General features: G+C 44.6%; 3 protein-coding genes across 3 annotated transcripts; all 3 read right to left on the reverse strand.

The window, feature by feature from the left end:
- Positions 1-18,775: 18,775 nt before the first annotated feature.
- On the reverse strand, positions 18,776-22,539 carry kcnk17 (potassium channel, subfamily K, member 17). Its single transcript, XM_036542257.1, has 5 exons — positions 22,306-22,539; positions 20,954-21,068; positions 20,375-20,541; positions 19,548-19,716; positions 18,776-19,032 (listed from the first exon to the last, which is right to left on the reverse strand). Exons 1-5 carry the CDS (start codon positions 22,537-22,539, stop codon positions 18,776-18,778), a joined length of 942 nt encoding a protein of 313 aa, XP_036398150.1.
- A 2,058-nt stretch (positions 22,540-24,597) lies between these two features.
- LOC118786906 (potassium channel subfamily K member 16-like) lies at positions 24,598-27,672 on the reverse strand. The gene is made up of 5 exons (XM_036542258.1): positions 27,460-27,672; positions 26,451-26,565; positions 25,673-25,839; positions 25,092-25,260; positions 24,598-24,821 (listed from the first exon to the last, which is right to left on the reverse strand). Exons 1-5 carry the CDS (start codon positions 27,670-27,672, stop codon positions 24,598-24,600), a joined length of 888 nt encoding a protein of 295 aa, XP_036398151.1.
- Positions 27,673-34,081: 6,409 nt separating this feature from the next.
- Positions 34,082-114,973, reverse strand: kif6 (kinesin family member 6). Its single transcript, XM_036542260.1, has 21 exons — positions 114,914-114,973; positions 111,218-111,330; positions 108,604-108,678; positions 102,149-102,296; positions 101,685-101,794; positions 97,100-97,229; positions 93,973-94,179; positions 93,711-93,854; positions 93,050-93,136; positions 86,270-86,373; positions 82,899-83,004; positions 79,643-79,787; positions 72,526-72,729; positions 57,072-57,174; positions 55,951-56,006; positions 44,289-44,339; positions 41,602-41,686; positions 41,011-41,146; positions 36,527-36,540; positions 34,762-34,888; positions 34,082-34,180 (listed from the first exon to the last, which is right to left on the reverse strand). Exons 1-21 carry the CDS (start codon positions 114,971-114,973, stop codon positions 34,082-34,084), a joined length of 2,304 nt encoding a protein of 767 aa, XP_036398153.1.
- Positions 114,974-115,257: the final 284 nt, after the last annotated feature.

Consider the following 115,257-nt stretch of genomic DNA (forward strand, 5'->3'; position numbering starts at 1 on the left):
CATTTTTGGCCACATTTGCTTATTTATTTGTTTATCTGTTGTGGTAGATATATTTGATGATGACTGTACAACCCGAAAGACCTGGTGGTCAAAATGTTTCAGTAATAAAATAATGCCTTTAGTCTAAAGGCTAATGGACGAGTATGTGTTCATATTGTATTCGCCCTCAAGGAAATCTCATGTCATCGGTGTTGTGTACCTGGGTAGTACCACAAGCCCTGGCATGTTGTGCAAGTGCCTAGAATTCTGGGGTGTGTCATGCTCATCTGATGCCATTTTATGTTTTGCAGAGCTGGGGTTCGATTATGCTTGCTTACTGTAGATTTCATACTTATTGTATACTTTGTGGGTTTAAATTTATATTTTCATGCTTCTCTATAGCTGAAAGACTTTCTTGAGGTAGTGCATCAAATAAAATGCATTCAAATGAAAATTTTTAAAATTTGTAGTGTCCTATTTGTCCTACAATTTTTTCATGTTGTCCAGTGTGCCCCCCCCCAACCAACAGCCTTATCAGGATCTGACAGCACTCTGGGGCACAAGTCCCTTGGGAAATGCCTATCATGAAGGTAATTATTGCGGGCCACCAGGGAGGTCCTTTGAAGACCGGAAGATCGAGCTTTCCTCAGTGCAGTGGACGGTCCGCTGACCTGGGGGGGTCACAAATGACTTCCGAAGGATAAGAGGAGGAGCCAGATAAGAGGAGCGGAAAAGTCCTATTAGATTTCACCCCAGTGATATGGGGCTTCATGTGTCACTGGTTATTAGCTGCATCTGCAGAGGAGCATAGGGCGTTGTGTAGGAAAGAAATCCTCGAAATCCCACCCAGGGGTGTACTATGTTCATTCAGTATTCTGTGAAGAGTTTTATATAGATGTGACAAATTCCTTTTAAGTATGAGCTGTGATCATCCCACTGCAGTAACTTCACCCCTCTGACTAATTTAATTAGAGCTTCTTTTCTTCTGTGCAGACTATCTTAAGAAATTCTGTAATAAATGTCAACTACTAAACATGTCATTGAATTATTAACTGGATCACTGAAGTGTAAATGGTATGTTTTTTTTTTCTTCAGTTACATTATAAAAGGGTATATTTTTGAGACTCAAGAATCTTGAACTTCTGAATTCAGAAAAACCTAATTTTGAAAACTTATGAACTGCAGACTGTTTTTACCCCATACAGCCTGTGTGTTCCCCCTCCCCCCACCCAACAACCACACATACACAACACTGCTCACTCTGCTCACTTCCTGCAACCTGTGACCTGCTTTCTCCAACCATATGCTATTTTTACACCTTATAAACATATTGTTGTAACACATTGCACAACACCATGAGATCAAAGTGCCAAGACCACTGAACTGATATAAGCCAGTCAGAGACATTGTACCTATGCATCACCCAAACTAGGTAACACGTTCTTCCTGTCTCTTGTCACATACTGTACAGCAACATTCCTAACATGGGACAAACATGCTTTCTTGCCACTATGTAATTTGGTACCAACAAATCTCTTTCATTTTACTATCCTAGTTTTACTTTATTAGATATCTGATGGCCAAATATCATTTTTTCTGAATGAAGTCAGAAACAACAACGAAAAATTTTAGAGATGAAAAAAATGACTCAATGCTGTACTTACAATATTAAGGACTTCCATACTGTCATATGGGGGTAAGGAGGCAGGAGAAAGGGCAGCAGTGGGTTTTATGCAAATATAAATTTACAAAACAGGTACATAACATCCCAACAAAAATCCACAGGGTACCCTATTTCACTCTCCCATACACTCATTCCTCCTCATTTGCATGAATGAATGTCCCAAATTGGCTGACCATGCATCTGCATGTGAGACTGCAGGAAGTGATCCTCATTGTGGCCAATCAAATCAACCCTCTAACGTCCATGTCAGGTCAAGCAGACCAAATTAATCAGTTAGGAATCCAAGGCATGCCTGGAAACCATTCATGTTGAGAACGTGTCAGAGGTCAGTTGGTTATTCCACTAGAGGGATGGATCAAGTCATGGCTGCTGACTGCCTTCTCTCTGCATTTATGGAATAGATGCAATACTAAGCAGAAATGGATAGAATATTAAGGTGTTAAGTATGCCTATGCTGTTTATGTAACAGAATTATATCAGCCTGGCAGTGGATTTATTTTGTATACCTTTCCATCTTTTTTTCACAAGGAGCAACCACTTCTGTTTGTTTTGATGGGATGGCATGTGGTTGCCTGACTTGTTGTACTGGGCATGTCTCTACATCCCTGAGGAATTTTTAAATCATAATGAGAGGTCTGTCTTTCTAAGAATTCTTTTTTTTTCAGTCATTTCATGTCTTTGTTATTTCTCTATCTGGCTACCTGTGCATATCTGTGCATAACTTCATTTTAATTTAAACTTGCCCTGAAGACAGGAGCATTTTTCTGCCTTAATGCTGTAGAGCATTTTTTTTTTTTGGTTTTCAGGTCAAGAAAAACGGGTTGAAAATTACAAGGGTACACTGCAGCCATCACACCTTCAGGATTTTGCAAAGCAATTAAATAAGCCATTAATTTGCAGGAATACTAAGAAGGGTGTTAACAGAACCACTATAGATATGGTGTTGCAAATAAATGTGAAAATGATCCGGTCTTCCCTTGAACTTGTCAGCAAACAGGGAGAGTGACATGCCTCATTCAGCCATGACTACAGGGGCCAGGGTTAGATTCAGGTCAAGTTACCTATTACTAACTGAGTGTACTGACCCCAATGCTTTTTTTAAAAAAAAACTGGATTAACAGACCATCAAGATGTATTGAAAACATAAAAATGTGGAAAATGTGACAGTGGTCATTTTCTATGTCTGCCTTCAACCTGCAAAGGCAATGTGTGTGTGGGTTTGTGTGTGTGTGTGTGTTGGAAGGGGGGTTTGGGGGTGGAGGAGGTATGGTTTGGGTGGTGGATTTTCTTGTGTTTGTGCTGGTGGTTCATTGTGTTGTAATTGTGGGGTGTTAAAGTGTATAGCAAGCAGGAATGAGAGTCAGTAGGAGTAGGACTGTCTCCCGTCTCAGTGTGTCAACAGCTATTCAACAGCCATTTCTAGTATCTCTTCCCGCCTGCCGAGCTAAGATCATTTCAGAACTGCCTCAGTGATATTTAGGAGACCTGCTGATCAAATGCATACAGTTTTTTGTCACCTTCTTTTCAAGGGACACATTTCAAACAACAGCATTGAAAACATGAGGCAGAGCTCCTGTGCTGTACCTGCCTTTGCACTCAGGGGTATAACAGTCTGTGGGTGGTAACTGACAGCAGCCGTGACTTTGATTGGGTTAAATTAGATCCCTGCTTTTGTGTTTCCATTACATGCCCTTGAGGTTCCTCTCCGCATTGTCAAATCACAACAATGGGTGTGACAGTGGCTGATGCACCGCCCACAAATACAGCAAATGTAGTAGAGGGAAATTTGCAAAACAATGATTTAGTTTTTAAAATTCATTAACACATTTGGGAACTGTCTGCACCTGACAGACCCACTTACCCACCTCATTCAAGTTAATGTACAATAGTGTACTAAACATGTTAGGACAGCAGTTAAAGTGCTTAATGTTATTAAGGACAGCAGTTACAGTGCAATTTCCAACAGAGGTGAAGGCTCCTCTATTATGGTGAACTTGTGCCTCATGAGGGGAAGTACCATCATCCAGTTTAGCTGGAAGGCATTGTCATTCCACTGTCACCCACTCACATCAAGCAGGTTCAGCCAGTCGTATTTCTAAGCCCACAGTATTATTCTGTAGTGATATCCCAGAAGCCAATCAGCTGACTGGGGGTTGCCAGGTCAAGCCTGCTGTGACGTGACGAGTTGGCAACGATGACGATTTCATGCAGCTGTGAAAGGAAAGGCTCTGAGCAATGTCAAAACAAAGTACACACCCTGCCAACACATCCAAGCATCATCCGTTCTGTTTTCCCGGGTGGATGATGGCTATTCCCATTTCCCAATCATGGTGCCAGTTCAGACTGGCTGAGTCTGAGTTCATTTGGGCCTGACGGTGGAACAGATATACTGCTGTTAAGCCCACTGGTCTACACAAGTGCAACATTTCATGAGTTGAAATAGACAGGAAAAGAGGTAGCATATATCCACATGTGCTGCTGAATGAGTAGGCCATTGTAGCCCTGCTTCCTTAGTGATGAGCTTCCTGCCATTGTCTGCTGTGTCACAGACTCTCTCAAACTTCTCTGACCCTGGATGACCCTGGTTCAAGATAAACCTGATTTCTCATTACATCTGAGCCATTGGGATCTTACTGTAAGAACTCTCTAACTTTGAATGGACTTACAGTAATGCCACTTACATTACGGTGTCATTAGCTGCATTGTTTTAGTAGTTATGACATTTGTTTTCCTTTCATAGTATGTATGTTTGTACTGAACTCTGCTTATATTTACCCTCTGTGAGCTGTCCTGAAAATAACATCAAACAATTAAAAATAATGATGAAGAACTAGGTGTGGCAAAAGACTTGACCTCTTGGGAAAAAAGGAGTCAGTGTTTTGCAGTCCATTGTTTTGTTGTTGATGTGTTTTGTGGGACTCAAGGTGCAGCCATTGGCAAACCGGGGAAGGAAGCTGGTTGTAATCAGAGCTCGCTCCGTTTCCCTTTGTTTTCTCTGCGTCGCTCTCCACGCAGTGGGAAAATAAAACCAGAAGCGCCAGCGTGCCGCTCAGTCCGCTGCACGTGTGTGCACTTCATGACCACGGCCACAGAAAGCCGAGGAGGGCACGCTCACAACGCACAGTCCTGTCCCTCTCCAGAGTCACCTGCACGGGCCACTGGTAGAAACTGGTGGAAACTTACAAGATAGAAGTGTGTGGGCGTTGATTTTTTTCGCTTCTGTCACCCTTAAGGTACATTTGTGATGCAAACTACAGAAGGAGGTGAAAAGGTATGTCAGTCGAAATGGTGACTACTAGCAGCAGTTGCAAAAGGTGGGCATGCAGCCACAGTTCCCATCAGCTATAGAAAATTCTCATCACTTGGAGTTTGGCATCAGATCCCCCATTGGCCACCTTGAGCATTTTTTTTGTTTGACATGGATCTTTTCTTTTATTAATCAAGCAGTCAGAGCACACCTTTTGGCTTGGTCTCTTTGTGTCCAAGTTGGCTCTTGCATGAATCCCAGTGCTGCTCTGGGGTCTCAGTGTCTCTGACACACTTTGGTGGAATTTCTCCACGCTGGATGGATAGGTGCAAAGGGTCCAGTTTTGTAGGTCAGGCAGGAGGCCACTACAGACTTCAGTATTCACACACACAGACTGTCCTTGTGTCCTCTGAAAGTTTTATGTCAAAGAGATCTGTGGTATTTACAGTTCCTTCTAAATGTTTTATGTCTGTTGCATTGGCCTTTCTTTCCTAAGTGAAGTCGCAGCTTTATAATAATATATAATATATAATATTATAATAATGTAATGGACGGGACATAGTACAATTCACCAACTTCAACTGGTTTTCTCTGGATCAAATCACACCTGTTTAATAATTGTATTCTCTACAATGGGACTCACAAATTTTTGAAGCAAATAAATAGATTAAAAAATGAATATGCAAATAACGGGGAAGGCGCACAGAGATTTTAAACTATTCCATTGAACCACAGTGTGCAGGTGGGTGTTTGTGTAATAACAGATCCACTTCCTTTAAATCAAATAAGATGTTGCAATTTGTCCAGTATTACCAGTTTCATCACACATTGCTGCTTTAGAATGATTATGCAAATCTGCATGACTCAGCTCAATCAAAAGCACAGCCACTTGCCTGGGGACACTCATTACGTTGAATATGTATACATATATATGTATATTATGATGCATGGACTCCAACCAGCTCAACTGAGCACCATTGAAAGCAATGGATTAAGAGTTTGGGTTCTGAGTGTAATTATTACCAATCGACTTGAGTCAACAATTCAAATTTTATTTGTTTTGTGGTGTGCATGTTAGAAACACTTACAAGCCCAAACAAGCATTTGAAACCACATCCTTTAGGCCTAGAAGCCACCCTCCTCTTTCAGTGACGCAAACCGGCATCATTACAAAGTCCTAAACAATGAAGTCATCACTATGCAAAAACTGCCCATTGATATGATCATACATAATTACTCGCTTCTCTAAGTTATTGCGGGACTATTTGTACATCTTTATGACAAGAGCTTTGCATTTTAATAAGGACAGCTTGTGCCGTGGACTGGGAGAAGTGGGGTGGGTTCCAGGCTTACAGGACACAGTGCTTAATACTCAGTCTTACATGCATGTAGTTCACATGACATATGTCTTAAAGCATATCAAATTTATTATTTGGTGACAGTTCTCCTGTAAGTGTGGCTAAGAATATAGAGGATATAGTTTTTTTTTTTTTTGTCAAGAAAAGATTAACAGTAAAATTCCTGTATTTCAACAACACAGTCCTCATGAATATAATAAACAAAAAAAAAAAAATCAAAGCATAAGTGAACATCAGTAATAATTACTCATTAGTGGGTATTTTTTTCCGCTTTCAATCACAGGTCACATTTGTGAGAGCCAATTTTGTGAGACAAGTGCTGTCCTTCTTTTATCCAGGTGGTCAGTAAACTGCTTTAACCCCGAGTCTGTCAGGGTACAGTATACCTGCTGTTCTGGATCAGCTTTGCTCCTGACTGCTGAATGGAGCAGCACAATGCTTTGCGTGAAACAGAGTGGTTCATGCGTAAACTGATCCTGGGGGACTTTCACACCAGAAGGAAGTTCTCAATTCCTTTGTGTTTCACCCATTCAGAGACGCAACAGAGGAAACCTCACACCTACAAGCAGTGAGCAGCGAGGCCTTGGGCAGAAAGTGAGGAGGCAGGCAGAGGGGAGAAAACGCCCCCCCACCCCAACCCCACCCCACCCCTTCTCTGGCAGTGTGAAGCAACAGCTGTCCTCCCTGAAGACCCCCGTCTAGTCAAAACCTCTCGTGTTCCATTTTTCTCAATCTATATTTCATTGGTACACATATAACGACCACAGTCTGGCTCCTTTGGGGGGCAATTACCACTCTGTGTTTCAGTGGGAGATGAAGAAGCAGACATGATGTCATAAATGTATTCCAGAGCCAAATCCACTTCGCCTGGGATACATTTTCATCTCTAAACCAGTTCATGTGCTCAACAAACCTCTCTCTAATCTTCTGAAAAAAATGGAGGCTTTATTTACACTTTGATTTTCTGGGGAGCATTTTGGAAAGAGCATACAGGGCAATACAATACAATCCACATGACATGTAAGAACTTTGTGAGTGAGGTAGAAAATTACACAGTACAGTAGACAGACAAGTTGACAGGTTTTAATCTGCATGTGAAGAATAGGCTCATTTGATATAACTATAATGTCATGGGTCCTCATACAATGGCCCATTGTGGTCACCTCCTAGTCAGCTTCCAGACTTCTCCCATCCCTTCTCTCTCTTCATTCTCATAGATATCATATGGACATTAAATGACCACCTGTCATAATCAGTGTTGTGGGAGGCAGAAATTGATGTTAGCTAAAGTAGTTAACATTAGTAACTGAACCATTTCTATGTAAACTGTAGCACAGTTGCACAGAGTCTGGTAAAATCTTTGAGTCTGTTTGAGTATATTTAGTCTTTCTGGCAGTTTCCTTTATTGTTGACGTACCAAAAGGCAATAAAAATCATCCAGTTCATCCATTGATCTGGCCAACACTACTGTGTGTAAATTACAGTCATAAGGAACATAACAACCATTATGTAAAACTGCATGGAAGTAACTTTCTGGTGCCTGTGAGGTCAAGCAGTCATTAAGATTCCACAGATCATTACTCAGATAAAAAAGCAGTTTGGCTTTATTATTAACTTAACGATAACCACCACACGAGGAATGAAAGACGGATAAAAGCTACAGACATCTTATGAGCGGATGGAGGGATTCAGTGGATGCAGATGGAGGAGCGGGGAGCAAAGGAGGCAGCTGCAGCCCCTGGTGGGGTTCTCAGCATTGCAAAGTCTGATGACTAATCTTGCCACAGCGTGAGGCTCAAGTTAGCACATGCAGACATCAAAATACTTCAACAGGGCATGAAGTGTTTCACTGGTATCGGGGCCACTTATGGAAACTGAGGTTCACAGATAGAAGTTGTGGAGTTCCTAATTATCATTACTCAGAAGAAAAGTCATTTCATTAATTTAGCCATGTTTAAGCTAATTAAGGTTGAAAATCCCAGGAGCTAGCTAGGCAGTTAACCACAAAGTAGGGAGTATCTGTTTGGTGCACGTTTTTTGTGTGCTGAAAGCCTTATATTTGAGGGGATTTAAATAAATATACAGTTTAGCTGCACAGCCACATGCACAGTTTCCACCATGGAATTACACCAGCACATGCAGTGCGCCTCAGAGTGCTGTAGCAAAACAGGTTCTGTTGAATACCACTTGCACAGCACTTTAAAATTGAACACTTTAAAATATCAAAGAGCAACTTATGAAGTGCATCTAATAAAGCTGAATGAAAGATGATAACATTTAGGTCACAACTAACTACATCAGAACATGTGTCAATCCCTTAAACATGCCACAATAAGTACACAAATGCCATTTTTAAGTGCAATACAACATTCCCCTACAACAAGACTGCATAAGGGGAAAATTAGATATACTTGGGTAAGGGAGACAAGATGCAAGTGCAATGGTATGGATAGCTCTGCTCTCACCTGACAGGAATGAAAGAGCAGAGTCAAATGACTCCACGAACCTGTTTTTCCTTGCTGAGGCAACTCCAGATACACGTGTGTCTGGTTGATTTCAAAGATAACCTGCTGCCATTTGTCGCAAAAGACACTGGTGCTGCATGTCACAGTTTGAGCCCAGTCAGCTACAGAAACATATAACAGTTTGATATATACAGTAAAATAAGAAGAGCTCTGTTTGTGAGATCCACACGAACAACTGGTTTTAAGGCACCTCAAGTCTCCTCCATAAACAAGCTGTAAAGGTTTATAGGGGAGTTCCTACAGAGCATTTAAGCACCATTCACACATGACTAGCTTTCCTGGGGTTTCAGGGTGAGTGCTGACTTTTAAATCTTTTAACCCATGGAGGTTTGGTGCATTTTCCCATGGTTCGTAAAGCTTCTCTGTACAGCATCCCTTTTCAACCATTCTTGTGGATGCAGAATTGTACAGAGAAACTGTTCCAAGAATGTAAACAAATTTGCAAAAATCAAAATGGACCTTTTTGTGGAGTGCTCAACAGTCAAATTACATTAAAATGTAAATTTAGTCATTTAGTCATTTTATTTTCTGTATTTATATTGGTTGAATTATGTTTATTAATGTTTACTTGCATGACCGAACATTAACTTGACACTTAAAACTCCTGATGTAACATATACAGTATGCATACATACACCCATACCTCTGCTATGGGAATTCTCATTTGGATACAATGTTAATCCAGGGGCAGGAGGTTACCTCATTTTGGATATGAGAATACATCCCCTTGGGACTTTGAAATACTCTTGTGTGAATTGTATTTTAGGGTGATTCTCTGCAACAATAAAAAGCCAGCCAACACCAGAAAGTGTTTGTTTGCATGTGTAGTACAAAGTATATGTCTGCAAATTCTTGAGAGAGAATACACTTGGTGTATAGTTGATATGTCTGAGCACTTTCCCTGTTTTTCATTTATATTGTCTTTTTATAAACAGAACATTGTATAAAGATATACATTGTAACAATAATGTCAAGTATTGATAGTTTTGTTTAATGCAGAATCTCACCTTACATGCCTTTTAACCCTGCTAAAATACTGCATAAGCCTCTGTTATTGTATACTCTCCAATGCCAGTGAGGTTCTGTTTGAAAAGAGGTTTTCATAAACTGATATTTGCCCTCAGGTGTGCACACTGACTGAGTCTGTTATTGTTTGAAAAGAGGTGCCTAGTCATTCTGTGAAGGATTGTTTTCTGCCGTGTTTTGACTCAAGCGTGTTTTTACATGAAAAAAAAAAATACTACAACACAGGAATGCGCCACTGCAAATAATTTCATCAAACCAAACCGCTATTGTTGCTGTTTTGGGAATCATAATAATTGTCATGTTCAGGAGGGGACATTTAACCAAAATGCATTTTCTTTCATCTTCTGATCTGTGTAACGGGAAACCAGAGGATTACGTGTCAGTTCCAAAGGAGGAAATCAGAGCTTTGAGGAGACGAGGAGGAGCCAGCTGTGTTTTGTGACTGCATTCAAAGAGGGTTTGCTCTCTCACAGTGTTCTAGTAATACACCGCATTGTGAGTTTTAATTCATTAATTTAATTCAATAAAAACACTTTTGCATAACCAGGGGAAGGATGTCACTCTGACAGGAAACAAGGGGCCAACTTCTACCACGCTCGCTGTCACCATCTCAGGTTGCTTCTTTTTCAGGCTCAGAGGACAGGTCTAAATGGGAGAGGCAAAGCAAACAGCCTTTGTTTTGCAGTCCGTGTGTCCCCTCTAAATGCTGGTTTCCTTGACTCTCTTTAGGCCTTGTTGTACTGTATGCAGTCAAGGTTGTACCTGCCATTAATGCTGTGTTCCCGGGAGGGGGCGAACATTCACAACAAGGAGAATAGTCACAGAAGATAGTCTACTGTCATGGGCTGATTGAACTACTCAACTCATGGACAGCAGAATAAAAATAAGGACTTTCTATATGGTCTATAACTAAACACTGGAACCATAGTTCAGATGCTAGCAGTTCATGGACTGCACGAAATTCACAGTTATCAGTTAATCTTCACATTCATATACAGGTAAATGAACAACTCCTAAATGGCAGTGTTGTGTTAATCACCTCAGTTACATGAACATACATTGTTTTACACATCCCTCCATTCCTTCTTCAGTTATCCAGTCGACAGATAAAAAAGAGAAAGAGAAAAAACAGATAAAAATAGAGAAGCACACGGGTACGACTACACAAAGTCACTCCAATTACCGGTAATATGAGACTTAAAGAACTAAAACATACCACATGCCATTTTTTGATTGTTGAGCTTAATGGAATCAAAATGCAATGGTACATCTACTTAAGTTACAGGAATGACCAGGTTATTTAAGCATGAGATCAGTTACATTAACCAATCAATGCAGATTGAGTGTTCTTTGTAAAATGACAGACCACTCACTTGGAAAATGACAGAGAGTGGAGAATGGATGTTTTGACTGTGGTCTTCACGAGCCTCTGCAGGTCATTTACCTTGCTGTGCATTTTTTATCAGTTGACAAGAAGTAGAGTGACAACAGACATTGGGCGGGACAGGCAGAAACGTAAAGAGATACACATGTTTGTTTTACAGAGGACATGCTGGTTCATATCAGTCATGTATCAGAGAACTCTGCCTGTGTATTGATCTGCAAAAAGATCAGTACCTTTATCTGTGTGATCATGTTTGCTTACTTTGTTAGTCGACGCAATGGAGTTTGAAGTAGTGACTTCAAAGTCGCTGTTTGTACAAATTTTTCTTGTTCAGCCTTGTTCGCTGTGAAAAGCTAGAGAGAGAGAGGGGGAGAGAGAGAGAAAGAATATGTTAGGACCTCCATAAAGAAGAATGCCTTAGAAAACAGTCAGGGGACAGGGCTGGAATTTGCCTGGAGAGGCTGTTATGACAGAATAATCTGAGCACTTTTACACCTACTGTAAGTCTAAAGCTCTTTCACCAACAGTGTCACAAACATAACAAACTAGAAAGCATTGATCTCCAGTGCAATACAAACCAAAGTTCCTCAGTCTAGTCTAAATCCTACCTTCCATAGTCTATCTCCTCAACACATATACCCACCTGAATGAGCTTATTATTTTGTCATTTTCAGTTATCTGATGAGTGTTTCTGATGTTAGTTTTGATGTGGTGAGCCTTCACTTTCAGCACAATGATCCTGAAAGTAAAACTGTCATTGCTGCTGCTCAGAGCCTCAAAGTATTATCAGAAATACAGCAAATATTTTATATCCTGAATATGTATAACTTAATTATGAATGTAAGTTAAACGATTCATTTTTTCAGCAAATCACATTTTAAAACAAGTCACCACAAATCTGGCTTTGTGTTTGTCAGGACACATAGTTTAAAGTAGGGTGCTTTGTATAACTCCAAAGAGCTAAATTCAGTATAGTCTGTGCACACATCACAATTTTATGCTTTATGTTTCATCTAATACTAGTCTAAATTGCTCAACCTTTTACTGGCTGGGAAGTACACTTACAGAAAGTGCCATTCGTCATTACTTCCTTGAGCAGGATTGGCAAAGTAATGTATTTCTTACCTTAACAGTTTGTGGTGAGTCAGGGGAAAGATAATAATGGCACTCATGATAAAGACATTAAATTCTCCCCAGGAGTGTCTTTTCTCCCCCACACACCTGCTTACACAGTTTAATCTGAACAGAGTTTGGTTTTGTTTTCAAATCACCACAGTTAACATCCTGCATTCTTTATCAGAGTCCCCTGCTTTTGCAAGGGGTAACTCTTACAGTGATCCCAGTGATGTTACAGAGAGTCCTTGAGTTGTTGAGATGATAGCTGATAACGTAACAAACAGGTTGAGCTTACATACTGGATTTTAACATACTGCTGAAATTTCTAGATAAACTCTTGGTAAACTGAAAGCTCCTACCAACAACATGTGAGTTTTACAGAATAAACCACCTGGGGGTGCATAACATTCTTGTTTTTAATATGCATGTACGCTCATGCTTCGAGGAGAGTTAAAGAGTGGGATGAGGTGATGAACTTCCAGAGAATGGGAGGGAGGGAGAGACAGAATTAAAGCGAGAGAGAGATTGAAAGAGTGCACAACTGCTACACTAGTGGAAGGGCTGTTTGCCGGAAATGCCAGACAAGTGCTCACTAAAGCCAACCTTCTCCCTCCCTCTTTGTCCTGCTCTGTTGACGGGGGGGGGGGGGTAAATGTCACTGCATGGCTGTGCAGGTGAAAAGGCAGAAGTCAAAGCACCAAAACAAAAAAAGGCAGAACATTCCTGCAGACTAGCCATCCGTAAAATCCCCCACTTCATTTCCACCAATAAGTTAAATGGCACCCGGTCGCTGGGTTTAAGCTAGAATGACACACCTTTCCCAGCTTACTGTTCCAATGCTCATTGGACTGCATCCACCCCACCCTGTACTGCCCTGGGCCCCTTTTTACCATAACCTAACGTGAGGGTAAATTTCTGACCTGTTCTTATCTTGTCATAAATTGTCCCTCCCAGTCTGAGTCAGGCTGAATAATGTTCTACTCAGGTATTCTTGTTCAGAGCTGGTATTCCCAGGAATAGAAAGTGAAATCAAGAAGCAGGTGGAATTACCCTCAATGATATGAAACCAATATACAATGGAGTGGTGTGGAACAGTAGTGCAGGAACATGTAACCAGAAAACTGTAGGTTTAAGTCCCAGGTCAGGCATTACTATTGGATCCTTGAGCAAGGAGCATTAATTGCCTCTATAATTATACAGGCGTGCAGTATAAATACATGATACGTACAAGTGTACTCTGTGCAAGCTGATGTGGATATTTGGCATGTGCCAAATAAATGCGTAAAAGTATTTATGGGTGTGCTACTGAAAATGCACACCCCAAAGTAGTCTTAATGAGGTATTATCTACTGTTGTTGAGATTTTAACGCATGTGAAGAGGTGGGTCCAGGACAGTCAGCAAATCAGAGCATCTGTATTATCAGCCGAACATGCTTTCTTCGCACACATAGACACGCAGACACAGACAGACACAGACAGTGGCCTTCTGAAAATTTTGCACTTGCTTTTGATAATAAGTAACCAAAAATGCAATCCAATGTACATACTTTGTTTTCTTTTTAAAATGATCACAGGCCGCTGGTTGAGAAATGTTTAACTCTGGGATATAACACCGCCACGTATTTCATAATACCAACTGAACTGCTTCCTTAACTCTGTATAACTGCTACACTGATTCTCCGGGACGGATGGCTTAAATGCACATTTTAATCTTCTCTGTATATTCCGGTATATACATTATTATTATTATTATAATCGAGGCAGAAGCAGAAGCAGATTTGCTGGTTCACTGGCTCTGGGCTGCTGTGGAGAGCCTTCAATCAGAGGGAAGGAGAGAACACAAGCTTGTCCCCTTTCATTTGATTAGGAGATACACAGCTGCATTGAGTGCTGAAACACTGTCTTGTGACACGAATCCCACATGCTCATTATTCAATTACTTGTCCCTCCTCTCATTGGAAACCACTGTGCTTTTACTGCACTCTCCAGGGCTCACTCATGTACGTAGTAGTGGCCCTGTCGAGTGCTAAACTCTTGCTTGGTCTTTAAAGGGGGTCACTGTAGGTTACTGTCAGACAGCGTGACACAGTGTCATTGCACATTACTCGGCAGGGAGGGACAGTAGCACTCTGACAAATCTGTGACCTGTTCCCTGCACCTCCTCCTCTCACAGGGGCTCTCCTGTTTACCAGAGGGGTGGAAATGGGTTCAGAATGTGCAAACCCCCGTCCCCAAACTCACGTGCCTCTGTGAGTCTTCTGTTGTGAAGAATTCCTTACTTTTTGGGCCAAACAGAGGCACATGGCTGTGATCTGACTGTGTGGCACCATGCAAGCTTCGCATGGAGCTTCCCAGAGGGTTCAAGGCCAGGGGTGGAGGGGAATGACCCACTCGACAAGTATGATGCAAACAGAAAGAGACAACACATTAGCTTTGTTTACACACGTACACCCCTGTTTGTTTTGCTTTCCTTTTCCCCATTGCCTGCCAGTAAAGCACCCTGGGAAGGTCAGCTGCTGTCTGTAGTGGTGGTGGTGGGGGGGGGTTGGTTTGTGAGGTGTATGTCCACATGCATGTGTGTTTGTGTGTGTGTGTGTGTGTGTACGTGCACACGTGTCTGTCGGCCTTGAAGTGAAGTGAGTCTCAGCTGAAGACCACTATCTCCCCAAAAGTGTTTGCACACAGGAAACACATAAAACAGTCCCGTGCTGTCAGGTCCTGCAGGTTGACTGCGGTTGTATGTGCGCGTGTGCTTGTGTGTGTGTGTGTGTGTGTGTGTGTGTGTGTGTGTATGTGTGTGTGCACGCGCTTGCACATATGCGGTTGCTTGTCACAAAGCCCTGTAAATACAGCACAGGTATAGACGCACTCCTACCCCACCTCATTGGTGCAGAATTCTGTGGCTTGCGGATGGAGCCCTCTCATTTTGAAGGGCATCTCTCTGTGGATGGCTTACACAGCACTGTCAACCCATGCATGCAGGGAGAAATGGCTTAGTCTGAGTCTGACCCCGTTTGCTGTATGTCTCAGGCCGGTGCTCTGCGGGTTATGCAATGCCATCAGCTTTCATCTTCTCGCTCGGAGCCGATTCACACTACACCTACCGTGAAATCTATCCACTCAGCAAGCAGGGGCATTGTTAATGCTGAGTCCATTATCTCTATGCAAAAAGCCATGCTGGAAGCCCGCTGACCCGTGCATGTGTGAGTATGAGGGAGTTGTTTCAGGTGCTGAAGATTACAGGAATCAGCAGCGGGATTCTCTTCTGAGGGGGTGAATGACCCCACCTGCCTCTGGACTTATGTAACAACCAGCTCATTGCAGTGCAATCCCACAGAGAGGGGGATGGCTGGAGAATCCGCCTTCCCATTGGTTGGGACCCAAGAAATCGAGCCAATGAGAGAAGAGAGAAGACATCTAAAAGACAAACAAATGGGACTGGACTGGGTTCATACGAAAGCCCTGAGTCCTTGCCAGCCCTACTATGAGTAGGGTAGAAAGGAGGACAGTATAGCAAAGGCCTACATTCGGGGCCCAGAAAGTAGGACAGACATACGCGAGACCAAACGTTAAGTCATAGCCACTCTGTTTCAGTAAGTATAGGGAGTGGTTATTTAAACACAATTACCTGCACACACTGCAGCCTTTTATCTCATCCATGGCCATAATATTAATCTTGTAAATGTCATTAAATATCCAAAATAGAAATATTACGACCCAATCAAAATTTTTAGTCTTAAGATATCCCAATACTTATATGATCGCATTGCCAGCACTGTTAGAACACAGTTTAATGATTGATAGCTTTGCCCCTTTTCTGAAAGTCATCTGTGTTTTTCATGACAGTCGAAAAGGTCACAGACCAACAATTATTTAGGGCAGATGGAGGTACACACAGTGCTCTGGGTGGGATGTCCATGAAGGGTAATACAAATTTCAACCAGAGGAATTGTGGGTGAATGGGTATACACAGTACCTTTCTTTCTGATCCCAGGTCAGTGACAGATATATGAGATGGAGCGAGTGCTGGTGGAGAGACCATGTGTTGGCAGTACAGGGGTCTGCCTGTGTTTTCCACCATGGAGCAGTATGACTCCACAGCTGGAGTTGGAGTTATGCGGGTGTGCCATTTGTGTGTGTGTGTTTGTGTGTGCTTGTACTGTATGTGTGTGTATGGGTGTGTGTATGTGTGTGGACGTGGGTGCATGTATTTGAGTGTGTGTGTGTGTGTGTGTGTGTGTGTGTGTGTGTGTGTGTGTGTGTGTGTGTGTGTGTGTGTGTGTGTGTGTGTCTGTCTGTCTGTGTCTGTGTCTGTGTCTGTGCCTGTGTATGTGTATGCGTGTCTTTGCATGTGTGTGTATGAGCATGAGCATGTGGAAACATGTGTGTGTATCTTGGTGGGAACTCGGGGAACAGGAAGGCACTTATTTACCCAAGAAATCAGCACTCCATCTTCAGATGGAAAGTTCCACTCCTCACCTCCGCTGCCTGTGTAGATGTAAATCCAATCTGGATGGTTTGCATTGGCTGAGTGTACACAGCTGGGGCGAGATGTCACTGCACTGCACTGCAGTACTGCAGAGTAATGGCAATACACACACACACACACACACACACACACACACACATACACACACAAACACAAGGAAGCAGATATACAGATGAACAAGCATGCTCACACACAAAGCTTGTCCAGGATGTCTACGTGCAAACTGAAAGCACGCAGAAGGAAACTCAAAGCTCAGCACAATCTTCAGAGAACATGTTCCTCTCAGAGTGACATCACTCACATTTACTCTCAGCTTCTTACCCAAACACTGGGACAACACTTCAGACGTATGGAGCTGATGGTTGTACATTTTCATTTATGGTTTGTCTTTTAACTTATGCATGCATAAATCTTTTTCATTGTGAATGTGAATGCATGTGGAAAGTGGGTAAAAGCCATGGCCCCAGGGATTCTTTTTTGGCCAAAATATTTCTGATAATACACTTGCATCATTTCTTAATCAATCATGAGTGAAAACGGCAAAGAAAACGGAGACAGATCAGACCTGAGTGAATTCCGTGCAGTGACATTTTCCCAGTGGAGCCAATCAGCTTTAGACAGGTGATATTTTATCAGTTATGTAAGCCACATTTGAATGGCCAATGCGTTTCACATTTTTCTCTTAAGCTTGTCTCTCACATTCACTTATAAATCTTCATTTTTTACATTTGCATTTTACATAAAATGCCAGATCAAAATGACCACAAGGTACAGCAAGGGATTGAAAGAACTAATCTGTAAAACTATGCAAAAGAATTTGTGTAATATATAACAGAATTTATAAATACTTGTTCTGTTGCCAAAACTCAAAAGTAACAAGTGGAAAATATATTATTTCAACTTACACAAGATGTTCCATCATACAGTTTTTTGTTCTCAAAAAAAAAAAAGAATTTATATTTTATTCTTTATTCATACAAATATTAAGGTCACATTTTATGGACACATATGAAATGGACTGCATTTCTAGATTTCATTTGTCTTGCCTTACCGGTACCAATCGATTTCAACCGATCATTATGTATTGTCTCCCCCTAGTGGCTATACTAAATAACATTTTCTATTCCAATAAAATTTACAAGGCATGGACATTTGATCTACGGCAAATAAGTGTCACATATGTTGCTAAAGAAAATAATTATGAGTATAAATAAATATAAATACATCAAATACAACAATATTACATGAAAAGATAGTTGTGTTTGATCCGGTACACTATTGCATTCTACACAATTGAGGATGTTTCAAATATATTTACTTGCTGTGACTGCGACTATTCTCATTCATATGGACTGACTGAGGTTAAAAAAGAAAAAGAGAAACATGTTTAGGGCTGAAATAAGACTGCAAAAATGAAATAGAATGATTACAAAAAAAACTGAACTGGGGAAAATCGCAGTGTACAGACATAAATGACAACATACAGGAAAAAGCATGAGTGTATCTGCTGAAGTAGAAAGAGAGCATGTCCTCCTGCTTTTCTACAGTGTGGAGTCTTATGATGATGGGACTGGGAGATTATTCACCAGGATTCTCTTCCTGAGTGGCCCTGTGTGTTTCTCCGGCAACCCTTTGACAAAAGTGAAATTAGAGCTGTGCGTGAAAAGTTTCTAGTGTGACCGGCTATACTGAACATTCATGTCCAAGGCAGCATCTGTTACATGTTTACAAAACCTTATTTACAAAGTAGTTGTAAAAACTTAATATTAAGTATCAACACTGAATTTCAGGTGAATGCAACAAGCATCTCACATAAGTGACTTCATAAGTGGATATAGAGGTGGATAAGTGATCGTATAGGCAGGTATAATGCACTGACATGTGTTGGATCTGAAAGTGCACTTCCGGTGTGGTACAGTATGTAATGGTGCTTAACCCTCATGTGACCCCATCAGGGAGAGGTATACTCACTTCTCCGGAGCTTGTATGTCCATCAGCTCTGTATTTCCACCTGACTGCTCCGCGGGTTTGTCCATACTCTGGACACTGGTGTCATTGCTACTGTCCAGCTGTTCTTTCCGCTTCTGCTTGCGCCGATTGTTGAGTTTCTCCAGGATCTCGATGCCATGGTTGATGAGGAGTGCCAGCCAGGCCAATCCAAAGAAGATCCAGGCACCCAGCATGCCCCCGTACCACTCTGGGTAGCTGTGGTCAGGGTTGCTGTCTGGAACGGGGGGCAGACACATATTAATTGAAGGGAGAACATTGCCGCTGTGAGGAGTAAAAGTAAAGAGAAAGGAATGTGGCATAAAAGGAAATGTATAAAAAGCGTCTTGAGGCTAAGATTCCAGCAGTGCATTTCCCTAATGAAGGTACATTTATGTCACTGAAACCGGTTGCAATTAAGAACGTGCAGCTATCGTTTGCCTCACATTTGACTGACCCTTGTTGATTTGGGTGTTCTCTGCTCCTTTCCTTTGCACCATGAATTAGGACAGAGTTTAGGTTCACGATATTTGAAGTCATTATTTTGGGTGATATAACTGGTTCAAGGCCAGACCTGCCCTATTTCTGAATCCTCGACCCTCTGGTTGAACGTCCAGTGTCATAACCTCTACAACCTACAGCACATGTACTGTACACATCTGTTTGACTGGTGGCCTGTGTGGAAAAGAGCTGTGCAGCCCGAGCTTCACACCGAGAGGCAAGGTGACCATGCACACAGGGGAGAGGTCCTACCTGCTACATAATCTCCAAAACCAATGGTGCTGAGGGTGATGAAGCAGTAGTAGATGGACTGGGCGTAGCTCCACCCTTCTTGCATAGTAAAAACATGCATTGGCAACACAAAGAACACCAGGACCCCCGTCACAAAGGACAGTGTGTGGACCAATACCCTGGTGCAGCTCTGTATAGACAGAGAAAAAACAGGATGCAGTAGCAGCCAACATAAGTAAGAGATCTTTCAACACTGTCCCCAGAATTTATTCTCAATTCACACCCATTCCTTCTATCCAGAACTATTTCCTGTTTTATACTTAACATGTGTTTTCTGCTTTATTGCCATTGCTGAGCATCAGTTCAGGAGCTCACCCTTGGGTTTAAGGCTGTTGGCCTAATTTATTATTGAGTGAAAAAAGTGAGGTCAGAATTAAACTGGCACTGGATTTCAACACTGAATTAAGGACTGGTCATATGCAAAGGTACTTGCCCTGAACTCAGTCAAACCTGAACCTGAAATGAAAGTAACATTTCATAGTTCTATACATACTCAGAAAAAAAATCAGGCTGTATTAACAGAAAGGTTTGTGAAAAAATTTTGAGCACTAAACATTTGTCCTATGGCAGGCTTTGACTGCATAGCTCAAGTAGTTGTTTTTTCCAAAATATATTATTTAATATATTTAGATATATTGTCCGCTGTTTTATTCATATTTTTGTACAGCATGCTTATGAGACATGAGAGGTTAGCAGACTATTCTGATTGCTCTGTTCTTATTTGTCTGTCTATGTGTTAAACAGAGAACAAAGATTGGACTCAAAAGATTACATTCCCATCAGCTCACCCTGTGATTGGTCTTCCTCTCAATGAAGTCACAAATCGCTCTCTCTGTGGCAAGCATGTACTTGCCAATCCTGTTGAGCACCACCACGTTGAGGGGGATCCCGAACAGAGCAAAGAAAACACAGAAGATCTGACCAGCCATTGTACTGGGACTCATGTTCCCATAGCCTGAGACAGAGAAAACACGCAGGCTTAAGTCCACGTTTCAAATGAAAGCAATATACTGCAGTGAAAAAAAAATGTATACAAAGAAACCAACACAGTACGTATCAGTGAACCTGATTATTCATTCACCACGGAGATTGCTTGATATCACTGAAATTCTGACAATAATTTTTCTCAAAGTATAAAATACCCCTAGCCCAAACAGTAATACAAGTAAAGCCCAGACAGCTATACAAGCCTTACAACTTTTAACTACAATTTATTCGAGGGTTGTAGGGTAAATATACCATGGAATACAGCTTGGAATTCGTACATTTGGTAAGGGTCACTCAGCCACTGATGCCAAGATAAAACTGTGATGGGCATGGAGGCGGATGTCTCTCAGTCTGCCTCACACTGTGCCCCGCTGCCTCACCTATAGTGGTGACAACAGTGGCAGCAAACACAGCCGAGCTGGTGAACTTCCAGAACCCATCCATGGTGCGGTTTCCTCGCACACTCAAACCGCTCTTAGAGACTTTCTGGATAACCTGGAGAAAGGTGGAGACATGGCACATATGTGTTATGTGTGCCTTGTCAATAAAACAGACTGCAATAAGCCATCGTCATGTTCCAGTACAGGGGTGGCAGGCATGCCATCTGCCAAGTTCCAGGTTGGTGGGGTATGCCCCATACCAATATAGAACTGAAAATGAGGCCTTTTTTGGGGGTATTCTACAGAAATTACCACAATGGCCCTAGTATCAATGGCCCCTAAAAGACTTACTCATGGTCAATCTAATTTAACTTAAATGCCAAGAATTTAGATACAGCTTCATGTAGCTACATTGGCCAAGCTTGGACTGTTTTGCATTTTATACCACTATTTTCCATTTTTTCTTTCACCTGCTTTTCATGCATGCAGCCTCAATTTGGAATCACCAAATGCACACACCAGGCTCGCCTTCATCACAGCAACCACTGCGCTCGCAGTAGATCAGTAGATCATACTCAGTCACACATAACCTATTTTACTGTCAGTCAAGCCACCTCAGGGAACAAATGTCCCAGATTGAAAGATATGTGGCATATATGTGTCAAAATGCCAGTGTTTGCATATTTCATTGCATAATCGTCTTTACTGGGCCTTCACAAATCTGACAGCCACACTTCATATACAAGCAAACACACAAACTTGGCTCATGGCATCCTTTGAGTTACACAAGCTATATCTCAGTTATGCAAGTCAGCCTGCTTGTCCTACTAAATCTTTCATTTCTTTGCAGATTTTTAGATGTAAGGAAAAAATGAAGCTGTGAATAAACCTTTGTTCTGGTTTCCTATCAGTCAATAGTTGTTTTTCATTCGAGCATACAAAGCGAAGTGAAGGGCAGTGGGATGACTATTGTGGCCAGAGATGGTTTTAGGTTCTGATAACTGGGACATCAAGGCATCACAGTAAAATATGCAATACTTGGACTGCAAAAATGGCAGTACTAGAAGCATCTATGAGTACAAATGTCAGCTCAGCAAGTAGGTAATGTGATGTACAAGGGGCTTGATTCTTTAGCAATCACTTTTATTCAAGGGTATTCCAAGAATTCTAAATTCAGTTATTCTTAAAAATAAACACATTATTTTGTCTTTAAGCTTAAAAAAGTCACATTTGTGTCACTGCATGCTAATAAGCAAAGTCTGAAATGCACGTTCCACCAGATCGTTGCCCTCCATACTGCAGCAAATCCTCTCTTTAGCCAAAGTGAGGAGTGCTCGTGCCCCGGCTCTCACCTCTGCCAGTGAGTCTAAGGACTCCTTATCCAGACACGGAAGTTTCTCCAGGAGCCTGTTTTTCTCCTCCTGAAGAATGATGATGTTCTCCTGAACCAGGTTTCCTTCCAGCTTCCAAAAAATCACTCCTCCGGTCAGCACGTACACAACATATACTGCCCCCAGGAGCAGGACAGAGGGCAGTCTCGCCGGGAGGCATCCCCGAAATAGCCTTCCATGGAGGAAGGAGAACATGTCTACGACAGTCTAGGGATTGGGGGCATCTGCTGTAGGAAAGGGCCTTGGGGGGGTGCTGGGAGTCGATTTAACTGGGCCAGGCCCAGCAGGCAAATCACCTCCACCATATACAACTCTGCCCTTTTCACCTGATAGACACCATGCAAATCCAGGCTAGAGCAGGGAGAGCGCTAGAGCCCACATGTGAGACCATGCCTTTCCAGTCAATGAGCACTGAGCTGCAGCCAGGTAAAGGACACTGAGACACACAGAGTATACGTTTTTGTACATACTGTTCAAACAGTCATGTGGTGTAGTGATGAGGAGCAGGGCTTGTAATCGAAAGCTTGCTGGTTCACTTCCCTACTGGGGTACTGCTGTTGTACCCTTGGGCAAGGTACTTTACCTACAATTACCTCACTAAATATCCAGCTGTAAAAATGGACAACATGTCATAATTGTAACCAATGTAAGTTGCTCTGGATAAAAGCATCGCTAAATGACAGTGATGTAATGTAATATAACATGAACCAGACAGACTGGTCACAATGTATCTTATCTAGAGTCTTTTCTAGTGGGGTTCCTTGATGTTGATATGGCTGTTTAGCTTCTCTGTATGAATAATGCACTAATATATTGTATGGTTTGTTCAACAGTACTGACCTGACAACATAATGAAGCATCCTCTGCAGAGCTGGTGTAAATTTCCAGAAAAGTATCTATCATCAGTGTGTTCTGATGTGTTCAGCCACAAGATGTATTAAATGCAACAAGTCTACAGACTGTCACTCAAAACACCAGCCCCATCCATTATTTGTGGACATTATTTTTGCCAAGACCTCCCAGTACTTTCGCACTGGTAGCAGCGGAACCCACTGTGCGCGACTGCACAAGGCAGAGGTGATGAATCACCAATGTGTTTGCTCAAGATAGTGCTCCTGTCCCACCATGCGGATGTCATTATCGATCCACAGAAACCAGCTCCCGAGTGACGGGCAGGACCGGGAGTGCGGTCTCTTTGTTTTTCCACTGGCAGCTTACAGTTTTGATCCAGAAGGTGTGTTTCCACCACAGATCTCAGAGTTGTTTCCTGGTATTAATACCCAGTGAGTTGAGAGATACCCAGAACACTATCATTTATGGCAGTGGCATCCAACAGTTTAATAACGGAGCTGCATTAATGAGAGGGTTCTCTGGACAGTATGTTGATGATAATGACAGCTTTGGTTAGGTGTGCAAGACTATGCTCTCAGTTTGTTTCTGTCATTGGAGGTGTGTGATCAGACATAAAGCCATGTTTTCACTCATTTTCTTCCATTTCAAGTGTGTGGCAACATTTTTCAGACATCATAAGTCATCAAAAAATCACCCAGGTCTCTAAAGGAAAACACAGTCCTGCAAGCGGTTGCCATGTGTGCGGTGTGGTGGCCGTTTGCATCTCAGTCAAATGCAGTACAAAACCGGAAACAAAAATATTTTAATCATTTACATCAACATATAAATCACATTCTGATTTGTATATACTGCAAACCATGGGGACAAAAGACAGGCCAACTACACTAATCATCACACCACAGACAATTCATGCAAAATGAGACACTGTTAAGTTCTGTTATGTTACATTTACAAGATTATGTGTACAGTAAACACAAACATCCCCTGCCTTTCTCGCACACGCACACGCACATAATCACACGCACATACGTATGTACACAAAAAACAGTTTTCACAACCAGACCTGTTAACCATAAAACCATGGTCTTTGTAGTAGGTTTTTTTGGGTCTATAAAGAGCTTTTCTACAGTGCATTTGGTCATAGTGCTGTTGCATGTTGCTTTACTGTACAGGTTATCTACAGGGTTCCCTGGGATCCTATTAGGGGTGATAGTGACACCTCTCCCATGAGCTTATTGGTGAGCATGTGTTGGGCAGGGCTGAACGTCTGAAGGAGGGAGAGGCAGATAAACAGTGGTGACCTCACCCCACTGCATTAATTAATCAAATTGAATCTTGCGAAGCTTGCCAATCTTGTCAGCAAGCACTGTGTCCGTGCACTCTTCCCACGCTGCCCTGCCCTCAGACCACCTGCTGGATTGCTCTCTGCCCAGCGCCCTCCTCCTGCTTTTCAGGCTGTTCCTCCTGTTCCCGGATCTCATGAGCATGGTGCCTGAGCTGGGAGACCTGCTCCATCACCCTGGCTCCAATGTTACAGAGCAGGGCCAGCCAGGCCAGCCCAAAGATGATCCACGCACCGGCCAGACTGCGGTAAACAGAGATATAGTGCTTATCTGGGTCAGTTCCTGTGAGGATAAGAACAGGCAGACTGTTAGCTTCATTGTGGATTGCTGCCTTCACACAGGGAAACCTTTTAAAATTTACTCATTACTCCTAGGTATGATTATTAAACATGTAATTTACCCGTTTTCATGTCAACTTAATGCTATTTCCTGATATAACACATACAAATCTCATACGTCTAATAAACTAATCTGTATTTGGTAATTGTAGGCTTTTGATGAAAAAGGGTCCAAGAATGGCATGGCATGCTGATTCAAATGTTAAGCTCTCACCCACGACGTAGTCTCCAAAACCAATGGTGCTGAGGGTGATGAAGGCATAGTAGAAGCCCTCGCCATATGACCAGCCTTCCACGTAGCTGAAGATCAGTGGGGGTATTACCAAGAAGAGCAGACTTCCCATCACTAGGAAGCAGGCCACCGCCAGGACTCCCACTGATTGCTAGGGGATTATGGGAAATCACACAAGGAAATTTACATTTATTTATTAAGAAATGTTCAAAGATGGACAATGTGCTGTTGTGATATCTGATTCAACATGCTTCAAAGTAAAGCTCTAGGCCTGTCCACAAATATATATTCATTGCTACAGAGACAGAGAGCAGTTTTCACTAGAGGGAACAGCAAACAGCATGTCTTTTTAGTACATAAACTATCTTTGACCACACAGTACAAATGGTTTTGTGACACAATGGACACGGACTTTGGAAAAAGTTCAGATAAGGACTCTGTGTTGGTAGCCACTATATCTGCTTGAGACTAAATGGAAGAACTGCAGGGTGAAAAAAGCAGACGAACAGACGCTGTGGAGTCACAGACACAGTTGAGCCCATTCCAAGCACAGGCAGAGCTACCTTGTGCTGCCCCATGTGGATCACGCCCCGCTCCATCCTCCCCAGGTGAAGAGTGAGGCATTTTCCCAGCTGGTTTAGGAAGGCCAGGTTGAGTGGAATTCCACACAGGGCGTAGAACACACAGAACACCTGGCCAGATACCGTGCTGGGGGATAGGTTTCCATAGCCTGCAGAGATACACACTGGGATCAGACCACAGGACAGACCAGTAATGAACTTTGCCACACTCGTACACACATATGTTCACACGTACAACCACGTGCGCGCACAGACAGACAGACACACACACACACACACACACACACACACATATGCACACTCGTACAGACACATACAGACACTAGTTCTCTAAAAAGTTGATGCCCCTATGAGTGAATGTTTCAAATATTTAAACTCCATTTTAGGGTTGCCATTACTGTACAGCAATATTAGACATAAACAATGAAAAGAAATAAATAAAACTCGTCAGCTACTGTAGGTCCAAGCTAGTCAATAAAGATGACCGCTGGCTTGTCAAATCATCCTATCTGTTATTAAACAAATGCAGGTAATATGGAGAGGTGAGACTTTCAATCATTCAAAGTCATCAAAGAGATCAATACTCTGTGAAATGCACACTTCTAAAGCAGTACATGGACAGGTCTAAGGCAGAGTTGCCCTGGTTGGTTCTTGGGGGGAGGTGTAAGTAGGAAGAGGGTGGAGCTTTAGGTGTAGTTTAGTTTAGGTGTTTAGTTGTAGCTGCGGTGTTGACAGAGTTGGGGGTGGGAAGGGGACTTGCCTATGGTGGTAACCACAGTACCAGCAAAGAAGAAGGAGCTGCTGAAGTCCCAGTTGCTGGGGTTGGTAGAGTTTCCAGAGGGGTTCACCCCTTTCTCCCAGGCACCTAGGATCACCTGACAGGATAGATGCCACTTAATCCATCGATCCAAGCATTAATCAATTGGCCTGGGATAACATTCTTTATGTATTTCAAATAGTGTTTCAAACAATTCAATCTGTCTATTTAAGCAATGTACTATTCCGTATTTCATGATTTATAGACAGAAAATCAGCTGAAGAATTGCAAGTATATTATAAAAAGGAGACTATCGCAAGACAGTGAAAATCAATGGTCATTCAAAAACCTGTGGGTTTTAAGGAGCACTGTATCACTACAGCAAACAGTCAATACTTGCTGTGGAACATTATTGATTTCATTTATCTAATTAAACCCCATCTAGTTCCTTGTGATGACTCCGTAACATGGCAACAGTTTATTGTCATCTCTCAAATGAAGCATGTTTATGGCTGTATCTATCTATTGCTATATCAAAGGACTAGTGGCTATGCCTTTTCTCATTTACTGTGTGCCATATATGCAGCAAAGATCAATTCTGTCAGAAGAAAAGTTTGATTCTGGAAATTTAATAGAGCCCACCTGAGAGAATATCATTTAATATAGACCTAGAAGAAGTCCATATGACAATGCCACAACATTACTTAATAACTAGGATTCCTCTGTAAAAACATAACACCACTTTTTCAAAATGTAATCATACAATACAATAAAATATAACAGCAGAGTTGGAAAATCTATTGTAATCTTTACTTAAAAAGTTAATATATATTTTGGACATTTGTTTGGACGCCCCACAAACAAGTACTCATCAGTAAATATTTTCTACATCCCTTCACTTGGTTTATCTCAAATTATTCGAGATCATGCCTATGTCCCTTTCAACAAGCACAAGAGGGAATATGAAAGCAAAAATGCAGAGAGATGATCTATCATTTTGACTCTAATGTACCTGCACAAACTTCTCCAGAGCTGGCACATCCAGACAGCTGTAGTTCATGAGGAAGTGGAGCTTCTCCAGCTGGAAGTGGTTGCGGTTGTTGCTCTCTGCCTCCCGCTCCAGCATCTGGAAGATGGTGGCGCCCAGCAGCAGGTACAGGAAGTGACCCAGCACAAGCAGTCCAGTCCAGCTGACCTTAACACCGGTCACCTGGAGCTGAGCCATGGGTGCCAGCATTAAGGGAGCAGGGGTCACCTGTCGGTCTCCTTGTATAGTTCTTACTTTGGTCTTAGGGCCTCACAGAGGAGAAAGAGTAAAGAGGTAGGAGTCCTCTGCCAGCCTAGGGAGACATCTTCGACTCAGAACACAGTCACAGGAAAGTCTTACTGCACCAGGACCAATGGAGCAATAACCCAAAGTGCTCTCCCATCTTCTGAGTCAGCTTTACCGAAGTCAGGCAGCAAAGACACACTTCAAAACACTTCAGTGAAGGCCTTCCTTCAGGAGCTTGGATAATTTCCTCTGTTTGAAGGAGAGACTGATATTTGATGGTCGGTTGTGGTGGTGGAAGAGCTCAGAGAGGAGGAGCACAGAACACCCTGCTGTCTCCTCTTGAGCAACGTCGTCGGCAGGGTCTCCAGACTGCAGCGCGAGAAGCAGCCCAAGGCAACGCGGAATCTCCATCTGATTGGCTCAGGAGTGTCACACAGGTGCTTGACGTTTGAGCAGCTCCACGGTTCCTCTGACAACAACCAAACACCCCCCAATATAATCTTGACACCCCCCCCATCCTCTCCCTTGCTTTCCTAAGAAGGAAGCTGGGCACATCAAGTCAGCAGAACATTAGTTAATATTTGACTAGATTTGCTGGTTGTTCATGCAGATTTTTGGGGATAAGCATTTCAGTGTGACAACATGGTGTTACAGCTTCAAATAAAACTGAACACTGATGTCTCATTACTCAAAACAACATTCCCAGAAATACAAACCCACAAACAGGGCTCCGTGAGCCACCTTTCTCATTCAGTAGGCAGTTAATGAAGAGATTTACATGGAGCGAGAATGGGTTCAATTTGACGCTGATTCAAAAACTCCAGTGTGGATCACCTAGCAACAAGCATCTTTGTGGAATGACCAGTGGCGATCTCTAAATACTCTGAATCAGTTTTCACAAGAAAGAATTAAAAAACAAAAAACATACAAACTGGGTACAGTAGGTGTGACATGCAATTTGTGTGCTACACAATGGTTTTGCAGTGAAAAGTTGCACTGAATCCAGGCAATGTTGATTCCCAGTACAGCACAAGGATACTTAATTTTATCTTTCACTTCATCAAATGTCTTTGTCTCAAATGTAAAATGGCAAACAGGCCAACGTATAAAACATACACATCAGTGGGTTTATAGATTGGGATGTTTAACATTTGACATTTAAAGCGGCACTAAGAGCTGAAGCTGGGCATTGTGTTTATTGAGGGTCGTAAAATCAAGTGAGAATCTCAAGCAGGAAGATAACCATTAGGTGACACTCCTCAGGCACTCTAGTAAAAACCCGGCAGTAAAAAAGGGAAAATATCAGAATCCGTTGAAATAGTTGAAAAGGCCAAGAAATTAATTCTGTCCCCATGGCCTACTTTACTGGTTGGGAGTAAAGACTGAGACTGAAGATCACAGGGCTGCATGTCTGAGTGATGGCAGTGAGACTGGGGTGCTACTGCACTGGCAGAAAGTGTATCAGGACTGGGCGGCCATAGCAGTGACCCTTTCAAGGTTGTCCTCCACATGTACAGATCATCCTGGCAAACACCAGAGGGTTCTGTTTCAAATGCAAATCACACTGATCTGGGTCTTTTGCCCCGAAAGGCAGAATGTCATTATACAAATCTGGCTGAAGCGATGCAAAAATGGGGCTTTGCTTCTAAAAAGGCAAAAGGTTTAGGATAACCCCCCCCCCGCAAACACACACACACACTTCCTTGTTGCCACTGCAGGTTGGTGCTATAGTTAGCTGAGTTTTGAACGCTTCAGCAAGGATGTAAAGAGACCTCCCTTGCCTGTTTTCCTAGGCAAAGCTTCAAACCTCTTTTCTCCTCCAAACTCCTCACATGACTCGTGTTTCCTGTAATAACCATAATAACCACGTGTCTACATATCTGCACTTTACTACCTGTTCACCAGCTGGCTCCTTCCCTTTTGAAAATGCTTTTCACCAATCTCTCACCAATATCCTGTGCTCAGAGGATACCCCTCCATTGGTATATGAATTATCTGTAATTTGGTCTGAAACCATGTGGATATGACCATGGCAATGGTCAGACTCCCTGTTTAGATACACCAATCAGGATAGCAATGTGCTCTCCCTATGAGATAGAACTCTCAGGGATGATTTCCGCTGGTGGGGTAAACACATAGGGGTGTGTGTTTCTAGGGGTGGTGCTTGAAGTGCTGAACAGTAAGCATGACTCAGTACATCAGACAGGGGGAAGGTCCTCTTTGACTTTGAGTGTTTTCCCAGCCTAGCCTGTGAGAGTTTACAGTGTGCAGATCTGATTCAAGATCAAAAGAGAATCCACTGAGCACTTATCTGCAATCCTCTGATCTAATCAGCCAATTACTGTTAACAAAGCTTTTCTGGTTTGGCAAACCCTCTGTGTAGGTATTTCATCCTACGGTACATATAGTATTAACTGCACATTAAACACAGCTCAGATGAGGAACACACCGCCTTTTCTGTTTGGGGCTGATTGCTTGTGAGACTTCATTCATTCATGGGGTAATCATTTCATATCTGTGCACACTCATTGGAGATGTGCAAAAAAATCAATCCATTCAAAGTAATTCATCGCAAAACATGTAGAGATGTGGGTTGCACATGGCTCTTGTACTTACCAAAAGCAGGTGTTAACACCTAAGGGGATCAAAAATACCTGGGGAAAGCCAGCTGTAAATCACAACAGCCTTGTGCATCGGATTGGACTAGGAGACATATGGAAACGCAAGCCATATCTGTTAAAAGTTAAAACACACAGACCTCAACGTATCATAGGAGGTGTCCACCTGAAGCGTGGCACAGTGCCTATCAACTTAGCTGCTAGCGGCATTTCCATGATCTCTCTTGGTAAACACCTCGCAAAGGTGAAATCATTAGCATATGCAATTTCAGCCACGACGCACAGGCTTTCACACCCTTAACACGGCCCTCAGTGCGTCGTGGACTAATGCTGCGTAGAACAAATGGCCTTTACTTGATACAAGTGAACAAACAAAACACAGTGAAAGCTGCATTAAGAACTTGTATTCATTAATGGGATCTTATACAGCAATGCACTTAAATTTGTTTAAAAAACATTAAAATATTTCAACAGAGCAAACAAAAACACTTCCTCCTGACCAGCCCCACTACAGGTTTTTGGCCATAAATACATAAATACTGTGCACTCCAAACCACTGTAGAATGAGATTTTTCTTAACCCATCAGGACGATGTTTTTCTGGCCGCATCAGACAGAATTTACAATGAATTAACAAAGAATAAGAATAATCACAATTAAATTTCTGAAATGATGTGCATTTTCATACAGAAATTTTCGTGCACAGTGTGTATGTACGTATCCAAGAAATAGCTGTGGAAATACAGCGTTTATACTGAAAAAAGGTCAAAGTTCCCCACAACACACAGTAAATCATTCACTGCTTATACATGTCCAGATCCCAGCACCATGAGCTGTGGCTGCCCAGTCCTATTAGTGCTCCACAGGATGGCATGAAAAAGCATAGCATTTTGAATTCACATGGCCTGCCATAGCACACATCAGTCAGACCTGCCCATGTGAAGGGTGATGATCTTAAATCACTGGCAATCCAGGCGGCTGCTGTGGGCTGGATGCGAGTGTCAGTCCACAGGGGCCTGCCTCTCTAATACAGCAGTCTCTCATTGTTCCCCTTCTGCACATGCTGTCCCTGTGTCCCCTTCAGGACAGGGGCACCACTCCTCCAGGGAGTCCTGAGTGGAAACATTTCTAACCTGGGGATGCAGGTGAGGGAGCAGAAGGAAAGAGAGCTGACAAGCAGGCAGTGGGAGGAGCCTCAGCAGCACAGCATGCTGGGTCTCCATGGGTAGCGTCAGAAACACTCACTGCTGTGCTGATCCTGAAATACACAAGCAAAAGGGAAACCAGCGAGTGAATCAAGCAAGGTCATGAATGAGTCATATCAAGTGTAGAAACATTGACTGTACATCTGCTGGACTTTTAAACAAAGCTGGTGATTTGCCTTTGTGCATGTGTACTTGGGGCCCAAATGCCACCAGAGAAATCATGTGATATACTGCGATTACACACATTGGAGTCAGACTGATAGTTACACCTGAAAAAAACATCAATGTATTTACTGAGAGGAGGATGTCTAAGAGTCCTTGAGAGGTCAGGGAAGGAGGGTGTAAGAGAGAGAGACAGAGAGAACGAGAGAGACAGTACTAAACAGAGCCAGAAGTGAGGTGTTGTTTGCAAAATTGTACACTGGAGTGTTAAATGTGGAAAATTTCCAAATCTCTCTCGGTCACCAGATGCCTCTCTTTCAAAACCAGTTTCATTGTCAGCTATGGTGAAGAATGACTGACTGTTTTCCACACCCTTGCTGTGACACCTCAGTCAAAAGCCCAATCTTCTGTAGGAGTACTTGCTGTAATGATCCTTCAGTAGAAGTAAGGTTTCCCAGTGCAAAATACAATATTTATAAGAGAATATGAGTAATGAGACCCTCCGATAATTCAGAGACTGTCTGCTACTGAGCTTCCTGGTTATAAAGCAAGCCTTGGGCATATGTGATGAACCCCAGCACAGGTATGGCCAATCAGAAATTGAAGTTTTCCAGTGCTGACATCATCACACAACAGTCCAGGTTGACATCCCAATAATGGCCTGGCGCTGCGTGAACTCCTCTGTGGCCGGGGCATCAGGTCCCCTGAGAGTGCAGTGGAGTGGGCCTAATTGATGGCCTGGATAGGTGTCCGCTGTGTTTGCCAGGTGCTGTTAAGAATGACTAATGAGGCTCCCCCCAGTACACTCTCTGATAGAGAGACTGTTTAAACAACAAACCTTCTGCTCCTAAGAGGAAATCATACAGCACTCTGCCCCATTAATGACACCATCTGTCCTTGGACACATACACACACACACATGCATACGCGTGTGAAGAGACACACACACATACACACACACACACACACACATTTACATTTACATTTATTTATTTAGCAGACGCTTTTATCCAAAGCGACTTACAAAAGTGCATACAGCAAGTATAGCGACAGTACGGGGACAGGATGTGTACAGTTCCACCATGAGACAGTTCTCAGCTGAGAGCGAGGTCTGTTTGAGGACACAGTACTATTAGATTTGTACAATTACAGCCTATAGGGCAACTAATACGATACACTTTCAAACGGCGGACTTCGACAACTTCAAACGGCGCAATGAGCGTCAGGGTAAAGGCGGCAACAAGAAACAATTTAAAAAGCACAATTTAAAAAGCACAGCAATTTACGACAGCACTGATGGGCGGGGGGGCAGCAATTGTGTGCTCATGCATACACACACCCTCATGCATACACACCAAAGAAAAGACATACCCACAGACCACATAAAAAGGTGAGCAACACACATGCACACACACATACAGGTACAAACACATACACACACACACAAGCATGCATGCACACACACAGATGGACATACACTGTCACAGGGTCAATGCCCCGTTTTCTCCTGAGATCCTGATCACTGCTGTGATAAGGAAGATTACCCAGTGTTACCAAACAACTAAGGACACAAAGTGTGCTCTTGTCACAAGGAGGTGTTCCTTCAAGGGGGGACATCTCCATAAATCATAAATCATGTTGCATTTTTCCCTGTGCCTCCACAACACGTTGGCAAAATGAAACACTACAGAATTATTTGCAATTCTTGCCTTTAACCCATGCTTTTAACATCATTCCTGTGTGTCTCTAATCCCCACGAAGACATGCATTCAGGGATTTGTGTGAGAACTTGATTGCTGTGAAGTTCTTTATGGAACCAAAAAAAGTTAAATTACCTTGTTTAATTGCTTTGCCAAAATAGGGTAAGTTGAGGGGTCTAACGGAAATCTGGCCAGGGGCATATTAATGTGTACTCTGTGTCTCGTGGAATTTGCTTTTTCATTCTTTCCTGCCACTTTGCATTTTTAAAATACACATTTGGGGAAAAAACACCTTATTATTCAGCCAATACTTGACTCCAAAAATACCCTACACTTACACCGCTATACTTCTTCAGCGAATACCCCAACACTTCCACAAAGTATTCTGCAGCCAGCCGGCCAAGGAGGTTATTAACTGGCTGACATCATATCAAAGGGGAGCACTTGCTGTCTCACACCACATAAATCCAAACAAAAGCTCATCTTTGGTATCCTCAGGCTTAGACCCAGGACCCTACGATTCAAAGGGTCTTGTTCCTGCAAAGTGGTTAACTGTAAACATGAAAAAGCGCAAAGCTTCACACTCATATCAAGCCTCAGTTAAGTACTGTATTTTATATGATAATGAGGTTAATTTGTGTTTATTTTAAACAACTGGTTGGAGGCGGAGCTTGAGGCTAGGTGATGACACTCATAAGAAAACATGGGCTGCCACTGGCCCCTGCTGTCTGCGTGATGGACGGGGAGCACTGCAGCCGTGATGAAATGTAGAACTGCTGCATCGAGGCGAGGGAGCCAAGCGCGCCCGCAACCCGTGCCAAAATCAGCACGCTCTCCGGGGTCAGTCCGGAGTGAGAGACGGGGAGGAAAACCGCGCTGAAAAGATGACAGTGTGCTTGTGAGCACGCTGAGGCCCAGCTCGAAGACTCGCTGACAGATATCAACCGAGTTTACAGAGGCCAGCTCCGCTTCACGTCGCACCTGCAGCTGTTCACCGCTAGAGGGTGCCATTCAGCCAGGATTTACATTCAAACTTATCAATAAACAGCTTTTATTGCACTTAATGTCCGTCTTATTGACCCATGCTGGCCTATTGAAGAAAGATGAAAAAATACAGTTCAGCCTTGCATGCTCCTCTGACAGATTTCCAGTTAAAACAGAAAAATGACATTCACAGAAACAATATCCTTAAGAGACTGTTCAGCATTTAGAAATGAGAACAAGCACTTGTGTGTGATTGTGTGCACTAACAGAATGCTGAGCACTGTAGCGTACGTTTGTGTATATATATATATGTGTGTGTGTGTGTGTGTGTGTGTGTGTGTGTGTGTGTGTGTGTGTGTGTGTGTAAAATGACGGGTCTGGCTCTACCTGTCCTGCTGAGAAGATTTTGTCTGGCTCGGACGAAGGCCATAATGTCTGCGTCTGTCCGCTTGTCTCCAGTCAGTGGAATGGATGACGAGGGGCCAGCAGTGGCTAGGGCTCTGAAACACACAGACACTCCATGACACACTCAGACGCTCAACATGACGCACTCTCACTGACACCCTATCTACAGATCTGACACACCGACAGGCTTCAGTTGCACCCCTCCTACTGTATACAAAAAAATACTTTGTGGAGCCAAATCTGCAGTTTCAATGTCTCTGCAGTCAAAGGGGAATTTTCATTTCATTTTCCAAAAGATTAGCCTGAAGTATGTTTTTTTTTATTATTTTGAATGACCTGCTTTTGGTTTTACAAGTAAAGTCTGCTCAGGCATGGCACTAATTCATGCTGCTGCCAGAGGGTCTCTACAGTTCACTCAAACAGAATAACTGGCATCGTATAAGAGAACTTGAAAGAGTTCAGACTCTCCACAGCAATGCCTGTTCTCGCATTCATAATGTGCTGAAATAGCAGCGCAGTAAAGCCTTTAACTGCCTGCGAGCATTACAACTTTTTCATAAGGGCAAAAACCACTTTAACAACCATGAATTCCCTTTGAAATTCAACTCAAGCATACAACCTACAATCTTTATTTACTATATTACTTCTAGAACTACTCCTATTGATTGTACATCCAATTTGAAGACTAAAAGTGGCACTTTTTACAACATAAAATAAGGATATTTTTATTGTATTTATTGTATTTTATTTTATTGTATTTATTGTATTTATTTATTTTCTCAACCCCAGGCATAGCCAAAATTCTACTGCAGCATGTAGGCTGGTCCCTCACCTCAGCTCTGATTGCTGTCCAGCTCGGCTGCTTGGTCGGTCTCTGGATGCTGACTCTCCCCTCACTGCAGGGGGGCTTGGGACAAAGTTCCTGAGATGCCCAATGGGAAGACTTTATTTAAGGAATAGCACAGGCCAGGTAATGACGGGGTAGATCCCACACAACACTGAATGTGAATCATGCTCGCCGTGCTGGGGGTGAAAGGAGCGGGGTTTCAGTGATACACACACCTCAGGTCACGGGCAGATGGGGCAGAGCTCACTCTCTCTCTTCTAACTGGCAGCTCCTGGACTGTGCTGCTCAAACTGGGCTCTCTGGCAACAAACCACAAAACGATGATAACACAACACAAAACAACACGATGCAACAGAACACAACACAATACAATGCAAAGCAACACGAGACACTGGCGTTACTTTCAGTAAAACAGGTGAAACTGAAAAGTCAAGTCCTTTATCCATCTGTGGATAAAAATTGCTTTGATTAAAAAAATTACTCGTGAAGGACAGCTGTGTGTTGAAGATGAGGGCTGTGAGTTTTTCCCCAGGGAGGGGAAAAAAAGTCCTTTTCCCCAGGCAGTTAGTTAATAAGCGTGTAAAAATGTTAACATCATAACCTGTGAAGGATCAGGACCTCTGCAATGCAAGTCAGTGATGTAGACATTCACAGCCCTTGTGCTCGACAGTGTGTGTCAGCATGACACTGGCCACCAGAGGGTGCCGTTGCACTGTACAGTCAGTGCTGAGTGTGCCGGACTCATTAAAGAGGTGCTGAAGGGCGATGCTTTCCAGGCCCAGCAAGTGCGTCTCGGGCTCGGGGGGCTGCAGGGGCCCACGCTGGAACGAAACCAAGCGGTGTGTTCCCGCCGGAGTGCTATTATCCCACATCGTAAAGAGCGCACCGCGGGTCTGCCGTCTGCAGCGTGGAGGCACAGAGTCACACAGACTAAACGTCTGCTGATAAAGGCCTTTCACCACGTCTGTAACTGCAGACTAACTGGGGCTCCAACGATGAAAGGAGCCAAATCTCCCAGCTCTCTCCTCCCACGATGAAAATCACACTCAGTGATTGTAAAATGTCACAGAGACTTAATGCGAGCTTTGGGTTTTATGCGTAATTGTGTTCCGATTTTTCTGGTTTGTGTTCAGTCTGAAAAGGTTAATTAAAGTGAATTACAGTCCTTTCATTTACTAGATGTAAATGGTAATCTCAAATTGAGAGCAATAAAGATTTCACATTTGCTTTTAAAAGCCTTCAAGAGGTGTAAATTTTCCCCCCATTTTCATACGAGCAGCTTCATGTGTGGTGGTCATCATTTGGAGAGACAGCAGAATGCACAGCAATAGTAGAGCATAGCAGCTGAATTCTAATTCTAATAGTAAGGTAGCAGAGCCCACCAACCCGGGCTTGCCTAAGCTTTAATCTCTCCCACAGAAACAGGCCTGCTCCAGCTCTCACTGCTGCAGAACTGGGCTTGTCTCAGCGATAATTGCAGTCTCTGACCAATCACCAATCGTCCCTGCGCAGTTCAGACGATGGTCCTGAATAGACACCCCCAACTAAGACACAAGACATCATGCCCTGTTGTAATATGGAGTGTAAAACAGAACACAAGAGCTCATGTGCATAGGGGGGCAGGGAAACTGAAACATTAGCACACAGAGGACAAACTTTGACTATTTGGACTAAAAAAAGTAGCAAAACTAGCTGTATTAAAAGATAGCATTTGGTCCTCTGCACTCTTTAGGTAACTTGAGTAATGTGAAAATTTGTACAGTTGTACTGCTTGAACAGAAACTAAAGATGTGCTGGAGGTGTGCTTGTCCAGACAGCGCTCACCTGGGGACGGTCACATGGGAGGGAGACGCTTCCAACAGCTGATTGGTCGACGCTGGACTCTGACCTGCAGCTGTGCCCTCTTGTTTCTGCTCCAATTGTAAATACAAGGCAGACCATCAGCAAGTGGAAGGAATTCAATGGCTTCCTCAGCTGGTCACATGTTGATCTGCTCAGCACACCTCCATCACACACTCTTATACCATACCCATCCAAGTGTGTCCCCAGCAATCAATCTCCAGTAACACACAAACCTTCAGGGAATGTTAGAAAACTGGATTCTACCAAGACTGACAGGGTTGATGTTACAGCATACCGCTAAAGAAAAGGTAGGTCATACGGCAACAAGATATGGACATTAAACTCAAATATGTTTCCTTCTTTAACTATGATTGTTCCAGAGGGAGGAAAGACAACTTTAAATGAATTACATGCGAAACATATAGCTAAGATTACTCCAAAGAATACCCCCTGTAGAAGTGAGTTCAGTACACCCACACTTTGCACTGAAAAATGAAAGGAAATCTTTCATGAGTCAAGCCTGCACCTGCAGAATCTCTTCTGCTTTACCCTCCGGCACTCAGCAGAGCCAAAAGTGCCCTTGGAGGGATGGATGGGAATCCTTTATGAGCGTCTGCACTGCCCCGCCCTGCTGTTATCCACTGAGCATCCAAAGGTATGCAGATGAGTCTGACTGAGAGCTGTCTATCCATCCAGAGATTACAGGCCTCCTTCCTTATGTGCTGCAAGTTTAATTTCCTTTATACATATTCTCAGCTGGAGAGGTGGAATTTGGAGAAGAGAGAAACGCGCACACACATGCACAGATGCACGCGTGTACACACACAAATGCTCACACACACAGACATGCCTGTACACACAAATGCTCGCATATACACAGACATGCACATACACACACACAAATACAGATACACATCTGCACAAAAACACATACACACACTTGATTCAGTCCTGTGGTGACACCAGCCAATGTCCCATCTCAGCAGCATGCATGTCAGGTCCTGCAATGACTGACTTAATTGATGCTAGAATATATTTCTGCAACTGTCTGAACTTGTTGCTCCACCAGTGCCAGTGCTCCGTCAGAACAAAAAATTACAGGATTACGTAGCAAGTATGACCCACAGCCCAGATCATACGGGAAATACTTTTATAGCATTCCTTTTACATCATTTCCCAATCCGAACCTGGGCTGATAGTAAGTCTGGTTGTGAAATCTATATTTCCCATCAGTAATTAACAACACAAAAACCTGCTTCAGCAACTGGTCTATCAGTCAGATGTCTTCCTGGCATGAGAAAAATGTGTGCTGTAGCTAATCAGAGCTGAACACAGCTGTGTAGAGATTATGCCAGCCACTCCCATCCTTAAGGAAAACTACACTCGCGGGGTGGACAACCTGTACAAATATAACAGATGACACTTTTTTAAGAACATGTTGAGTGACACTGCTTTAAGAATGCGCCTAGAGACACACATTTAACTTGACCTGCAAACTGACTGCAGATACACCTGTAACTTGACAATAGGCACACCTACCTGTAACTTAACTGGGGGTAAACCTTGACCAGAGACACACCTGTAACGTGGCCAAAGACACACCTATTACTTGACCAAAGGCATATCTGTAACATGAACAGATATACACCTGTAACATGACTGAGACACATCCGTAACATGACTTGAGACTTATTTTTGGCCAGAGACACATTGGTAACTTGTCCAGAAGATATTCCAGAAAGTTGACTGAGGTCTTCTCATAGGCTATTACTCTGAATCAGAATTACTACAGTGACAGGCCAACACAAGTCTGTTTCACGTTAAGTCAATCTGTCACCTGATGAGGCATCACAGCCACAGCATCAGCAGAGAAGTAATTCTCCAGACTTTCTTATGGTCAATCGTCAGCCAAGACACCACTTACAGATGTTGTTTCGCAGTTGCCAGCTCCTAACCTCCTGCCATTTTACTGGCACTAGTCCATTGCTTACTTTTGTAGGTGTTAACTTTTTAAACAGCTAGACTTCAACTGGAGAAACGAGAGTACTTCTCAGGCAATCACCAGACTTGTCCCACCCAGGACTAATGCCCATGACCATCTGGTCTTTACCTGACTCCATGACCCTTACCACACCACTGGTCGGCTCAGCGCACTTCAGTGGGAGGCTGTCCAGAGACTTTGATGACTGGTGGCGTGGACCAGACTGAAGATAATCTACGCTGATGTGAATATCTCAAGTCAGGCCCATAAATTGCGGCCTCAGCAGCAGTGAACACTCTCCAGCGCCCCATTAGGGTTTGATGGCTTCCTCAGAAATCTGTTTCCTACGTTTGCTTACTTTATTACTCCGGCAAGGTCTACCTCCTCCACCCTAAACAGCAGCTCTGAGAGTAAAACACACCCGTCTTAGCACCTCAGCCCCCCCCCCCCTGTAAACTTTTGGGGAAAAGTGGGCACTTTCAGGGATGCCTCCAAAGTGGATTAACCAACTGTTACTATGGTGTCCAAACGTTAGTTAATCGACTGTGAAGGGGCATGTGTTGAGGGCCTTATCAGAATTTTGAAGATGTGAGAAGCCTCATTTGGGCTGTCTCTGGGAGTGAGGCAGGGATGGGCAAAGTGGAGTGGCGCCCCAGAGAGCCCTAACTCAGCCACGGGACAAAGAGGCCCAGAGGGTCAGTGTACCACAGCCATGGCAACGCTCCGTTGAACCCCAAACCCAGGGGAGAAACAGGGGTGAGTGCAGGCGCGTGTTACAGCACCCACCAGAGAGGCGTTCCTCTCAGACTCCGCTCCCTGTTAAACAGCTCAGTGCTGCACACATCCATCAAAACAAGGCTGGGCTGGTACAGCAGAGACCAGAGCGCTCTTCATCAACCTGCCGCCACGAGCACTGCAGAGTGGCTGGATTCTGAAGGACTCGTCTGTGGCAACCTGACAAGGACACTATGGTAACAGCGATACCGGAGAAGCGCTGAGCCCCCCAGAATTCCACTTGAGTTTCAACAGCTCGTTAACCCACTGCAGAGACACATCCGACTGCTGACCTGTTGTGGAGACAGAGCTGTCTCATTGCTAACCCATTTCAGAGACAAAACCATCTCCCTCTAATGCTCTGTTTATCTGGCTAATACTGTAGGTGAAAGCACTATATTTTGAGCCCATTAGCAATTTTATTAGAAAGTGTTTCCCTTGCATTTTCTCTCATGTTCTAAAGTACTGAAATGCATTTAAATGCATGCGGTTTCTCTCCTCACCAGAGCTATGTTTTTACTCCTGCCCTTTTCGCCCCCTCAAGGTTTTTAACTTTTTACTCAGAATTTCTCAATTTATGCTACTCTGGGTTGATTACAACTCTTGGGAAGTCTTTTTTTATGTAAAGGAAAACTTATAAAGAAAAGTGAAATTTCCTGTAAAATCCTGGTCTGAATATTTGACACCACACACAAGGGAGGGAAAGAAACATGGGTCTGGGAATACAGTGACAGGAACATTCACTCTGCGCCACACATGTGCTGGGTCACTACCTGCAGCCTGGCTGACTCCTGAGACCACCACTCCTGGAAGTCTCTCTGCAGCTTGACCTTTGCCCTTTCCAGCAGCAGCTGTAAGTGCTCGATCTCTGTCTTCAGAGCCTTCAGACGGCCAAAGGTACTCTTGTAACTAACAGGTAAGAAAAGATTCATTAAATCCTCAAATGCAACTGAATTCACAGCACATAACACTGAAGAACAAGAGCATAATGGGCAACTACGACAGTCTGCAAGAGGTAGTACACAGCATAAAAGAGTAGGGTACAATGCAGTAACACAGAGAACAGAACCATATTGCGCCATTGTTTGGTGATCTCCGCAAACACTACACACAGTTTTGGGTTGCAACTGTAAGAAACTAAATGCAGCTATATGAAGGAATAATAGAAAATATCAATGCTTTCATACGTATGTGTAAAATAATAAATAATATTTACATATTTAAAATGCCACCATAGGTGAGTGTCTGCAAAGCAAGACAATTGAGGCAAGTCTGGGACTAGTGGAACGAATCCTAAAATTTCACCCACCCACATACTAAAGTAGACAATCTATCTCGCACACACACACACATAGACACCTCACCTCTTCTTTTCCTCCTCGATCTGTTCACAGAGTCTCTCCTCCACAGGGTCCGGCTCCACAGGTTCTGCGATTCCGTCCGCCAGCCCTAGAGGGCACACAACCGTCAAGTCACAGAGGTGTGAGTACAGCACATGCATAGCTGTGGCCCAGTTATGCCAAAAATAAACTAAAATACAATAAAATCAAATCCCTGAAACCTACCAAGCCAGCAGGTTGAAATGACCTCCCCCCCCTTGAGTACAGGGTATCCATCTCTGCGACAGTGGATCAAGAGAGGACTGCTGACTGTGTGCGTGTTCAGTCACTGTCGGCCTTATAGCTACCATATATCTCTGTTCAGGCTATTTGTGTCCAGCACAGCAAGTTCATAAACGTGATGATGGAAACACAGACAGGCCGGCCCTGAAAAGTGGGAGCTAAGAGTGACAAAAACAGCCATAACCCCAGCCATTTCAGAGCTGTTTTAAAGCTGTTAATAACAGAAAAGGGCGCTACTGGTGAGCCGACGTGATGCTGTCCCGGGTTATGCAAGTTCTTCTGACTCAATTCACTTCGCTCTTCATTTCTACAACCAAATGACAGTGATGATGATTATAATCATCAAAAGTAAAGACGTGTGCCTGACAGCTTTGACGTCAGATCGATGCCTTTCTGCCGGAGTCTGAAATGAGAGACATCTGATCATTCTGCCCACAGCGGCGTATGCCATGTCGCTAAGTCAACCGAGCGCGCTACAGTACATGAATCACTCCACTGACAAATCCTCCGGCGTGGCTCAAACAGTCCACCGTAACGCTCCCCGAAACACTAAATCAGTTTACAAGATGTCTCTCCCTCCCGCTTGACGTCTTATTAACATGTCTGATGAGGGCAGTAAATAAAACCGCCGGCGGTTAATAAATATTAGGCATGATGGAAACAATGTTAGGTCTGAGCCTTGAATAAATACAGTATACTGTGTCACGCTTCCCCGGCAAACGCCACCGAGGGCCCCGCTCGCTCTCCCGGATTCCTGAGCGTCACGGCTGACAGCCGCGACAGTCTGTCTCAGCCTCGCGTGCGCGGCGGTAAGCTGAGACAGAGCTTGCGAGCGGCGTATGAGTGCTACCACTCCGATTTTATTCTGTGGCACGGAGCGGCCTGGCGTCCAAGTGGCAGTGGCAGCAGCTATCGCTTCCAAGTATTTGGTATTCTGCAGAAACTCGCCGTCCTCAGATGTCAGTGTGGAGTTTCTACACTCAAGGCCACCACTGTAGCGGTAAAATCTCGTGATAATTCCATGGGGGAAGTTGAAAAGTGCATTAACAAATCACCACCAAAGGCATGGACTCCATTTCAATAGCACCTTTCAACGATGCTTTACAGTGAGGTGGGGAAATCAGCTGAAGCACCAGCAACAGTCAGAGATCTGCGGAGTGGTCCATCAGTGAGTAGTGTGAGGAATCACACTTCTACAGGTCAAAGATTGGTCCATCACTGAGTAGATTGATAGGTCAGGCTTCTAAAGGTTACAGATTGGTCTCCCAGTGGACCGATCTGAAGTCTTACACTGGGCCTATATATATCTCTGTCATTGCAATGCTGCCCTTATAGTATTAGATTTCATAATGTTTGTCCTTCACATACAGGGTGTTCTGCATTGAGCTGAAACTTATACTCACATGCTTTAGCTTATTCCCACATCATTTTGCAGAATACAAATCAGTCAGGGAAGAATTAGGGAGGCCAAATAATGTTCTGCATACTTTCATGAAGACTAGGACTTTGATGCTGGCTCATGACAATGGAATCTGGGCTGTAATGATGTGCTTGGTGATGCAGGATTTAAAAGAAGAGACAGGCTGGGAGACAGTGTTTGTAAATTTGGAATCAATTGTTCTTTTCAAATCATGTATGTTTTTGATCCAAATAATACATAAAGCTTGTCTGTCAGGAAGCCTTATCTTCAAGTTTCCTCTGACTTCCTGTAATTCATATTGGACACAGTGAAATTCAAGGAAGCCCATATGAACAAAAATCTATGGGGCTGGGGGGGTCAGGTGACACAGTTTCTGACACAGTTTCTGTTTGCAGGAATCACAGATTCTGAGGATTTTCTGAGGAAATTCATCAAAGCCTGCAGGAGACATTACAGCCCGCTGTAATGGCAGACAGGCCAGTGACAGAGGGCAGCTGCAGTGTATGGAGGATCTGGAAACCCCGCCTGTATTAAGTTTCATTCAAGCGACATGTGCCACATCCTGTGTGTCTAAGACCTGATATCTAGTTCTAAGGTGTATTATATGCACTCCTCAGTTACACTTTAAAGGTAAGGGAACTCCCTCCAGGGGGAGTACAAATAACTGATCTGTTATAGTGATATGACACACACACACACACACACATAGATATGCACATGCATGCATACACAAAATGAAGCACACACAGGCTCACACACACACACACACACACACACACTCAGCCCCTGCAGTGAGTCATGGGATCGGGGAGTTCCTGGACTGAGTGTTGCCATGTGAGAGTGCGTGCCAAGCGGTGCCCATTTGGCTGAATCCAGCTGATGTTCCTGAGCGCTGCAGGAGAGACAAACACCCCTGCTGTGCAGGGAGCTGACAACAGCAGTGCATGATGGGTGTGTGTGTGAGTGAGTGAGTGCATGAGCTGTCGATGCAGACGCTGATGCGACCTACCCTGAGCTGCCGTCTGCCTCCTCCTCCTCTCCAGCTGCAACTTCAGCTCATCTGAGAGAGAGGAAGAGAGTTTGAGATGAGCTTTAACTTGTCTTCACTGGGATATTGCATCACATCACAGGCAGAATTAATTCTGAAAACAACAAATTAATTTAACAATGCATTCTGCAGCAACAAAACCATAAAAAGAAAGAGAGGGAGACTACTTCGTCTGCTTGACTACTGAAGTAACTACTGATACTTCTGTTTGAGGAGCATTTGCTTCAGCATGTCTTAGACGCAGACATAATGGCAGATGAATGGGGCAGAAGGACATTTACATTTACATTTACATTTATTTATTTAGCAGACGCTTTTATCCAAAGCGACTTACAAAAGTGCATACAGTAGGTACAGCGACAGTACGGGGACAGGATGTGTACAGTTCCACAATGAGACAGTTCTCAGCTGAGAGCAAGGTCTGTTTGAGGACGCAGTACTATCAGATTTTTACAATTACAGCCTAAAGGGCAACTAGTACGATATACTTTCGAAGAGACAAGAGACAAAGACAGAGAGGGAGACAGATGGATGCGTTACAACAAATCAAAAGCATAAACATTAATACTCTCAGGCCCTAAAAACAGTATAAAGTATAAAAGACAGAGATTACCTGTCTACAGTGACAGTACAAAGCAAAGACATGATGTTTTGACAAAAGTACAGACCCAGTGAATGCAGATGACACAGGCAAACCTGCACAGAGAGGACAGACTATGCTCACACACCAGTCTACAAGAGGTTGAAACAGAGCTGCACCACAAGGAATTAACAGGTACTGACTTCCCAAAATAATACACATGCGTATATAAATGTCCTCTCCTACAGGGCACATAAAACTGCCCCAACCCTCTGTGGAGAGCCCCTGAGCTATGCTGAGGATGGCAATCACACTCACACCTTAAAGACTTCAGGTCTCCTGTCCTTTCAGTGCAGTTACCATAGTTTTTTTATATTATTCTATTTGTCTTTATTTTCTATTTTACCCCATTATTTTATGTCATTTTAATTCAATATTTAACAATTTACTAAGTGTGAATTAAAGCAGAAGCTCTGGTGTTGCCTAAGCTTGCTGAGCAGTCACAGTAGAGCCGAATGGACTGTGTACATCAGTCCTAAAACACAGCGACGCTTACAGAGCCACAGCATCGAGCCGAGCTCCGCGCAAGAGACAAGACGCATTTATTATGGCTACCATACACTAACAATGTACAGAGGCCGCCCAAATAAACACGCCTGCTGCTCCTCACCGCGCATGCAGATTTCAAATGCCAAAGGCTGTTGAGGCGTTTGGCTGGAGGCGCAGCGTGCTGCTCCGTTAGATTAAACACTTTGACAGTCCTCATGAAAGAGCATCTGGTCCCAAGGCTGCACAGGGGAGGAAGCTGAGATCAGTTGTATGTATCCGTTTCAGGAGGGGGGGTGAGGGAGGGTCAACGCCAAGCTGGTGGCAGCGGTACAGGGGGACACATGGAAAGTCGTTTGTCCCCCCTCCTCCTCCCTCCTCCCCCCTGGCCAGGTACAGCGGAGTCCCGTGGAGGTTGAAGACGCTGTTGGGAGCCTGGTAAACAGTGCATTGGGGCTTCAGTCCCCTATAGGCCATCTGAGACCCCTTGAGGGCCCTTCGAATAAGTGAGGAGCAGGAGGGCACGAGGCATGCCATGCCCTTGTGGAGGAAACAGGCCCAGAGAGGAAAGACAGGATGAGGAGAGAGGCCAGGCCCGGCGGGGAGGGGAGGGGAGAGGGCTGGATGGCTTACAGATGCAGAGGAAATGATTTATCTCTCCCCCACGCTGGAAGAAGAGGAGCGATCCCGAGTTCAGTGGCAGCGGAGGGGCATCGCCGGGGATCAAATGAGTTTGCAGACATCAGGGGAAGGGGGCGGGGCAAACGCGAACGCTTGTTCCACGCGGAGAACCATGGCAGAGAGGGCTCCCCCTAAACATTTCCATCGGAACACGGGGGCATCCCACAACAGGACCTCCGAGAGAATCTGTCATCTTCCTGCTTACCACTCACACTCCAGCCTCAAAGCCGAGCTGGAGGCCGCGATGACAAATGCAGATAAAATACTGCCACCAGCGCGTGATGCATGGGATACAAATCTGGCATATGTTTATTGACCTCGTTCTGTCAACGCAAACGTCCGCATCCACCGCTACACAGAGTCTGTTCAGACAAGCTGCTTGTGTAAAGCTGTCCAGCTGCAAGGGCCCGTTATGCTGCTGAAGCCTCCACAGTAAGATGAGCTGTAACACTGTTTCATTAAGCATCAGTGCAAACTGCGAGAACACGAACGCAGTACCGGACCTGACGGCAGGACCAGATGACACAATGCTTGGCAGCCACACCATTGGAGAAAAACAAACCCCGGTCCATATATAACTCCATTCACTTTGTTTGCTTCTGTCTTCAAGCTCAGTTATACAAACTGTCTGGCAACCGTTAATGAATACTCCACATGGCTGGAGACACGTTCTGTAAACAGTCTTAGTGTTGGTGAGTGTGTAGGCTCGCATGGTGTGTGCAGTGAGAATGCGGTGTGTTAGACGGGACACACACATCCGTATCCAGAACATCACAGTGTATCTGTACATCCCTCTCTCACATGCACATGGACATGCATGCGTACACAAACATACATACACACAAACACACACACACAAACACACACATAGATATGCACATGCATGCATACACAGTATACATATGGGTACACACAGATAAACATACGCACATGTTCATATACATATTTCACACACATACATTCGACCATATGCACATACACAGTATCTGCACAATTACATACATGTACACAAACAGACTCAGACACATACAGGCACACACACTCACACACACAGCCTCAGCACTACTGTTGGAGATAATCCTTCTGTTCCACTTCGGGACGGGCTACAGCTGGACGGCTCTGGGTCAGGTGGTCGGCGCAGCATTACGTCTCTTGACGGAAACCAGGAGCTCCACCATTAGGAAGCCCCTGGGGGCCGCTGTAATAAAGCTCAGCTAATTCCGAGGTAAATCATGTCTGATGTGCGGCTATAAAAAATAACGGGATTAAGACACACTTGCTGGAGTGCTCTGACCTAAACCGAGGCGGGGCCAACGCTGACACATGGAGAAAGCACAGAGAAACCACTGCATGAGGAATAACACTGACAGCAGCTGGCCGAAGAGTACCGCGCATTCACAGCCATTACTTATTTGCTCCAAGGCCTGCCGCAGCACCGATGGCCATTAGCAGGTCTGACAGCACTGTGGTGAGCTCACTCATTGTGTGTTTAGCAGAAGCACCCCAGGATAGCACAGCAGGGCCTGTTCCGCAGAGTGGGTATCAGCTGTGCTGTGTCCCCCTGGACCAGCACTGTGTATATTCAAGCTCAGAGGCAACAGTGCGACCAGCAGGGATGCAGTTAAGAGACGGTCTGGCGAGACCACTGAAATGCTAAGGTCAGAACAGGGAATTTGTATAATCTGCTGCTTTTTTAATAACAAAGTCTTCATGGGGCCCTTCAATCTTACTGTCAAAGTGCTCTGTCCTGCCATTTGAGTCACAAATTGAAGTACTGCTCTTCTTCATATTCTTACATCATGATTTTACTCTAAGTAAGGATAAATGTTGTGAGGTTGTATGAAATGTGTTTAAATGTGATTGGAAGTGAAGAATAAAGTGCCAAAGTGCACGAACCGAATGCCCTAAGTATCCCTGCCCCATACTGTGAGCTGTGCTATTGCACAATGCACTGAGGTATCCACACTGCAAGTGGGCCGCCTATTTACAGTGCGCTGTATATATAATGACAGAGCTGTGAATATTGCTTGTTTTCCACAGCCCAAACCCTACTTCAGTTTGCGTCTCCTGCCAGGAGACGGACTCCAGCAGCGGGCCACTGTAGCTCCCTGCCCACGCCTTGGAGGTGGTTCGCATTCCTACCTCCTCACGGTGTTGCCTGATGTGGCCTCGGCAGTGGTGGAAAACAGTACCCTGAGGGGACTGGCACTCCGAGCGGGCAGAATCTGGCCCTGACATCACCTAAGATAGGGCCCAAGCAGACACTCAGGCAGTCCTCCCCACACCAGTATATTTCAGTGCCATGCATCTTCATACAGTGGCCATGTTATGCAGTTTCTGTACACAGCATTCCATAAACAGGGATCTTTAATAAGCCTGAAGGACAAACACCGCATACCAGCTGCTTACTGCACCTTGTCTTGTTTCTGAGGTTATTCCAGGACAAGGGGTGAAAAAAGAGAAAAAGGTAGCCCACAGGGCCGGACATGGGGGTGAAGCATTAAAATCGGACACTGCCGTTAAGGGCTTCAGCCAATGCAACACTTCACCAAAGAGCAATAAAAGAAGTCCCAGCTGCACCTGGGAAATGCATCAGGGAGGGCGTCAGACATAAACAAAACAAGCACTTGATGAAGGCGCCTGCTTCAGAAAAAGGCAGTGAATCAATTATCCGTCCTTAGGCTGCATCCCTCTCTACTGCAGAGACGCCTACAAGAGTCCATCTAAACACAGGGGCTGCGGCCAGCAGGGTTCTTCAGAGGTTAAGAGCGGGTCAAGTTCAGGAGGTTCAGATCAAGTTCAGGAAGAAAGAACATGGTTAGAGAGAACACAGTATACACACACTGTTCTAATGGACAAGGCAACAGAGTGGCAAAACATATGATGACCTGGTCAGAGAGTGGTAAAACATAATCACTATGCTCGTCAGAAAGACAGCACCATCCACACTGTTCTAATAACCAGGTCACAAAGTGGTAAGACATACTAACTCGTAGAGGGAGCGCCATACATACACTGTCACTGATGTTGAGACATTGCTAGAGACAGAGGCCTTAAATGTGATGTATGCCTGCTATATACCATCCGCTCTGTTCATGTGTTTCCAGAGGTAATGTACTCTACCTGCAGCCCATCTGTCAGATCATTCAACAAGAACATCTCAGTTTACTGCGGTGTCTCAGTCCAGTCTGCAACTCTATAACCTTCACGCTACCTTCCGTTTGACAGAGTTTATATACACTGTCCATATGGCGACGGTCATGCAGACAGGACACAGATTCAAAAGAAGCTGTGAAGTCCCACTCCACCCTGCTCCTGCTCTAGTGGCTGGGTCTCTTCTCACAGCATACCAGAGGGCAAAGGAATACTGTGGTAGGTCTGTTATTTCATACAGAGCAATTGCGCCAGTTTGTGTGGAAACTGCATGGAGTTCCTGGGGTTTCCGTGCAAGTATAAGCACCCTTGTGTCCCCAATTCGCTCACTCCCAGTTCTCACAGAGGAGAAACAGTCTTAGGAGGATGTTCACTCAGAGAGGTGGCCTGCAGGCATCCTAACAAGCTATGGTTTATCTGCTGAGAACACCACTTGGTGAGTCCTGTGTCCTACCTCTTGTGCTATGGGGGGGTCGGGCTTTGAGCCTGTGGCACCTCATCTGATTCCAATCCTTTAGGTTCACCCTCTCCGATCTAGGAGATGCTGTGTCCTCATAAATAACTGCCTTCCAGGAGAAAGTCTCGACAAATATTTGGGAATGCCTGTGGCCTGGAGGTTAAATGCAATCGGCCGCATGAATCTGCTACAAGGCCGCAAAGGGCCTGTGGTTGAAAATGCACAGCACATGCATCCAGAGCTGTATGAATATGAATGTACTGCGTGCTGTTGTCAATAAGACCTGACATTTCTACTTCCTCCAAAGCTCCCACAAGCCCTTTGCAGCCTTCAGGTTCAGGTGGGTGACTACACCTCAAGTGAGAGTAGTTACACCATGTGTTCTCTCAGTACAACTGTAACATCTCTGCACATAATATTTTAACATGGTGGCTGTCTGCTTCTGACTTTATTTGTGACATGATTATGCTAATTTGCTCTGAGACTGAACACAAATTTTTGTTCGGACAGACATTTTAAGTAAACTGAACGCAACAGTCATATTGAACAATAGAAGAACTAACACAGCAGTTAACACTGTTTTGAAAAGAATATGGCTCTCTGTACCAAGCCTTCCTTCATTCCTGTCACGAATAACCAAGGTTTTTCGGGGCCAGCTTGGGAGTGAGAGCATATGTAAAGCTTTCATACATCATTATCCCCCATTGATATAAAGGCAGGGTATGAGTTTGCACGCAGCTTGACTTTTACTCCACAAGATGAAAAATAACAGTAGTAGTCTGACTAATTTTATACTGACGGTTTCTTTCCAGCTCAAGTGAAATTCCTTGGTTTCCTGAAATGTTTTTTTTTTCCAAAATACGAAAGGAGTAAAACACGCCCTAATGAAAAGCAGACTCATCAATGGCGTGTATTAATAATCTTATGCACATGGGCACAGAGGCGCCGCCTAACCAGAAAGTATGCGCTCCTCTAACAACAGCACGCCGCTGCGCTCACCGTAATTCACGAGCACATCAGTGACAGCCAGCATATCACTGCTGTCTTCACATGCTGCTTTCATGTGTCAGGCAACAGTGTGAGCTGATTCACAAAAGTGTGGCACTGACAAGTGGTGCATGTGTATATGTGTTGTGCTTGGGGTGTGTGGTGTATATGACTTTGTTGTGTGTTTGTGTGTGTGCGTGTGCGTGTCTGTATGTATCTGTGTATACCTGCTCTTTTCTAACTGATCTCTAATGCCTTGTTTTAGCTTATACAACAGACATAAAACCAACAGCTCTGAATAGCTGTGATGTGTCACTCATGAGCATCTTGGATGAAGGGTCTACACAGTCAAACATGAGAGTGTGGGACAGCAATCATAAATGCACAGAACAATAATCAAGCAATATGGATGAATATAAATATGAATGTATATGAGTTGTAAAAATGCCATGTGGATACATTACAATATACGCTTTTAGATTTTAGATTTTATAATATGCTGACACATATTACTTTTTCAGATGGGCCAGCCAACAGTAGAGCAGTTTCCCCCAGAGAACTTTTACACCAGAACATTTTAATAGTTTACTTAGCTCTGCAGAGGGTTTGACACTTTCTGTACTGCGTTTTTACCATGCTGGGCCAAAGGAAATACCAGCAGTCAGAGCGAGCATTTACAAGAATGGCCCTTCACACGCACTGTGTGTAGCAGAGGTGCTTTCCAGGAGGAAACCACAGCTTTACGACACAGAGGAAGTTAACCGCATGCTGAGGTGTATACTGGAGTCAGGGGAGACAGGAGGATTTGCGTGAATGATTGCACTGTCTGTGCTGAGGAGTGGCGCTATACAATGGGGGAGGGAAATTTGCATTGCAAAGCGAATGGGGTTCCACCGGGTCGATTCTAGTACATGGGTCTAATGACCCTGGCAGACATAAGGCTGTCCAGCTCAGCGGAGCTGGATCAAATGTTACGGCAGAATGCCTCATCCCAAACCCTTTCATGTTGCCCCGGCCGCCGGAGTCCGCCAAGCAAATAAATACCAACAATAATCACGGTCGTAATCCTTGAGTGCTTCACGGCGTTGATTCAAGGTTTGGGTCGGCTGGGGCGGCCCTCCGTATGGACACTTCCCAACCCACAGGAACAGGCCTGGGAAGCTGAGCCTCCAACGAACTGACAGGGCCTCCACAGTTGACAACAGGCGCAACGAACCAGACGCCAACGCAGGAGAGACCCGCGGGTTTCCACCATCACATCTGTGACCTCAGGGGCTGTTTATATCTGCCTGCAAACGTCTTTGAGGACCCAGGGCCAAGAAAGTGTGAGTTATACGGGGATCCATCCCGGGGGCTGTGTTCCCGGTGGAGTCCCGGTCTGTTTGGCAGGGCCACGCCCCCTCGCCCCTCTGCCGGTGGTCATCTCCCAGCAGCCCTTGTTCCGGCAGAGACGGGCGCTTCAGGCGGCTGTAGAAGGGAAGGCGAAGAGGTTAACAGATGTTACGCGGTACACAAGGCCGTAAATCCTGTCACATCTGGAAAGACGATCGGGGTCTTGCTTGTTTCGATAGCTCCGTGTCTCTAATCCTGCCAAGCCCATACATCATGCGCTCTCTGACAAATATACCTGTCCCACCACTTTTGAAAGCCATTTGGAACGCGCGGCCGTCCAACAGGACTGAATTCCAAAAGCGCATGCCGGGCCAAGAACAACATCGGCGCTGGGGATTCTGGGAGGAGAGAGTGGGGCGCGCAGTCGGGGTTTGTGATATCTATTTGTGCTTGCTGTCCCTCCTGCCACCCCCGCCTCCTATTCCTGCTGTTCTACAAACTCAGCCGACAAGCTTCGAAAACGTTTCTGCAATTACTGTGCTCTCGTACTGCAAATGAAATTATATTTTGTGTGAAGCAGACTGTGTGACACACCTCAAAGGTGAAGTGCAACGAGCCTGTTTGAACCATGCAACCTTCAGCCACTGCACTATGGTTTGCTGGTTTAGTCTATGATGTAATACTATGCACATTCTGTTACACAACAGAATCAGTCCATTTCTTCCCTATACGTCTGAGCAAACAAATGAGTCTTCTGCATTTCCATTCAATGGCATTAGTATCAAATAAATATATTCTGCAAATGAGATGATTTAGCATTTTTACACTGCTCATGTCCAGAGGGAAAAGCGTGCTGTGAAGGCTGCATTCCAGGGTATAATGTCTGAGATGCATTCAATGGGGTGAAGGGCCAAACTACCAAGCTAACATGCGTGAATTTCAACTGTAATCTTGTGGGGTACTCTCCTTTGGCCATGGCCAAGTGTGGGGCACACTCCACCATTTCATAGTTGCCTGACCTAACACACACACACACACACATGCACACACACACATTCACTAAAGCCATCTACCAGATGTCTCACTACATTGTAGCTACTAAGCTCTTAATTCAATCTGAACCAGGGCTATGGTAGTTTAAATAACCTCTGGGCATGTAATACAAAAGCTCCAACTCCCTCTATGACTTGCTGGTATCCAGAACAACTTGGTGCAGTACCAGTTAAGGTACTGCCCTGTTGACCCGGAGGATGTTGGTTCAAATCCCTCGCTGGATTCTTTCCACTGTCCTCTTAATTTGCTCTCTACATTCAAACTGCAGTTCTGATTAATACTATCTCATCCTCCAGGCTGAACTTCCAGCAAATCTGGGATTCTGTCAATGAGGCTTAAGGGTAACCTACTTCCACTGAGCATTTGATTAAACACAAACAGAGCTGCTGGAATGAGGCTTCTGCAAAGGGATTTCCTGCTTGGTCAGAGCATCATACTGTAACAAGATACATAAAACAAACCCCTCTCTAAAGTAATGCAGGGAGCAAGTACATCCCTGGACACAATAACTGCGGGCGTCAGTCTGTCTGTCATTTTGTCAACACAGCTAATGAGAGAATGTCCACTTCCTGTGCCCACCACCTTTCAAAAACCATCTCTCATGCAACCGATAAAGACACACCAGACTTCAGACACACGCTAAGCAGACAAAACAGGACAGGCCAGGGCATTGTGGGAAACTTGTATTTCAGGCAAATGTCAAATGTGGTGATGTCATCCAGAGCCAGTAGCCAGTGTGAAACTATAGACACAAACAATACACAATGTGTAAACAATCGCAATTAGCAAGTGTTAATTAGAGCATGGGGCGGGGGCACACTGAGCAGTACACCGAGAGCTACAGACCACGGCTCGTTAGCGCTGGGCTTGTTGAAGACGTCCTGGCTAATTTGGTTTACAGGAGCTGCACGACTTGCATGGCAAAAGTAAACCTCTGCTGTGTAAATACGATAATGGCATGCTACTGTGAGCAGGGGATGATGGGATACGCTGGCTGGGACACACTCTCTTTCTCAGCTGTTGGTCTTCCGGTGCTGTCATCACTCCAGCACAGCGGTGGCTATGCAGTCAGATGCTCTGCTGCCGCCCCAGATGACACACTTTCCCTGAATGGACTCATTTGTAGGTACTCAAGAAGAAAGAGTGAGCTCAAAGGCTTTGACGTGAGAAAAGGCAGGAGGAACAATGTTGAAAGGGAGCAAAAATAATTAAGCACATAAAAACACAAACACAATCCGTTCAGCTATAATTGTTTTCAGAACGTGATGAATGTACTAGGGAACATCGTGCGAGTGCAAACTGGGCATGCGACTGAGTAACCAGAACTACGTTGCATGAGCAGGACCAAGCAGTTGTGTGGCTGCTTCAGCGTAGCACCACACAAGGCGGGCTGCTGCTGGGTGATTCCAGATGCTAGCCACACGCTGCAGTCTTTGTTCTGCCTGCATACTCATCTCCCTTATAATGGACTGTGCTTTCTTCTATATTACTTGTCTCACTTTGCACGCAACTTTGTTGATTTTAATTACAACGAGTGGCAAGGATAAGGAGTGTTTTGGTAGTGGTGCAGGTGGAAGTGAAGAAAAGAAAAGCTATTACTCCTGAACAAAAGCTCAAATGAAAGACCACATGACATCATTTTTGCAAGAGGACTTCCCGCATCCACGCTACACCCAACCCTTAATACCTGTTGTATCTTAGTACCCCATGAAACCCTTAATTCCTGTTGAATCAATGGTTATTATAACGCAACTGTTTCCATAAAGAGAAGTTCTTCAGGAACGCAACTGCCTTGCCATCGGAGAACAGACTGTACCATTTAGTCAAATGTCACTGTGGTCGAGAATCACACGAATACCAGCGCTCAGGGATCGCAGGCCTTCTGGGGAGTGAGTGAAGCAGGCATGTAAGCAGGCGGAGGGCACACGATAACTGCATTCAGGCTCGTCCTTGCGAAGGTCAAATTCTCAGCTACAAAGCAACTCTGGACACGCTTAATATACGCTTTCCAAAAGAGAAAACATAGACCGCCCCCCCCCCCCCCCCCCCCCCCCCCCCCGCAAACTGGGAAAGACTTTGGCGGCGGAGTCGTGCGGCCCAGTTAGTGTTTTGAATGGGGGGGGTTGGGTGGAGGTGGGGGGGGGGTGCTTCCTGAGGAACGCTCCGGGCCCTTCATCTCTCGCCGCCTGGCAGTGAAAGCCTACCTGTCAGGGACATTACGCAGAAAAGTGCAGGGGTTGTGCTTACGGAACATCCATAAAACCGCTTGATCCGGGCCAGTAAAACTCGCGGTGCCGGAAGAGAAGTGGGTGGAAAACAGAACCTCCTGTCCTGGAGCAGGCCCGGAATGTGCTGATCGTCACTTCTCCCGGGCCACTGCGGGGACGGGACCCGGCGCGGATCTGTTCATTAAGCGGCTGCAGCCGACCGGCGGGGAGGGGGGGGGGGGGGGGGGGGTGGTATGGTCCGGGGAGTTTGGGAACGTAGATAAACAGGGAGCTGCAGGAGGCCTGTTTGCCATTAGGGTAATGATGACGATGATGATAGAGTACTGTTAACAGCCAGCTTTTGTTATTTATTCACAATTCAGGAGCATAAATAATTAGAGACTAGGGAGAGACAGGTCTTAAAAACACACACACACATATGGGACACAACAGATATTTACTCACAAGAACACAGGAACACACAGAGTAACAAGGGAAAATGACAGCAAACACACACACACACACACACATACACACACACACACACACACACACACACACACACACACACACACACACATACACACACAAGGTTCTGGTTTTAGGTGGACTTGGCAGGCTACTCACTGACTCTGCTCCTGGCGTCGTTCACCTGCTCCCCGAGGGCCTTGGCTTCAGCGAACCTGCATAGGGACACATCATTCAGAGAGCCACAGTGACAGAGAGACATGGGGGACATTCGCACAGCCAATAGGACAAAGCCAGAAAAAAAAAGGGAAACAGAGTAGGGATCTAAGGAGACACCAAGTTAGAAGGACAATGGTGACAAATCACAGTCAAGATTAAGGACCAACAGACAGCCAGTCAGCATGTCCGGGGAACACCCAGCTGCGGACTGGTGGCTACAGCACGACATCACTACATCTGCCTGGGCAGTAGAGTGTGGACCCTGCAGCCCGGTCCAAATGAACGCCTGCAGAAGTGTAAGTAATGTCAGTAACCCTGTGTAAGCACAGCAGTGGAGGGAAACCTAAACCTTTAAAGCTCCATCACACTGGACTGGGACAAGAGGCAGCTCTATGCACACAGGAGAGAGTCACAGACACCTGCAGGAGGTAGAGCCTGAGCCACCTCATAGTCTCTGAGTGGGTCATTAAAATATACCCTTAAGGTCTTATTAAACCCTTGAAGAGATTTCCCCCAGTTTTTCCTAGACTGAAAGGCAAAAGGCATTCTTTTGTTGGTTTTCATTTCATGCAGAGGAACGAATGGATTCCCGTATCATAACCACCCAATCTCAAGACAGTTCTACAGCTGTCCCTTTCCAAGCAGTCCTGACTCCGACCCATGTGAATTGGGCAAGGACTGGTTATTGTCGTACACTACATGGCACAGCCTAATTAACATGCTTATAGGGCATCATTGGCATGTTTTACAGACATCCTTTTGCAGGGCAATCAACAATGCTTTCAAAGTTACATCTGCAACCAATTTCCTGTGCACAGTTGAGTTTTTACTGGGTAAAGCGTAGTACCTTGCCCCATCTTCCAAGTGCACTGCACCAAAGATTCAAACCCACAACCTGCATGCAGAATCTAGTGCCCACTCCATTACTCCACCCCGTCACCCAGCGGCTCAAACGTAAATTCACTAACCACTCTTCACCCCTGCTACTCACTTCTATCTGAGCACGATGTTAGACCATCACTTTTACCACTGATCACCCACTTCTTCCTCCCACCACTGACCTCTGCTTGAGCAGGGCTTTGTTGTCATCGATGGTCACGCTGTCCTCATGATCTCTCCTGAAGATCTCAAATGCCTCCTGCCGGCCCATGGACAGCTCCGGCCCTGGGGAGTGAAAAGAGTGCACGAGTTGGACCAAACGACCAAGCCAAAGCCGCGGTGCAGTGCGGGCCCCACCACTGCAGTCGCCGTTCAAACAGGTTATTCGTGACAGTGTTTTTTGGCTGTGATGCGTTCCCACGGGAAAGCCTGGTCTAGGGGTGTCAGCAGAAGAAGCACCGCTCTCTGCTCGGTCCGGCTTCAAACGGAGCAGACACTGGTCTGGCGCGCAGATGGGAACATTGGAACCGCATCAAAAAACACTGGTCACCCACTGCTAAATAATTACAAACCTGGTGCCACGCTCTTACATGTCAGCAGACAGAAATATTAACAGAAAAACTGCCATTTCAAATGAATTTACATAAGCAGATGTGTAATTCTTTAGTTGAAAATGACCTTTACAAATGAAAAGGGTGAGAACAGTAGTCTGAAGAACATACAGGGGAAGATTTGTGTGACAGGAGATAGGTTTCTCTCTGGCTTGGTGCTCACCCATTACAAGTCTGTTTTCTTTGCTTGTTGCCTGGGTGATCTGCTCCAGTGAATGTAGGCACTTATTGAGCAGAGATAATCTGCTGAGGGTTTCCAGAGCAGCACGACTCATACTGGAGACCTCTCATCTTTAGTGTTCCTTGAGGCCATGCCCCTCTACTACTCATCTTCATGTCATTATCCCTGGATAGTTAACAAGCTCAGGCTGGTGACTAAGGCAATCACCACCAGCAGAGCACATGTTGGCACACGGGTGCCGATGAGGAGGCGACCAGGAACATCGGCTCTTGCAGGTAATGAGTCACAGGGAGCCCACTCCCAACACACGAAGGAGAGGAACCACTTTGCAAGCAGATGCTAATGATTCAAAGAAAGTGGTTCAAATGGCCAGAACATCCGTCATCACAGCGTGTTGCAATGGAATTAGCGCTAGCGTAACGAGGCTATAAACAGCGCTCGGGAATACAGGCATCCCACTGCTGCACCATGCCCCTCTCAATTTTTCACCTCCAAATGGCTTTAGCAGGCACACTGGTGGAACAGAGAGCATGTGCACCTTGTAAATGAGAGGGCAGGGCAACTGTTTTCCGGGCAATCGCACCGACAAACTCCTGGGCATAGCTGTGCCTTGGTGCTTCCGTTCCGCACAGCTGGATCCCTGGTTAACTTGGAGTCCAGTCTCCCCCGTCAGCCCATGCTCTCTGACGCATGGCGCATTTCATCATATAGACTGCGTGACAACCAGCTGCCCCCTCTCTCCTGCGGTTTCTCAGTTGCCTGATATGCAGCAGTACAGATGAGATGTACAGCATGTATCATTTACTTCGCCTTTTCGCATGCTCTTGCCCAGGAGACTGATCTCAGCGCAGTCAGGCAAGATTTAGATTCCTGACATAGTTTATGAATAGCATAACGTGAGAAACCCTGGTACACACGCACCCCGGGGTTTCTGTTCACCAGAGAGCCAGTAAATTAGGACGCGCTGCGGCAATACACAGACGCCTGCCCCATGAGGCCCTGGGGTACCGCTCGGACTGTGAGCGGGAGAGGGGGCAAGACGGCTCTTCCTCAGTTGCTCTCAGCTCAGATATGATGAACAGATATTGGGAAGGATGAAATTAAAAACAAAGAGGAAAAACAAACTTTGATCTCGGCACAGCAAACTAACAGGGCAAAGACAACCACAGCCGCTGTGGTCATACAAATATTGCAGCCGTGTCTGGAGGGAGGCGGGTGCAGAGGGGGGAGTACAGTATGTCTGGAATATCATGGGCATCACAGTCAGGGTCACTCACGCAAACCTGCAGACGGAAACCTCAGGAACATAGTATGTGCTTAAAGACACTGACAGACAAGCCATCACCCACAGAGGGACTAATGGGCAGTGGGGTGACAGAGGACCTAGGGAACCACACATGACTGACCTACCGACAATCTGTCTCTACAGTACATTATGACACGACAAGAGACAGGACCATCAAAATACAAAATGCCTCTCTATTCACTAAAGATCTCTGACTGGCAACTATGTATTGATTTCTGACAAAAGCATGACAGTGTCATACCTCTGCTTACGTGTGGCACTCCTTATTGAGCCAAAGGCAGAGAAACTGACATGTTTGAAGTTACTCCAGACAGAAACATGTCAATTCACCATTCGGCTGCTTTGCAGCCGTGGACCGATGACAGGAGTGCGTACAAATGCAACTGCAAACGGGGGAAAACCCCTGACAGCTGTTTGTTTTTGAGAGATTACCGCTGAAGGGAAACACATGCTCTCTGTGTGGAGGTTTCTCAGGCGAGGGCCCCCGCACTGCTGGGCCTCTCACTAGGCTCTGCGTGACTACCCTGCCCTAGGTGGAAAAACTCTGGTCCAAACTGGGCTCAGATCAGTCTAAGTGACATGCCTGGTTTTGGTTCTGCAGAGTAACCCAATAATCAGGCCACAAGGCCTACCACCATGCATTTTCTTTCTTCTGTTATTATTATTATTATTATTATTTTTTTTACAATTGGGAAGATTTATAGATGCATATTTTCAGGAAAATTATGAAGAAACCTCTGACTGTTTGTTTTCAACCATCCCCCCCCCCCCCCCCCCCCCCCCCCAGTGTTACACTGTGATGTGAGTCAGTGTTTCAAAGTGAGTGCTTGACTCATTGGTGACCCTGCTGTGCGCTCACTGAGGTTGGTGAACACACTGTAGAGAATGCATAGAGCCCCAGAGAGCTAATAATATCACCATGACAGACTGCAACGTCAGACAACCCCTGTGTTGAGACTAGCAATACAGTCATGTTTAGAATCTTAGCCAGATGAACAAGAAATACTCCAAAAATAAGCTAAGAATTAGCCCTTGTCACTCAAGGTGTCTAGACTGGGGAGGGTGAATTCATGACGGCGGCCCTGTGCTGCCTCGTAAGCTCCACTGGCACGCACCATCTCTTTATCGGACCACAGAATAAAATACGCTGTCTGAACCCGTCAGAGTGAGCCACACACTCATTCAGCAGACTAACTGCTGTAAATTCTGCAAATTTAACTGTAATATCACAGGTGAACACTCCAGAAAAATTTAAATAGCTTTATAAAAAATAAAATAATAAAAAGATGGCAGCCACCACCTTTCAGAAAAGTCCTGTCAACAGCACAGAGTAGCTGCCTATATCCTTCACTCTGGGTGCAGCCAATATGTCTGTGACCCAGATAGACATTGGTCTGTTGTTATCTTCTCTTCCTTTGAGTTCATCCAGTCCTGGATTGGCCCATGGCCTTCATCTCTTTACTGCATTTGCAAGCCATGCACAAAACACTAAATATTTACATCTGGATAGGAGTTGCTGGAGATCATCCTGGGTGCTGCTCAGGTGTCCAGAGAACTCAGTGTCTGAGCCTTGAGAAGACCATAACACTGCCTCAGAACTCAACTCATGTGTATACTGTTCTTCAACCCTGGAAAATTATTTTCAGTTTTCAAAATGGATAAAAAGTTCTAGATAAAGAGATGAAGCAGAGCTTGGTAAAGCTGCACTTAAAGGGTTTGGAACACTAGCTGATGTACATTAACTTACCTACCAGAACACAGTCCAGCCATTTCCTCTGTATGTGACCTGGTCTGTTCAGCTTCTCTGTGGCAGCTTTTTGCAAAAAATAGTGGCAAATATTTTGCAGTGGAGTTTTGTATCAAGCATGGGTCTAGAAACAGGGCTATACATAAACACTGTCACATTCTCATAAACGAGCACGGTATAGGAGCTGATATCCTTATATAGTAATGTATAAAGTCACGCCACATGTGAAATATGGTGACTTTCAGCCCTCAGAGAGCCATTGTCCTGTGCATTTTCATCTTTCACATACTTTCAGTATCTGAAGATACAAAGCAGAGTGGAAACAGAACTGGATTCCACTGTTTCAGCAGCTTCATTTATTTGCATCTTGAAAATGTTTAAGCACCACTGATTTATCACGATCCTGTTTAGTCTAGACTGGGCAGCGTCTGTATCCTTAGTTGTCCTTCATGTGATGGCTAAGTCAGAATGGCCGCTGACATAACCATCCAGTGGGCAGAGTCCAGGAGAAAGCAGGTGGTAAAAGCTACCTTTGATAAAGCAGATGTGGATCAGAAAGCAAGAGAACTCTGCTACCTCTCACAGACAGAGACAAAGAGTGAGTGAATAAAGTGGACAGAATGAGAGAGGGGGACAGCTCAAGGATAGAGAGAGAGAAGAGAGAGAGAGAGAGAGAGAGAGACGGAACAGAGGGGACAGGGGAAGGGAAGAAGAGTCTGAGACAGGTCCAAGCCTTCCTCTGCCACATCAGGCCGGAGTGTGAGCATCAGAAATCTCCAGGCCTGTGTGGAACATGTGGTAAAGGTAGAGTGGCGTGAGAGGCCTGCTGACTCCTAAGGCCCTGCGTGCAAGTGTTTGCTCTTGTGACACAAAGGCAAGCCTACTCTGTCTACAAACAGCAGGGTCCCCTGTCCGTTCCTGGGTTTGTGGCTGCTGCCGCATCTGGGACCACATCTGTTCGCTCAGCCCAGCCACTTTGATTACAAACAAACACAAATTACATACAGGGGAACAACTCATGTCGGGGGCGAGGGGTTGATCATGGTGAGATTAAAGAAGGCTAAAACTCATCAGAAAGAATGACCCACCAGTGGGAGGATGACATTTATTTGATTAGTAGAAACAATATTTAGATGCAGGCTAAAAATAAACATCAATACGCCTCGCGCAAGTTAATTATAGAAGTCCAGAGGAGCAAATGGAAACCATAGAAAGGATTTCTAATGACAGTGTCAGCCAATCACTCAATAGCAGTGCAGGGGAGGAGCCTGTTTTCAAATCCCTCAGAGGCTTTGTCATTTACCAACAGCAATGATTTATTCTGCGCTTCCATGTCAATACAGAGGAGGAACAGGTCTGACTGTGCCAAGCGTGCTGTCTGTTCCCACAGATGCTGTTCTGTACATATTAAATCCCCTTCTCATATCTCTCACGGCAAGGGAACAGCGTATTTTTCTGACTGCCGCACGCAGGTCGGCGAAAGAAATGTGACCTGCGGTGTGCCTGCTCAGCATGGCAACTTAACCATCCATTGCTGTTTCCTGAAATGCAACACTGCACGTGCAACCTGTATTTTAACAAACGCAGCATTAAAGCCTAATCTGGACACAAGATCCAGCAACAAGGAGACTTCAGCCCAGACCACAACAAATCAGACACGTTCAGCAAAATGCTCTGTCTAGGCAAACAAACCAAAACCCGGCGGAAAAGCTGAGAAAGCCAGCTATGATCTCACATTGACTTCAGGAAGTAAGCAGGATATCACGAAGGTGTGTTTCTGTGAGCCTGATAATGCATTGTAAAAGAGACAGCAATGTAACAGGGAGCACGTAACTGCTACGTGGTTTCACACTGATGCATTTCGTGGTGTAATTAAACAGGGTTATGGCTAATTTGTGGCTGGGTTTATGGTTAAGGTAAGAAGAAGGATTTCACTTTAGGTAAAGGGTAGAAATGAGGTCATGGCTAGGATTGAGACGTAATTCCACAGACATCAAAATCCAGTTCTACCTTATTCGTAATACTTTGTGGATACAATGTAGTTGTACATTAGTACCCATTAGAAGTTAAAATGTAATTGCAAAGGTAAACGTATACTTAACAATAAAGTTTTGCAGCCAGCATCTTGTCTTTTGGCCATTTGTGGATTGTATTTACTCCTGGTGATGCTTGATCTCAATATTTGTCCATTATTATGCCACAAAGCCCTGTGCATGTATGTGAACACAATGAACAAAATCAAGTACCATTGTCAAGAAATTAGGTGTTTGTTAAATTCCTTCCTTTGAAAGTGACTAAAGGAAGTTTACCAGTAACACGAATGACCTCATAGGAAATTTATGGCAACAAGTTTGTGGAATTTTGTTTTTTATTTTTGGAAAATCCTGATTGAAACCAGGGAACGTTTCGGATACAGATCTTGCGAAAACCAACCTCAACGAATTCCTGGGAGAGCAACAAGTCGGAAACCAGCCTCGGCTCTGCTATGTAAAAAGCCTCATTCCTGACATGTTTGTTCGCGAGAGCCATGACATCACATGATACAGCAGGACACAGTCTGTGTCATAAAGACTTCAGTCTGCCTGTTTCGCCAAGACTGCCTTTCGCTATGCTGTGCTGTGAGTGAAGCTCTGCCGTTTAAGGGCTTCATTTGGGCAGCGTGTGGTGGGAGAACCACAGAGCTGCAGCGAGCACGCTGCTGCGTGGGTGAGCCACTCTATTGTTGTAGCACATTCTTGACTAAGAGGGAACAGAGATGATGAGTCAACTGAAAGGCACTGAACTACCTCCACAACAAATAAACAAAAATAGCACGCCAAGACATTACAGCCAGTGTCGACATACGCGCCTTCTTCATTCTCGGGTTGTTTTTTGTGTCCCAAATCCAGACATCCCCAAGCCCAGGCCAGAAGAAGTACTGTACCATAGATGTCATATGAGAACTGAAGCTTTTTCTCAGACTGCCTCAGCTCAGGGTGACAAATTTTCCATCAGTTAGAAGCACATGGGGAAACTTTGCACCCCTGACACCCCCCCTATGCCCATAGGGTCCCACCACAGCGGAGACATAGAGGGCTGAAATCACCATCTGCTGTGCCAGGCCCAGCAGCACATTTCCACATCCGTATGCAGTTCCCTCTAAAGGCAGAAACACTTCATTTCACAGGAACCTAAGCTAACCCCCTACCCTACCTGCATGTCTCTCCCCCCACAGCCCCGCCACAGAGACACACAACCAGATACACACCCATGATGCCAGGCTCCTCTTGCCTGCCCTCTGTTTTGGGAAACACACCAACCCCCACCACCCCCCACCCCCATCTACTTTGCCCACAGAGGGCTGTAACCCAAGAGCAGGCTTGCGACTCTGTCCCCGTGTCCGATTCAGATGTTCTCAGCTAACCCGGTCATCCCTCCACAGGTGCCTCCACTGCTGACCTCATTATCTCAGCAGGACATGTGACCTGAACCCAGCAGAAAGTGTGCCTTGCATTGTTCCCCCCCCGAGGGGGACAAAGGGAGGGAAGGATAGCCGCTGTAATTCTGAAATACAACAGAAATACACAGCCTGCCCTCTCTATGCGCTATAAACTCAATTACAGGCAGGAGGGGAAAAGGATATATCCATAAAGTCACTGTGAATTTAATCAATGGCTATAGGGCAGACCTCAGAGCACAGGGAGACACAGCAGAAAATGCAAGGCCTGTCCAGAACAGCTCTCTGCTCTCTTACCAGAGTTTTTACATGACATTTTGAAAAATTAGACTGCTTGTGGGTGAGACCAAACATCTGCTCAGAGGAGGCTAATTTTGGAGAGGAAAGGCCCTAGCTCCGGGTCAGCCACTGCAGGCGCGGTTTGTACTCAAAGGTCACGCTCATTATGTGCATTAGCGTTAATGTGGAGAGGGACCAAGAACAATCATTATGCAGCAGTCACTACCCATACAGCCTGACGGCTCTTAGCTGGATTCCTCCAGATAACCTTAAGCATACAAGAATATACCATAATGTGTAGTGGGTGGAAGACGGGGATTATTTTTTTGGTCATTGTGAATATTACTGTATGTTGTGCAGTAATGTATGTACATTACTGTATTTATTTCAATTGGTAAACTGTATGCAACACCTGGGTATGTGATCCAGTAAGAGTAAAAGGGGAATCACTGAGTGATGGGTGCGACTTTTGCATCCTCATCCTCCATTAGCAGTTACGACGAGATAAGTTAGTGAGATGGACAGGACACAAAGAGAACGTGGCCCAGGGACACTGCTCTGTTCTGACAGTGGTGGATCTATTTCAGGGCAGGCTTAGCCTGCGGGTCACGCCCTTCTAGCCCACTCCCGATCCCAGCTGCAGGACGGACAAGCACGCGCCACTGTCGCTGGCAAGGGCCTTTGCACTTTCGTCATGCATTAAGGCTGCTGGCAGAATCCCTGAGCACCCATAAATAGTGCCCTCGGTTGACCAAAACACGCTCAGGAACTCTGCTTGAGGAGATCCTGAGGAGGATGTGGAATGGATTCAACTGGAACTTCTAGTCACATTTTATATTAATTGCCATGTACTTTTTTACTGCACTGCAGTTAAATATGTAAGTACTATGCAACTGCAAACAGGTGCTACGTAACTGTATAAGCAATGTATACCAGAGCCAATAGCCATGCCACCCTTTGACCTTTTCTTGCCTGCTGGCTGAGCTAAATGGCGGCAGGTTTGGATAGTATTTGGATGGGAAAGCTCACGGAAAAACTGAGCAGCATCTGTAAGTGGTATTAGTGGGCCAGCAGGGGGCTGGTTTATCTATTGACCAAGCAGAAGACCTATGCACCAGAGCAAAGGCACTGGGTGATAGAAGACTGTCTTTCAGACGAGATGTTAAGTCCAGGTCTGGACTCACTGAAGTTATTAAAGATCCCCTGACACTTAAGGGATTCTCTGGTGTATTAGCCAAATTCCAAATCTGTTTATGGGATTTAATACTCCCTGAGTTTAACTGGCTAAATCATTCCTGTCTTTCTCATCTCCACTGATTTGTGTAGTGAGCATTCTGGAGCAAAATGGCTACCCTGCATCAATTGGTTGTGTGGTAAACTTTCATGGTAGTTGAGGTGAGCTATTCCACCTTCCACCATGCTTTGAGTGCCACATAAAATACCATTCATCATTCACCATGCAACTTCACAGCATAAGGTGCATGAATTGATTTGCGGTTAGACTTGCAGTTGATTTCAAGTCAGATTTAGGATTGAAGTAAGGTCTGCGTAAGGTGGTTTGAGGTGAAGGGTAATGCTAGGCTTATTCAGATCTATGAATCTTTTAATGTAATCTACGTAATTCCACCAACCAAACAGCTCACATTTTCAAATTTGCTATAACTACATGTTGTTATATCACTGCATTGATACATAGTGTTTTCTAAAGTAACTCCTACATTGTTACATTGACAAAAGGTTGATTTAACATTAAATGCTATTGAGCATCCTCAGTGATTCTCTATGTTCCTATCCACCTCCACCTTTCAGAGCTCAAGCGGTCTCTGTTATTACGCATATCTGTTTTGACCATCAACCTGGAGTAATAGACTGATGACTGCAAGCTGTTTTGTCTAATCCTCAGCTCGACACAGCTGTTGTCAGGGTTCCCATTCTAATCCCATTATATTTTCCATGACTGTTCAATGACGTTTTAAGGATAAATGTATGATATTCAAGGATCATTTTTATTGCTGAAATGGTAAAATTCCTGTGAAATTGGGCTTGTTTGGAGGATGGAATTGCAGGGTGAAATACCTTGTGAAATGCATTACTGTTAATATTTTACATCTACATGGACTCACTTTCAAATGCTCTTGGCAGCAAATATCAACAAAGCTGGCAAGGTAGTCACTTTGTTAGCAACATCTATACATTCAGATTGATAGTCTTGATGGTAAATGACATAAAGTTTATGTCTATAAGAAATTGGGACATGTTTCACCCACTGTAAAATACAAAAGAATGCCATGACTTTGCAAGAACAGTGAAATGCTTGACCATTTTCCATAACCTTCCTCACTGAATAAAATATTTTCAGGGATTTCCAAGGACCATGGGGACTGTCATGAGTCCATGATGCTTGTTCTGCTTTAGACATGGGACATATGTGCATGTACACACTGTGAATGCCCCTGGAGAGTGGCATCTGCCAACCAAATCAATCAATGAGATTAGTTATTGACTCCACAATCCTACTGATTCCAACTGCATCTGATTTATCAAGGAAGGAAAATCAAAGACTTCCCTCTCACAACCATCTCAAACAGATGCTGGTCTCAGAAGAAGCAATGTTTAGAAAGATATCCAAAGAAAACTGGCTTTCCTTATGGGGCTGCTCAGTCCAAGGTTTACACCTTTGATGAGAAAGAGTGCAAAGGAGTCCTGCAAAACCAAACTAAACATTAAAATTACTGGTTTCCAGGAAGTAACACAGAGGATTCAACATGCCTAAGCAACACAGCCAAAAGTCCACAAAGTTCCTCTACTTCAGAAATTCACCATAAATGTTGTGATGTTCTTTGGCTGATCTCTTTTCTTATAATTAAGCACATCTGTCTCAAGGGCTGAACTTCAGGGGCTCAGGGGCTGAGTTGTCACAGGGGCCTGTGGGACATTTAGATACTTACTGCATCCGAGTTCAGTGTTCAGCAGCTCACTGCATCTGTGTTCAGCTTGTTCGGTAGCCCACTCCTGGGTGTGCAGTGTGGTCATTATCTCATGTGTTGAGTTTGGACACGAACTGCTCCATCACTCCAGCTGCTGGACCGCTGCTGTACAATTAGGGCAGGGCTCTGTCGCTCAAGATGTTTGGCGGGGCGCAGGAGTGGCAGGAGTGAGGCCTTGAGTCGGTGGAAGCTATATTTGGGCGAGCTCTGTAAATAACACGTTGGCCACGGAGAGAAGCCCAGGCGCGTCCTCCAGCGTGGCACTAATTACATTCGGTCACTCCTGGAATTCACAAGTATTTTTACGAGAGAGGGAGAGAGGAGCTGGAACCGTTTTCGAGAGAAGGCACATTGGCTCTTCGAAATATTTCACAGAGGTTTTCACCACTGCACCTTCAGCAATTAAAGAGCTAAGCCAATGCCTCCATTACCTCCATTAAAGTCTCACCCCTCCTCTTCCTGAGTCCAAACTCATACTCCTCTCCAAATTCAAACCTCCCTCCTGCTGTGTGGTTGCCTAAAGCAGACATTAGGCAGGCCTCCCGTGGCTCACACTGCTTACCTATGGGGTTTATTCTCATGACAAATGAAAGACCTCAGCATACAGCTAAATGTAATGAAAATGACCATGACTCTGCCCTTCTGTGTGATATATTTGTGACATCATCTCTTAAACAGAGGAAATCTGAAATACACTGTGATATTCTTTGCTGTGTGTAACCATTTTATTTCAGAATACTGTTAACTGCTGTTTTGACAGCTTTAACATCGTATTCCTCAAGAAGAGATGGAAAATTATGCAAGGAAATGAGATATGTGGATCTCAGTACTTGGACTGATGCACCGCTGGGACCATGTGCATGTCATTGAAGCACGAAATGGTCCAACACCAATAAGTACCAGGACTGTTAGTAAGGGATTCTCGCTTAAAAAATGGACACTGATTAGTCAACTACTGTATGCGTGAGAGCATATCTATCATACATGATGTCAGAGCAGGAAGTAAGCGTCCTTGACCAGCGCTGACAGCTGGATGGCCAATCGCAGACTGTACTGTGGCTTCTCTACTGCATTTAGCCAGGGCAAGCACCTCAGAAACCCAGACCGCCATGGACGTCCAATACAGCTCAGCAGGATGGGTGAAAATGAAAATAACTCAGCCCGAGATATGAACTGCAGAGAGCTCACTTCCACAGAGCCCCCGGGCTCTTCCACAACCTGAGAATCTCTGTCATCCCAGCAAACGCAGATGGAGAAACGCTGAAATATCTGATGGCTTGAACCACTCTTGCAGGCTGATACGCTGGAATTTCAGCCTTCCGTGACACACAAAATTGCTGCGCTTTAAAATCGTAATTGCCACAACGATTATTTCGCCATCAGGTAAAGCATTTTCCATTTGCTGACAGTGGCCCACACCATGCAAATATCCATCACTCAACATGGAAGGAAGCGCTTCTGAAAATGTCATTTGAGGGAAGTTCTTGCCTAAGAGTGGCCTTGCCAAAAACAGCCCCTTACGTGTTTTAAATGCTCCCTGTCCTGTATTGAAGCTCAGCAGATTCTGCTGTGTTCGCAACTATTCAGATTCTTGTACGTTTGTCAGAATCAGTATGTGTCCATTGCTCTCTCCTAGTTCAAAATAAGTGCTAGTAGAGCAAACCAGTAACACAGCTCCTGCTTTGAAGTGGGGAGCTTTCAGAAATGAAAAAGAACCACAAACCACATCACGTTCTAACACTGATTTTCTTTTTGTTTTGCCCAGGAAATAAAGGATTGTACTAAACCTGGGTTTAATGTTTTATAAATAAAACTAATGTTTGCATGTTGGGGAGTGTTGGGTCAAATCTGAGATTTAACCCTACATTATTCATCCCATAGCTGTAGCTGGTATGTAATCTATCTGAATTCTAAGATCAAATTGAGCATATGCTAAATGTGTGCAGTGAGAAATACATACTTCTATGGTTGGATGTTCTTCATGAGTTTGTACCTGGAATATGATTTCAGATGTATGCTAAACCAATGTTCCTAGATGTTAGTCACATGTCAGCTTAAATCAACTTGCATTTAGATGTAGAGGCACCTGAGATGTGAACATTCCCCTGGCCTTGGCAGAAATCCCAACAGATGCAATGAAAATACATAAGTGAGTAGGGGGACCGTTACCTCCTTTAGCAACTGCTCACAATCGCTGCCACAGTATTCTTAGTGCAGATAAGGGCCCTGATTGCAAAGCAGCGACACCATGCAGTGGACAGGGAGGCAGCATACTATTACTGGCCAAGCAGACTGAGATGAGCTCCAGCAGCTAATCATCTCCCGCAGTTTTCCAGAAACTAATAGCCGAGGGTACCTCAGGGCACAAGCTCTTGGCTTTGGTATCCCATCTCCGAGTCGGTTGGGATCGTTTTGGTCTCCAGAATGCCTTTCGGAAAACCCACGGGGACGTGCATGACACGTGCGCGTCATTTATCAACATTTTCTAAACAGTCGCTCGAGGAGCATTCCCCCATTCCGCTGCTTGATTGATTCCCTCCTAACAAGAACTGGACGGCATTGAAACACAGGCTTTTTTTTTTTAATGGTCTCTTCTTTCTAAACCCTGTTTGCAATTACTCTCACTGGTCCCATTACCGACTGGGGCATCATTACCCAAAAATGTCTAATGGAGCCCAATGACAGAACTGTGGTCATAGAGAGCGAACCGCTGACTCAGTTTGATGAGTTACTGGCTCACTTTGTTCACCAGAGCCACAATCACTGTTATTATCAGAGCTCAGGTTTATCATCAGGCAAAGTCTCTACAAAACCAAAATGAAATGGGGAAAACCAAACAAACACCGGCCGCCATCAGGGACCTCTGCCTCCGAGGGCGAGGGCTCAGCTTTCGGCTGCTTCTTTAACGTCTTGTTTTTGTTAGGCCGTGTTTAAACCACCAGGTCCAACAAAAGCAATGTCGGTGCGCCGGTATCCCCTTTTTTACTGGACTGTGACTGGATCCTTTGGACTCATTACATTCTTTTCCAGTGCTAAAGTGTGCTGTGAAAATATCAGTGTGGGCACCCGCTTCGTGGACATTAGCGTTAATGGCATCAGCTTCTGAATGGCCGTCTGTGTTGACTCTGAAACATACCCTGCCCCCGAGAGCGATCCAATAGTTACTTACACTTATCAAAATAGGTTTCTGCCTAATTAACTCACATTGGTAAGCATACATGAGGTTTAAGGATGTCTTCCATGTGCAGCTTAAGATATATGAAAAAGTCCCTAATCCTGCATAGGGAGCTGCTTCAGTGGCCTAGTGGTTGGAGGGTTACATCTGATGTGGTCAGTTAGTGGATTCAGGTCACATGAAGTTCAGCTAGTGTCCCATCCAGGAGTCACTTCTTCAGACCACACAACTCATCACATGATCAGACTTTCCTCCAGTCAGGCTCTGTGATGGTCAGTAATTACTGTAAATTGCCATTTGACATTACTTTTATTTTAGTGTCAATAAAATTGAGCTGCATTCATCCATTCAAAAGGAAACTGCTGTATGTGGTCCATGCAATGATACAGTTTAAAAATAGTGCAGCGTTGGGAGTTCTGCTGGGACATCACAAGGCTGGGGTTCCAATCTATAGTAAATCCTGATGAAGGGAAATTGGTTTGCCCATAGTCTTTCCAAACACTGCCCCAATGGACAAATTAAATCAGCGTGACCATAGCGTAGCGCCATGACATTCCTGTTCTGAAAGATCACCTCGCTATGCTGTATATCTCCCCCTGATTTATTCCCTTCTCATCCAACCATCCCCCTCCTCCATCTAATACATTGTAATACAGTTCATTTCCAAAAACCTGTGAAACTTTTATTTGGCTTAATGGTTTGCCATAATCACAAATCCCCCTTTTTATGAGTTGGATTGGTGGCCTGAGCTGCTGAACAAACAGACAAACCTTAGAGTGCTGAGGTGGGACATGGGGCTGTGAAACCTTCCACCGACCCTCCATTACGGCTCTCTGCGCACCACTAAAACTGGCCCTGACATCACAAGAGAATAGATCACTGGTTCCAACCGACTACGCTGTGACTCAGACATGTACAGCTCGACCCGCTGCATGCCTCCCCTGAGCAGAACAAGATGGGAACGACACTAAGGTCTTTGGCATTTCAATAATTTATGATAAGTAAGAGCAGATGCTTTATGAGCACACTTTATTATGTGTTAGCCTATTTTCAGAGGACAGAAAGGAAACCCATATTCTATATGTCATCACTGAGGTTGCTGTGCTTTTGGTTGCCCACAAAACAAACAGCGGCATTTCCAAGAGACCCAATTATGCGATGCAAATCCAAGCCCTGACACTAAACAATTAATAGACTTGCTGATGAATTGGATTTGAGGTTTGCAGCCTTAATACCAGAACCATCATAGAGCAATATCTTACCATATTTTCACAGAACCAAATTAGCCCTGCTACACATACTAAATTACGCATGATGACATGACGGCTTGACAAACGTGTGATTTGTAAGTAGAACCGGCCCAGTGTTCTACGGATGTGGATTTTTCTTTTCTGGTTATTTAGCAATTTAACTAAACAGCTTCTGTCTAACAGCACATTCATACCTCAGTAGGACTAAAGCAGAGACGCACGGGTCATGCAAACAGAAGAATGACTGTTGTGAGAAGTGAGCAGCTATGTGGTGAAGACCATGAAACAGCCAACATCCTCCTCTGTCTTCTTTGGCTCTGGTGCTTATGTTCATTGGAAGGAGGCTTCAACAATAAGCCTGGGCCTCCCAGATGGATAACACTGTAAATTCCTCCCCTCTGTGCCCCCTCCAACCCACCCCAGGATGAAATAGTCTCTATAGGGTGCACCTAAGCTTGAGGGGGCCTTCTTTACAATTGAGTCATACTGATCAGATGAAAAGTGAGGTATCGATATCAATAAGCATTGAAGTAACCACTGCACAGGACCTCATACTGAATTATCAGTCTCCACTGCTACTTCCTGACACAGCCTAACTGCCTAAACAGGTAAAATGTGTGAGTGAAAGTCTCATGCATGTGTGCGTGCCTGCGCAGTGCCACACCTTGTCTCCTGTGCAGTGCGTTTGAAGTGCCGCTGTCACAGGGGACGGCCTCTTTGTCCTGGCTCATTCTGGACTCAGCCGGCATTGCTGTGGACGACTGCAGGGAATGCCAGGATTGTGGTTGGCCGTTGATGAAAACGGCCAGCTGTGCGGCCGCATCCTGGGCCTTCTTCTTCTCCTTCTTCAGCATGTTCACCAGCACACCTGAGGAAATACCGTCAAGGGAAAAGGCAGAGGGTGGAGGCTGGAGGCTGGAGTAAGGCTGGAGTAATCGCTCAAACCTGTGGTCTAAACATCACTCTTACGCTGTTCCCACCCAGCAGTGCCTTAACCCACCATGAACAGCTTCCCCAAAGCCATGCATTTCATCACCCTTCTCAACCACCAGCAATGAGCCATCGACACAAGTTTCTGTATCTGTCAGTGTGATGCCTGTTACAGACGGAGTAAATATTCAGCTTCCTCTGCGAAAAGTAAATAAGAAACAGCAGTGGTTTCCCTGGTATGTACAAGTTAAAAAAAATAAAAGTACAAGTAATGGGTACATTCCAGAGTTCAGTTCAGTTTTAAAAAAACATACATGACCATAAAATATATTATTTGAAATCTGACATGTACTCTACCTCTGACAATAAAGCATAATGAGATGTCATGGTCTGGTATGAATCAGGGGAGCGGAGAGGAGCCTGGGAGGCGGGACACGGTGCCAAGATTCCAGAACATCTTCTCCTTCTCGTGCACATGTCACCGGCCGATTAAAACACTGCCCAGACCCCATCTCGCACCCGCGACCCCTGGTGCCCCCCAACTTTGGATTTATCATCTCGCTCTTCTGGGAGGGGGTCCACTTCATCTCTGCTCACTCAGATATGCACACAAATTCACCCCCAAGTGATTCTGCAATGTTACAGTGTCCAAACCCCATGATCGCATAAACGGACAGTCATCCTCAAACATGTGTCAGACTGGTAATGTACAGCAGGGATATACTTCCGCTGAAGGTTAGGTTGCCAGGAACAAAGGAAATACAACTGCACTTGGCAAAGACAAAAGCCATGAAAGAATGCATCTGCAAGCTGAAATTTATCCTGATGACAGAGTTAAAAGTTTAAATCATGGTGAGGTTTTGAATAACTTCCCCAAAGCTCCACAATGTGCAAAACCTTTCCATAGATCTACTTGATCTTTGGTCCCCCCTCTCATAAGAAACAAAAGACTAACCACCACCACAAAGAAATTCATACTGCTGATGGGACACTATGTCTTGTCTTGCCACACACTCACGCACACACACCCACACACATGTGCACATGCGCACAAACACAAATGCACACAATCACACAAGCACATAAACAAACTAGTTGGCTGTAATCAAATAAACCACCCTCAACCCTTAATAACAAACAGAACAAAACAGGGAGATTGTGAGATTTAAAGAGAAGCTTGTCACCACATTTTGTGTGGGCAGGGGATGTCACACACTAGTGTCAGGGTGCTTTACCTTGCATGTGGCTATGACTGTGTGACTGCACACCTGCATTTCATATGGACGTGTGTGTGTGTGTGTGTGTGTGTGAGAGAGAAAGAGAGAGAGAGACACAGAAAGAGAGAGACTGGAACAGAAAAAGCTATGTGAATTATTGCTTGCCTGTGTATGTGTGCGTGTGTGTGAATGAGAAACAGAAACAGGGAAGGACTGAGAAAAACAGACATGGAGAAAGACTTGAATAGAGAAAGATATGTGAAGCAGGCCCCATGTCCGTGCATGCATCTGCATGTGAATGAGAAACACATAGGAAGAGAAAGATAAAGAGATGGAGAGAAACTGGACCAGAGAGAGATATGTTACTGTCTGATGCATTTGTCTTTGATGATGGATAGACCTGAGCATAAGCAGATGATCTACCACTTGACTGTGGGTAATTAGAGAGCTCCACCTCCAAAGCACGCTTGATACAGACCATAGAGCAAAGAGCCATGAAGAGACACTGATCTGACAAGGTCCAAGCCTCATATGAGACACAGGTGAGCAATATTTCAAAATGAGGCAACTGAGACTTTTGTGCAAACATGCTCAAAGATACCATATATCTACAGTGGAAAAAAGCACTCAATCAAAACAAACTGGCAAAGCACAAACAGTCCTGACATAATAGAGCTGGTTTTTTTGTGGTGGATGGAAAAAGCAGGAGCGCCGTGCTTGAAAATATCAAAATGTTTCAAATGACAAGTACTTAACTAAGTGGTATTTGTGTAGAAGCAGTCGGATTGTGTTCACAGTGTGATCTATAAAAACCGCAAAAGACACTGAGCCAGGCAGTGCCAGCAATCGTGCCAACGCTCATGCCAGCTTAGCGGTTGGTGGCGAATGCGTTCACTGACACGGCCTGGCACGGTTGCCCCTTGTCTCTTGCCATGGTTATTTCGCCCTCCTACTGTTTGGAAGTCTCGGGGCATGACCACATTTCAATAAACATGACCCCAATACCCGGGGCGAGTTCCAGAGGGCGGACCTTTATTAGAAAACTCTCCTCTCTCTTCCTCGTCTCATACTTGGCTCACAAAATGACCTCAGTGAGAAACCTAAACTGCAACTTCAACTGCAAACTACTTTCACCCTCTTTTTCCATTTTTTTGTTGCTGTTTTCCAGAGCTGTGCCTTTTCAAAGTTCAACACAAGCCATGGCACAAGACTGTCACTTTTCAAAGTCCCTACGAAGTGACATGGCCCTCACACTGATGGCCGATTGGCTCATTGCTCACTAGTGACTCCCACTGGCTGCCCATATCATTTCACTGCAGGCTCAGGGTACAAAATGACACATGCGCTTCTTTTATGAGGCCAATGAAATGCCACTGTTCTGCTTCTGATCAGAGGTCACAGGGTCGGGTCACATAGGTCACGCATATGTCAAAAACACATGGCCAAACACCAAATTGTCAGACAACCTAAACAACCCCTTGAGACTGTGTTCCAAAAGGCACAGTGGACAGCAGATTTCCTTAAGATATCAGGCTGCAATGGGGAGAACATGGCAGATCAGGACATGTACACTCCCTTTGGAACCACGAGATTTACGTGAATCCCAGGAAAAATATGAGCCCACGTCACAAGCATTGCATGCCAGAGCCACAGGGCAGCAACAGCTCTCATTGAAAATTCCTCAACACAAAAGGTCAAACAATATCTTAAAAAAGCACAGTCCATAGTCAAAGGGTTCCTAAAGTTTTTTTTTTTTTTTTTTTTAACTTGAGGAAAGAGTACAAAGCAAGCAAGGCCTTTTACAACTGAAGACTCAACCACCCATCCTTGGACCATTCCCTGCAAAGCATTGCAGGGGTAGTGAGGTGGGGCAGGGCAATGGAGGAATCATGGGGCCAGTGAGACAGGATGGATTGTCTTTTAATTGCACAGACAAGCGGGAGATTCTGTGGATTCAGCATGGGGAGAGCCATTGCACTGACATCATGTCTTGGAGAACTTGTGAACATGTTTACCACTCCCTGGGAGCTGGGGAGATGAAGAAAATGCTTCAGAGCCGTGCTGATCATCATTAGCAGCCCATCTCAAGAAATTCCACAACAGTATCACAATAATAACACAAACATTAGGAACGCCACGTCCTATTACAGTTATTATGCAATGGGACAGACAAACAAACGACAACTCACTTAACAAGTGGGCGCCTTCGTTATTAGCTCCAAAAAGCTGTAAATATTTGGAGGGAATCAAAATGGTAAAAGTTTACAAGAAAAAAAAAATATGATGAGTTATTGTTACAGGAGTTTGTCAGATCACGTATTCAATTATCTCATTGCTTATCTCATTCCTGGAGTAATCCAGTTAAGTGAAGCTACAATGTTTGCGTATTTTACTGGTTGACCGCTGACCCCAGCCCAGCTGCTGCGTCTCAGCCCAGCTGCTCCCTGCCTCTTCAAGAAACGGTCAAAGCTGTAAAACAGAGTGTCGTGCTTACGGTTTGACACACTTTTAGAGTAAAGAGAGGACACATGGTGCCAGACAGGGGAGGGAAAGGGCAGAAGAGCTTTTTTTCCGGCTTTGCAGGCCCAGGTGGGTTGCTGCTCCATGAGAGAACACTATATCCTACACTGGGCTCCAAGCCCAGGGGGATATGAGCTGGGATGGGAATCTAAGCTGCAGCAATAAATTTGGGTTCATTATTGGGATAGAGGGAATCTTCGCTTCATCATGTTTACATGCCATCTAATATTGGTTTATTACATGGAGTGCTCCCTAAATCTCACCATCTCATCACTTACATAAACACCTAATTACAGATCACATATGTGGCGCATCAGACTGTACACATGATTAATTATTACCAGCATCTGCATCTTACTTGCATTACTGGCATTCTTCTGCACATGTGCTTGTCTGCAACTTAAACAACTGCAGCCTGACCATTTCATTTCTTTCTCTTTCTTCCTCCCTCTCCCTCTTGTTGTTTTGTCTTTCTGAATTCTTCACTCTCTATGCCTATCACCTTATTTCTGTAACTTTTTCTTCTGTTCTTTCCTTGCTGTCTGAGGAAGACAGACTGTAACAGGTTCCAGGTGTGCAGCATGCCTGCAGAAACTTCTCCCGCACTGTGCTGAGGTAGGGCAGGCCGAGTTTACAGCACCAGCTTCTATAGAAGCCACAATCTCTCATTACTGCAGTAATCTTTGAATATCAGCCTGGTGGCAGTAGAAACGACTCCTCATGAAAAGACTGGCAAGGGGGGGGTCGTAATAAAAAGCTGTAGGAATAATAAATAGCGGCAGGGCTGCATCACATGACATATCCTGTATTGCACAGTTAACAAGGCTGCATTGATGGCTGTCACTGTGAGTGACAGCAGAGGAAACGGGGAGGTGCTGCTGAAAACGTCACCTCAATAAGGTTGAGTGGGCGGCACTGGTGCTATGTTAGCGCCCTCAGTTTTACAGATGGACCACCAACCAAGAGGAGAGGGGTCCAGTGAAGTAAGCACGCCTCAGCACTCCCCTCCACACGTCTGTCACATGCTGGTAGAAGAGAAAAAAAGGAAATTCTGTCAGACCCCAATGCTGTGTCCTGCTGTGTCATCACGGTGAACTAGCCATGGAAAAAAATGAAATCAGAATGTGTTTGGCAGATAAACAAATGAAAACACCATTCGAGGGCACCCACTTCCACCTGGTTTGACCTCTATATTTCCCCACTTTGCAACGTGCTACCAGACACCTATGAGGGCATAAGCTATGAATTCCTGGGCAGTCCATCCACAGGACGACCAGAAATGTGAGAAATGTGTTGAAGTTCTCCCAACTGCACTGAAGTTCTTCCCCTGAGCTTGGAAGCTATGTGCTGTGTGATAATCTGTCCCTGTATCCCACCTGTCCCTCTCACAATCTGGGTTTGGTTCTCTTCCCAAGCGGTCTGGTGGAAATTCCCCACACAGGCACTCAACCCAAAGCATGACTCGGCAAGAGGCCAGAGCTCAAGTGAGAACAACCTTCTGGTGCTCTAAAGAGCTCTGCAAATTTAAAGGCCTATTCACTGAAAAACAATGATCAGGGCTGTACCTTATCATTATCAATTCACACACATTTTGGAGCTGGAAATGGACTAATACACCTACCAGCAAAAGGCATTGTAGGAGGAAACCGAAAGAGTGAAGACGAAAGGAAACTATTTTCTTATATGTACTTGAGTACACACAAGGTCAATGACCAAATGCTTGATTTCTCTTGAAAAGAATTGTGCCAATTACTTTAGCTAATTAGTTCTCTAGTTCCTTGGTTCCTTTTCCTCCTAAAATTCTATTGCGTATCTGCAGCCCGAAAACACACACACACACACACACACACATACACACACAAAGCCAAATGGTCATGGTGCAACCAAGCCAACCAAAACAATCCAACCAAACACTATCTATGGGATTCATTCACTCACAAACTATCCTCTGTAAATTTTAATTGGCAATGTGGTCCTCTTTCATCACAATGCCTTGTTTAAAATCAATGAAGAAAGAAAGTAATGAACTAAAATAACTTCTCTTGATAGGATTTTTAAAAAGTGCCATGCTTGCTCTGTATATATTATTTTGAAGACGCAGGTCTGGAACTGTATTACAGCTGTGTGGGATTTTTTGTTATTTATTTTTTTTTTTTCTGAAATTACCTTCTGTTATTCCACATTTTCTTGCGTGAAATGTCAAAGAGATGATTCCGGTGTATTTTGGCAATAAATCAATGGGCATGAATAATCAAGTAATAGCAAAGCAGACATGTCAAACTGTGTGCATAGTCCATTCCCTCAGAAAACCATAACACAAATTAGGGAAAAAAATGGAACCACTTGTAAAATGAAAAGCAATAAACGTGAGGATTTGGGGATGATTTAGCCTAATGCTTAATGCCATGAGTCTGGACCCAGTCCTGTGCATATCTCAGCTTCAATCACAGAATTGACAGTGTTCATCAAGCCAGACCTCCCAGTAAAAAAAGCCATACGCAAACATTCCTGTCTTCACTTTCCCCAGTTCACCCCCTTTTTCTAAGAACACAGTCTCTGGCTTGGGCTCTTCTGCCAGATGTAGAAGGCATAGGCAGCAGAATCTTGCTCAGTGTTTCTTAGTGTAAACCGTCACTTATACGCATAAGATCTTGTGCGCTTTTGCACTAACACAATGCACCCTGATGACTCCTACTTACTCTATTCCTCCATAGGTAAGAAAACATCAAAGCTGTATCTGCTTTGTCCTTAACTTTGAGTAAATAACGTACACAAATGTTATGTTTTTTGGATTTTTTTCAGTAATTTCAATGACTACCACACATTATACTTCAAATGTGACATTAATTCTATACTCAAGTTTAAGAACAAAGTGTGTTGTGGTTAGACAGAGTCTGTTGTATGTAGTGTTGCATGCTGTTAAACTTGCATGTACACTTGTTGGGCAGTTCACTAGGTAAGGGACTGCTAGATCTGCTGGAAGTAAGACACAGCCTCTGAGAGAGGAAGCATCTCAACATAATAGTAACTTATAATAAATAGATTTCAAAACAAATTAGAGGAATCACATGAAAAAAAAATTAGAATAAAAAATGTGTGCTGTGTGAAGGATACTGATCTCATTGTCCCGCTGCTGCAGAATATCTCTCAGCTTCTTCACCTCCTCTGGCTGGGGGCTGCCCGGCTTGCTGGGGATGTCAGAGGGTGTAGGCGGCTCACCGTCCCCACCCCCACCGGAAAGCTTGTCCCGCACCATCCCCTGCAGGGGGAGAAAGTTGGGGCCTAAATGTAAAATCCTTCCACTTCACTCCACTACTGTGTACTCTATAATACTCCCCCATCACTGAAGAAAATGAATAAATAGACATTAACAGGAAGGCACATTTGTGTAAATAAATATACATGCATATACACATAGTAAACAGCCCTAACATGTGTACATGGGTGTAAATATAAATGTACTGCAAATGTACATGGGTTGTGCAATGTAATAATACAGTATTTGTCTACGTGCAGATTCTGATGTGTGCATAAGACAGACATAAATTACGTCTGACATTCTGCCACACTGGGCAAGAAGCTGTATGAATAAACAACCACAGTAGCATAGTAAAGCCGCTCACTGATCTGAAGGTTTCTGGACAGCATCCTAAAAAAACCTGCAGTGTTCTAAAAACTGTCCTGGCCTTGATTGACCTGTATGGCTTCCGGGAGGGGAGAGGCCCAAAGAGGTACATTAACGGGTGCATCTGGCCAGCAATTATCTGTCTCCACACACCAGTAATGCAGCTAACAAACAGCAGAGTTCTGAGACTGTTGGCAATTTGCAGGCGATTATGTTAATAGCAGTTTTTAAGCATTTTCTCCAGGCTGTTCCTTACATGGCCAGTGGAGCAGTTTATGAGGATGCACTCAACGAGAGAACTGAATCATCACATTTTTATTCACTTTAAATGTCTTCAGCTCATGCAAGGGGGACCTGCGTTTCTCTGTTTTCCTGATGATGAAGGCAATGCTGTCACCCAAATTGAGGGAGCTAATCCCAAGGATTAGAAGGAGCTAATCATCTGATGAGGCATTCCAGCAATATTCTAATTCAAAACATCAACCAAAATGTCTTTATCTCAGATAACACTGGGCACAAGATTCTTATTTGAAGACATGGCCAGCATCAAGATTAGTCCCATAGTCCCACAGCATTCTAGCCTCATCCACTTTAGTCAGTTAACTGAGGGGTTATGGGAAACAAAAAAGCATTAGTGTAGAGGCCAAAAAACTAAGATGACAGAACACACAGGTTCAAAGTGAGGGGATTGCAGAGAATATTGTTTACTGGACTATATAAATAAACTGTTCAAATATGAAAATCAACACCAATACTGTTAAATGTTGGTCAACAAGACAGCCCTTGTGAAGGACTCAGAGCTTGGCTGCATTTTGCTCACAGGACACACACACCACTGCCAAATCCACTGTGGACAGAAGTGGAACTGACACTGTGTGTCTGGGGTGGCGGGGCAGTGTGGGATTATTTTACTGCGTGAGCTCTTCCAACTTCTCCTGCTGGGCTGGTAAAGCCAGTGAATGCAAACCTGTTTGCTACTGCATGCTGTTCTTGGTGATTTGTTTCTACCATCACGACCATTCTATCTTAGGGGCCCTGTTCTACAGTTCCTTAAACAGAGTCCAGATGGTGAAGGCCACGAAGCCTTATTTTTGGCCACATCTATATTTTAACGTGACAGCAACGTATTATGATGGACATGGCAAACACTAAGGTAAGCTGTTCTTGGCACATGCAATACTTTTTCAAAAAAGTTATGTGCAACACATTACATGCATATGGTTAACCATGAAAACACATACTTCTAAATCTGCTCCCGGAGCTCTAATTTTACCCTGGAAGGGTGCTCTGCGCTTGCTCCCACATGCACATACATTTAATTGCTATATGAGAAGATAAAGAGAAAATGCAGGGCCTCTGTTGCATTATAACAGCTCTGGCACAGACCGCAGGTTATGAGGGAGCCCCACGCGCCAGTACTTGTACAGGAGGTGAAGCCACCCCAAGAATGTTGGTGTGGTGAGGGCCGGAGAAATGCATGGAGCACGTGGATGCTGGGAGATCATACCTTCGCTGAATGCTAGGCAGCGGACCCAAATACTGGGGAAGTGGAGCCAGAGGATGAATGGAAAGATTTGCATGACTGCAGCAAGACGGAGCGGGAGGATATGGAGGGAATAAAACCCGTGTAGTGTGGCCAGAGCGATGGAGAGGAATGTAAACTCACGGCTGGAGGGCCCTCGGGACTACAACAAACAGAGAGAGATAAACAAGCGCCCCTGTAACAGGGCTCCGCCCGAACACCCACCCCACCCACACCTTTGCCGGGCATGGCATTGCAATTACACAAGACCCCCACTCAGGGCTCCGAGCTAAGGAACGAAGCACACCACGCATGACAAACAGCCAACTTCAAGCCTCAAATGCTGAAGCCAAAAGGACTCAGAGTCCTCAAACAAACGCCATGCTGACTGAGGACAGGATCACATGATCAGTCTGCTTTTGTACTCTTTACACATTTTTTTAAACCATCTGGGCTCTAAATCTCAAGCACTATTTAAACTACAGGAGATCCCCACTTAGACCATCTGGTCTGTAAACTGAAAGAATTATAAACTAATAATCTTGTCCGTCTCATCAGTTAACCATAAACACAGGAGAAACTCATCAGAATGTCCAGCTTCAAAGTCCTCCTGACACCAGGAAATGACAATGACGTACATGGCTGGAGTTGGACTGTCACCTGATCATTTTCTAACGGCCTGAAAACCTCAAATGAGTAACTAAGGATTCCTCTCTCATTGAGTTTTAGTTAAAGTACCATCACAGACTCAATGGCTTCATTCAGTCAGACCCAGCAATTACAACTGTCTTCATTAGATGAAGGAATCACAGTTCCTCATGGTGGTCGATAGGGGGCACTCTCTGCTCTTGAAAGCCAGTCAGTCCAGTTCTTAACCTGGTGTGAGTGGTCAGGCTGGATAACTCAGCCTTGCCTGAAGGAAAACTAAACCTTGTCAAACAAAAGAATCTATTCAAATCAAAACCATAATAATTTCATTCATTGTTTATGTTTCATGATTTTTTTTTCAAATCTAAAGAATTTATCAGTATATTCAGCTAAAACCACACAATGAGAGATGCCTTTGTTCTGCTGACAGCAATATGACAGGACTGACGCCAAGATAACAGTGAGGGTTAGGGGCGAGGAGGGAGGACTAGATGGAAAAGTGACAATGGAGGGGAACAGAGTAGAGAACATATTAAAGAAATGAACAGAAAAAAACAGAGGAAGGAGGGATTTACCTTGAGCAGGGAGAAGGAGTGGTGGATCTTTCGCATGTCAGGTCCCAGGTCCAGAGTGACTTCGGGATCAGGGTCTTCCACAAACTTCTGCACTTGCTCCTCTAAGCTAGGGCAACACAGAGACACACTCTAAAACTCCCACAGTATATATACATAAACACACACAGACACATGTACACACTCACTCACACACACACACACACACACAGACATGCACAAACAGATCATATGCACAAACACAAATGGACACACAAACACACACTGATTCACTCAGTCATACACACACATGCACACAGGACATATACACAAACACACACGGACACAGACCACAACACACGCACACACACACATACACACATGCTCACTTAGATACACATACATACAAACAGTATATGTACACAGACACAAACACTCACATCCCCACATACACACACACACACACACACAAACGTACACACACATGTGCACAGTGAGAACATCACAGACGTCTCCATAAATTTTAAAGTCATTTTCTTGCTGTTATTACTGGCATATTCAAGTAATTAAGGGTTATATCTGAGCCACACTGGAGTGATGTTTCAACTTAAGTCAAGCCAAAGAAAAACTATTTACTTAAGGAGTGCCACGGGTTCACTGTTTAAGACATGAAGAAGCAGAGCTTGTCTGTTGATCAAGCGTCACACAATAATATTCTGATCTCTATTCTTTCAACTTCTGACAGCCACAGAAACTGATGGGAGGTGAATGCAACACTGAGGCAGTGCAGCCACCACAGGAAAAGCTTCTGTTTTCTACTAAAATGTCATTGTATGGACATATGCAGACTTCACAGAAAGAACGATCTCTGTGCTCTCTTCCAGGGCTCTGAAACCCCTCCCATCCATCAACCATCATCCTTATCAACAGAATCTGTGAACCATTTAACTGTGCCCATTTGAAAACAACTGATCTCTCTCCTGTTGTTGAGATTTGCTATTTTCAAATCCAGATGTTTCTAAGAGCACATTTTAAAAAGAAAAAGGTGAAGCACGAACGCTGTGACAGGAAATGAGCACTGGTGGATTATGGGGGAAAACGCCTTCTGGCTATCGTTTTGCGCTTGGGTACAATCAATGCATAAACAAGTAAATAAACAGGAAAATAAGCAGCTTGGCTTCGGGCCCTGTGATCACAGTGGACGTATTAATGTCCCCGCGGGCTGAACTTTAAGGGCTGCAGGGACGCGGGGAGGAGATAAACTGGGCAGCGGGGAAACAATAAAAGTGGAATCAGGAGCCCGAGAGGTAAATCCATCAGGACGACGGAGGGATGAGCCAGCGTTAATGAGCCCGCCCCCCTCCCTGGCACCCAAGCGTAGAGTGGGAGGGCCGTGATGAGGAATCAAGACATGGGACCAAGCCTGCAACTGCCAGCGCAGGGAGCGCTGCCTCGAAGTAACCCTCGGGCCCTGACTGACAGCAGTGCACCTCTACGCAGCCACAACAAGGGCGGACACCGCTGCCTTTCCTCGGGTTGTGTAGAAGCGACATTATGCTTGCATCCTGTCAGTTACACCCTATAGATTAATAGGTGTGGCGGAAAATAAAAGCACTGCTCACCAGTACAAAGCATAGTGGACATGTAAGATGTCACATGACTGCCAGTCTATCGTCAAGATAATGGTGTTATGAGACTGTGAGCCAGGCTTGATGATAAGGACTAAAATGTAGAGCTCCTTTCCTCCATTTTCTATTTTACATCATCTCCATCCTGCTACAGTGATATCACGTACTGAACCTTCTGTTTCTTCATGATGAATCACTGAAAGCCCTTCCCCTCTCTAAACTGCAGGTCAAAAAAAAAGGCCCAGGGGCCTACTTGAGCCCATGAGGACACTGTGAGCCCACCCCACTTCACACTGGGAAAGACTACTGTGAAACCACCAGCTTTCACTTTGCACTAATACTTTGATGTATTTTGGAAGATGTGTCTTACATTACAGCCATGAAGCAGAATAAGCCAGGACATATTGTGCTTTGACACTGAAAAACAATACATTCCATCTGGTCTGGTGTATAGAGTAGGCCTACTTTGTTTCATATTCACAAAGTAAGACAGCCATTCTTAGCAGAACTGGATTATCAACAATACCTTTCAACTAAAGTACATAATGCACATTTGTTAAATAATTTTATGTAATAACTGCTGGACTTGTGGTAATAATAAAAAAAAATTCAATTTAAACAGCAAAAGGTACAGACAGCACAGAAAAGTTATAGTTCTGTTTTGTGGTGCATTTTTGCTGTGGCCCATAATTCCATGCATTCTCTGCGACTTTCCTTTACCACACCTTTGATACTTCCAGCTGTAGAGTGAGGAGTCTACAAAACTGGAATCCCTAAAACGTTAGGAAGCACTCTTACACTGTGTTAAACTCTTCTTAAATGAAGACCAGAATGAATGACTGATGCTCCTTTGGGGGACATCTTAGGACTAAATCAATCTGTCTGTGGTGTCTTCCATTCAGTCCATGTGACTTTTACAGGTCCACTCTACAGTTAGGTCCATCAACGACCCAACGTGGACACCCGAGACCGATTGGACAGATGCTAGCATAAGTCAAACTGGTCAAGTGTTCCAGGACTCTGTGCCTTTTGGAAAGCAAGGACTGTGTGGCGTAGGCAGCAAACATCCTAGAATGACAACAGGGCCAGCTCAGCGGTATTTAAGTCCTGACTGTCAGCCGAGCTTGTCCTGAAATGACTGCCTTTCTGAGGCTGCTGCTGAGATCATTATAGACACAGAGCCCAAGTCCTCATGCCAAAAACCCATTCTGCAGGGCTTCCAGCTTCCGGAACTTTCTCAACTGCAGCTTTTTTTTTTTTACTTTTTTTTTCTTGTCCAATGAAAGACCTTGAAAAATATTATCATAATAATATTTTGATATTGTTCTACTAAGAGCAGGAAATTCTAAATCTGAATTTTTTTATTTGTTAATTACTCAAGTCTTATGGTTATAAACCAGATCTGATTGTATTGGCTATAGACAGAGATGGTATAAGGAGTATAAGGTGTGGAAATTGCTGAGATACAGGTGTTACACTGGTGGATGATGAGTGAAAGGGTAAAAATGTAAGTACTACAAGGAGGGCACGCAGGTAAAAGGCTGAAACACAGGTGTTAGGTGAAGCATTAGCAATAGGGTGAATTATGGGACTGTAATTGTGGAGTATCACTAACAGACTGAAATAGAGGTGTTATAGAGATGATACATTAATAAAAGGGTGAATTATGGGTCTGTACTCATGGAGTATCAGTAGGAAATACAGGCAGTGTACTACAGTTAAAGACACAGTGAAACTTCTTTAAGTGATGAAGCAAAGGTATTCTACTTGTGGATCTCCTCTTCAGTCAGCTGGTCCTCCCTCTGCTCCCCTGTCACCATGGCAAGCTCCTCTTTCAGGGACTGAATCTCACGCTTCAGGCGAATTATCAACTGAAAGAAACACACATGGCTAGTCAGCTATAATGTACAGATACAGACAGACACACACACACACCGACACACAGACAACCACACACACACACACACAAACACACTCACACACACAACGTACACAATCACCCGGACAACAGAAACATCTACGAACACTCTGCAGCCAGCCAGCTTTAGCGACCTCTATAAAACTGTTTAAAGCAAGTGTGCCTCCTTCGTTGTCTAGGATGGAATATTTGATAGAATAAAATGGAATATTTTAGCACACATCCACCTGCGCCAATAGCATCCCACTTTCACATCTTGTGAAACAAATTTCAGAAACGGAGTGAAAGTGAATTTATCTACTATCAATTTCTTGTTACAACTTCAATTTACACTGATATGGATGTGTGCAGTTCATCGTCATCCCTTATTCTGTGTTCACCTTCTTCCCTGCGTGCTTCCTGGCATCCTCACATCCTCTTTCTCCCTCATTCCTTCTCTTTCTCTCTCTCTCTTTCTCTCCTCTGCATATTGCCTCAGCACACCATCTCTTCACCCAGATTACCTCAGATTTATGATGGCTCTTAAAAATAGATTTTCAGGAAGCAGCATGGACTTTAACCACGAGAGAGGAGCCTGCTTACTCCAAGCGCAGCGGCTCCGTGCTCCGACTCCCCATTGGTCGACGGCACAGCGGGGCGCTCTGCTCATTCGCTCAGCTGCTCCCTAGGTCATTTACCCCAGCTGGGCTGTCACCCTGCCTCGCTCCGGCTTCTCCTTCAGCGCAGAACGATGGTGACAAGCCAAATTTCCCGGTGGTCTCCGGGAGCAACCACCAACTACCAAAGCAGTGTAGACACACTGCTAAGCACGGCAGTGACAGCCTGTGGGGAGTGGCTCTCGATGTGGTCTGAGCCTTCAGCACCACTGGGTCAGCTCCGCATAGTGATTCTTTAACAGCCTTGTCTTTGGAGGGGTCTACTTATATAACGCAGTTATTTGCTTATACACAGTCTATACTTTCTATCTGTCATACAAAACAATTTAGGGAGGTATACATTTACATTTACATTTATTTATTTAGCAGACGCTTTTATCCAAAGTGACTTACAAAAGTGCATACAGTATGTATACTGTAGGTCCAGACCAGATTTTAGAACCCATGGATTATATGTCCAAAACCCATAATGGACAAATAATGTCTAAGATTTTGTCCAGTAAAAAAATTGTGAGGCACTGTACAGAGGCTATGGTTAAGGACATAGAAACTCCAAATAAAGCCTACAGGACTACTCTTTAAATGAAAACTACTTTATCCAGCCTCTGTCAAAAAAAGGCATTTCGGTTGGCTTTAGCCAGCCTCTGACTGAAGTTATTATCTGCCTATGACAGAGCCGTCCTAAAACTAAGCTTGCGGCAAGGCGTACTTCAGTAAAGTCTAACTAGCTCCAGACAATTGGATGCTCGAGCTCGAAATTACAGGAAGTTTTGATACCACACTAAAATAAAACAGCTTTTTCACCAACCGAGAAGCGAAAAGTTCCATCTCCAGTCAGCACGTGTTCGGTTATGCTCTGGCAGCGGCGGCCAGGCCCACTGGTAGCAGCGGCGGCATTTCGTTACTGTAAATAAAAAAGTCCAAACTTCTCACCATCCCAAGACATCCCTCCACCCAGATGTTGGATACTCCTAGGAAATGCTTTCATCAGCAGTTGCTGGTGAAAAAGGGCTGTAATTATTTTCTACAGCCATTAAGGTTTCTGTGGTGGGCTACAATTCCTGGCAGGGAACAGGGCTGGGCTACCACCCATTCAAAGTGCTAAAAAACATCACTGAGTAAAATCCTTAAAAAAAAAAAAAAAAAAACCCTAATCAGACTCGTGTTCCAGTTAATATATCTCCTCATATTGAAACAGAGAGCCAAGATCATGGAGAAATGACTGGAAACCAGTAAACGGTGCTTAATAATCACTGGCACCTTAGCACTGGAGCCCACATTGAAACACTAACTTTGACCTGCACCGTGCAGCACATCACAGAACAGTGTAAGCGCAGTGTTCAGCTTGGCATGTCAGCAGGCTCCTTCTGGGGCTACAGCCAAGAGCTTTCTCACACGTTCTGAATGGCACTATCAGTGGCAGGTGTGTGCTTTGCGACTGGGTGCCAGGATGCCGTTTCCCTCAGTTCCCTGCTTTGGTGCTGTGTGTCCAGAGTAATGCAAGAGGGATTAAGCCAAATCTTTAGGAGCTCAAGGTCTCCGTTTGTCTGGAGCACTTGGGCTCAAAGGTGAATGGGTGAGTCCCTCTTCCCACTTTGATGTAAATCAATCCTTTTAATAGTAGCTGACATTCAGCCAAGCCACAGCTTGAACTTGGCACTTTGTGCTTTTTTTTCCCCCGCCATCACTGGCTAATCGCTGCTCAGGTTGCTGTAGATAACCCAGCCCTGAATCTAAATTAACTGTTGACCTGTTGACTCCAAGGGGTATCCTGACACCCTTCAGCACCCTCTCAGAAAAGAGTGAATAAAATACTTAAATTTCTGTGGGTACACAACTACATGACAACATTCCAAAGGCCTAAGACACAGCTGCTAAACACCAAAGTCATGTACCGTAAGTCACACAGTGACTGACAGAGTGACCTTATGGCTGTAGGGCAAATGTCAGAACAGCACAATAGATGTGCACCAAACTGCATCAAATTCCCAACGAACTGGAGCTGCTTTTACTCCATTACAGTATATGCTCAGTAATATAATGCGACAGCCTTCCTGTACAGCCATATTAACAATTAGCATTAGCATATTCAATTTATAATTGCATTAGCAATTTCCATTAGCATTGCCTTTTTATCATAACATCTATGTCTTTAAAGGTGTCCAAATGAACTAGTCAAATATTAAATCACTAATAACACGCAAAAAGACATCTCTGCTGTTTCCCTTTTACTACTGGATGTGATGTGTGAATATTTAGTCACCTAATATAGTTAGAACAGAACAGGAAAGTGGCTAAAACCTCAGCCCCCGCTTAGCTGTAATAAGCCTAGGCAAAGGCATCAATGCAAGGTCACTCTGGGTACACTGCCTGCCTCAGAGTTTTACTGAGGAGCTGATGCTCTGATTTTGTTGGCCATTGTGCTACAGTGGTTTGTGTCTTAAAGGGAGACACGTGCCCCTCACACTGGTGTCATGTGTTTAGGAGCCTCTTCTGTCCTGTTATTAAGGTGAATATTAGCACCCTATCCGCCATTATTCAGATGTCACATCCCTTGCTTTTCGGACAGACAAACCACATTGTGGGAGACAGATAGAGACAGCCCAGTGCTGTCTGCGCAGATCCCATAATAAGGCCAGTGGGAACCAGGCCTGGCAGGAGCCCACTGGGCCTGGGACTGGGGCCCGCACCCGCCAGCGCTGGGGAATTAGACAGAGATGAGTGCCACATGTGACCGATGACATCAGCGTGTCCTCGCCCTACCCCTGGCTCTAGGAACAGGAACCCTGGCACACTGCCCCCCACAGGAAGGACAAGGCGTCTCCCAGGCGGGTTAAGACACAACAGCCCTGTCCCCCCTCTCTGCCTTCGGGCTCCGGTGACGCCCGTCCCGGGGACTGCGCATTAGGAACCAGCGGAGGACGGGCTCGCGTGCCACAGACGGCTTCTGTTTCTGATTTCAGTGTTTCCACTAAATCTGGAGGGGAGGTGATGAGCACGAAGGCTGGGGGGAAGCTCAAGAGGATGGACCAAGACAAAACAAAGAAGCCCCAATGTGTTTTCGCCACCTAGTAGTTGGCGCAACTGCCAGACGCTCCGATTGAAACAAGCCAAGATGGAGAGCCGTGCTGCCATGCCCTGGCCGCATCCCTCTATCCCACTGGAAGGGAGCCTCGGAGTTTTCCTGGCCTTCTCAGACAGCTATACAGTTTCGCCGCGTTGAGTCTCCACGAAAGCACCTACCACAAAACAGGCACACCATCGCACCCTGCGTGGCCTCGCTTCATTTCCCCGGCCAAGCGAGGCCACAGGAATTTTAACACCCGGTTCCAAAACATTTCCCCCGGCGGTCTCTGACAGGAGACTGTTTGAGTCGCAGGTATGCGCTAATCAGGCGTCTGGTCAGCGCGGGAAATTCCTGAGGCTCACGGGTCGGCTGACCTCTGGCAGGGCCTTTGAAGGGGACTGGGGAGACATGAGGAGGGGGGCTGATCCTGAATGCGGAGGAGGTGGGGGGGGGGGGGGGGGGGGGGGGGGCGGCACAGACTTAAATCACTCAGTTCGCAGAGGGGTCCTATAAGCGGCTCCAGGTAATGGCCAGGACACCAAAGTCACCAACCAGAGCAGCCGTCTCTTATCCAGTAACACAGGACATAACCCAAGAGTGCACCAGGGACCATTCTAATCCTGTACCCAATCAGCTTTGATTGCTTTAAACCAAAAGAAACCCACAAACATGACAGTGTGAGGAAGTGTCAAAAGACCCAAGGAATGAGCACGTGGCTAGATGTTCCAGAGGAATGTCTACCATTTAAAAGAGGGGGTTCAAATACACATTTCCGCTCCACTGGATGAGCAGGTTTGGCCTAAAGTGAGGAACGCTGATCTCCACTTGACAGAAAACAGATGTGCAAAGTACAGCACATCTACTTAAGATAGGGTCAGCGAAAAGACCACGGGGTCGGTCCAAACCAACATGACATCATTCTCTCAATCTGCGGAGCAAATGTACCATTGCTGCGTCTCCCGCAGCGTTCTGGTAAATGAGCGTGATCCCGGGCCTGAGAGATGTGCAGGCCTCACTCGGCCCCTCAGCGGAAGCTGTTCCCCATTTTCCCAGCCAGACACCCATTCAATTAACAGGCAACCGCAGACTCTTTTAAAACTACCTCCCCGGGGTCTGAGCCTCAGCAGCCAAGTTCCACCCATCACACTGTTACAAGGGGAGCATTACAGCCATGAGAACTCCTCTCGCTCGTGAAACTGGCGGGAAAGTGCGGCGCGTTCCTCCGAATTAGGCGGACGAGGGAGCTCTGGTGGTGCAGTGGAAAGGAGAGGCGGATGAACACCAGGGGAGGCGAAGGAGAAGCTGACATACGGAAAGGCTGAAATGTTTCTCTTGTCTAATCTCCTGTTCACTCGTTCTCCTCCTCCTCCACCACCGTTTTCACTTCTGCAGGACAGAGTGACATTGTAATAGTCCCTCGATGAGTCTGAGGTCCAACATTTGCCATCTTATCTGACATCAAATGTAGTAATGAACATGAACCATCTCTCTGTTTTGAATATTGCTTTAATTGAATCAATCGTCTGGCACTATCAAATCAGGTCATGGAGTATAACGAGAATAGAATTTTGCTCACTTCCTCATATTGTGTGGGATTATTCTTGTTTGTTTTGTTCATTCTGTGCACAATCACCTCAGGAGTAAACCGCTATTGTGGCCCATTCAACGATTGCTTCATCTCCACTAATGTTTACTTCTAACACTGACATGAACTATTTCCAATAGCACACCAGTGATGCTACAGCAGATTGCGTAGCGTTAAAGAAATCCCTCTCCCAATAATATCCAGGTCCCAATTCAGTCATCAAGTACGGAAATAAATATTTCAAATCTCAACTCAAACCAGGACAATACGAGGTCTGTTTACTGAACATTTTGGAAAACAGACCTTTTCTGTTTTAGTGATTTTTTCCCCCTAATCACATTTGAGTATATGATTAATTAGATACTAACAAATGCAAATAAACAAGAATTTTTTCCCCATTAACACATGTTTATCTCTGTTCTCTGTGGAGCCATAGCTTTCCACCAGCATGACGGAGCACCGGCCAGATCCGAGCACTCCTGGGGCCTACAGCTGACATAGGGGCTGAGGACAGGAACGTGGGCTGGGCCGACAGTCAGGTCCCGTGTCTGAACACAGCAGGAGGGTTCATTCCCACTTCTACATCCCAAAAAGACATGACACCTCCGCTGGTCCTCTGGGCTGAGTCCTCCTACCTCAACATCTCCCATTCTCCCTCTCCTTTCCAAGTGAAACGAGTACAACGTGTCTCAGAAACCAGCTGTTCACCATCGTATGGCATCCTGGGGACTGTGTTTTCCAGTCCAACCTAATTAATTAAGTGTGTGCTCTGTCTGTATGTCCTGCTGGATTAGAGACATGCGCACTGAAACTGATCTGAAATTTTAAAAAAAGTGCCATGACAAAACCATAGTACTGCGTGTACGAACTTCAGAAAGAGCGTAAATAGGCTGCAAGCAGACAGAACGGTTCATCTACATGATACAGTAAAGAATCATGGCACATCTCAGTGAACACACCAAGGTATCCTGCCACTTCAGGCATACACCAGAATGTCTGGACTGACCGATTTCAGACTGTCTTTTAGTTTCTGGGTGATTTGGTCACTTAGCTTTTTGCAATGACAGTTTTATACAGGTAATAAATCACACTTCTGACAGCCCGATTTCACTCTATATCTCCAACACTGTAAAAGAGACATGCACTGCCCTTTATTCTACTCATTATGAAAAGTGGATAGTCATTATGTAATGAAAAGACAGCAATGATGCAATTTCAGATTACTGCACTGTAGTACATTGTGAATTGTACGATCACTTGACCAATGTATTCGAAAGTCAGAGCTGTTTCTCTGCTGTTTAATGAACAGGCTCTTGCTTACCAAAGCCGGATCCAGCTCCTCGTTGAGCAGGGCTTCATTCCTGATGAGCGCCACCCTCTGGGCGAAGCGGCAGGTGGAGATGGATTCCTGCAGGTGAGAAACACCTGAGCTCCAGCTACCCTGGGTCTCCGACCATCAGACGCCATTCATGGCCGGAATGGTTATAACCCTACCATAAACAGGCCTTTGTTTCTGAGTTATTTACTATCACCCCCTCAAACTCATTTGCACATTTTTGTTACTTTGGGCAAACTCATTCAACTCTGCCCGGGAGATTCAGGGTAAACTCTGGCCATTTTGAAGTGCCCTGCGCTTTTGTTTGTCCTTCTGAAAGCCAAAGAGCCATCCACTCTCACAGTGCTCACAAGCACTTATTTAAGTCATCGGGACACAATGGCACTGCAGCAGTAACTTAAGCTTTTTTAAACAACTCAAGTGGTTTAAAAACAAATGAACAGTGTATGAAACCATTCCACAGCACTGCAGACTCATATATTTTGATACACATTTTGCCCATTGACAGGTTGGATTTCTGTACAATTTGCTAAGCAGAAGTACCCTCTGAAGATAGCGGCTATTATAAAACTGCCATAGATGCTTCTACAAGGTGATTTGCAGTATGAAAGACAGGTCAAGCAGCGGGGTCATCAATGTTCCCTACATCAACATTCCTTTTGTCCACGGATACGGTGGCGATCATGGTTGTCATGCAGTTCCCGCCAAGGCTGTCCCTCAAGACAGAGGTCATCATGGAGTTCCGGTACGGAATATGCGAGCGGTTCTTCTCTGACAGCGCGATAATCACCTGGGAAGGGAGCAGGAGGTGGTAAGACAAGCATACAAATACACAACTCATACAATGTCCTCACCTCCAAGACTCTGGACCCACCACTTGAAACCAACATGACATGACTGCATTTTACCTGCTCCAGGAAGTGCAGTGACAGGTTGATGTACTTGGCTTCTGTCAGCAGCTGCCCGCCCACACCGGTCTTCCCCACGCGTTCAGACCCGGCCAGGTCGACCAGGTGCAGTTTGGAGCGGCGCAGCGTGGAGGAACCAGGCTCCCGGCTGCACACGTGGATGGTGAAGATGCAGTGGGATCGCGTGGACGCCTGGTTCATCGGTGTCTGAGAAAGTTTTACCGGACAGAAACATTACAGAGCTGGGCTCAGGAAAACAGACAATCACGGACCCAGCCATACTGGCACACATACAGAAAAACGACATGCAGAAACAAAGTGCACAAACACACACACACATGCACACACACGCACGCAGGCACACACACAAACACACACATGCATGCACGTACACACACAAACACAAAAAGGCAGAGTAACAAATGCAAAAAGTATATGGATTACTCATAGTGTACAGAAACATAGAAGCATATGAGTCACTGCAGATACTCTAAGTTTTGTTGAATCTTTATTCCCACACAGTCATTTCCTGCTGCGACTCTCCCAACACTAGAAAGCAGCCACTTGGCAGAGTGTTATCTGGTGGACCAGTATAAACTGTGGGACTGTAAGACCTATTCGTAAATGTACGTGCGCTAACTCATGCCATCATTTGACCTTTGACCTTGACACTACATAATCTATCATATTAGACAAGTGACCAGATATTCTGCATCTAAAGATGTGACATCATATAGCTCCTCATGCAGACCTGCTGCAGAAGGCCATCAATTTGCCTGTTTGCATTACCAGAGTGGCACTAACGTGTCAAACAGTCGGCATTCAAACAGGGCGGTTAGATCCCCAGAGCCCATTAGCCAAAAGATTTTGCAACTGTCTGGCCCTTAAAATATTTAACTGCACTGCTATCATATTCCTGCACAATGACTCAGAGTGGATTAGAGCTGTCTGATCTAAAAGCCCCACTGATGCCAATTCAAATCTAGGAAATAAATCTATTTGGCTATGAACAATAGTGATAAATGAGATTTATGTCACCTTCTTGAATTGTTCAGTGTATTAATGATGAAAACTTTCCATTCATTCAATTAGAAAAAAAGACACTCTCTTGCCTCTGTTCTTCCTCTCTCTACTGTACTTCAAAGCCTAACATGTGTGTTTGATGAACAGTAAACATATGGCAATTTCAAAAGCGAGGAGGTTTATTTTCTGAAGCTAAAAATATCTGCAGGACCTGATGCAGGCCAGAGTCAGATGAGTACACAGAGCTCTGCCGTGACTCACCAAGTGAGAGGGCGCATTAATTAATACGTAAAAGATGGGGTATGGGCCTTGCAGACAGACAGCTGAACAGATCAAAAGGAGGCAGAAAAACAGACATATCAGATTAGATGTAATCCACAAACAGCAAGACGATGCTCAGATACACTGATGCACTTGCAGCAGCTACACACCCTGGAGAGGGGCATGGGGACACAGGCTAACACAAACAACAGCAATGCTTGCTCGGTACAGTACAAGCCTGCCCCTCTGTCTCTCTCTACGTCTCTGTCTCTTAATCTTAAGTGACTGTCATTTCATTGCTCTTGAATGCTTCAGTATAGTTTCTTACCATCTGTTTCCCGCTGTCCATCATTCATTTACATTTACATTATTGGCATTTAGCAGACACTCTTATGCAGGGACACTTACGTAGGTTACAATTTTTTAACATATGTTATCCATTTATACAGCTGGATATTTACTGAGGTAATTCTGGGTTAAGTACCTTGCCCAAAGGTATAGCAGCAGTGCCCCAGCGGGGAATCAAACTGACAACCTTTCGGTTATGAGTCTTGCTCCTTACCACCATGCTACACTGCCATCCTCAAACAGCACAACTCTCCTCTCAAACAGTATTGTTTCTGGGGAAATGCACTCCTCACTGGGCTACATGTTTACATGTAAAAGCCAACCCTCGGCAACCGTGGTGACCACACAAGACGAGCGCATCACGCATCCAGAGACCTAGCTGCATCAGCTCTGGGAAACTGTGGCCAATGGCCCCTGACTCAACAATAGCTCTGCTGTGGAGGCAGGTTAGGGAGAACCACAGCTGCTCAGCACAGGGGGGAGGAAAAACATGTGGGGGCACGCGTGGGAGGCGTGAGGTGGAGGACACAGGAGAAACGAGATCAAAGGATGTGCATCCTAGAGCCCACTTCCAGCAAAGAGCGTCGCAAGTGCTTGAGGTCATGCTCCCCGTTAAACTGGACGTGTCGTCTTTCAGACACATGTTTATCATTGATCTGTTTACGAGATGGAAAAATGTGCTTATCTGCTCCCAACAGTCCGAGGAGCTCAGGGCAGGAAGGTTCTGCAGGGAGCTTGTGTTGGGAAGAGAAGCTGAATATGATCCATCAGTCCCCTTAAGCAACAGCCACCAATTAGGAGCGTACACGCAGTGTCCACAAACACTGACCTCTCCTGCTGTTCACCTCACACCCACCCATAATGCTTTGCACCACTAGGTGAAGGCAAAATAGCACATAGCACAAAACACTACAGCAGACAGCTCACACTGTCCATGTCACGTTGCTACAACTTGTAAGTCTCTCCAAATCACCAGGCTCCAGACAGCAGAAACACTTGAGCTCTACTAATCAAAGAGAGCCCAACTAATAAAGTAATCAAGGGAAAGGTGTGATCAAACAGAACAGGGTAGACATGGCCCCAACCAAGGAATATCCAGCACCCTCTGACCAGGAAATATCAGGGACATTCAACCATTCACACTCAAAAGTCTAAATTAGTTACAAATCCAACTGATTACACAGCATAGAAAAGAGCAAGCTCATGAGATCACCTAGCCCTGAGAAGCTGATGCAGACCGCAGAGGTCTGTACAGTGTGTGGGCTGTGAGTGCCTCAGCACAGCGCAAAAACCACAAGCTCAAAGACACAAAACTACTATATACAAACACTTTGTCCTGGCTGTGTCTTTCTCTAAACATGGCCTCGAGATCATGTCAACACACTCCAGGAAATGGTTAAATTAGAGAGAAGCAAACAACCACTTCTTACACCAAAAGCTTGTATACTTTTTCCATCTTCAAGCCACAGCTAGGCCCGCCCACACAGCCACTTACCTCAGCAATCATGCGATTGGTGTCTCCCAGGAAAAGCAAGTTGAGCGCCTCCTCTTCATTGGCTGATTGCTGGATTGACAGGTTCTTCAGATGGATATTTTGATTTTCATCCTCCATGATGGTCACTTTCCTACAGCAAACAGCCATTTTACAGAGGGCTCATTATTCACAAAAAATAAAACCTAAAACCTAATTTCAAGAGAGAGTTCAGTAAAAGCTGTGATAAAAATATTTTTAGGATTGCTGACTCAGTGTATCAGAAGACTCAAGAGACCAATGGAAAAAGTCTGAGGAAACAGAGGTAAAAGAGGATGAAAGCCAGAGAAGAGTGTTTTTAGCCCACTCAAGTCAGCATTTAAACAAAAAACCAAATAGATGTTCAGAGAATGACGAAATAATCTGCTACAGTAACAACCGTGTTCGCGTTTTCCTTACTCGCATTCCTAGAGGCAAGACAAACCACTCCGGCTAGCCTGCCGGCCATGCCTTCTCCACGCACGTGCTATATCCATCCAAGGGTCATAATGTGATAATGGACACGCTAAGTTTTAAAATAAACAGCCTATGAATTCCTTCCCACATATACAGACCTATAACAGACCAATGACTTGCACAGATGCAGGGGGCTGGTGTCCTGGTGGCCACTGCAATAAAACATTCCTAAACCTGTCAGGCCTGAGACAACAGACAATGCTAGTGAAGATACAGTATGGTAGTCAGGGAACTGACTGTGTCTTGGAGGACATTTGTGGACATTTGTGTGCTTAGAACATGTATTGTTGTCAAACTGAACTCTTTTCAGGGACATTGACAATAAATTACATCATCAGACAGGGCACTAGTGATAAGCTGATGCTAACTTTATAAATGTTAACAGTCAAATTTACAATATTATATACACAATTCTATATGGCCCTACAGGTCCCTAGAACGTCATTCACTTGCTCTGTAAAAATCTGTAAAAATTATATGTAAAGAATACCAACTATCACAAACATGTGGTGAGATTTTAATTATTTTACTATGAAGCTTGGCACTAAGCAACAGTAGCTGATAAGGCACCTAACACGCTTGTGTACTGTACACAGACACGTTCCAACCTACAGCCTGGCCCCTGTACATAAGCCACTCCTTGCCAAAGTTTGGAATGTTCTGTCCATTCACCTCATTTGGCTCAGCAGGGTTCCACCACCAACCACGAAAATAAGCAATCTGCATGTCTATTCTAAGTTAGTTCATCATACAAGTAGCAAAAATACTATACAAGTGTTTACCCTGTGCATCTACTGTTGGTACACCTATTCATTTAGACCTGTTTGAAACTGCATGCAGAATCAAGCCTTAATACCAGTACTGAAATACAGAGTTGCACAAAGACAGTAAACCCTGCTGGTAAGAGGTGATTGTCGAGCTGGCCCCCTGTCTGCTCTGTTCCTGTTCACTGACCTCTACTTGAACTACCATGAAGGGGATACCATGTAAATAAGAAAAGATTGGCCTTATTCCCTATAGTTAGTGTTTGCAGCCAGACTAAATTAAGAAGGAATCACAGCGGTAAAACAGCAGTCACACAAATGTCGCTTGGGCCGTGTGCATTTCGAACTTGCAGCTCTCCTCTCCCCTCGCTGCTGCAGTTTATTGTGTGTCTTCCCTGATCCATCCAGCATAAACAAACAAGTAAACTGCCTGCATTGGTGGAAAACATCTCTAAACTATCCACCAGACCTAAATTAAAGGACTACAATGTTTTATCATTGGTCTGAGGACTCCGGAGTGAAATTGCAGTGAAAAAGTTTAAATAATCTCGGAGAGAGATACATTTCAAAGCCTGGTTTAAATTTGTCTGCCGGTATTTACAGTATTTCTCTATCCAGGCAGGAGTCTTCAGCAGCTAGCTGGCTCCTGTATTCTAAACTGTGGAAATCCAAGCTGAGGGGATGGGCACACAGTGTGTAGAACAAATCATGTGGCCACCCGACCGCAAGCCCCTTTACAAAAACAGCGCACAACAGACAGAGGCATACTCCAGCCCCTTTCAACAGGAGATCCAGAAAGAGGCCTGCAGACTCCAGCGGTTTCTCGGTGCGGCAGCTTCTCCTTGAAAGCGGAGTCGGACCCACGTGGTCAACAACAGGCATTGTCTATTTTCAGAAATCTGTAATTTGTGGGGCTGCAAGCCTTCAGCCCGAATCTCCAGGGAGAGGGAGAGAAGGAGGTGGAGGGAGAGAGGAGCGAGGAACGGAGAGAAACCCCACTCGTTTTTAAGTGAGCCTTACATTCTGCCAAGCTACCATAAAACCTGGTGTATAAGTGCCACCAATTTATTGGTCACTTCCTGCTTTTTAGAGGCTCCTGAAGACGCCTTGAAAATATACTTAGCTATTCACGTATAAGTTTACAGTGTGGTTCTTCTAAATCTTCCTGGCATCTCCACTGTAGATTTGAAAGTCTAAACTGCACTGAAAACAGACTTTCAGACAGACATGGTCACAACACCGTAAGTGGTGGTACACGCTGTTCCGCATAAATGGCCCATAATAAACCCAATGCAAACATAAACACAAGCCCTGTTATTCCTGCCACAACATGATATATTCTCTGTCAGGCATTCTGATTGAGATAATCACAGACAGGCTGCTGAAATTTCTTGGCTATTAAACATCTCCAGTGTAAGAAAAAGGGAGCGGCACAGGTCATGTGGATAAGCACAAAAACTGGCAGAAGTCCACTCTGTTCTCTTATCACTCCGCTCCACTCCAGTGGCCATGGCGAAACACAGGCAAAGTCCAGCTGGGGGGAGGTCACGTTTCAACTGCTGTTAATTTAGCCCGTGTGGTCCAGTCCCGGCGGGGGCACAGAGCAGCGAACTCCTCAACCACGCTGCCCACACACTGCAGTGTCAAGGCCCTCAGGCGAGGGGTGCTGTGTCAACACTCCAGTCCCACCAGAGCGGTGACCTCACAGACGCGGCATTGCTGCGCACACACTCCACACAAACAAGCCCGGTTTACAATGAAACAGTCAAGACCGACCCACAACAGACTTAATGAGGGCTTTATTTCACAGATCTCTAGGCACATAACCATTCGGACACACAGGGGTCATTACTTCCGCATTGGGAGCTAAGTGGTGCCCAGAGACAGAGAGAGAGAAGAGATAAAGAAGAAGGGATACCAAGACAAAGAGAGACTCTTCTGTAATGAATACATCCAGACAAACATGAATGAGGCAAAAATAAAAGTATTCAGGAGCAAGTCACCTTACAATGAATGCATTTCCCACTCTCCATTCTCAGTGTTAAACACTTGCTTTGAATTAAGAATCAGGGCACTTCAAGGTTTGCACATTAGTGGTATGCGGCATATGGTCAAAGAACACCAGAACTCTAAAACAATCTACCTGTTAACGGTATCACATTTAAGTTCAGAAGGCTCAGAACTACTTCTCAGGACACAAACGTCCCCGTTATTTAGATGTGGAGAATGACCCTGGGAACGTCTGCAACTGTCTGTCGGCTGCATCACTGACGAAGCACGTAGCATCATTAGCACTGCAATGCTGGTGCAATAATTCTCAAAAGACCTTCTGTGTACCCTTCGCCTTCTCTCCTCTAACACCTGCTTCCAGGTATGTACTCAGTTTTTCTACACGCTCTTCCAGCCACACAAGGCACAGCCAAGACCCCTCTCCTCACCGAAAGGAAAAGAATGAACCAGAGTGTGGACCAATAAAAACAGAGTCGTCCTCCCAGCAGGAACGAGGCGCCAAAGTGACAATCCCGTCAGCGTCTCACACCAGGCCTGAACCGCATTCAGACAGCAGCCTGAACACAGTGACAAGAGAGACAGACGGAGAGGGAGAGGAAAGGAGCCAGAGGAGGAGGCACGCCGGCAGCCAGACCCAGCTCAGAATAAATTACCGCCAGTGCACACAAGGAAAGAAAACTCCCTTTCCCCCTGAGCTTGACTTAGACATCATGAACAACTCATTTATTTCTGTTGCTCGTGCTGGGCTTTATTCCTCTCCGCTCCACGCGTGTGTGAGCGCATGCGAATATGTGTGTTCCTGAGGTTCCCTCGGAGAGCTGCGGGATGTTTAACACTAGAAGCTGGCCTCCAGCTTCTCTGTGCAGAGGCTGAGGACCAGCCAGTCAGTCAAGCAGGGATCCCGAGGACACTGATTCAAAACCCACAGGTATTTGTGCATAAATAAGCATCAATAACAAATGGATTTTCTTTGGAAGAACAAAATCATAGAGTCTGAAGTGGGACTTGATTTAAGATGCATTGGAAAACAATCTGGCTTAAACCACAGAGAATTATACTTTTATAACAGAGACAACTGAGCAGAGTTGGGATCAATGCTGTTTTGTTGAAATGGTTTCCTCTGATTAAATTACTAATTCTTCATTCTGGACAAGAAAGAGGAAGTGAATGTTTATGAGGAATGGTGAAAAGTGTGGACTGATGTGAATAGAAAATAGATCTACTGTGCACTGAAAGGAACTGTGACCCCAGATACACCCAATACCACATAGACACTCGCAGAAAGGATGAGGGGAAGGGAGAGAGGGAGGGTGACTTACGGTAGGTCCTCCAGTCGAGACGCCTCATGACGCGGATCTAGCAGATCGTAGCCATCCTCGTTGTAGATCTCAAGGTAGGAAATGTGGGCAGAGTACATCTTACTGCTGTCCTGTTGTGTAGACGACCAATCATGGAAACGGAGACAACCAAATATGGAGTTAGAGGTTCTTAAAACATTATATGACAGGACTGGGCTCATGAGAAACTAATGAGGAATATTACAGACCACCTTTTTTCCCCATATTTCTGGCTAAAGTGACAGTACAAGGTATGGAGTACAGGTAGTAGATTAACCTAATGTAAGCGCCAGTACAGGTAGGACAGTGTGCAGGGGATGATGCTAGTACAGGTAAGATGCTCACCTGGCTCAAGTGCTGATGCAGGTAGGAGACTCACCTGGCACAAATACCAGTACAGGTAGGAGGCTCACCTGGATAAAGTGTTGGCACAGGCACAAACTCACCTGACTAAAGTGCTGGTAAATGTAGGAAAGAGTGCGAGGGATGATGCCACGGTCACTGTAGCGCTCAGCTCCTCCTGTGATGGTGAAGGTCTTCCCACTACCAGTCTGTCCATAAGCAAAGATGGTGCCATTGTATCCTCCCAGGACACTTCCAAACAAACCACAAGGCAAAGTATTATTGCCATATACATAGAATCTTAATCCAGTAGAAGCCAATTACAGTTAGCCTATACATTCTTCTGTATGTATGAGAGAGTCACTGTAGATATCAGATGCAAACAGAGTCTTTGATGGATGACATACATGGTTTAACAGGAAATCAGAAGCAGATAGTTTCCAAGAGCACATACTATAAAGAGCATTTTATAAAGCAACTCCTCTCTTGCTGTGGAATCTTGAGGCAGGGGTGGATGAGTTGGTGGACATTTAAAACTTGTTGTCTCTGTGTTTCCGACTCCGAGGAGACTCAAAGTCAAAGCTGGACCAGAACATTAACCTTTGCTCTTCCCACTACATCTACAACCACAGTGGACACATTGTATTAGTTTGTGACTAAACAAGCACACATAATGGCCACTGTGTCACAGTGTCACACATCATCATTGCCGCTAAGAGACAAACCATCAAAATGGAGACTCCCAGCAATAACAACACCCCCAAACCTGCTCTTTTCTGGCACTCCACCACATTAACCATGTCCCTGTATTTGATCATCTGGGAGACACACAATATTTAGAGGTGGATGGAGAGGGACAGCTGAGAACTTCCAAAAAAGAGGAGGCAGCATCAAAGCTCACAAACTCGACAAGAACAAACCTGAAAAGCACCGCCATGGCAACAGACATCTGCCTGAGACAACACAGCAGCCTTCACACAGAGGAGGCCCAAACACTTCAGTCTCCATGGCTTTGGTCAGCACACTCGGGCTTGGCATTGGCCTTCACACCACACATGCAGAGCACAATGGAAACTAACAGTGGTCTAGGGGCTGCTCATTCTGAAAAGACGTACCAGGACTGTACAGGATGGGATGTAATTTCTGAGAGGATGTCTATGAATAGAAGGATAATGGAGTGGTGGGGTATCTGGAGGGGAGCTCTTAATTTTTCCATTTGTTGTCTAAATTGGGCTAACTGAATGATTGCAGCTGAGGTCCTCTGGAACATTCCATTCATATTTACCTATCTGGAGGGAGATATATATTGGGAAATGTACACACAAAAACTAGTAAAGGAACAGAGTAATGAATAAGGATCTGAACTGTGAAATAAATACTGTGCTTTTTATTATTATTATTATTATTATTATTATTATCATTAGTATTAGTATTATTACTGTCATTTAACAGACACTCTTATCCAGAGTGACTTGAATGGGTTACAATGTTTACATGTTATCCATTTATATAGCTGGATATTTAGAGAGGCAATTCTGGGTTACGTAGACGTTGAGCCCAAGTGTACAGCAGTAGTGGCCCAGCGGATAAGAGAGCACACTTGCTTTTGTTCAACAGAATGTGTTTTTTTTTCCTGCTGTCACAATATGTGCTTTCTACTACTGCTTCAGCCTTTACTACAGAATGAGCCGCCTGCTGAGGGAAACTTGTTCCTGGAAATGACCGATCAGTATTCAGAAGTATGTCACATGGCTCAGTTTTTTTTCCAGTAACACTTTTCCAGTAACAAGTAACACTGAACACTGCTAGCTCAACGGTGGTGATCCAGTAAAATGTTCACAAGATGACCATTCAGAGAATGCTATGAAATTCAGCAAAAGCCTCCGCATGAGAAATAATAGCCCTTTTCATGCTATCCACCCTCGAATATAAAACGGTATATTGTCCTCCCATCAAATTTTATTTTAATGGAGAAATACTAAAATAACAACCTGGCAGAGCCCTCCACAGCGCAAGCAGCATTTCGACACCCTGTAGAGAAGGAGACGATCAGTCCGCTTTATAATGTCAGAACAAATAATGCGGCCTGGATGCTGTCGCTTAAGCCAGGGCATTTCCCGAGGTTTGTTTCTGTTTACACCTTGCTCTTTCGGGAGACTGGCAGGGCTCTGTGGGGCACTTCACCAGTGAAGTGTTTCCATTGTACACTGAAGACACGTAGAAACCTTCCAACATCTGCCTCTGTGTTTGGGGTGATATGAATTATGAAATTCTGTTGGGATGCAGAGAGGATATGCTTGCCAATTCAACATCATTTAACTAATTACTTTATTATTAGCACCATTACTGCTATTTTATTGTGAGCAGTGTGGGTGTAAGAGCCCTGGTTTTGGTCACAGCTGGGTGAAAGCATCAATAGTGTTTATTATGCTCTGCAGAGCTCCTGGAGGTTTAAACAGGAGGCCTCACCAGACAGACCTGGGCAATTTTCCTGAACCAAACTTTAAACTTATTATCACTCTGGAACAGGACAAGGGGGCTGTAACTCACAGAACGGGCCTCTTTTCATAAAAGGCTCCTGTCTCTGCAGCTCTGAGAGCACTCTCGGTGCTCTGACACCATGGTCCCTTTCCAAAACTGTGAGTGCTTTTTAATTGTTTTCTAAAAATGTAAAGAACAGCACATCCCCAGTCGCAACTAAAAGAAAAAGAAAACATAAATCATTGTTTTAATGTCTGCCATATATATGATGCTGCTTCATTCTTCTTTCTGTGCAGCCTATAAAAGTAATATATTGGCAACACAGAGCGGCACCGTACTTCCAGTCTTGCCAACATAATCTTACCCATCAGTATCTAACAGAAGACTCTGGAAAAAAAAAATTGAATACACTTCATCTTCAATTGTGACATTAAGTAGCTAGATTATTATAGTTGTCAAAGCCTTCTCTGTGTTTCTGGCTCCTAGCAGCAATCAATTTACCACCCGTTTCCATAGTGTGAACAAGGAGCCAGTCAGACTTTCATCTGAGGCACAGTTTGGATATTGGTTACTGAATTTTTCTGATACCAACTATCTCAGAGTGCTAAACAATAATGACACAAATGGTTTGGGAGGCAAACCCCCTTTAGCAAGGAAATAACTGGTACTTAAGAGTCTCGCCGTGTCTTGACTCACTGCCCACAAAATAATTAAGTCAACATGCGCCAATGACCAGTCAGTCTACACAAGTCTGATACTGGTCTATGCACGGTCATCTAAATGACCCAGCATGACACACCAGCCAATCATGGACCCATACAGTTCTCATGGCCTATAGTGCCATCTTCCCAAAGCCCCATCAGAGTCTGGTCATGGAAAACAGTGAGAGTGGCTACACAATGCTGAGTCAACTCTGCCAGTTACCTCATTATGTAGTTTATTAGACAGATAGTATCTCTTAAAAGATAATGTGGATCATTGGTTAAATTCCTAAAAAATATCCTTACAATGAGCCACAGCTGGAACTGAGGGGAGGGGGAAAAGAAGGGAGGTGGAGAGCGGAAGTGAGAGGGGGAAGGAGAGAAAGAGACAGACAGACAAAGAGAAGAGGAGAGGAGAGGGAAGGAAAGGAAGAACTCCATGCAGATAACAACTGTGCCTATATCTAATCACAGGAAATTCCAAGAAAATGCCTCCTCTTTGCAGTCTTCCTGTTGGGAGCAAACCTTCAAAGCCGTAACCTTAGACATGGAGCAAGCTCTCCCAGACACGAGACACCAGCCCTCCCCTCCCCTCTGACTGCCCCAGGGACGACAGGCACGTTAATGACCTTTCCCCAGCCGTTACTACCAGACTCCATTCACGTTGCCTGCCCCCTGCCCATCACGTACACATGTACCCAGAGCAGTTACTCCTGCCTTATCATGCCTCTGTTTCATCAGAGCCACGGCGCCGCTTGTGTCTCTTTCACTCAGTGACCTACAAGGCAGCTACTGTGAGAACCTGCAGGTAAGCTGAGCACCGGACAAACAGCGGCCTGAGACAATCCTGTAACGATCCAACCCTTTCAGGCCTCCAAAGGAAGCTCAAACAACAGCCGCATTCCAGATCATTACGGCACTCTTTACCTCCCTCAGCAGCACTTACCTCTGATCAGGTATCATGGTCAAGCACCAGCACCAGTCAAAAGTCAGTGCAACAAGGTAGAAGGCAGCAAAGGAGCCATTGTAGAGGCAACCAAATTTGGTTCCTCTAAAAAAACAGACCATCTCACTCACTACCGCAGGACAAAGCTCCCTGACACAACAATGGCATTATAGTAATGATCCAGCCAAAATAATCCCTAATAAAATCAAAGCTTTGGCCAACTGTAATTTACTCTTTATAGTACAATCTACAAACAAGAGTACATTGCTTGCCAAAAATACAGCAGAAAGTCATTGGGCCATTTTTTTTCTTAATTAATGACTAGTGGGGGTCACAATTTGCATATACCCGCCCTTGTTGCCAGGAAACATGATTAATAAAATGTCTGAGCAGTTCCAAATTAGATTCCCAATCCGGACACTTCAGAGGCCAAACACATCAAAGAAGATGATTACAAACCACAGTCCAAGTAGGGTCACATACTCCTGAGTGGGGTATGCTACCATAAAAAAAAAACTTCGCATGGATGACTGCAAATTTCACAGAGACCCTCAATGGACAACACAGGCCTCCAGGGACATGATATACAGTTCACACACATATAGCACAGAGATTCCCCTGGACCTTGATGTGGAGAAGTCAACCCTTGCAACAAATGCGTAGCAACAGCAGATGCAAAAGTTCCTTTGAAATTTGTTTTGTAAATGTTTAGGAGTCTTTTCATTCCATTCCTTAACACACTATGTATGAACAGTGCTTTCATACAGGCTGGACAGAACACGCAGAAAGGACATCCACAGGCAGAGAGCATCATAAGACAGGTTCCTCTGTGAAGGATGTGAGGAAAACCACACACATACATATAGTTAATTTCCATCCCCAGATTTGGATCCCACAAGAGCACTGAGAGCAGGAAACAAAAATCACGCCACAAAAAAACACTATATGAGACGTCCCACTTTGGTGAAAATAACAGCGCTCTGGCAAAAGCAGCGCCGAACATTGGTAATATTTTTATTCCTGTCATTCCAGAGCCTGGCATCCTTACGGGAGTGGCAGTGTCCTCAGCTGACTCGGGCGGAGCCCCGCAGGGAGAGGGCGTTATCAGACACTAATTTCTCCATAAACACCACGCACTCTTTGGCAGTTGCACTGTAACTGTCAGTGTGGACAGAGGCAGTGAGCAAAAGTTACACTTTCTCCCTCCAGGAGACCAGCTGGAACACACACAGCTGGGCCTGGTGGGATAAAGGCTCTGGTGATCTCCCAGAGCTATGGAGAGAAGGGCCATTCACTGTGAGGTCCTGCCACCCTGTCCCGTCCCATCCCGTCCCGTTTGGTCCGGTCCCTCGTCACGATAATTACAGGCCCAATGGCCACTCAAAGGGCGCGGCTTTGAGGACTTGAAGGAAAAACAATGAGTAATGCTTGTTTTAAGAGCTTCCCTAAATAAAGCCCACAGAGAAACTGAATGTTTGCTGTTTTGGTTTTTTTTTTTCCATGGTTGCCCCTCTGAGGAGGTTTTGGAAGAGTTTTCCTGTCAGTTCAGTACAGATTGCCATCTCATGCAATGTGCATGGGAGATAGCATTCAAACAGTTGTACTTTATAGTAATGTGCTCATTATGCAGGTTAGTTCACATTGTGTAACTTACATAACTGACATCCAGACCAGAGCAATTCAGGTCAAGTGTATTAGCCAAAGGGAACAGAAACACTGGTCATAAATAGCACTCCATCACTACCATATAGATTACTTACATCACAGGCTATCTTTACTATTTACAGCAACCATGCAATAGAAAGTTATATAATAATAGGACTGTAAAAATGTGCATGTTAAAAAAAGACTAATAGCAAAATCATTACATATTTCAAACAAGTTTGCACTTGTTTTCCAGATGTTACACTTCTTGCATTTATGGCAGCAGGGCCAAGATGGTACTGCTCTTTTAAAGAAGCATTCTGACAGCCAAGAGGAGAATTTCAAAGTGCATCAGAAACAATAAACAGTGTCTACGTCCCACTGCGACTTGCGGAGAGAGGAGAATTTTTCACATAGACAGAATAGCAGAGCGTGGCACCTCGCCTCCCAGTTCTCCACTTAGTGGTTTGGTATTTGGACAAGCCAAAACTCACAGCTCTCCTTCATTTCCGTCTTTGCACTAGCTCAGCTTACTGTCTCTGTAGCCTGCCTTCTATCTCCAGCGCTGCAGAGTCGGTGTGGTCCGACAGACCGGAAGACAAACTTACAGCTACCAGCACTGCGCGGTACCGGATCACCAGACACGGCATTCTGCCCGCCCCATGGTGCCAGATGACCCAGTGCGCCGCAACTCCCGCTCACTCCAGAAGCTGATGTTACCCCAGGCTGGCACAAAAAGAACAAGCCTGGTCCAGTTAGTAGAGCACAGAGCCACTGGTCAGCTCACCTGTCAGCAACTGGCTTGGCGATGGCCTCGAAGATCTCGTCCTGGTTAGCTTCTTGATCAAACACTTTCTGGAACCTTAAACACAAAGACACAGGAAGTTACAGGAAGTCTGAGTGCAAAGGTCAGACCAGACATTTCACAGTCATGGCACCTCTGCAACACATTTGGGTCACCAAAGATACTGGATACTCAGGATACTGACCATATTGATGCCACTGTTACACGGTTAATGCAATGATTACGATTAAAAAAGCATTATGAACGCAGCAACTGTATACATTTCAGGTCTATACCAGACAGCCTGAACACATTAAACTGATACTAGAGAGTGCCCCTTCATACGGAAAACAATAAATGCAGCGAATAACTTCCAGAACTAGGTTCAGTTATAGAGAAATGACACGCTGACACTTTTGTCATGATTTAAATTTGTTCTTATATTAGGCCGACACGGTCTAAGATATATTACAACGCAATGTAGTGGTTAAGAAGCACAGGTCACAACCCAAAAGTTGCCGGTTCCATTTGCAAGTGAGCCACTGCTGTGATAAACTTGGGCATGCTACTGAACCTGAACCGTTACAGTAAATATCCAGCTCTATAAAGGGATCCAGACTCTGATCAGAGCTCGTAACTCTGCCTTCAGGACGGGAGACAGCTCACTGTACAGCATTACCAGAGCCAACCTGAGAAGAGGCATCCAACATGCCAAGGAGGTCTACAGGAGGAAGATGGAGGGCTACCTCATGGACAACAACAGCTCAGCGTTTAACACAATCATCCCAGACATATTAGTTACCAAACTGTTCAAACTACAGATCCCCCTCCCCACCTGCACCTGGATCAAACATTTTTTCACAAACCGCCCACAATCTGTCTGACTTGGCCCCCACCTCTCCTCCACGCTCACACTCAGCACTGGTTCTCCTCAGGGCTGCGTGCTGAGCCCCCTACTGTACGCTCTGTACATTTATGACTGCACTCCGTCCCACCCAACCTACGTCATCATTAAGTTTGCGGACGACAACTCCATGGTTGGGCTCATCTCTGATGGGGATGAGATGGCATACAGGGCTGAGATAGAGAAACTGTCTGTGTGGTGCTCAGAAAATAACTTGTCACTGAACGTCCTTAAAACAAAAGAACTTATCATGGACTTCAGGAAACACAGACAAGTCCACGCCCCTCTCCTCATCAACGGAGAATGTGTGGAAACTGTCACCACCTTCAGGTTTCTGGGCACCCACATCTCTGCAGATCTCTCCTGGTCATCCAACACCAAGGCCTTAGTGAAGAAGGCTCAGCAGCGGCTGCACTTCCTGCGTGTCCTCAGGAAGAACAACCTGGACAAGAAGCTGCTGCTGGCCTTCTATCACTCCTCTGTGGAGAGCATATTAACATACTCTCTGGGGGTGTGGTACGCAGGCTCCACAGCTGAGGACAGGAAGGCTGTGCGGAGGGTTGTTAACACCGCCCAAATAATTACCAGCTGCCCTCTGCCCTCCCTGGACGACATATCCAGATCCCGCTGCCTCAGTAAAATTAAGGCCATCACAGGAGACCCCTCACATCCCTCCTATCACCTGTTTGACCTGTTGCCCTCTGGACGGCGCTTCAGGTCAATCAAGTCCCACACCACCAGACTAACCAATAGCTTCTTCCCCTGGGCCATACGGACTGCTAACAAACACTGACACCCCCCCCCATTTACAATGTGTCTTCTTTTTAAATTTGTATTTTATTGTATTTATTGTATTGTATTGTACATTTTGTATATTTTTTTCTATGTCGTGTGCCTTATTTGTATTGTGTTTATATAAATGTTCCACAGTGCGCTGTTGTTGCAGACCACCCACAATTTCGTTGTACCCCCACCGCAATGACAATAAAGTCTATTCTCTTTCTAAGTCTATTCTGATTCTGAAGCTATGTATGTCACTCTGGAAAGGAGCGTCTGCTAAGCACATGTAAGGTAGGCCTAATGACAAAATTGAGCTTGGTCTGAAAAGTTCTCCACGTGTCCTTGTAAATTTCCATGTCTATGGAAGGTTAGTCACACTTTCTTACAAGCAAGCCCCACCTCAGTCGATGGAATCCAAAGTGGGATGGATTAGAAAAAGAAGCAGCCTTTTATGCTCTAAATTTGATCCTTTATTTCCATGAGCGCAGGGAACCTCCGCAGTCTATTAAAAGCATGGTGGTTAAAAGAGCTCACTGTGTCTGCTGTTGGGACCTGGAACTGTGAAAGCACTGGCCGAAGCACGGCCCTGCCCAGTTGATAGCACTCCAGCCTTCACAACCAGAATAAGCCAGATGTTGCAACTCTGACTTATGAAATCGGCAGCAAACTCGCTAACGAGTGCTTCCATTTGTGGTTTCTAAGAAAAGCTCAGCGCCTCATCTTTCGAAAGTATATATCAACATATACCACATGTTAGAAGTTTTGAATAATCCCTCTGAATTAACCCTCACAAGGTCAGAATCCACTAGTCCTTGTAACTCCAAATATTCTAATAACTGTGAGCCCCTGAGAGGCCATTGTGCAGCTGTGGGAGAGACAGACAGACTCACGGGAGCAAAAAGGAAGTGGAATGTTCTCTCTTTTTCACCTCACCTGAATCTGTAGCTCTCTTTTTTGTTGTTGATGAAGCCATCGGCTAGGTCCCTCGGCACCACAAACTCCAGAGTGGAGCCGGCCTTCTCCTCATCATCATCTACGGAGTACACCTGGGAGAGAGAGAGTCAAATTTATCAGGACTTCCTTTAGATACAAGTTCTGGACCTTCAACACTAAACAAGGCCAAGACCGACCACATAACCTCCTGCAGCACACAGAATAAGGCATGGAAACACAGTACCAATCATTTTCCTTCTTTTATATGACAGAGGCATTGCGCAAGGATAGCCTGATGTGCTCTTAGCTCCTCACCACCAGCCACCTTAAGCTCTAACATATGTCTCTTCATGTTTTGAAAGGATAACACTGTAAAACCACACTGAATCACCGTGCCAAACAAATAAAAGATGAGACCAAAATAATTGGATCTTTTTCATCGCTGCGCCTGCAGAGGTGATCCTCTGGTCCTCGTTAAGTGCGGAGGATGAGTGTCTGGAGGCCTTGCACAACCCTGGGGCAGAGTGGCCTTCCAATTGTTCCATGGCTCTTTACGGTATTAACCATGTTACGTGCCCCCGACGCCCCCAGCATAATCAAATCACGCTTCCATTAGTAGCTCCGCTTGGACAATAAACGATGATGTGTTGAGGGGGTGGAGGGCTCTTTTGGTCTGTCGCCCAGGCTGTTTCCACTTCAGGTCCTTGTCGGGCTTGTTCTATAACTCTGAGGACACTTCTGAAGACTCAAGACAGGCCCTGAGAGAGGAGAGGTTCACACAGCTGTGGCCCACAGTGAGGGTCCCTCCACAGCCACTACAAAGTGTTTACAGACACACATGGATGAAAGGGCCAGAAACTACAGAAGGTGGAGGAGCATATGGCACAGTCATAGAGAATATATGGCTCAACAGAATATAAAACCAATTTATTGTAACACAAACTTATAATAACAGAATTAAAAATATAAAATAAGTACAATTAACCGAAGATGCCATCAAAGGTATGCTTGTTAACATGATTTTTTTCACCATGCTCACACTTCTTTTGTACTGACTGCTCAAGGTTATCTGCTCCTCTTATGCACAGGGGCATAATGCAAACATATTCAGAAGAATGTAATACTACTGCACAGATTCAGAATCTTTAGTTATCAGTCTGTACTAGCAACACCGGACCTCCAGAGACCAAGCCTGATCACATCAGGGCCCGTATTCATAAAGGGTCTCAGCGTCAATGAGAAATAGGTCCTAAGCGTCAATTTGGACCTACTCTCACTCCTGAGAATAAAAGCTATTTATCAAGATTGTTTAGGCGTAAAAGTACTCCTACCTTAGCAGATATTTAGGAGCCTTTGCAAGATGTCCTAACCCGGTAGTTAAGACTGTCATACTGCTACATCGAGGCACTCATTTTTCAGGAGAGCAAATACGTTTTACATGCATGTGACAACACGGCACTGTAAAAATACATCCATCAGATATTTTACGTGATATGTTACTGACCTTGTCAGAGACATTTTCACTCCTTCCGCAAGAAGAATGTCACCACTTACAACTTTAATAAAAGTAATTTCTTGTTTCTTGGAGACAGGGGAAAGTTTTTATTTTGAAAACAATTTCATCGCTAGGATGTCATGTGTTCGATGTCAAGGGTAACCTCCAAAAACCATCGCTGTTGACTCCATTCCCATGACTGCTTGCGGATGCACAAGTAAAGTACAAGAGCATAATAACACAATTCTGCATAATATTTGAAAGCTGCAGACTTACATACATAGTCTACTACAATCATGGAAATTTGAAATTAAGTCAATTTTAACTATAATGAAAAAATAAAACAATATAATCTTGACAAACATTATATTATTGTGATTATTAACAAAAACAACCACCATAATTGTTGCTCCCATGGTGATTTAGAATGGAGACCATCCATGCTATTTGATAGTATTTGTTCACATTTATTAGATGTTTGATCATGTTCACAAATTGCAGTGCTAAGACAGCACTACTGCTTTCAATGACTGCATTGGGCATTTTGTGAGCATATGGCACAAACTGTGACAATTGGCATCACTACCACTTGTTGGCAGCACTACACATTGTAAAAATCAAAGATCTGCTCATATGAAATGGTCTTATTCCCATCTGAGAGTAGTCAGAGTAACAGGCATAACTCTCATTGCCTACTCTAAGGTAGGATATATTTCACTCCTACAAGTGCTTTTAGCAGATTCTCAGGTGCTTGATAAATACAGGCCCAGATCTGAAGTCTGGTTCGCTTGGCCCTCCTCTAAAGCATGATATAAAGTTCATTTCTGAAGGATCAATAAACTGCAGAGCATCAAAAGGGGTGTGAAGTAAACGGACAGCTACCAAAAATCAAACCCACATTTTTACACAAAAAAAAGCAGTCGAGGTACTGCACAGTCCACACATCCAGGAGGCATAAGGAGACACTGTCCAACAACTGGGTGGCTTAATCCCCAAATATACTTTTTATAACAAGGGTTGATAAGCAATCCTAACCAGTACAGGCCTCAACACTAGCACCAAGACCCTTTGTGACATTAACAATATAGCTATAGTCAAATTTCTACAATGACAATAAAACTACAGCTATAATGGGGTAATATTGTGTAAGTGTGTGTTTGTGATATAACAGCTATTGCTTCATGTAAGCCCCTTAGCAACACCAGACGTTGTACTTTTAATTTGCACAACAGGAACTGTAGACACTGTAGACATTCTAAAAACGTGAATTTAAACTCTCCCGCTAATTAAATCGAGGAAATGAAGCGGGTGAGATGCTTTAAAATACATACAGAGAGAAGCATTTGTTCATACTTTAGTTTCGTAAAGCTCGTTGAAAACCTTTAAACAATAAAAATTATTAGTAGCTGTAAAAAATCAATGTTACCTTAAATGAAGCTCGCCGTAATATTCGGTATGTGTCATGTCGTAGTTTTGATTAACTTCATTATTCATTTTGGATTTTTTAAATTAGCAAATAAGTATTTTTACGTCATGTATATAGCAAGGAAGGCACATCCATCATTAGAAATCACACAAAACAACAACTGTACAACTTTAACATGCTGATAGATTTACTGGCATTATGGAATTTAATTTACAGTATGGTGCCAAGAAATGGGCGGTTAATATGTGGCATTTGGCAAACTTTCCTTCACTAAATGTTTGTTAAGAAGTGAGATGTAGATAATCATATGCCACTGAACTCGTTTTATTATCCAATTACGCATATTATACGTAAGTCATAATATTAATATCACCTAGACACTGACAGGTCAAAGATAAAAACCTGGTAGCTCAAACAAAAAGTTATCATACTTCACACGACAGTTTCAAATAAAGCATCATTTATTGAACATAATCCGAATTGACTCATTTGAGCATGAAAAACGCTCACTGTCCCGTTCTCATTTTAGCTACCAGAGCATTTGAGTTCAATTCGTAGTTATTATCCTGTTAACCTTGGTTACTTCCAGACGCATTGACAAAATGCATCAATCGTTTTACTGCACATTTATTTATGAGCCACGATTCACAGTAAAGTAGTTAGCATTATCATTTGCACCTTGCACATGCCGTTTAGTACGTATGCTAGCTAGCTAGCGAACTACCTGCTAACGTGGAAGTGCAACAGGAACTTTGTTTGCTAACTAGCTACTCACCGATGTGGTTTTCTTAGTTGGTCTGATGCGGGCAAAAATCTGAATAGTCTGCTTAACCATTTTCGTATTATATGAACTTTATCATATAATCAAATGCTATAAATTGATTGCCTTGGTATGTTTTATTCTGGGAACTGAACAAAACTTATTCATTCCCTTTCATTTGCATCTGTCATAGCGGTTGCCAGGTGAACAGTGACGCTGTATCTGATTGGTTCAAGGGGCGTTCCTGTTTAACAAATGGGGCTATGGTGAGGGGAAATGGAAATGGACGTCAAATATTGAGACAATTTCTTTTTATCCTGTTGTCTTGTGATTCATTCTGAATAATCGGCCATGATTAA

The sequence above is a fragment of the Megalops cyprinoides genome, chromosome 12 (genome assembly GCF_013368585.1).
Source record: "Megalops cyprinoides isolate fMegCyp1 chromosome 12, fMegCyp1.pri, whole genome shotgun sequence".
Lineage (NCBI taxonomy): Eukaryota > Metazoa > Chordata > Actinopteri > Elopiformes > Megalopidae > Megalops > Megalops cyprinoides.

Bases quoted from the DNA above. Each gene is read 5' to 3' on its own strand.
- LOC118786906 (XM_036542258.1), bottom strand. From the start codon at position 27,672: ATGGCTCAGCTCCAGGTGACCGGTGTTAAGGTCAGCTGGACTGGACTG. The intron at 26,566-27,459 runs GTACATTAGAGT...CTATCCTGTCAG, and splicing joins CTCTGGAGAAGTTTGTGCAG to GTGATCCTAGGTGCCTGGGA. The intron at 24,822-25,091 runs GTGAGAGCTTAA...TTATCCTCACAG, and splicing joins TTTTGGAGACTACGTCGTGG to GAACTGACCCAGATAAGCAC.
- kif6 (XM_036542260.1), bottom strand. From the start codon at position 114,973: ATGGTTAAGCAGACTATTCAGATTTTTGCCCGCATCAGACCAACTAAG. The intron at 111,331-114,913 runs GTGAGTAGCTAG...TCTCTCTCCCAG, and splicing joins CAACTAAGAAAACCACATCG to GTGTACTCCGTAGATGATGA. The intron at 101,795-102,148 runs GTGAGTTTGTGC...TCTACACAACAG, and splicing joins TTTACCAGCACTTTAGTCAG to GACAGCAGTAAGATGTACTC.
- kcnk17 (XM_036542257.1), bottom strand. From the start codon at position 22,539: ATGTTCTCCTTCCTCCATGGAAGGCTATTTCGGGGATGCCTCCCGGCG. The intron at 20,542-20,953 runs GTGAGGCAGCGG...TCTCTGTCTCAG, and splicing joins CACTGTTGTCACCACTATAG to GCTATGGGAACATGAGTCCC. The intron at 19,033-19,547 runs GTAGGACCTCTC...CCCCCGTTCCAG, and splicing joins TTTTGGAGATTATGTAGCAG to ACAGCAACCCTGACCACAGC.